Source organism: Prenolepis imparis, unplaced genomic scaffold (genome assembly GCF_030444845.1).
Source record: "Prenolepis imparis isolate NDT839.2.m4 unplaced genomic scaffold, iyPreImpa1.0 SCAF_4, whole genome shotgun sequence".
Lineage (NCBI taxonomy): Eukaryota > Metazoa > Arthropoda > Insecta > Hymenoptera > Formicidae > Prenolepis > Prenolepis imparis.
In genome coordinates, this window is record NW_028141162.1 from 20,840,617 (window position 1) to 20,984,795 (window position 144,179).

The window sequence follows — 144,179 nt, forward strand, 5'->3', positions numbered from 1 at the left end:
TCTATTCGCAATACACTCATACATATGAACAATTGTGTTCAAACATGTGATAGAGACCGACACACATATGATATACTGTTATCTATGCGCTTCGATACTCTGATACGCGTGCGAAGCGATAGAACAGTAAAAATATATGATGTCTAATTTCAACATATTGAACACAGTTTTTATTTGCTGTTTTATTGCTCTTTATGTATAACGCTGTCGGTAATGGCAGAACTAAAATTATCGACAATTTTTTTTTTATATTATTATCGACAATTATCAGCAATTATCGACAATTTTAATTCCGCTCAGATGAGGGCGCAAACCCGTCGGAGTTCGGCCATCCGTTTAGGATCCCCTTAAGTAAACGAATTATTAATAAAGGCATTATTCAACCTGATCACAATAAAGGTAGACAAATTCGACGCCCAGTTATAGAGGAAAGGACGCCAGAAATTCTTGCATCTGCTCAATTGTATCCCCACGATTCATTAAGGCGTAGAGAAAGAGATTCTGGTATTAGTCGTGCCACGATCCACCAGATTTTTCATGAAAACAAGCTGCATCCGTACAGGATGAGTCTTTACCAAGCATTGACGATTGTCGATTTTAGAAACAGACTTGAATTTTGCAATTGAATACGTCAACAACCATAAAACTTTCATCAGAAAATTTTATTTTCTGATGAAAGCACATTTAAAAGTGACAGGTCTGTAAATACTTGGAACTGTCGTTATTGGGCACAAGAAAATCCTCATTGGTTCCGAGAAATTGACCATCAACATGTTTGGAAAGTCAATGTTTGATACGGAATTATTGAAAAACATGTCGTTGGGCCGTTTTTCTTTGAAGAGGACTTAAACGGTGCTCGATATGCCAATTTCATTGAAAATAATCTTCCGCTTTTGCTTGAAAATATTCCTCTACAATTACGCCTAAACATGTTTTTTCAGCAAGATGGATGCCCAGCGCATACATCTATAGTTGCTCGTCAACGATTGAACAATATGTTTCCAAACAAATGGATAGGCAAATATGGCCCACATTATTGGCCAGCACGATCACCGGACCTCAGTGTTCTCGATTACTATTTGTGGGGAAGAGTAAAAGATCTGGTATAGTGCGAACCCCCAACGACAAGAGATAATATGATTCATAGAATACGCGACGCTATTCGTTCTTTAGATGCCGATGAAATTCTTTATGCAACAAATAATTTCAAGAAAAGAATACGTGCTTGTATTGAAGTAAACGGTAAACATTTCGAACATCAGGCCTAATCACATGTAGCATCTAGCCATACATTTACACACACACACACACACACAGACACACAGACATACGCGCGCGCACATACAAAAGAAATGTAAATCCAACCGGGCAACCTCCGCGCGGTAGACTTTGAGTAATGCTAACGCCGGCGGTACTGTAACTTTCAAGCTCCATAACTCGAAAACTACTTAATAAAAAGAGACTTACATATAGTGTTTTGAAAAGCTCTCGAGATAAGCTACAAGAATATGGAATGAAATATAGGTACTTCCATTAAAAAATTTCAAGGTCATTTTTATATGACCTTGACAACACTCTTCAAGGTCATACTAATATTACTATGTAATGCATTACTTGAAGCCCTACAACTTTTGTCTGAAACATTTTTGTCTGCCGCGCTCAGTTTTCGATATAATAGGGTGATACGGGTGGTCTGAGACACCCTGTATATACGCTTGTATTTTCAAATATATCTACTTGTATTGTCGTTTTAAATCCTGGTTCTCATCACATGATAATGCACTGTGTACATGTGTTGATTGATAAATGTGATTTCTTCATACAGAATGCATTTTATAAACTTCGATTTGCATGTAACATAAATTTAATCCTGAGATTTTTATAATTGTCATTTAATCGATACGTGCTATTGCATAGATATTATGTAACAGATATTCCCTGAACACAAGTATATAAACGGCTGTATTTTTCAAAATACCATCTCGTTCCAAAAGAGATAAACATTAGCATATTTCTGATGAGAGATAGCCGCAAGACGTTACTGCGTCTCCTGATAATTCACGTATTTCAGATAAAACTGTGCGTGAAAAAATGTGCCCCAACTACATATGTATATCGTCATCGGAAACGACAGACCTGTTTTCCAAAGTCGAACATTGTTATCACGAGAGTATGTTTTTATTATTAGCATTAATGGTGCCTGGTGACGCTTAATAATATTTTTTGAACCTACTTATCTCGAAACTTATTTATGGCGACAAATCGGATAGCCTTTGCTTAAGACGGGATCTTTGTTGCGTCAAAAATGACACTTTCGAAAAATCAAAACACTGTTTCGACAAGATTATATGCTGTTCTCGATAATAAAAAAAAGGAAGACTCGCGTTCGTGAGTTGCATCGTCATTTTTTCATACATATGTTAAACTGCGTCGCGATTTATTGAAATGCAATGAATGTATAAGCGTCGCAAACAACGGATTTTAAAACGATAGATTGGAATTTGTTTAGAAGAGAGGAGTTTAAAGGTCATCACTTAAACGTTCAGGCATTATTATTATTATTATTATCGTTTCAACAAGATTCCAATAGACATATCATTGTGCGCGTGTATTCATTTCGACACACTGGTTTATTTCAAAATGAAATGACACCACGATCGACCATCTTTGAGACACCCTATAGCGAACGGTGCGGCCTTTGGTGCCCCTAGAGGGCAACCGGCGAACGAGACAGCCTTGTAAAAACTAATACTGTTATTTCCTGAGATGCTTGCGACTCTCCCAGTAGCTGCTGTCTAATTGCAGCAGCGAGAAAACGGGATGAGAACCGCGTCATTATCTTTTATCCAGAGAGGCTGCTTAACGCTGATTAGCGACTGGCTAATTGTCGCTAGATTTACTGTCGCCATTATCAGCCATTGGGCGGTTACGAGCGCATAATTAAGCGGTGATAAATTTATCCCCGCTCAAATCGGTCCACTTAGACCGAATGAAATTTATGGCGCAAATATAGCCCGCGGGGAACGCATAAAGCACGAGCGAATGTCAAAGTCGCTTGTAAAATATAATATATATTTGCCGTTACAAAAATAAAGTCTTTTAAATAAATAAATACAACATATGTACGATCTAAAAAGATGCCGAAGAATATTTATAAGTTTATGCCTTTTTTTTTTTTTTTTTTTTTTTTTTTTTTACGCTGTGGAAACCATCATGGTACCCTCGCCCTCCGGATAGAGGACGAGGGTTATGTGGGACTCCTTGTTCCCCTTGGCCGGTCCACTAGTGGATCGGTCAGGGGGCCCAAGACCTACCGCACTAAAACCACAGCGTGTGCCTGCGCTGGCGCTTACGGTGATGGCGGGGAACCAGCAATTGCATCACTTTCCGCCATCATCTGGCCCTACCTGTCCCGGGAGAGCATCTTCCCCGAGAGGAAGATACTCTCCCCCGTCATCGTGCGGATCCTACCCGGTTGCGACGCAGAGGGGCACAACCTCCACGCCGCGCCCTCCCAAAAAGTTTGGGGGGCGGGGTCACGGCTCGAGTTTTCCCGTTCGAACCGCCACCCCCCGCCCCCGGAACGAGGCCCCCTCTCTCTCTCAAGAGGGAAAAGAGATTCGGCCAGCGCACCGGGAGCCCTACTTCTGGGAATTACCCCCAGAAGGGGAGGAAAACCCGTCCGCAGGCAGTGGTGTCCTCTCACCAGCGCTCTAAGGCAACGGTGAGAGGGCCCCCGTCTGCCGCGTCCCTACCCGGGGAGGACCACGTGCAATGGGGCTCCTAGTGAGCCCCGGTGTGGTTCCCCCTGCCCCCGGGCCGCGGTTCCCTCCCTATCGGGATTCGACCATCGACCCGGGGGCAGCGCCGAGACCCTCCCCTGGGGGAGGAACTCGGCATGGGCGGGGGCAGACGCCGCCCGACTCCTGACCGCAGGGCTTAAGCCGTGCGGCCGCCAGCCGGGCGGCACCCGCCCCCGCCCTTCTCCTTGGACTGCTCCACGCTAACGTGCCTCCTCCTCCACAACCGGGCGAGGGGGGGCACCGCGCCCCTCGCCCAACCTCCCGTCTTCTACTCCGCCCCCTCCGGGGGGCGTCTTCTTCTCCTGCGACGAGGGGGTCCACCTCTGCGTCCCCGCCTCGGCGGGCCGCCCCCGCCACCTCCCCATCTACCACAGGCACCTTCTTTCCCTCGCGCCCTCCCGGCCACTGACCCCCCGGGCCCGACCCGCCCCTGGCCCCCACCGCGGCGATTTCTTCGCCCAGGCAGCCAGGAGGGGTCGTCCCTCTCCTCCCGGGATTCAGGGGCGAGAGGGAGTCTCCCCCTTCTTCCCCGCCTCTAACGCTCTCTTTCAGCCTCCTCCTTCTGCGTCATAACTTTGAAGCAGAAGGAGGAGACCGCCTCCCACGCTTCCTCGCTCCCGACCATCTTAGCAGCGATGGTCGGGAGCGCCAGATCCTCCCCGATAATTTGGACGAGGACACGGCGCTCCTCTGCCCACGCCGGACAGAATTCCAGCGTGTGCTGCGCCGTGTCCCTGTCCTCGTCACAATGATAGCACTGCGTGGTGCGCTCTTTCCCTATCTTACACAGATACTCGCCGAAACAACCATGTCCGGCGAATATCTGTGTAAGGTGGTACGACATCCATCCGTGAGACCTATCCACTCACTCTTTCATTATAGGCCTCACGGCCTCGACGACTCTCTCTCCCGAGTTGGATGGGGGGATGTTCTCCAGCCAATCCCCCCATTCCTCTAGCATTTGTCGGGTTTGCGCTCCGACTATGCCTCTTAGTTATTTTGAACCCCATCCCACGGAGCTCTCTTATTCTTTCATACGCCCTCTTGTAGGCGTATGCCTGGAGCTCCATGGGAGGTAGTCCAGCGAGGGTCGAGGCCGCTGCATGCGACACCGTCCTGTAACCGCGGACGACGCGGTTGGCCATTCTCCTCTGGATCCGGCGAAGTATATCCCGGATCCGTCTCCTGGCCACCGCCTCGCCCGCCCATACCGGTGACCCGTAAAGGGTCACAGAGTTGACAATTGCCGCATACAACTTGCGCACCCGGTCGTCCGGCCCGCCAAGATTGGGCAGCAGGCGGCTAAGTGCCGCCGCTACCCCACTGGCCCTTTCTTCCAGACGACCGAAGTGCGCGTCGAAGTGCCATTTGCCGTCCAGCCAGAGCCCCAAGTATTTGATACTCGGCCCCAGCTGAACGGGGATGCCGTCCACGATGACATGAGCCTTTGGTGGGTTCCCCTGGGAGCCATCATGGAAAAAGATGGCCTCAGTTTTATGGGGAGCCACCTTAAGGCCCAGTTCCCTAATTGCACGCACCACGCAGGCCACCGCGAGATTCGCCTTCCCTCTTGATTCCCCCCAGTCATTCCCTCCTGCCAGGACTATCGTGTCGTCCGTATAGCAGACGACTCGACAGCCTGGGGGGAGGGCAGAACGAAGCACTGTGTCATAGGTGATGCCCCACAACAGCGGGTCCAAAACTGACCCCTGTGGGACACCACACGACACTTGCCTTCCGCACTTAGTACCGGCTTTGTTCCGGTACTCCAGGCTCCGGTCCCGGAAGTAGGCCTTAATGACCTCCACGAGATATTGTGGGACGCCATGGTCTATTAATGCGCCCCTCACCTTTCCCCAGAGCAGGGTGTTGAAGACGTTTGTAATGTCTAGTGCAACGCCGACAACTACCCTGCCCTCTTCAGCCTCGGATTCCGCGAACTGACGAACGCGTAGGATCGCGTCCGTCGTTGATCTGTGTTCGCGGAATCCGAACTGGTCCTCGTGGAGGTCAGGCCGCACTTCCCTCATCTGCCTGACGACTCGGTCGGCTATGATCCTTTCGAAAATTTTGCCGACCTCGTCGAGCAGGCAAATGGGCCTGTATGCGGAAGGCGCTCCGTCCGTTCTGCCCCCTTTTGGGATAAGGACCAGATTGGCCTTACCCCAGACTGGGGGGAACTCACCCGACTTGAGACAGTCGGTTAGCAGCCGTCGTATTGGTCCAGACAAGTGCTTCAAGGCGTATAGCCAGATCCTTCCGGGGATGCCGTCAGGCCCCGGGGCTTTGTTTCCCCGGGTCCTAAGCCTTTTGGCAACCCTGGCCAACTCAGCATTGGACACCTCGTACTCCTCTTCCCACGCGACGGGCTCCCTGACGTATAGCTCGGGAACCCTGTCGCATTGTGGGAAGAGGGTCTCTAAGATGTTTTCCAGCACTTCGGCGTGCAATGCCTCCGTCACGGGGGGCGTCCATCTCCGCAGTTTCTCATGACTGCCTTATATGGACGCCCCCAAGGGTCGGCATTGAGGCCCTGGAGTTGCTCGTCCCAGGACCTCGCCTTCGACGCTCTGATGGCGGCGCTCAGAGCGTTACGGGCTTCTCTGTAACGCTCCAGCGTCCCTACCATGCCCTCGTCATCGTTGCCCAGGCCTCTTCCTCTCAACCTCCTATAGCGGCGTTTGGCCTGGACGGAGGCGCGTCTTAAATCCGCAATCTCCTCCGTCCACCAATACGCCACCCTTTGAGGCCTCGGTTTGGCTCGAGGCATGGAGACGTTGCACGCGTTCTCCATGGTCTCCCCGAGCCATGCCACCTGGTCTTTTATTTCTTGTGATGCTATTGCACCAGACCAGGTGGCCGAGAGCATGGCTGCCACCAGCTTGTCCGGATCCAATTTAGCAAGGGCCCACCGTTTGGGTAGGTCCCCCCCTTGGGCGCGGTTCAGCACCCCCCGGCGGGTGATGTCGACCCTCATCCGAATATATAAATGGTCAGAGAGGGTCTCTTCGTTCATCACCCGCCAGTCCCTAATCCTGTCCGCCGCAGCGGGAGATGCCCATGTCAAGTCAATGATGGACTCCCCCTGCGGCCGGACGAGAGTGCTTCTCGACCCCTGATTTACTATGCAGAGGCCGAGAACCGCTGCCCATTCTTCTAAGACCCCGCCTTTTCGGTCCGTACACCGGGAACCCCAATGCCTAGACTTGGCATTAAAGTCCCCGGCAACCACAATTGGTTCGGGGAGTCTCCTCTGGACGACGAGAGATATCTCGTCGAGGATATCCCCGAACGTGGCGAGGTCTATATTGGGGGGGATATAACACCCAATCACCCACAGTGGGCCCCACTCGACGGCTACGAATCCTCGTCCCCTTCCGATTTTAGTGCACGGAGGGGAACCGATCTCCTGTCTCCAGGTGATCGCGACCGAGCCCGCATCGCAACTTGCCCAGCACGGGTTGTCCGGTGGTACGCGATACGGCTCGGCCACGATCCCTATTCCGCATCTCCACTGCGCCAGGGTATGTAGAAAAAGATCCTGGGCCCTGGCGCAGTGGTTCAAATTAGTTTGGAGAAGGCCTATGCGCGTCATAATATGCGCAGTTTAGGCCTCCTCCATAACCACCTCCACTAACTCATTCTGAGTTGCAGGAGCGGCTGCTCCCGCCTCCTTAACCTGTTTCTTGGGGGCGCCCTTTCCCTTGCGGACTCACTGGGGTTTGGGCGCCTTATTTGTTCCTGGGAAGGCCCGGGGGAGGCTAGCCATTCCCGGAGCCTCCTCCAACTCCTCCCTTCTTCTCTTTTTGTGGGGCCTGGGAGGGCCCGGGGGAGGCTACGCCATCCCCGGGGTCCCCCTTGGCTCCTCCTTTCTTCTGCGTTTGGCTACTGCCCTTTTTTGTTGCAGTTTTTCCTCCCTTCTTCACCTTGCAGCTGTCGCCACCGGCTCGATGGTTCGCCGGTAGTCCGGCCTCTGTACAGAGGACGCAACGCGTCGCGTTGCGGCACTCTGTGGCCTTGTGGCCAGGGGAGCCGCAGTTATAGCAGCAGCCACTACGATCTATAGGGCTGCTGCACTGCTCCTTGACGTGCCCCCTTTCCAAGCAGCGGAAACACTGCAAGGGGCGCGTCTTCAATATCTCCACCCTGGCCACAATCCAACCCACCTTTATCTTGCCCACCGCGGCCACTTTAACTGCGGCCGCTACTGGGCATTGGGTCCAGAGGGTGCCCATGGTCCCCCTGTTAAAGCGTATTTGACCCGCCTTAACCTCGGAGGCCTGGCACCCTCCAACTTCCGCGATTGCCGCCTTGACTTCTTCGACGGTGGCGGAGTCATCGAGTCCGAGGACCCTGAGATCTCCCCTTTTACAGGGGCGGGTCACCCGGACTCCCTCCCTTCCTTCCAGGGCCTCCCTGATCTTCTCAGCGAACAGGTCGGCCTTTTTACTTTTGTCTGCCCCGGGGATCTCATATAGTATGGCCCCGGTGGCTGAACGGCGTGCTCTGACGTCCTCGATCCCTAATTTCGCGATATCCACCTTCTGGCTGGCCAATGCGATAGTCTCGCTGTATTGGCCCGCGGGGCAGGAAATCGCGACCGCTGCAGTCCTGGGGATCCTCCCGGACCTCCGCGCGGCAGCCTTGATGGCAGCCCTCCCCGCCGCCCTCTCATTGCTGAGAGGGGAGGAGGCCTTGTTTGCCCCGCTGCCTCCAGGCTGGGAGGTCTTTGCGGGCGCTGTTGTTGGCGCCCGATTTTCCCCCTCTCTTTCTTCCCAACAACCTGCACCCAGCTATCCTGGGTATCTGCAGGTCGCTGGAGCCGAAGAGGGTTGACAGAGGGGAGATCCTTGTTGGTCTGGGCCTTCGCCTTTACGGGTTTGGGCCCGGTCTTCTTTGGGTCTCCCTTTTGGTTGGTTCCCATTTGGGAGTTCCCCTTTCCTTTTTCCTTCCCGGCGCCGGCCTTGGCAGGGACCGGTCCCTTCTCAAGGGGCACGGCGTACTGCCAGTCGTTGCCGGGGGGGCTGCTTTGTTCGGGGGAGGTCTTGCTGAGGGGTCTTTGACCCCCTTTTTAAGGCTCTCCCTCTTATCGAGCAGCCCCTGAATCTGTGTGGTGAGCGAGTCATATTCGACTATATTCTCCTGGCTTATACCGGGGGGATAGTCCTCCATCCTTTTCGTAACCCCTTTAACTGGGGGTCTGTCGACTGGTGGTGGTGGTGCACTGAGCGGCGTTGCTACCACCACCTCTTCCACCTCCATGGTATCCTCTGGCAGGGCCACAATCGAATGAGGGGCGGTTGCCCCCTCACCACCACTGCTTACCTCGCTGTTTGATGCCCCAGGGAGCTTGGTCTTGGGTGTTTTACCCTTCTTCTTACTCCCTGCCTCCATGAGGTGTTTTAACACCTCCAGCTCGTTCTCCCCTTCACTCTTTAGAGCGAGCATTTCTACTATAATCTCCTTGTTATGGCGTTTTAACACCTCCAGCTCGTTCTCCCCTTCCTGGAGACTGCTGGTTGCGCTGGCCGCAGCCGTTGTTGCAGCCATGGCGGTTAGAGCGGCCTGAAGGTAACAGATCGCCTCCTTCATGTCCCTCTGGACAGTGTCCTTCAGGTTGCCACTCATGATCACATATTTCTTGAGCATGGTGACACTCTCCATTCCCTTGGCAGCTATGTCGAGTGCCGGCGCTAGTGCCACCTCGTCGGCATAGTCCGCCACCAATTGGTCCAGCCTTTGCCACGCCTGGCTGTCACTCAGCGGCGTTTTGGAATCGAGCATCTCCCTCTCTTTCCTCTGCTCATCTTCGGCACGCTTCTGAGCCAGCATGGCCTTCTTCTTTTCCCACTCATACGTGGTGGGAGGGCGTCCCGGTCCCCTTTTTCTCTTCTGGCCCGTTGTTATGTCGATAATTTCCGCAGTATCGACTTCTTCATCAGTCGATATTTCCATCTGGGCCTCTTTTCTCTCTGCCACTGCATCTTTGTCCTCAGGACGCAACGGGTGGCTGTCCACGGCGCGCTTCTTCGCGCGATATGCGCGCCTCTCCCCCTCTAAGCCTGGCCAAGGTTGGTCGTCGAACAGGAACGTCTGTCCCTGCGACGACGATGGGCCACTCTCTGATGTTCCGGAGAGGCAAGTCCTTAATTTTACCTTGTCTCGATTCACGACGACCGCGAGTTTCTTCATCCCTAAAACCCGTGTCTCGCAAGAGACGGGCACATATGCCGTTATCTTGCTAGAGGCAGGTCCCGGTTTGGAGCCTTTACCCCCTACCTCCCCCTTGTTTTGTTTGTTGTTAGCGTTGCCTTTCATTTTTGTTTTTCCCACTCCTTGCGGAGGCTCGACCGGCCGGCGTATCTCCCACCAGCCAAGGGACGACCCAGAAAGCATGACCCGAAACATGACCGGAATCATGCCCCCGGAATCGCCCCCAAACCGGTGCCCCGGGGACTCCCGGGGGGCCGGCTTATGTCGCGGGCCGGGGGGGATGCCGCACCCCCGGCACTGGACTCCGAGCCCCTTACTCCCCCATGAGGAGTTTGACTCCCCCATAGGGTTTCGGGGGTCCCCCGCCTCCGACAACGGGGGCACCTCCGCAGGTGACGCCATTCGGGGGGCCCCACGGACGCTTCGGAAAGGGTCGCCGCTCCCCGGCCCTGCCCTGTACGCCGTGGCGACCAGCCGCCCCCCCGCCGGTGAATCACTGCCGGCGAAAGGAGCACACCTTCTCCTGACCGGCCGGTTCGGAAGGGGAAACGGTCCCGACCGGCCAGGAGTATCTACTCTCGCCGCCGGGCCCTGCCTCGGAATACGTCCGAGCGGCCCCGGCGGCTGACCCGCGTGGCACCCTCCGGGCAGTGCCCTTTGGGTAACCCCTCCGGGCAAAGCCCCTCGGGTAACCACGTGTGGCCTACTCCACCGTCCCGGCCCGAGCTCGAAATATGTCCGAGTGGCCCGGGAACGGCAGTCCCAGGGACGCTGGGACGGGGACCCAGGCTACCCAGCCTGGAGACCCCCAACCAGCACCCTGAGGCACTACGTGTCGCCGGGTCCCGCCTCGGAAACGTCCGAGCGGCCCCGGCGACCGACCGCCGTGACTCCCTCCGGGCAACGCCCCTCGGGAAAACCCTCCGGGCAAGGCCCCTCGGGTAGTCACGGACAGTCCCCTCCCCCGCGGTCCCAGCCGCAAAGAAAACCCACCCCGAGACCTGGCGGGAGCATCCCCGGGAACATCCCAAGAACACCCCCCGGAGACGCAGAACAGGAAACCCCGCGGCCCGGGCCGCAAAAGCATGGCGGGAGGGCAAGCGCCGAGGCGCCGTGCAGTGCCCTCTTCTAACGGTGCCATGCCACCGGGCGTTTGTATTCCGGGTCGCCATCCCTTACCACATACGAGCCGAAGCTCTAACGGGGAAGTGGGCCCCGTCCCCCCAGGCTGTGAGAAGACTCCCACAGCCCAGGAGGAACTCCCAGAAACTAGGGGGAGCCCCCAGAATCCGGGGGCAGGTGTGCCTCAGAATATGTGGCACTGTCCGCTCTTAGCACCCTTCGCAAAACCTTGCGAAGGGTGAGCCCCCTCACCACGTCAAGGTGGCGGACAACGAGGGGGTTATAAGTTTATGCCTAAAAAAAAAATGTCTTAAATAAAATTAAAAATTTTAATGGTAAATCTCAGAGTCCGACAGATTACATATATCTGTCGACCGAGTGTTTATAATGTTTATATATAATACGTCTAATCGAAATTGTCATCGATTCTTTACAGTTAATACAAATAGATAAATAATGAAATCAATCATATTTTAATTTACCATCAAAATATATATATGCTTATAAAAAGAGATAATTTAATTTCTCCATTTTTTTGGAGTACCATTGTTTGGCTGCTAGAGTAAAGTTATAGGCGTATTATATACATATATCGCGTTTAATGTTTACGTCTCCTAGAGAAGAAGTTCTAAGAGAACCAGCGAGGAGGATAAAACCTTTAATGGCGCGGCAAAGAAACTCGCGGCCGGTTCGAGAGCCGAAGATCGATCCCGGTCGAGAGGCGGAGGTCTCTTCTCGACCGTGTCATTCGATGTAAGAAAGTAATCGACGAAACGGCGACGCTTAAGGAAAAGTGGAGCGCCCGCCCGTAATTTGCGGATTTCACTGAAAAGTCCGCACCAACACTCGTAAAGTCACACTCGTTATGATTTCATATCTTTCTCTCCGCTCGTCGACTGCTAATTACACGAAGCTTATCGCGAGATTAGCTCGCCATTAATTACGGCGTTACGAATGAAGGGACCATCTTCGCGTGTCCTGCACGCTCGCTTCCGTGCGATGACTTTCGAATCTGCGGCGCGATGGGAACGATGCGTTGATAATTAAACCTAATCAAGGAGATTTCGCACGTGCAAATGACGTCCGTCCGACTATCGCGCGTTGGCCGGATGTCGATAACTCCGGAGTCGACATAATGACAGCGTTAAAACAATGATCTTTTAACGTTGGGATTTTGCACAGATATCTTTACACATGTTATATAAAATAATTTTATATTTATAGAGAGAGAGAGAGAAAACATAATGTAAATACTGTCTGTGTTTTACGATATAGACTAATTAAAAGCGCAAAATTAGAATCGCAAATAAGAAAGCTTCCTATATAATGTTTATCGTGTGTGAAATTTTTCCATATATTAAATATCCTATTAAATAATATATGTATTACATTAGCTATCGCAAATCGCGTCTCTCGCGCAAAAGTCACTCACCTATTGTCCTTGCTCGTACGAACGACTCACTGACATTCAACGAGGTTGCGCGGGACGCATTCCCAAACTTCGCGTAGAGAGAAGGTAAATATATCTGACAGACGTACAAGATTCGAAGACGTGACAGAACCGATATACCATCCGATTGACGGCTCGCGGTGGACTGACTGGAGCGCGCGTACCACGTTGCTCGTTGTCGAACGACACGATGGTGCGGAGCAAGAGTTGGAGAACGACGAGAAGAACCGGACGCGGACGAGCGCGACCGATCTCCTCTCCTCCGTCGTCCCAACTCTGAACGGCCGGTCGTGGGAGTCGAATCGTTCGCCTAGGTAGATTATTCGGTGAAACGGCGGCTGATACGGAGTGGTACCACCAGCCACGGTCGGGTCTCGACCCGTCATCCTCATCATCCACCTACTCCGCGACCATTCGTTATCTATCTGTTATTAATGAGGAAAAATAACTGGCAACAAAACATTAAATTAAGCGGTTATTTGCGGGAAGGACGTCCCGCGTTCCTCCCACGCCAGCGTAATGGAATTTTCGAGATTTTGATGAGATGAAAGAAAGGGTGTGTCGGAGGAGAAAAAAAGACAGAGACAGAGAGAGAGAGAGAGAGAGAGAGAGAGGGAGAGAGGGAGAGAGAGGGAGAGGGAGAGAGAGAGGGGGAGAGAGAGAGAGAGAGAGAGAAAGAAAGCGTATATTTATTTAGGCGCCCTGGGATATAATACTCTCAAGCGCTCCATACAAAAAGAACCTGTTCAAGAGAACCATTTACATATTGTTAATAGTTTAGTTACAAGTATGAATTGAATACATTATTAGACATAAAATACATATTTACAAGATTTGAAAACAGTAAAAGAATAGATTTAAAGAAAAGAAATTGAATAAACAGAATATATAATAATATAAAAATACTTGATTTTAGAGTAGAAGTAACACAATAACACAAAAATACAAATATGGAAAAATAATATATAGTATATAATATAACAATAAATTGATGCAGACAGAAAAGAAAAACAGAAGAAAAACAACGTAAGTACACGGCTGCGTCTGACCCTGCATTTGAAGCCATAAAAGTTACCAAAATCATTATAATCACGGATCAAATTTACAAGAATTTAACAACAGTTCATAAAAATTATTCCTAAATTCTTTTATCGTCCTCACCTCACGTAAAACAGGCGGTAGCTCATTCCAAATTTTTGACGCGGTGTATCTAAATGAACGTTTATATATCTCAGTTCTGCAAACCGGCAGAGCAAGAAGATCACTTGCTGCCCTAGTTGTTCTGGAACAATGAGCCGATCTAAACTTAAGATCTTTATAAAGGATTGTAGGCTGTTTCGATTTAATAATGTTGCAAATTAGGTTTCCCACAAAATACTTTCTGCGCTCCTCTATCTTGAGCCAGCGCAGTTGACGATAGTACGGGGTTATATGGTCATCCCATCTTACATTGCATGCAAATCTTATACACGCATTCAATGCTCTGTAGAGTGTCAAACTGAGTTGACCAGTAATGTCCGTAAAGGCCGCACAGCAATAGTCCACATACGGTACTATAAGCGTCGTAATTAATTTGATCTTTAGTTGGTATGGGAGGAGATGTTTGGATATTTTTAATTGATAGAGTTTTGACCTGATATTTTTTACCATACTCAACACCTGTTTTTCCCACGATAGTGTATTTGTAATCAGGATACCAAGATATTTAACATCCGTCAAAAATTGTACCATCGTACCTCTAATTACTATTTTAGGCAGGTTATCAAAGACTATTGCATTAATATATCTAGCCGTGCCAAAAAGTATAGCTTGAGTTTTATCTGGATTTAAGATAAGTCCGTTGTTATTAGATCAAGTTATAATAGATTCTATATACCTCCGTAATGCCATTCTGCAAGTTACACGGTTTACAGTGTAAATATATCTGCAGATCATCCGCATACAGACTATACTTACAGTTATGTACTGCCTCTTTGATATCAGACACATATAACACGAAGAGCAGAGGACCAAGAACAGAACCCTGCGGTACTCCAACTGTTGTATTGATCAGGGATGATGTTGTTTCTCCATATTGATCTCTCACAGCCTGAGTTCTATCCGTCAGATAAGATCGTATCCAATTAATAACCATGTGAGAAAAACCCATTTTCTTTAATTTGTTGATAAGTAAGTTGTGCTTAACTCTGTCAAAAGCTTTTGAAAAATCGAAGAAAACAGAGATAGTGATTTTTCTTTCATCTGCAGCTTGTCTTATGTCATCCAGCATTCTAATGACGCATGTTTGTGTCGATGAGTTCTTCCTATATGCAGCCTGGTACGGATCCTGCAATTTATTCTCAGTCAGATACTCAACTATCTGATCTGAGACAACCCTCTCAAGTATTTTGGAGATAGTTGGCAGAATTGATATCGGTCTATAGTGCTGCAACAATGTCGGTTGCTTAATCTTTGGTATCGGTCTAACTATTGCAGACTTCCATATTTGAGGAACTATACCATGCATAATAGAAAAATTCAGCAAGTGCTCTATCAGTGACATTAAATACGGCGAGGTCATTCTCATAACCTTTGCAGAAATACCATCAGTGCCCTCTGCATTAGATTTTATCCTCATTAGTGCTTTCCTTATGACATCCGGTGTTATATACTTGAGGTGCAGTTTCCTGTCATCAAAGGTATCGTCAGTTTGATCAAATAAGTCAAGCTCTTCACTGCTATCAACATCATGCCCCGATCCACCATTTGCAAAGAATACGTTTAACTCTACCGTGTGTGTAAGCTTGCAGTTGCTATTTTTCATTTTTATTAATCCTAGGTGTCTGAGTTTACTCCAGGTTTCTTCCGGTTTGTCCTTACATCTAAATACTGTAAGATAATAATTTTTCTTAGCAGATCTGATAGTGTTTTGCACGTGATTTCTCATAGCCTTAAAATTGTCATAGTTTACTCCACTTCGATGTCTTCGCCATATTCCTCGCAGCTTATTTCTCCTCTTCATAGCATCTCTAATTTCATTCGTCAGCCAAGGAGCTGGCAGATTCCTGTGTACTATGCTTTGCATCGGAGCATGTTTATCGAAACAAGCTAGTAGTCTGTCATTAAAGATTTGCACTTTTTCATCTATGCTATTTGAGGACAGGAGGTCAGTCCAATCTAGTGCACCTATTTCCGCCAGGAAGTCATGCTCCTTAAAATGTTTAAAATTTCTGCATATTATTCGTCTGCTTCTGCGGCGTTCAATACGTATTCCATACTTTATTCGTATGAGATCATGTGCCGATAGAAACGGAACTGCCATCTGTCCATAAGAAGTGATTTTTTCAGCATCATCCACAATACACAGGTCGAGAAATGTGCTTGAGCTTCACAGATGATGCGTGGGTTCATATGGCACCAGAAACATGCCTGCAGATCCGATGAAACCTTGAAGTTGTGTACTATCATATGTATTATGTGTCATATCCGTGTTGAAATCTCCGAGTATAACAGAGTGTCTATAATTAACTTGCAGACCCAGAAACACATTCTCAAATTCCTGCAGATATCCGCAATTCGGAGGCCTATACACAACTGATAGAAGAATATTACATGTATTGTTAGTACTAATTTCTGCGATTAGAAATTCTGGCTTTCTGCAGCATGCATCAGTGATAGATTGATTTAGAATTACTGCCCTTAGAGAATCCAACAGATAGAAAGCGACTCCACCCCCCTGCCTTACAGTTCTGTCACATCTAAACAAGGTGTATCCTGGCATTCTGACCATACTATCCGGTACCTGAGGCTTCAACCAAGTCTCCGACATACATATAATATGATACCCTGCATTAACAAAGAAGTGATAGAATTCATCAAAATGCGACCAGCGACTGACAATTTACATGACAGATGTTTAAGAAATCCGAATCGCTAGAGAAAGAGAGACTATTCATAGTTAATGTTTAACAATCTATCCTTCAATTTATTGCCAAGTATCGGACACTTTTTAATGTCCAGTGCCGCATGCGTCGCATCAGATCCTTCGAATTACGCTTACAGTTACAGCACACAGGAGGCCGCCCTCGGTTTTCACATTTTCTCATCTGATGAGATCCCGAGCAATGTCCACATACAGATTCAGATTTACAATTCTTCGCCAAGTGGCCAAATGCCATGCATTTGTAACATTGCAAAACTCTTACATGGTCAGCAAAATTGCAGGCAGAGAAGCGCAAGTAGATATGCTTATTATTTATTAACCGCCTTCGCATTTCCGGCGAGACCTCCAGCACACAATTTGTATATTGCTTATTATTTTTAGGTTTGTATATGTAGATTATTTTAGGATCCACCCCTGCTACATCATTAATGCCATTTAGATTTTGTGCAACAAATTCCTTCTCCAGTTCCTCAGCCGTCATCATAGCTGGCACACCATAGACAATCAAACGAGGATTCATTTTTGTGTTCTCCACTATCCTTAAACCAGCCTCCCTGAGTTTTGAGTATGCCTTAATTTTTTCGATGTCAGGATCAATGGCCTCAATTTTAATTCCGTTATTCCGAGCATTAGTGACTTTATTGACTCTCAGAGCATAGTCCGATGGCATCAATATTTTGCGCACCGCTTCATTGGTCGCTTGCGATGAGGCATACTTAGTTGTACTGTCTTTATCTGGCACTATCAAGAAATTTGTAGCGGTCGGTACCTCAAATGAAGAGTCGCGTGAGATTCGTACCTTTGGTATACTCCTAGCCGCTGACGCATATGTTTTTGGGGTACTAGCTGTTATATTCTCAGTCTGTGTATTGAGAGGTCTCTGCAATCCCTCAACCCCCATATCCTCCAGAACATCTCGAACCGCAGTCTTAATGCTCCCAAGCCTCTCCGTTGATCCCTCTTCAATCAGACATGTTAGCATATTTGCCATTTCAAGAAACGCTTCCTTGCAGAATCTAAAAGCCGATTCAATTTGGCCTCTTTTCTCCGCCGTTTCCTTGCACGTAAGCAAAATTTTCGTTACTATATCATTATGCTTATTTATTGAGACCTTTAACGAATTTATTTTAGAGAGACGCAAATTATCAATTCTAGCTACGCTCCTGTCAGACGCACCCGATACCGAAAATACCGAAGATAGTCGCGCCTTAACATTTTCATTGTTTATGTTTATGTTTTCGCTGTCAGGACAATCCGCTTCGTCCGCACTGCCAGCAGACGAGGCATTGTTTCTTGTATTGTTTCGTCTCGACATAATATCTCACCTTCGTCCTGCCATGCGCACGCGCCCAACTACAACCGTAATCCGTTGACAGCTACTGACAGCCTATCGTCCAAAAAAGTTTAGATGTCCGAAAACGAGCCTTACAGATCAGGGTCAGCCTCAAGCATTACCACAGTAAGCGAAAATTAGCCTTACTTAAATCTTTCTGTAAAAATAAAGGCCCCGCAGGGCAAAGAACAGCAGAAATATATTCAGAAATACAGAGCTCACTTTAACACGTCCAAATCATACTCACAAGGAACGAAGAGAGAGAGAGGGGGGGAGGGGGAGGGGAAGGGGAAGGGGAGGGAAGGGGAGGGAAGGGGAGGGGGAGAGGGAGAGGGAGAGGGAGAGAGAGAGAGAGAGAGAGAGAGAGAGAGAGAGAGAGAGAGAGAGAGAGAGAGAGAGAGAGAGAGAGAGAGAGAATGGTGGGTGAGAGGGTAAGAGGGAGAATGAAGGGAGAAACGGTAAATTTTTTGTGGTTTATATATATATATAGATTTAATTTATAAAACACATTACAGGAAGAACGATTAGAACAACAAGCAAACATGTTTAATATCGTTATTAAAAACAAAGAAGATGCATTAAAAAAAAACTTAGAATTAAAGAAGAAACACAATGAGCTTTAACTAAAAGCATAATGATGACAATGGTGACATTGGTAAAGCTTAATAATTATCTACATCTACATATTAATATAATTAATAATAGTTGGTACACCACCAACCAAGTTAACAACAATTAGTTAATTTCAACGAAAAATTAATTTTCGTTGGAATCGACGCACCGACATCCGCGTATGGCTCGAATAGCCTTTCTATTTTCTAATTTATATTTGATATATAGAGAGCCGTTATATTCTTAGTGTCTATATATAAAAATAATACAAAATATTGGTTACAAATGTTATGATTATAATTTCCATTTTCTGTCATTTTGATTGCTACTTCAAATAAATATATCGCAAAAGATATTCAATTTAATAAATTGTCTCGATACGCGCATGAGCCATTAATCGCCAGTTGATTAATTGTGAAAGATTTGATAATCTTTATTAATTTACAGAAAATAATTGCGTTGTGATTCTTAATATTTATAACGATCGCATACAGAGAGATAATACAATGATATGTAGCGAGACTCGAGCGAAAAGATAACGTAGCGAGATGTTCCACGTATCATTGCATTACTTTTTCAAATGCAATCGTAAAAAATATCGAAAGATACTGAACGCAATCATTCCCTATAATTATTAAAATTAGTACGATTATCAGTTCGTGTAATTAATTATTTCCCACGATAAACGATCTTTCACAATTAATGGTATATTTACTCTTTGTTGTACGTGAGTGTGATTTTGTCGAAATTACCCCTTAGGGATGATACGAGTTTTTACGTTCTTGACGTGAGTCATTTCATAAATGATTATATACATAAGTTGATGGTTTCACATTAAATCATGTTAAATGTCATCATGGATAGAATAAATGAAATAGAAAATGTTATATTAAATGAAATCGGTACAACAAAGAAGGAGTCAAAGATGTAAAAGTTTACGAGAAACGAGTTAGTGACAGACGAAGTTATAACGTTGAAAAAGGAGAGTGAAGGGAAAGACGGTACATTTTTAGATAATTATATATAGAATATTTGTAATAAATGTGTTTAAAATTTGCAATTAATATTTTTTAATAATTACATTTTTATTACATTTTTCTTATTGTTTCGTGTGTTTCAGTGAAGACACTTTCGTATTCGCACTGTAGTTTATTTTATAATCGTTTAATTTCAATAGTACAAAGGTTCACGTCGCCACGATCGTATCGCGGCGGAACGTATCGTATGTATTGCTATGTATATCGAACGTATAGCTACGTTTTATGGATTCGCAACGACGCCTCGGTATCCCGGATCGCGACGACGCCTCGAGACTCGACTCGGGTCGCGATAACGCCTCGAGAAGACCGGGTCGCGACGATAGTTCTCGTGCTCTTCGCAGTCACCTTTTATATAATTAACTCGTATTCGGCGGTTAAGGCCAAGACGCGTGTACTTATTCGTATAATAGCTCGTGAAAGATGCGGTACTCGTCACCGTTACTGTCCGAATGTCCAGAGCCTTCGCTCGACCTCTCGGAAGGTCTTAGAGAAAACTCTCATTATTGGTGGATCATAAATCCGCCCCCCGTTGTCTCCATGAATCGCTGAATAGTGAATGGTGGGGAGATCGAGGGGGACCACAAGATCCAGATCAATGTCGCTGAGAGCGTTTTTCGGCGGTATGGCTTTCCTTTGTCGCTTTGCTTAGATCTAATTACATAAGGAACCGCGGTCGTGCACGACTCTTTTTATTTATGCCGCAACACTTATATAAAAATAATTATTTCTCAGATATCCGAGATTAAATTAAATCATACAAAAAGGCTGCTGTGCGCCTGTAAAAAACGGCTGCTGTGCGCCGATACAGAGCTGCTGTGCGCCTGTAAAAAAAAGCTGCTGTGCGCCGATACAGAGCAGCTGTGCGTCTGTAAAAAAAAGGCTGCTGTGCGCCTGTAAAAAAATGGCTGCTGTGCGCCTATAAAAAAAGGCTGCCGTGCGCCTGTAAAGAAAGGCTGCTGTGCGCCTATACAAAGAATTAATATAAAACAGAATAAGCACGAGACAGAAAAGATCCATCAAGAAAATCGATCAATTAAAGAATAAGTAGTTCGCATAAAATAAATTCTGATGTACTTCGAGCAATATTATTGCTTAATAACATATAGTATTATAATTTCTTTCTTAAATATATATATCAATTATATAAAAATTCTGACTTACTTCAAGCAATATTATTGCTTAATAACATAAAGTAATTTCTTTCTTTAAATATATACATATATTAATTATAAGGAATAATAACTATTACATATTTGAAAAATAACGTATTGTTATATATAACATTTCGTATAATATACCTACGTATACAGTACGACGCAGACAAGTATCCCTCAAAAGAGAAAAGGCGGAAATTTGTATAAAGTGAGTCGCGAAAACAAGCGCTCACGACAAAGACGAAAAATTGAAAGTTCGGAAGAAAGATCTGAACGACTTGAAGCTGATGTCCAGAGACATGCTCAACAGACGGCCGATGAAAATGACGACGCAAGGTCTCAACGACTCGAAGCTGATGCTCAGAGACATGTTCAGCAGAGGGTTGATGAAAATGATGACGTAAGGACTAAACGACTCGAAGCTGATGCTCAGAGACATGCTCAGCAGAGGGTTGATGAAAATGATGACGTAAGGACTAAACGACTCGAAGCTGATGCTCAGAGACATGCTCAGGGAAGGCATCAAGCTAGACAATTAAATCATCACATTGCGCTAATTGCCAAGGACCATGAAGTAAATGTGCCAGTTCATACACTTGGCCAAATGAATTTGGAATGCCAATTATGCAAATCGTTAAATTTTGCATGTGAAAAATCTAAAGATGGAAAATTTATATATTGTTGCCAAAAGGGCAAGCTTCAATTAAAGCCAATACATTGTCCTGATTTTCTAAAAAAATTATACATGGGAAATGATTCTGCATCAAACAATTTCCTTGATAAGATTCGTTCATATAACAGCGCTTTAGCTATGGCTTCCATGGGTGCCACGGGCAATAGAAATCCATTGGATGTTGTGAACAATGCTCCTTATTGCTTGAAGATTCATGGGCAATATCATCATTTGACGTCGACGGTAATGCGCCCAGCGGATGGGCAAGCTCCGCGCTTTGCGCAGCTTTATTTTTTAGATACTGAAGAAGCTATAAATCATAGAATGAATAACAAAGCTAATCAAGAGTGTGATTCAGAAATAATGAAAGATTTGTCATGTTTTATGGTTCAATGCAATGAATTTGCAAAAACTTTCAAGATGATACGTCAAATTGAACAAGATCTTAATCTGATATGCAATAAAACTATAAATTTAATGTTGTTCTTTCGAAACGATTCTCAACATGATCAAAGAAGATATAATGCTCCACGAGCTAATGAAATAGCTGTGGTCTTTCAGAATGTAGATGGTGAGCCTCCATTTGAAAGAGACATTCGGATTTATAATAAAAATTCGAACGATGTTCAACAAATATCAATTCTGGAAAAAAGTATGACCCAATGTGTTATCCTTTGTTATATCCCTATGGTAACGATGGATGGCATTCAGAACTGAAATTTTATAATCTTAAATATTCAGGATTCAAAATAACTCAAATGGATTATTATGCTCAACTACTGGCACCAAGAGCTGAATTTAGCCAATTTAAAAGGGCAGGAAAATTGAGATGTCAATTTATATTGATGCATATATGAAAACTGAAGCCAATAGGCTTAATTATATTAAATTGAATCAACCTCAATTAAGAGCTGAACTTTATTCAGGATTAATGGATCACCTTGATAATCGAGCACAAAATGAAGGAATTACAGTTGGTATACCTGTCTTACGTTCAGACTCAAGGAAGAGAGTCGAAAGGAAGGACGTAACTACTTAAGTCGAACAACGCCAGGTAGTGCGTTTGTTCGAGCCGAAACGAACGTGTTAAGCCCAAAATAGGTCAACGACCGCGAGGGTCGCTCTTACGCTATTTAAAGGACGATCGCTCGGTGATCCCTTTTCGGCAAGAGAATTTAATATCTTTTGCGCGGAATGGGACCTTAGTGCGAACTCAGGACGGAGGAAATGAGAGCGGGTTAATCAATTAATTAAACGCGAGTTCATAATAAAATTAAGTTTTATTCATATAAATAAAAACGGTGAAAAGACGGATACATAAGTAACATTTAACTCGTGCGCGGGATTTAATCTATAAATAGGTGTGTGTGTGTGTGTGTGTGTGTGTGTGTGTGTGTGTGTGTGTGTGTGTGTGTGTGTGTGTGTGTGTGTGTGTGTGTGTGTGTGTGTGTGTGTGTGTGTGTGTGTGTGTGTGTGGTTCGCGGGTGTTACATAAGTACGGAGACGTGGTCATCAATCGGGACATGAAGAGGAGAGAGTTTATTGTCTAAATATATTATGGTCCCGATTGGTTATTACAATACTAACATCACCTTAATAATTAAATAATCAATAATATTAATGTATACATGTGTGCGTTTGTAGTTACTAGAATTCGGTGATCTAGGTGGTGGGAGGAAAAAGGAGAGCTTTGAGGATATCCACCGGAAATCCTATGGGATTGGGATGGAGGGGAGTGAACATAGGGATGAGGGTGCCTGGGAGACTTCCTGCCACGATTCGCATGAACTGCTCTTCGTCGGGATGGTCTGGACCGCAGGTGTAAACACCTTCGGGGAGAGGGAGATCTAGGATAGGGAAATTAGAAAGGAGCCATTGGTAAAATTAGTCTCCGTTCTTATGAGGCCATGACTTCCCGTGCCTCTTGATAAACGTATAGGCGTTGGCGTAATAAGGGGGGATTTCACCCGGTTGGTGGAGGTTGTAACACTCACACGACTCTGGGTGAGAGGTTGAGAAGGGAGGAGGAGGGGGAAGCGATTGTTCCGATTCTTCCGGTTCCTCGTACGCGAGATCGATAGTTTCGATCTCTGGAAATTCTTCCAGTTCTTCGTGACGCTCGAGGGGGGTGGGAGAACTTGGGGGAGAGTAGGTAAGGTCGACTACCGGCGGAGATGGAGACCTGGGGTTGTCCGGATGTTCGGGTGAGGAAATGGGGGAAACGGCAGGACAGTATCTGGGTGTGTTCGTGTGGCTGTGTAATTTCTCTATGCTAGGTGGACTCGTACACGTAGCCTCGGAATTTTCACCCGCAACCAGATTTCGAGCCAACACTTTTCTTTGTCGCTTATTACGACCGTTTCGCGCCGATTTCGCCGCCGCTCGCGAAGGTCGTCGTTTAGGTTCGTCCACTACGAGGGCGAATGAAATAAGGTACCCGAAATGGGGAAGGTTGCGAAAATGATTCTCGGAAATTCTCTTCTCATAGAATGATAATAGAAATATATATTTTTTCTTATTTATTTCTTTGTTCGCTTAGTTTATTAAAATTTGGAAAGAAAGAAAGGAAATCACGGATTACTCCGCTAGTGCGGGGAATCCGGAGTGATTTCGGAAGGAAGGGAAGAAATCACGGATTGCTCCGCTAGTGCGGGGAATTCAGAATGATTTCGGAAGAGAGGGAAGAAATCATGGATTGCTCCGCTGACGCGAGAATCCAAAGTGATTTCTGGAGAGAGGGAAGAAATCACGGATTGCTCCGCTAATGCGGGAATCCAAAGTGATTTCGGAAGAGAGGGAAGAAATCACGGATTGCTCCGTTGACGCGAGAATCCAAAGTCATTTCGGGAGAGAGGGAAGAAATCATGGTTTGCTCCTTTAATGCGGGGAATCCGGAGTGATTTCTAGAGTGAAAGAGAGTTTTGAAGTAGGATCTCAGTATAAAGATAAGAAATAAATGTTTATTTGAAAGAAATAAATAATTATGTTTTGAGAAATAAACGATTATTCTTTAAAAGGTCCGAGAATTACTCTCTTCGAATACAAGGATATGGTAGGGAAAGTTCTGGGGCTTACTTACTACTTATAGCGTGCGTAGAATGTTTGCAAGATCGGCCTGTTTCAGGATCAGTGGGCCTCTAGGTCTGGCTGGTATATCCGATTAATATTATGCCGGAAGTTCACAGAGTTTCTCACTGAGTTTCTCACTGAGTTCACGCTGATCTCATACTGAGAATTCACACTGAGAATTCTTTGGCGCACTAAGTGTTGCGGTGAAAACGCAAGGAAAAATTGTAGATGTTCGACAAAGAACGATAAGTGTCGCTCCGCAGAGAAGTTCGCGTTTATATCTCGGCTTTTGATTCACGCCCTCCGTTCCGCCTTTTGACAAAATCCTGCGAATAGTAATTTATAATCGCGTTTTTAATATTTTTACTCTCCCTTTCTATGGGGAGCGTTGCAAGGATCGACGAATCAAAAGTTTAGTGCAGGCGTCTGCTAATCGGAGCTCGCTTTCCAAAAACGGGGTTGTCTCGAGATTTCGATATCGGCAGTGATGTTTGTTGTTAGTTTTTCCTATATCGCGATATTTGGCGTTTGTTAGTGCCGCTTTTGTCGGCGGGTTCTCGCTTTATTGCCCTCACGTGCGGCTTAGAGTTTGCTGAGAGACGATGCGTGTGGCATCTTTTTAATCTTATTTTGCACACTTTCGTTTTCATTATATGTTTTCCCCTAATCTTATCAGGGAAGGATTTGCTTTCGGCGCGTTCTCGCCGTCGTTGTGTTTTCCCGATTTACAATGTTTGTCGGTTTCTCGCGAGAGTTTCCGCTGCGGTGCCGCTTCGCTCAGCACGTTTAATTTTATCAATTCGTTGTTCTAGTTTTCCCCTCAAAGGTGGGCTCGCTTTCGGCCCGCTCTTTGTGTTTTGCCGATATGTGATTTTAACTTATTATTCGCGAGGGTGTCGGCAAGAATCCGCTTTCGGCATCTTTCCGCCCGGTCTTTTTTATTTACCGATTTTGTAATATTTATTGGTCGTTTACGATATCTGCAGCTGTCCGTTTCGCTGGGCACGTTTTCGTTTTATTATATACGTGCCGCTTAGATTATTATTCTCTTTTCTTCCTTTTATTTACCTTTTTTTTTTTGCGCTGTGGAAACCTCATGGTACCACTCACCCCCCGGGTAGGGAATGAGGGTTACTCCTTGTCCCCCACCGCCATCCACGTATGGATCGGCGGTGGGGTCCAAGACCTACCGCACTAAAACCACAGCGGGTGCCTTCGCTGGCGCTTATGGGGATGGCAAGGAACTGCCGGAGCATTACTTCTTGCCATCCCCTGGCCCTACCTTCTAGGGGAGCATCCTCCCCGAAAGGAAGATCCCCCCGCGAATAAACCTGCGGTCCTTCCCGGTTGCGGCGCAGGGGGGCACCACCGGCCGGGGGGGCGCGCGCGCGCCCGGGGGTCGGGGCTTCGGGCCCGGCACCCATGTGGGCGCGCGCCTCCCCTCACGGACGAGATGCAGCGAAGGGAGCCCTCGTACCGGGAGCCTAGTGCACCGGTGCGAGGACTCTCCCGCCATAGAGATGACCTCTTTCCTTCTGAGGGGGGTCATCTGGAGCGGGCCTCCAGGGCTGACCGTCGAATCCGCGTCCCCTTCGGGGAGCGGAGGGAGCGACAGCCCTGGAGGCGGGGGGCCACGGCCCGAGCGGGAATACTCGAGCCGCGACCCCGCACCCCAAACTTTCTGGGAGGGCGCAGCGTGGGGTTGGTGTCGCCCTGCGTTGCAACCGCGGAGTCCGCACGATGGCGGAGGGAAGGCTGCTCCTGCGGTCTTCCCCCGAGACGGAAAGGCGGGGGGGCGTGGAGTCGGCATGGGCAACCAGCATCCTCCGCGCTCCCTACCTAAACTTCGGTTCTCCCTGGGGCGAGGAGAAGGAATCCCACATAACCCCTGCTCCCTACCCGGGGGCAAGGGTACCTTCTGAAGGTTTCCACAGCGAGAAAAAAAAAAAAGGCGTGATCTTTCTCCGTGTAAGGGCCTCCGTACACGAGCTCGAGCAAGATCTGGGAGCCTCTAAGCGTCGAGAGGAAGCTCGTGATAAAGAGGTTGAAGAACTCAAGGATATGATTGTCGATCTTAAAAGATAAATCCGTGCAATGAAGGATGAAGGAGGTCCGCATTATAAGGCGGTAAAGGTGGGTGCTGGTGGTGACGGCAATAAAGGTAAAAACAAAACGATCTTTAAGAAGCCTTTGTTGAAGGAAAATTATTCATCTCTTAAAGCAAAGGATGATAACAGCAATGAAGAACTTGACTGGCATAAAGAGAACATCTCATGGATGGACCATCGGAGGGAAGAGGAAACTGGCTCGGATGAGGTGAGGAATGTGTTGAGGAGGATGGAATCGGATGGAATAATTAAAAAGTTCAAAGCGGGTTCGTCATCATCTGCGCCTCCCTTGGGTATAAAGGTTGTGGAGGATGTTCAGTTAGTACCTCCACAAAATTGGAGAACGGTGGAAGGTAGAAAACGAAGTGGGACATCAACGGTAGCAACTGCAGTAGCAGCGACAGGAAGAGCACCAACAGCAATAGTAGCAGCAACGTATGTGACGCAGTCATCTTTGGTTCCCTTCTATTCCTCTCCGGGACCCTCCGGATATACTCCCCCTCCCAGAGTGCCTGGGAAAAAAGCCAGCTGAGATGAGGAAAACACTGACGAGACCAGCTGCATACAGGGTGATTCAAAACAACCGTTTGTCCTTAAAATGTCGTATTCCTGGCTGAATTCTAAGACGATTTTTCCTTTGCCAAAATTTTATCCGAAGCTTAGTTTTCAAATTATAAAAGGAAAAATTTAGCGAATTACGGCACGAGTACGGGCGGTAGGCAGGAGCGGCGCAACTCATTATCCGACGCGGGCGATTACGCGAGGCGCTCGCTGCGATCAGCTGTTAACTACACGCGATGTGTGTGTGTGTGTGTGTGTGTGTGCGTGCGTGCGTGCGTACATTCTCTCTCTCTCTCTCTCTCTCTCTCTCTCTCTCTCTCTCTCTCTCTCTCTCTCTCTCTCTTTCTTCCTCTCTCATTCACTAATTTTTACCTTGTAGAGATGTTTGATGTCTTCTGATGAATAATTGTTGAACGACTAGAGTGGACAACAATGACACGACACACCGTGACACACCGAATAATAAACGAATTTTTTTTCTTTTATAAATTGTATCGACACTTTGACGAATACACTCACGCACTTGATCGAAAATTACGCAGAGAGAATTTTCTCTTAGAATTTACCCTGAAAATCTTGGTAATCGTGGGACAATATGGTGTGGAAAGAATTTTATGAGAATTTTTCTGATTAATATTTATTACAATAAAAATAATAATATGTATCACAATAAAATATAAAATATGTTTGATTAATTTTACTATGCAATTTAGTAAAATTAATCAAACATATTTTATATTTTATTGTGATAGATATTATTATTTTTATTGTAATAAATATTAATCAGAGAAATTCTCATAAAATTCTTTCCACACCATATTGTCCCAAGATTACCAAGATTTTCAGGGTAAATTCTAAGAGAAAATTCTCTCAGTTTATTTAATAACCGATTACAACACTAAATCACAATCGGTTACTACCGATTAATTATTAAAAATTACTTGAAAAAACGCGTTAAGTTAAATGCACAGCACAAGTTACTCGATGCGGACGACAATAGAGTCTGCGGCGACGACAACAGACGGGCGACGCGACGCGACGCGACGCGACGACAACAATCACGCGGCGTTGCCGAACGTGTGATTGACGCGAGACTCGCGAGACGCTACCATGTCTTGCGGTTAATCGAAGCCTTTGCATTGTGAATGCGCAAATTTCGAAAATGTATAATAATTAAGTTATTTAAAAAAAAAGTATTATAATACATTATAATACTTTTTTTTTAATAACTTAACATTATCCGCACGTTTTGCCTTTTCTTTCTTAAGCGAGACGTGAGAAAAATTATTATTTTTTTTTTTAATTATATTTTGCGAACAGGATGTTCCACGTATAAATGTGTTGGTCGCTCTGAAAAGAGCGGATTGTTTTTGGTCGCTCTGAAAAGAGCGGATTGATTTTTAATTAAAAAAAAATTTATAATAGGTGCTCAAAATGAGCACCATCCATTCTAACGCAAGCTCTCATGCGTTTTAATAAATTTCTTTGGACGTTCTCCATTACTTCTTCTTCGACATTCCAAATTGCATGTCGCAATCTTGTTTCTAAATCGTCGACGTCCTCGGGAAGCGTTTTGTAAATCATTTCCTTGCAATATCCCCATAAAAAAAAGTCCAAAGGATTAAGGTCCGGGGATCTTGCGGGCCAACGTATCGGGCCATACCGACCCATCCAACGTCCAGGAAACTGCTCGTTTAAATATGTTGTTACAATTCTGGCGTTGTGTGGCCCAGCACCGTCTTGTTGAAAGAAAATCTTGTTCCTCTCCAATAGTGGCACTTCTTCTAAAAAATCTGGCAGATTTTCTCTTAAAAGTTCCACGTACGTTTGGCCAGTTAAGATGTCTGGAAGAATAACGGGCCCAAGTATTTGAGTACCCATTATTCCAGCCCACAGATTTATCTTCCAGCGAATTTGGAAATTTCTTAGCCGCGTGACTCTGGGATTTTCTTCGCTCCAAAAATGCATATTGTGCGAATTAAAAATTCCTTCTTGTGTGAAGAACGATTCATCGCTGAAAATCACATGAGAAGAAAATCTGGGATCTCGACCCACTTTTCTCAGAAAATTTTCGCAAAACGTTCGTCTTGCATCATAATCTTCTGGTCGCAAATGTTGCACGCGTGTGTAATGAAACGCGTGCAACTTTTCTTCTTTGAGTGTTCTTTGGACCGTCGAATAAGATAAATTGTGTTCTCGAGCAACCACCCGAATACTTGTTTCAGGATTATGCTCGAAAGCACGTACAATTTGCTCTGTGTTTCGCAAATTTCTTGCATCGCGATTTCTCCCAGTATCCTGTTTGTTCGGAAGGACACTGCCAGTCTCGTGTAATCTCTGAGCTGCTCGAAGTATGACGGGAGCCGACGGATGTCTTGCTCGATTTGGATATAATTCGGCGTATCGTCTTGCAGCTACGTGATACTGCCCGTGACACTCGCCAAGTGCCATCAACATATCGTAATATTCTTCGTTTGTGTACGCTGCCATATCGTCCTCTTAACGCTTGTAATAATCGAAGGATTACTGATTGCATTGTAAATCTTCATATTATTTATACAATCCGCGGGGTGTCGCGATCTCCCCCTCCACGCCTCCCGCGACGAATAGCGGCACGCGACACCCGCGACATCGGCCCCCCGCGAATCGTATAAATAAGATGCAGATCGACATTGCAAGCAATAATCTATCGACTCCCGTCATACTTCGAGCAGCTCAGAGACAATACGAGATGGCAATGTCCTTCCGAACAAACAAGAAGAATCGATACGTTGGCCCGCAAGATCCCCGGACCTTAATCCTTTGGACTTTTTTTTATGGGGATATTGCAAGGAAATGATTTACAAAACGCTTCCCGAGGACGTCGACGATTTAGAAACAAGATTGCGACATGCAATTTGGAATGTCGAAGAAGAAGTAATGGAGAACGTCCAAAGAAATTTATTAAAACGCATGAGAGCTTGCGTTAGAATGGATGGTGCTCATTTTGAGCACCTATTATAAATTTTTTTTAATTAAAAATCAATCCGCTCTTTTCAGAGCGACCAAAAACAATCCGCTCTTTTCAGAGCGACTAACACATTTATACGTGGAACATCCTGTTCGCAAAATATAATTAAAAAAAAAAATAATAGTTTTTCTCACGTCTCGCTTAAGAAAGAAAAGGCAAAACGTGCGGATAATGTTAAGTTATTAAAAAAAAAGTATTATAATGTATTATAATACTTTTTTTTTAAATAACTTAATTATTATACGTTTTCGAAATTTGCGCATTCACAATGCAAAGGCTTCGATTAACCGCAAGACATGGTAGCGTCTCGCGAGTCTCGCGTCAATCACACGTTCGGCAACGCCGCGTGATTGTTGTCGTCGCGTCGCGTCGCGTCGCGTCGCCCGTCTGTTGTCGTCGCCGCAGACTCTATTGTCGTCCGCATCGAGTAACTTGTGCTGTGCATTTAACTTAACGCGTTTTTTCAAGTAATTTTTAATAATTAATCGGTAGTAACCGATTGTGATTTAGTGTTGTAATCGGTTATTAAATAAACTGAGAGAATTTTCTCTTAGAATTTACCCTGAAAAACTTGGTAATCGTGGGACAATATGGTGTGGAAAGAATTTTATGAGAATTTCTCTGATTAATATTTATTACAATAAAAATAATAATATCTATCACAATAAAATATAAAATATGTTTGATTAATTTTACTAAATTGCATAGTAAAATTAATCAAACATATTTTATATTTTATTGTGATACATATTATTATTTTTATTGTAATAAATATTAATCAGAAAAATTCTCATAAAATTCTTTCCACACCATATTGTCCCACGATTACCAAGATTTTCAGGGTAAATTCTAAGAGAAAATTCTCTCTGCGTAATTTTCGATCAAGTGCGTGAGTGTATTCGTCAAAGTGTCGATACAATTTATAAAAGAAAAAAAATTCGTTTATTATTCGGTGTGTCACGGTGTGTCGTCTCATTGTTGTCCACTCTAGTCGTGCAACAATTATTCATCAGAAGACATCAAACATCTCTACAAGATAAAAATTAGTGAATGAGAGAGGAAGAAAGAGAGAGAGAGAGAGAGAGAGAGAGAGAGAGAGAGAGAGAGAGAGAGAGAGAGAGAGAATGTACGCACGCACGCACGCACACACACACACACACACACACACACACACACACACACACACACATCGCGTGTAGTTAACAGCTGATCGCAGCGAGCGCCTCGCGTAATCGCCCGCGTCGGATAATGAGTTGCGCCGCTCCTGCCTACCGCCCGTACTCGTGCCGTAATTCGCTAAATTTTTCCTTTTATAATTTGAAAACTAAGCTTCGGATAAAATTTTGGCAAAGGAAAAATCGTCTTAGAATTCAGCCAGGAATACGACATTTTAAGGACAAACGGTTGTTTTGAATCACCCTGTATATGCCTAAACAGGGACAACAGCTGCCAATAAAAAACAAAAACATAGGTAGAAATATAAGCAGGAGACGTAAGACTGCTGTTGTTACAATTGTGGGAAACAAAGATGTGTCGTATGCTGACATCTTGAAGCAAGCGAGGGAGAAAGTTTCGCTACAGGAAATAGGTATCGAGAACACGAAGATTCGGCGGGCCTTTAATGGCGGACTCATTATAGAGATTTCTGGGCCGGAGGGCAACGAACTTGCTGGCCGGCTGCATGATAGATTGACGGAAGCACTTGGAGAGGTGACTAAGGTAGATAGACCTATCGCCAAAGGGGAATTAAGGTTGGCGGGTATTGATCCATCTACCTCATCAGAGGAGGTCAGATACGAGCTGGCTAAGGCAGGGGGATGCTCGCCCAACGATTTTCGACTCAGTAACATCGTATTGAGAAGAGATGGTATGGGAATAGCGTGGGCGCAATGTCCAGTTAATTCAGCGGTTAAAATAGCGGAAACCGGAAAAAATTAAGCTGGGTTGGACACGCGTTAAGGTAGACCTACTAAGAAGCAGGCCGGTGCAATGTTTTCGGTGTTGGGCCTATGGGCATGTACGACAGAATTGCAGGGCCCAAGTGGATAGAACTGGGTGCTGCTTCAAATGCGGAGGTGCCGGACATCAGGCTGGATCGTGCAATGCACTTTCCCGATGTGTTATTTGTGCTGAGGCAAATAAGATGTGCAACCACAGGATGGGCTCTGCGCAATGCTTAGGAAACAACGGTCTTGCGACGGGGTTGAGCGTAGAAATCCTATAGTGAGAGGAAGGAGGCCTCTGGATTCAACAAGTATCTATGACCACGAAGATCAACATTTTGCAGTGTAATGTTAATCATTCGTGGGCAGCCTATGACCTGCTGCGCCAACAACTCTGTGAGTTGAATATAGGCATATGTGCGATTGCGGAACCTCCATCGAATATGCAGGATTCATTTAGCTTGTTCGATAGTTCTGATAGGTTGGCGGCAATACTGCATATGCCGGACATAGCACGATGTCCTTGTAATTTTATAACTAGGTCTACTAACGCGGTAGCAGTGAAATGTGGTATTTTATCTTATATCATGCTACATTTCGCCGAATTTAGCAATTTGCGATTTCGAAGACGCACTTGATGGAATTGAGTGCATTATTAGGGGACTCCCGGGTGAGAATATTATGGTATGCGGCGACTTTAATGCAAAGTCAATCTTTTGGGAGTGCACAGCCACGAATAAAAGGGGAGAAATTCTCAATGATTGGGCTTCAGCTAACGAGTTAAGGCTAGTGAATATTGGAGATCATGCTACCTGCATTAGACCGCAAGGCAGCTCCATAGTTGATCTCACCTGGGTGTCCCCTGGTATGACTGGTTATGTGCGCGACTGGAGAGTGTTTCAAGAGGTTGAAACACTCTCAGATCACGTATACATAGGTATGACTTTGTGTAAGAATGTCGTTGCTAGCGTTAGTAGGAATAGACGTCGCTGGAGGTGGAATTTTAAGAAATTAGACCTACCATTGTTCACTGAAGTAATCGAGTGGAGCCTGAACAACAACAACAGAACCGAGAACAACGAACCGGAGACAGCTGGGGATGTAGCTAATGTGATGGATAACATTATGAAATCAGCATGTGACGCTGCAACTCCTAGGATCTACGGGTCACGACTGAGGGCTATGTATTGGTGGACAGACGCCATAGACGTGTTGCGCAAATGTGCGATTCGTGCTAAACGTGTGTATACACGTGCTAGAAAAAGAGGAGATCCTGAGGAGACGTTTGACAGGCTAAGGGATTATAGAGATGCAAAGAAATGCCTGAAAATGGAAACGCTCGATAAGGACCCATGGGGATTGCCCTACAAACTGGTCCTAAATAAAATCAAAAGAAGCAATCCCTCTTTTATCGAGACAATCTCTGAGTCAGAACTTAATAGTCTGTTATACAAACTTTTTCCGGATAATAAACGGACTTATAGGCTGCAGCGGACAGATGAGCCTTGGAATGAGACATTGGATGTATCACATACAGAGGTAGCGCAATATGTAAAGAAGCGAGCGGCAAAGAATGTTGCACCTGGACCAGATAACATCAAATCTACTATCTGGAAAAAAATCCCGCCTTCCATGATCGGCATGTTGGCATACTGCTTTATCAGATGCTTAAAAGATATATTTCCTAAGCAATAGAAGAGGTCTACCCTAGTTTTGATACCCAAAGGAGCGAGAGTGCTGGGGAATCCAATTAAAGCAAGGCCTATTTGCCTACTCACCGAAGTGGGCAAGACGTTAGAGCGGATTATTGCAGGAAGATTGAAGAGATGGATGGAGTCTAATCCAGATGCTGATCTTTCCGATGCACAATATGGTTTTAGAAGACACCGCTCAACTGTAGATGCACTCAAGGAATTGCGGAAATCAACATGGAGCGTGACATCGCGTAAGGGTTATGCAATAGCGGTCGCACTCGACATCAGTAACGCTTTTAACTCCATACCATGGTGTATAATTATCAAAGCATTGCGCGTTAAGGGTTTCCCACAGTATCTGATTAGGATAGTTGAGGACTATCTTAGCGATAGGTCTATTATTTACTACGTCCGTAACGGTGCATTCTGTAGTAAAAGCGTTACAGCGGGGGTCCCGCAGGGTTCTGTGCTGGGCCCTCTTCTTTGGAATATCGCCTACGATCATGTCCTACGTTTAGAGACAGTTAGGAGTTGTCAGATTTTGTGCTACGCTAACGATACGTTTGTCATTTCCACAGCGGATGGTATTTTTGACGCTGTACTTAAAGCGGATTTACAGCTGGCTAGAATCATTAGTGGAATTAGATCTTGTGGACTTAATATCGCGGAAGAGAAGACAGAGGCTGTCCTGTTTCATCACAAGAAGAAGCCGCCGCATGTATGGCCCGAAATTTCAGTTGGGAAATGTAAGATAAGAGCCAAAGGTCACATTAAATATCTTGGCGTGATGGTCGATAGCTGCTGACTCTTTCAAGAGCATTTCAAGTATGTACAAGTTAAGGCTACGAAAGTTACTCGGGCACTGGGTAGGATTATGCCCAATTTGAGGGGACCGGGCCAGAAGAAGAGGTCATTATACGCTCGAGTCCTCTCATCTGTTGTGCTGTATGCTGCTCCGGTATGGGCGAATGTTTTTGCCAGCGCACAGTATAAAATACAAAGACCTTTGCGTTGCTTACAGAGGACGATTGCCATACGGGTAATATGATACAAGACTATCTCCTATGATGCGGCATGTCTGCTGGCGAGTACACCGCCATGGCCTTTAGAGGCATCGTTGAGAGCGCGTATTTATTCAAGCTTAAAACAGCTGTGGAACGATGGTGAGTGGTCGGTTGCTGCGGTTGCGGATGTTCGAGAGGGGGAGGGCATTCTACTAATTCGACAATGGGATGTCCTCCTGAATAAGCCCGGATCAGCTGGACAAATAACCAAAGCAGCAATTATGCCGCACTTTAGGAAGTGGCTTTCGAGGCAACACGGTGGTACATCTTTTCACCTTACGCAACTCCTAACAGGGCATGGCTGTCTTGGACACTATTTGTTTAGAATGCAAAAGAGGTTATCGGCATCATGTCAGCATTGCGAACGATGATACGGCGGAACATGTATGGTATGAATGTGTAGAATGGAATGTACAGCGTGCAAGCTTATTGAATGATTTGGGAGTTGGTAATGCGATGACAGTTAGTTTAGTGGTTAAGGCGATGCTGGAGTCAGAGGACAAGTGGAATGCTGTAGTCTTGTTTGCCAACCATGTAATGCGGGGCAAGGAGGAGGAGGAGAGGAGGCGGTTAAGCCTCCTCCCACCCTCCCACTAGGGTAGCGTCCGGAGTGTGGCCTCTGCCCATGATGACTAGAGTCATGGGCGGGAGCCTTATCTTTTCTTTTCTTTTTTATCGCGGAAAAATTAATTCATTTTAATCTCGTTTTATGTAACCCATACTGGTAATGTCGCAGGGGGCAAGGACGGGTGAGTTCTTGCGTACCATTGCACGCGTCTTGCCTCGGTGGGCGGGACGGGTCGGCATTACAGGTGGCGCTGACTTGGTCCCATTTTTGTACCGGTCAGAAATATCGAGGTAGCGCGTCGCGGAGCTCGGGAGACCCTCGGAAGTTATGCGTTAGCGGTTCCCGGGGGTTTCCCTATGAGCGTCAGGATGCCACCGGTGGGGTTTAGTCGGTAAGAGTCCGGCACTACCCGAAGCCTCCCCCGAAGTGGAGGGTGTCCTATGCAGGATTCCCCACCGACATCAAAAAAAAAAAAAGGATCATCAGGAAGCTGTATATCCTCGAGCCTCCTGAGGACCACCTTTTTTTTCTTTTTTTTTATGTCGGTGGGAAATGCATTTACACACACACATGGCCCCTTGAGGGAGGGATTGCTAGGTCCGAAGACCTACCGTGTGTAGTGCGAGACTCGTGACCTGACCAGAAGGGTCAGGTCCAGTAATACCCGCTAAAAATCACCGATAATCCCGTGCACTTTCGAGGGCCCACCCGGAAGCTCTCGCATATCTTCAGGTGGGTCCCCATTCGCTGGCTCGTTTCCGAGCACTTCCCCAGAGAGTATGCCGGAAGGGCGTACTCCCCGTCCAATACCCTGTCGCCTCGCGAGCGAGGAGACCTGGGGGAGCGGCAGGATTACTTGCCAACTCCCCCTACGTCCCTGGACGACGTGCAATGGGAAAGAGAGCCCTCACTCCCTTTCCCTGCCGAACCGGACGTCGAGTCACACAGTGACTCGCTCACACTCGACAATCATACGACAAGACGCGTATGGACGAAACAACAGAGGGCGTAACCGAACCAGCCACTCTCCTCCCATCGAAGGAGAGAAATGCCGGCCGCAGCCCCCATTGCCACACTAAACTTCACAACGAAACGTAAAGTACCAAGGACAGAAGGCGTAACCGGATCACACGATCCCCGTTTCCGGGGAGCAGGTAGGCCGCAGCCCACATATAGACACTAGACATCACGGAAAACCACAGACAGGAGACTCAACCGAACCGGCCGCTCTCCCCCCAAGGAGAGAGAGAATGCCGGCCGCGTTCTCCGAGCACAATAAATAAAACTAACAAAGACGACTCATTCGCTCAACCACGCAAAACAGGAGAGGGAGGTAGCCCGACGCTAGGGTCCACCTCCATCTCCTGCGACACACTAACAGGCACACTCGCGGTTGCCCCCCCCATCGGGGCGCCCCGGGGCCTGCCTCCGACCCTTGGGAGCGTCCTCGCGTCCCCCATTCATTCGCCGGGGCGGAACGACCAGCTTGGCACAGTTGGAGGAACCCAATCTGTGCTTCGCCGGCCGCCCACGCCCCGCGCACACAACACAATGTGGAGGGGCCGCGCACGAAGCCGCCCGGTGCCCCTCCTTGCCGCATCTATAGCAGCACCCGGTGCGATCCTGAGGGGACCCGCACCGGGAAGCCGCGTGGCCAAAACTAAGGCAGCGGAAGCACTGAATGGGCCGGCGACCCAACGGTTGAACCGTCAAAGTCGTCCAGCCCACGCAGAGCCTCCGCGCCTCTGCAAGCTTGCGCGCCGCGATCGCCGGACACCTTAACCATAAGGTCCCAAACTGAGCGTTCGGGGGCATCCGGACTACTACAGCCCGAATGTCCCCGACACCACATCCCCCGACGGAGGCCACCTCGGCCAAAATCTCGTCCCTCGAGACAAAGTAACGCCCTTAAGGCGCACCTCCTCGGTCCTCGAGGGACGAGCCACGCGAACGGCTCGCGAGCCGGAAAACACATCGGAGAGGCGGGCGACCAAAACGTCCGCAGCCGATTCCTCTCCCGAAATCGAGAGGAAAATGCCACCCGCGACTCCCCTCCGCATCCTCAGACCCTGAATCCCCAGGTCCTTGAGACTGACGCCCGCCCTCGCCTCGGACAGAACCGAGGCGTAGGATGGACGATCCTCCCCGTCCCCCACCACCGTCAGTGAAACGACTGAGACAGGGGGTGCGTGCATCTCATCCTGGGTCCCCCGCGCAGAGCCCGCAGCCGCCGGAACTCCCTTACCGGAGGTCCCACCGGGCGGACGCCCACGCCGGATCCTCTTCTTCTTCCTCCTAGACGTCCCAGCCCGGGGGGCATCCGCGGAACCCGCCGCAGAGGCGGAGAGCGCAGAGCACCCCGCAACGGGGACGACACCGGCCGCAGCCATCTCCCTTACACCCGCCGAGGTAGAGGGCACGGGGGATCCTCCAAAAGGAGGAACCCCGGCCCCAGACCCCTCGGCCGGGCCCGGCCGCAGGGCCACCAGAACCGCCGAGACGACGTCTCCCCTCAAATCTTGGAGACGCCGATCCAGGATCAGCGTCATCTCCTCTATGAGAGTCGAGGTGTCCCCCTCTTCCCTCGTAAGGAGTGAAGGGGGACCCCTCGACCCAACACCCCGCTTGGCTTGCTGAAGCTCCTCCAGCGCATCGACGGGTCCCTTCTTACGCTTTTTCTCAGCCGCCTTTGCCATCTTCGCCTTTGCCACCTTCGCAGGCGCCTTCCGATAAAGAAGGCGCTCCACCTCCTCACCAAGGTTGGGGAGACTAGCCCGCAAGGCCCCCAGTTCTCCGGTGACCCTGGAAACCTCATTTTCCCAGGCACCAACTCGCCGCCTTAGTCCGGCGTTCTCCGCCCGCAAACCCTCTGTTACAGGGTCCTAGGAGGCTCCCGTCCTCTCTTCGTACGCCAGAACGATCTCCTCCAACCGAGAGGAGGAGACCGCAAGCTCCCTTGACAGGATCTCGTCCAGGGAGGTAACTTCCGCCACTTTCCTCACCTGATCCAGGAACCTGCCAGCCAGCGTCTTAAGATCGACCGTGGAAACACTGGTCAATCCCTCGCGAAAGGCTTCCCTAGAGGGAAGTTCCCCCCGACCCAACCTAGTAAGGTCTGGACCAATAAGTGGATCCAGAACCCTGTCCATATCCTTTAAGAGGATCTCTTCTCGGAGTGCCGCGTTATGGCGCTCTTTGGCTTCCGCGAGCCCAACGTACTTACCCGTGGTCGCAGGGCGGCCACTCTTTTTAATAGGGGAAGTGGACTTACCCCTATTTACCGCCCTCTGCTTGGTACTCCTCACTGGTGAGTCCGCCTTCAAGACCTCCAGGCTATCCGAAGAGGAAGTTCTCTTCCGGGCACCCGGAGAGTCGTCCTCCTCGTCCTCCACAGAGACATACATGGAGGCCTCCGCAATCGGGGCACCACTAGATGGCGATGAGATCACCGGAGAGATCACCGGGGACACATCACCATGTTCCTCGGGCCTCACCGATTCACACCGAATATCACGTGCACAAGCACTATCGAGCATGTCTATGGGGGTGAGAGACACCCTAACTGTTCTCTCGAATCCCACGCCATGAGGCACTATCGCGGTTGGCGACACACACCCGGCACTACCCTTAGACTCGTCAGAGTCACCGCGCGCAACCTCAGATAGACCGTCTTCTGAGCAGACTTCACTGCTGCTCCACTTGAGTTGCCTCTCAGACACCTCTTCCACATAATGGACGAAACGATAGTCTTTGTGTCCTCTGTCCTCCCTCGGCCAACTAAAAGACACTAATCTCGCACGACGAAGAGCCTTCGCATAGGAAATCCTATGAGAGGCCCACTCACCGCGGAGAGCACTCACCTCGACGCTGAGTTCAGCCATCTTCAGACGACGATACTCCAGGTCCCTGGCGATAGCCGTTTCCTCCGGGGATCTCGCCGCCAAATCCCCGGACGGCCCGACGTATGATGACGACGAAGGGAGAGCCGGGACAATACCCTCCCCCCGCCGGTCTCTGGTTACCGACCACAGAGAATTCTCTTTGTCCATTGTACAGTCCATGATTGTCTATAATTCATTGGTTTTTTATCGAGGTGTCCTTCCTCTAGGAGGTTGCCTTACCGGGCTAACGGATCCTCCTCTCCGGGATTTCTATCCCTCGGGATTTTTATCGAAGTTTTCCTTCCTTTACCAGCAGTGGGCCAACTTCCGAAGACGAAGACCCTATAGGATCCGTTGGCATCCCCTTGTTCCATCAAAGATGGAACTGTGCACTCTTAGCGCCCGACGGGACCGTTTCCCCTTCCGAACCGGCCGGCCGGGAGAGGTGTTGTCCCTTTCGCCGGAAGTGATATAACCGGCGGGGGGACGGCTGGTCGCCACGGCGTGTAGGGCAGGGCCGGGGAGCGGCGACCCTGTCCGAAGCGTCCGTGGAGCCCCCCGAGTGGCGTCACCTGCGGAGGTGCCTCCGTTGTCGGAGGCGGGGGACCCCCGAAACCCCATGGGGGAGTCAAACCCCTCATGGGGGAGTAAGGGGCTCGGAGTCCTGTGCCGGGAGTGCGGTATCCCCCCCGGCCCGTGGCATAAGCCGGTCCCCCGGGAGTCCCCGGGGCACCGGTTTGGGGGGCGATTCCGGTCATGTTTCGGGTCGTCCCCTGGCCGGTGGGAGATACGCCGGCCGGTCGAGCCTCCGCAGGGAGTGGGAACAAACAAAAATGAACAGCAACGAAACAAACACCAAGACAAGGAGCATGAGCAAGGGGGAGGAAGAGGCCAAAGGTTCCAAGCCGGGACCCAAGTCCTCCAAGATTAACTTAAAGGACATCAGGCCAGTATCGGTCCTGATTAGAAAGGAGGAGATAATGCCTCGTAGCGGACCTTCGCGAGAACCCAACTATGGGAACTCGGACAGAGGAGCGGAGCACGAAGAACTCGTGGATGTCGTCACCACCACGGAGGAGGACGTATACGTCCCAAATACGGAGGAAGAACCTCTCCCTAAAAAAAGAAAGCAGGGGCACCCTGTCACCACGGGCGGCTTTAAGAGGCTCAAGGCCAAGAGACAAGTTCAATTGGCCAAAAAGGAGCTTCGAGAGGAAAGGTCCATGCTGGATCCCACGACGCCGATGAATCATTGTCAGGCCTGGTTACGGCTTGACCAAAAGGTAGCCGATTTCGCGGATGAGATCCACCAATCTCCGACCACCGATGTTGCGGCCCGAGGACTGGAAAACGTAACAGTCCTCAAAAAGTGGGCCATCCTCAGTAAGAACCTGAAGGGTACAAAGAGGAAGGAGGTTTCAGAAGCGGCCTGTTATCTCCAGGCTGCGCTAACCGCTCTGGCTGCCACGAACATGGCGGCCATACTCGTAGCCCCAGATCGGGAAGGAGAAAGCGAGGTGGAGAGCCTGAAGCAGCAGAACAGGATCCTAAGATCGGAGGTTCTGATGCTTAAAGGCGAAACTAAGCGCCTTAGGGAAGGAGAGGGCATCGTACCCGGGAGAAAACCCCGGTTTCCACCCACGATACCGCCACGCACTGAAGATAACTCCAGTGCAAAAAAGGGGAATATCCCTCCACCCCCGCCAATAATGGAGATGGAGGTTGACATGGAGGAGGTCATCATACAACCTCCAGCCATAAGACCCCCTGTAAAGGGAGTCGCCAAGAGGTTGGAGGATTATCTTCCAGGGATTACGGATGAGGAGGACATGAAGAAGTTCGATGAACTAACATCGAAAATCCAGAGCCTCCTGGACAAGAGGGAGAAGCTGAAGAAGGGCACTAAAGCGCCCTTGGTGAGACCTCCCCCGAGCCGGAAGACCCCTCCGGACACCAGTTGCCAGTACGCCGAGCCCCCGAAGGGACCGGTCCCTGGGACAGGTGCCGGGAAAAAGGGGAAGAATAAGAACCCCACCCACAAGGGTGGCAGTTCAAAGGTCAAGGAGCAGGGCAGGGTTGAGCACAAACCAAAAGCCCAAACTGCAGTACCCACCGCCGCCAAAAATCCCCCTCCACTCCCGTAGCCTTTGGACCTCCAGGAGTCACCCTGGGTAAAGGTAGTGGGGAGGAAGGAGGCGAGGAAGATAAGGGCTACAACATCACAGCCCAAATTACCCTCTTCCGCAAACGGCAGCAAGGCCCCGAAGGCCTCCCCCCTCTGAGTCAGAGGGTTAGGGGGAAGGCTGGCCCGAAGACTGTTGCCGCGAGGAGGGCGCGAAGAGTTCCACGGACGGCGGCGATCACGATCACATGCCCCGAGGGTCTATATGGTGAGACAATATCTTTGGCTCGCCAAAAGGTGGACCTTGAAGAGCTGGGCATCAAGGACGTGAAGGCCCGCAGAGCAGCCACCGGGGCTATTCTCTACGAGATCCCTGGTGAAGGCAAAGCGCAAAAGGCGGATCTTTTTGCGCGGAAGCTTAGAGAGGCGTTGGAAGGGAAAGAGGGGGTCCGTGTGACCCGCCCCTGCTAGAGGGGTGAAATAAGGTTACACGGACTCGACGAATCGGCCACCGTGGAAGAAGTGAAGGCGGAGGTGGCGAAGATAGGAGGATGCCAGGCCTCCGAAATTAAGGCGGGACAAATCCGCTTTAACAAGGGGGCCATGGGCACACTCTGGCTTCAATGCCCAGTCGCAGCTGCGGTCAAGATAGCTGCGATGGGCAAGGTCAAAGTAGGATAGGTAGTGGCCGGGGTGGAGCCCCTTAAAGCGCGCCATCTCCAATGCTTCCGTTGCATGGAGAAAGAGCATGTTAAGGAGCAGTGCAGCAGCCCAATTGATAGAAGTGGCTGCTGCTACAACTGCGGCTCCCCCGGCTACAAGGCCAATGCATGCAAGGAAAAGACGCGATGCGTCTTATGTGTAGAGGCTGGCTTGCCAGCTAATCATCGCGTTGGCAGCGAAAGTTGCCACGCGAAGAAGAGAGGAAAGGCTGCCAAGAGCAGCGGTCGGAAGGAAGAGAGAGGAGGAACCAGGGGGGCTCCGGGGATGGTTGGACCTCCCCCGGGACCGCTCAGTGTTCGCAGGGAGAAGAGAGGAGGAGCCAAGGGGGGTTCCTGGGATGGTCTGACCTCCCCCGGGCTCACCCAAGGACTACAAAAAGAGGCGCCCAAACCCCAGCGAAAGCGAAGGGAAAGGGGCGCCTCTAAAGGGGGTGAAGAAGGTGGGAGTCGACACTCCCCCAGCTCATGAGAATAAGCTGGTGGAGGTGGTCATGGAGGAGGCTTAACAACGTCTATAATGACGAAGAAAATAGGCCTCCTCCAGACGAATCTCAACCACTGTGCCAGGGCTCAGGATCTTTTCCTGCACACCCTGGCGCAGTGGAAATGTGGGATTGGAATCGCGGCCGAGCCGTATCGGGTCTCACCGGACCATCCGTGTTGGGCAAGTAATGATACGGGCTCGGTCGCGATTACATGGAGGAGGGAGATAGACTCCCCCCATGTATAAGAGTTGGAAGCGAGCGAGCGTATACAGCCGTGGAATGGGGCCCACTGTGGGTAGTAGGATGCTACATCCCCCCCAGCGTTGACTCTGCCACGTTCGGGGATATCCTCGATGAGATATTACTCATCGTACAGAGGAGACTCCCCGAACCCATTGTGGTCGCCGGGGACTTCAATGCCAAATCGGCGCACTGGGGTTTCCGGCGAACGGACCATAAAGGCAGGGTCTTGGAGGATTGGGCAGCGGTTCTCAGCCTCTGCATTGTCAACCAGGGGTCGAGCAGCACCCTAGTCAGGCCGCAGGGGGAGTCCATTATTGACTTAACATGGGCATCTCCCTCTGCGGCGGACAGGATTAGTGACTGGCGGGTGATGGACGAAGAGACCCTCTCCGATCATTTATATATTCGGATGAGGGTGGACATCACCCGCCGGGGAGTGCTAAACCGCGACCAAGGGGGGGGACCTACCTAAAAGGTGGGCCCTAGCCAAATTGGACTCCGACAGGCTGGTGGCAGCCATGCTCTAGAGCCACCTGGCCCGGTGCAGAAGCACCGCAAGGGATTGAGGACCAGGTGGCATGGCTCGGGGAAACAGTAAGGGATGCTTGCGATATCTCAATGCCCCGAGCCAAGCCGAGGCCATAGAGAGCGGCGTACTGGTGGACGGAGGAAATTGCGGATCTCAGACGCACCTCCGTCCAAGCCAGACGCCGCTTTAAGAGAATGAGGAGGCGCGGCCTCGGCGATAACGACGAAGGCATGGCAGAGGCGCTCGAGCACTACAGGACATCACGTAATGCTCTGAGCGCCGCCATCAGAAAGTCAAAGGCGAGGTCCTGGGACGAGCAACTCCAGGACCTCAATGCGGACCCTTGGGGGCGTCCATACAAAGCAGTGATGAAGAAACTGCGAAGATGGACGCCCCCTGTGACGGAGGCCCGGACACAGATGTGTTAGATAACATATTGTCGACCCTCTTCCCACAGTGCGATAGGGTTCCCGAGTTATATATAAGGGAACCCGTCGCGTGGGAGGAGGAGTATGAGGTGTCCAGTGTCGAGTTGGCCGGGATTGCCAAGAGGCTCAGAGCCCGGGGTAAAAAAGCCCCGGGGCCAGATGGCATTCCCGGGAGGGTCTGGCTATATGCCTTGACGCACCTGTCGGAGCCGATCAAGCGGCTGTATACGGACTGTTTAAAAGCAGGGGAGTTCCCCCCAGTCTGGGCTAAGGCCTATCTGGTTCTTATCCCTAAAGGGGGCAGAACGGACGGAGCGCCTTCCGCGTACAGGCCCATCTGCCTGCTCGATGAGTTCGGTAAGCTCTTTGAGGGAATTATTGCCGACCGACTCGTCAGGCAGATGAGGGAAGTGGGGCCGAACCTGCACGAGGAACAGTTCGGATTCCGCGAGAACAGGTCAACAACGGACGCGATTTTACGCGTCCGCCATCTCGTGGAGTCCGAAACTAGCGTGGGCAGGGTGGTGATAGCCATCGCGTTGGATATCACCAACGCGTTTAACACTCTGCCCTGGGGAAAGGTGAGGGGCACCCTCATAGATCATGACGCCCCTCCATATCTCGTGGAGGTCGTAAAGGCCTACTTCCGAGGCAGAAGCCTGGAGTACCAGGATAAAACCGGTACTCCAGGCTTCTGCCTCGGAAGTAGGCCTTTACGACCTCCACGAGGTATGGAGGTCTGCTATGCAGACGACACTATAGTCCTGGCCGGGGGGAATAACTGAGGGGACGCGAAGAGAATGGCGGACCTGGCGGTGGCCTGTGTGGTGCGCTCTATTAAGGGCTTGGGCCTTAAGGTGGCTCTCCATAAAACCGAGGCTATTTATTTTCATAATGGTTCTCGGGGGAAGCCGCCAGGGGCCCATGTTATCGTGGACATCCCCGTCCAGCTGGGGCAGAGTATTAAATACTTAGGACTCTGGCTGGACGGAACTTGGCGTTTTGGCGACCATTTTGATCGTCTGGCAGTAAAAGCCAATGGGGTAGCGGCGACACTTAGCCGCTTGCTGCCCAACCTTGGCGGGCCAGACGATCGGGTACGGAAGCTGTATGCGAACGTGGTAAACTCAGTGACCCTTTACGGTTCACCAGTTTGGGCGGACGCGGCGATGGCCACGCGACGTCTTCCGCCAAATCCAGCGGAGAGTGGCCATTCGCGTCGTCCGCGGATACCGCACAGTTTCGCATACAGCTGCCTCGGCCCTGGCGGGATTGCCTCCCATGGAGCTCCAGGCGTGCACCCACAAAAGGGTGTACGAAAGAATTAAGGAGCTCCGTGGGATGAACTTCAGTGTAACTGAGAGGGTCCGAGGCGTCGTCAGAACGCAAGCCCGACGGCGCATGATCGAGGAGTGGGACTACCTAGAAAATGTCCCCCCAACAAACTCGGGAAGAAGAGTCTTCGGGGTCGTGAGACCGGTGTTGGACGAGTGGGTGGATAGGTCTCACGGCAGGATGTCGTTCCACCTTACACAGGTTCGCCGGACATGGGTGTTTCGGCGAATACCTGTGTAAGATAGGGAAGGAGCGCCCCACGAGGTGTCATCACTGCGAAGAGGACAGGGACACGGCGCAGCACACGCTGGAGTTTTGTCCGGCGTGGGCAGAGGAGCGCCGTGTCCTTGTCCAAATTATCGGGGAGGATCTGTCGCTCCCGACCATCGCTGCTAAGATGGTCGGGAGCGAGGAAGCGTGGGAGGCGGTCTCCTCCTTCTGCTTCAAAGTTATGACGCAGAAGGAGGAGGCCGAAAGAGAGCGGGAGAGACGGGGAAGAGGGGGGAGACTCCCTCTCTCCCCTGAATCCAGGGAGGAGAGGGACGACCCCTCCTGGCTGTCTGGGCGAGGAAACCGCCGTGGTGGTGGCCGGGGGCGGGTCGGGCCCGGGGGAGCGATGGCCGAGAGGGCACGAGAGAGAGGTGCCCGTGGTAGAAGGGGCGGCGACGGGGGCGGCCCGCCAAGGCGGGGACGCGGAGGCGGACCCCCCCGTCGCAGGAGAAGAAGAGGCCCCCCAGAGGGGGCGGAGTAGTAGACGGGAGATTGGGCGTGGGGCGCGGTGCCCCCCCGCCCGGTTGTGGAGGAGGAGGCCCGAAAGGGCGGAATGGTTGGCCGAGGGGCGTGGTACCCCCCTCGCCCGATGTTAAGTAATGAGGCCCGTTAGGGCGGAGCAGTCCAACGAGGAGGGCGGGGGCGGGTGTCGCCCGGCTGGCGGCTGCACGGCGTAAGCCCAGCGGCCGGGAGTCGGGCGGCATCCGCTCCCGCTCCTGCCGAGTTCCTCCCCCAGGGGAGGGCCTCGGCGGTGCCCCCAGGCCGATGGTCGAATCCCGTAAAGGGAAGGAACCGCGACCTGGGGGCACGGGGGATCACAGGGGCCCAGAAACACACTGGACCCCATTGTACGTGGTCCCCCGGGAAGGGACGCGGCAGCGGCGGCCCTCTCACCGGTGCCATAGAGCGCCGGTGGGAGAGCACCACTGCCTGCGGTGAGGACTCTCCCCCTTCTGGGAGGGAGCCCTCAGGGGAAGAGCCCCGGAGCGTCGGCCGAATCTCCCGTCCCTTTAGGGAGGGAGAGGTAGCCTCGCTTCGGGGGCGGGGGGTGGCGACTCGAGCGGGACGACTCGAGCCGTGACCCCGCCCTCCAAACTCTTTGGGAGGGCGTGACGTGGGGGCGGTGCCCCCCTGCGTCACAACCGGGAAAGGACCGCACGACCAATTCGCAGGGGAGAGTATCCTCCTTTCGGGGAGGATGCTCTCCTGAGAATGTAGGGCCAGGGGATGGCAAGAAGTCATGCTCGGCAGTTCCTTGCCATCCCCATAAACGCCAGCGAAGGCACCCGCTGTGGTTTTAGTGAGGTAGGTCTTGGACCCCATCGTCGATCCACACGTGGATCGATGATGGGGGACAAGGAGTCCCACATAACCCTCATCCCCTACCCGGGGGTGAGTGGTACCATGAGGTTTCCACAGCGCAAAAAAAAAAAAAAAAAAAGAGGTGCATCATGGTATTCATGCGTTTCTTTTCTTCTTCTGTGAAAATTTTCTCATCGTCCGCGTTTGCTTCGTCCTTTTCTATCGCGTGTATTTTTCGTTCTTCCGCTGACTCGGTTAAGTCTCGGAATATATTGCTGCTCAGTGCATCGGCGTTCGCATTCGCTCGTCCGGTCTTGTGAATTATTTCGTAATCGTATTCTTCTAACTTGAGTCTCCACCGGATTAGCCTTCACCCGGGGTCGTTAACATTGAATAGCCATATTAATGGTTTATGGTCGGTCACGATTTTAAATTTCGTGCCGTACACGTATGGCCTAAAATGTTTTACGGCCCATACTATTGCGAGTAGCTCTTTTTCCGTGGTATTATAATTTTTCTGCCCGCGATAAAACTCTGCTGGCGTAAGCAATTGGCCGGTCGTTGCCTTTCCTTGTGACAACACTGTTCCGATTGTATAGTCGGAAGCATCGGTAGTCACTATGAATTCTTGTGTGAAGTCAGGATATTGCAGCACTGGCGCAGTCATCAGTTTTCCTTTTAGCGTGTCGAAAGCGTTTTGCTGTTCCGTGGTCCATTCGAATTTTTCCGCTTTTGTGGTAAGCTTGGTTAGCGGCTTGGCAATCTTTGAAATATCTCCTATTGTTCGAGAACGCGCGTCGTGAAGATAGGATGCGCTGGATAGATAAGTCACCGTTTTTTTGTATATAAAGACTTTTAATTAATTGACATACACTAATTAACAAAAGTGAACACGCACAATATTAATACAAAATTTGAATACTTTTCAGAGCGATAAATCAAAGAGAAAACGTAATAATGATAAGCGGAGGTCGTCAACGAATTTGCGGTTTTTCAATAATTAGCGGAGATGCGATATGCGGTTTGACTGCGATATGCTGCGATAAGGCCCTTAGAATTTTGTCGGCGCTCCCTTTATTGTCTCGGTGCGGGAGCCCGTCACGTCACCACGCGCCAATCAATCTTCAACAAATTTAAAGTTGTTGAGGTGACGCAAGGGCGTCTGGCGCCATTGGCTGCCGCGCAATCCGCGCTGAGTAAGCACGGGCCTGACATGCGCGAGGCAATCGATTGTTCCATCGATTGGCCCTCGGAAATCACGTGATCGTTTTGCGCATGTGTTTCGCGACGTTGGTAGTTGTAACTCAGTGCGGTAACCGTTGCGGATTTGTTATTTATTATTGACGCTTTAATTGCCTCGATGATTTATGACATAGTTATTCCTAGCTAGGTGAATTTTTTTCTGCTATTTATTCGACCGCAAAATATTATCACAACAGCCGAAATAAATTAAAGCGGATATATTATTGCAATTTCGAACATCCCGCCCGCCTTGTTACGTCGTGACAAAATAATTTGCTAATGATCGCTGGTCGCAGAGCGCGCTTCATTGGTCGGTGAGTGTAACGGTGTGGCTGCGCGTTACGACGCACGTGGTGATCGCGTGTCACGCGAGGTTCGATCAGTTGTGTTATGTGCGACACGTGTTTAGTGAATAACGCGGATTAAAGTGATCGTGTGAGACAATTATGACCACACGCAATGCGGTAAAATTGATTCTCCGGTAGTGTGTAGATGACGTGCAGTGTGTATGTTGAAGAGTGCGGCTGTGATGGAAAAAGAAATGCTGGTGAATTTGAGATAGTGTAACCGGAAGTGTGTGTGAATCGAGTGTGTTGTGTAAAGTGTGAGAGGTGTGATTTTGTGTTGAATGAGTGGTGTGTTAAATGTCGGTGTTCGCTACGTCTGCTTCAACGCCGGGAAGCAGGACAATTTTTACGATCGGACGCACGAGTTCGGAAGAAGCGGTCCGGACGGTGACCACACGCACAACGCCGTCGTCTCCGTGATGCAACTTCGTGATCCGGGCGAGAGGCCATCGGCTTGGAGGAGAGATCTCGGAGCGCACCAGGCAGAGTGCTCCGATGCGGGGTGCCGTCTCGTCCTTCAACCACTTGGATCGCGAGGTGAGTCCGTGTATGTACTCTTTCGACCACCTTCCCCAGAAGTGGTCTCTCATCTGCTGCAAGTGATGCCATCGTGACCTCGTGTTTCCAGGTTCGCCCTCCTGCAACGGCTCAGGGATGGCGAGAAGAGGCGCCCCGATTAGGAAGTGTCCAGGAGTGAGCGCTGAAACATCGTCTGGATCGTCGGAGAGTGCCTGTAAAGGTCTAGAGTTTAGACATGCCTCAATTTGAGTGAGGAGCGTGTTTAACTCCTCGAAGGTGAGGGTGGTTTCGCCTATCACCCTCCGCAAGTGATACTTAGCGGATTTGACGGCGGCCTCCCATAATCCACCGAAGTGCGGAGCCGCCGGCGGGTTGAAGTGCCAGCGGATTCCTTCCTTGGCGGCTGCGCGTGCGATTCCTTGACCCTCCGACGACGCCGCAATGAAGAGCTCTCGTAGGGTGCGGTCAGCTCCAACGAAGGTCGTGCCGCAGTCGCTGAAGATATCGGCGCAGAGACCTCGTCGGGAAACAAATCGGCGAAGGGCGGCGATGAAGGCCTCAGACGAGTAATCCGAGACGAGCTCTAGGTGAATGGCCTTCGACCAGAAGCAGATGAAGACTGCAATATAGCCCTTGTAGGCGCGATGGCCACGACCCTTGCTGGTCCGGATGAGGATTGGTCCCGCGTAGTCCAACCCAGTGCGGAGAAATGGCCGTGTTGGAGTGACCCGGCTGCGTGGCAGATCGCCCATCGGCGGTTGTGGGGTCGTTGCTCGCCACCTTGTGCAGGTGACACAGCGATGTAGTCGCTGCTTCACCGTTGAACGTCCTCGAGGTACCCAGAAACGTTGTCGAAGTAATCCAAGGGTCAGTTGCACTCCTCCGTGCAAGGTCCGGCGATGACAAGAATCGATCAGCAGTCGAGTCAGCCATGAAGTCGTTGGAGCAATCATCGGATGTCTCTCGTCCGGTGACAAGAGTGAATTTTTTAAACGTCCTCCTACTCTCAGCACGCCATGTGCGTCGATGAATGGAGACAGTTTGGCCAGCGGACTGCGAGTTGCAACAGTGCGGCCTGCAGAGGCAGAGGCGACCTCATCTGAGAAGTGCAGTGATTGTACTTCTCGTAGCCAGTGTGATAGCGCCGTATCCAATTCGTCCGAGGTCAGTGGCAGTCCAGGTGTGACAGTTGGTTCTGCCGGGCGGAGCCAGCGACGACACCACGCTGTGACTCGTAACAGGCGGTGCAGCGACGAGAAGCGAAGAAGGAGCTCAGGTTCTATGACGACCAAGCTCTTCGTCAGCAGGCTAGTGGCTCGTCTCTCAGGAAGGTCGTCCTCTCGGGTGTTCATCTCGGTGTTCGGCCATGTAGTCTCATCCTCCAGCAACCAGGTAGGTCCTGTCCACCATAACGTATGATCCCTTAGTTCGTCGGATTAATGCCCCTTGATGCACAATCCGCAGGGTTATCTCGACCAGCTACGTGTCTCCATAGTGCATTTGGCAGCAGCGTCTGGATGTGAGACACCCGGTTGGCAACGAAGGTCTTCCACCGTGATGCGTGTCCTTGGATCCACTGAAGTGTGACCTTCGAGTCTGACCACAGATGAGTTGTTGCGTCTTTCAAGTCGAGTGTGTGCTGAACGTGCTGTGTCAACGTGGTGAGTAATGTGGCAGCGCAAAGCTCAAGTTTCGGCAAGGTCACTTGTTTGACAGGTGCCACCTTGCTTTTGGCCATTAACAATTGTACTGAAGTTCCGTCTTTTCCAGCGATGCGGAGGTACACGGCTGCGGCATACCCTCGTTCGGATGCGTCGGCGAAACCATGGAATTGCAGCGATGAGTATTCAATTCCAGTGCCGAGCCAGCGAGGTATTCGTAGGCGATCGAGATGATGGAGTTCACCCAGCAACTGCTGCCAACGATGGGCGTCTGCTGGTGGCAGTGGGGCATCCCAGTCTAACCCCTGGAGCGATGTAGTCTGGATGAGGATCTTCGCGCGGATGACGACTGGAGCGAGCCAACCCAATGGATCGAAGAGACGTGCGGTTTCAGAGAGAACACGTCTCTTCGTGTACTCCGTGATAACAGGTGGATGCAGCACGAAGGAGAATTGATCGCCTTGAGGATGCCACCGTAGTCCCAACGTTGAGTAGCCCTCTCCATCTCACGAGTGCTGTGACTGCTGCAGGCGATGATCGTGTGGGACGCCCGTCAGGATTCCTTCTTCGTTGGCTGCCCACTTTTTTAACGGGAATCCGCCCGCCATGCAGAGGTTGCGCAGTTCCGCTTGGAGGATGATCGCTTCGTTGATGGTGTTTGCTCCGGTGACCACATCGTCGACGTAGCAATCCCGTCGCAACGCTACAGCGCCGCGAGGAAAACGTTCTTCTTCGTCCTTGCCTAGTTGTTGAAGTGTCCGTATGGCGAGAAATGGAGCGCAACCGAGACCATAGGTCACCGTCCGCAGCTGATACTCCTGCACTTCATCGTCAGGAGAATGCCGCCACAGGATCGTCTGGAAGCTGCAGTCATCTGGATGCACGAGAATTTGTCGATACATCTTCTCGATGTCAGCGACGAAGGCGTATCGGTATTGACGCCATCGGAGCAGCACGTCGGCGAGTGTTGGAAGAAGATTTGCGCCAGTAAGGAGGTGCGTGTTCAGCGATTCCCCTGCTCGTGTGCGCTGAGACCCGTTGAAGACAACCCTCAATTTGGTGGTGATGCTGGATTCCTTGAAGACTCCATGATGTGGTAGGTAGCACTTGCTTTGACTGGCAGTTGACACAGTGTTTGACATCGTCATGTGTTGCAGGTCTTCGTACTCCCGCATGAAGCTTCGGTAGAGGTCACCGAAGCAAGGATCCTGGACGCAACGTCGCTCCATAGCTGTCAGGAGGCGTTCAGCTGGCTTGCGGGTTTCCTGGAGTGTCGTCGGTGGTGAGGAGAAAGGCAACCTCACCACGTATCTCCCAGAGGTAGTGCGGGTGTGACTGCGGACAAAGAGCTCCTCACATCTTTGTTCATCGGGAGTGAGTGACGCCACAGCCTTGGGCTCCTGTTCCTGCTCCCAGAATCGCCGAACTAGGTCGGCGAGGTCGTAATCGGCGGTGCACCGAAATGTGCGGCGGTGATCTTCGGTTGACGCTGCATCGGAACCCCCGGAGAGAATCCAACCAAGGATGGTCCGCTGAGCGATCGGCATCTCTGGTCCGCACTTGCGTACTCCCTCCTCGATGATGAAGGATGTGACTTCTGCTCCCAGGAGTAGCTCTGCTGGATCGTCGTCCTGAAACCATGGGTCGGCTAGCTGGAGTCCTCGGATGTGGGACCAGCGGTGGTCGGCCCTTGATGTGCGGTCTTGTTGTATCGAAAGGCGCGGTAATACATACGCTACCACGGAGAACTCAGCGTTGGTCACGTCTGAAGTGACATTCAACGTGACCTTGCCGCGGGTTGGTCCTGGACGGGCTCCTCCGACGCCAAAGATGGACAGCCCCGTATACTCTCGCTGCAGTCGCAACCGTTGAGCCAAGGTCTCGGAGACGATGGACAGCTCGGAATCTTGGTCGATCAGGGCTCGTACCGCGTGAGGGGATCCATACCGGTCGGCGATGATGACGCGTGCTGTTGCCAGGAGGATGGCCTTTCTATCCCCGCTCTGATGTGTAGTGGCCAGTGTAGTGGCAAGTGTGGAAGCTGATGTGGCGGCAGACGTTTTGACCTCGGACGTCGAGGATGCGGTGTGAGCTCCGTGCAGCATGGTGTGGTGACGAGCGTTGCAAGTGAGGCAGTTCCTTTTTGACTGACACCGTGCGAGGAAGTGGTTCCCCAGACAGTTGAAACAAAGCTTGTTCGTCTCAACGAACGTCTTTCGTTCCATAGCGGTTTTAGCCTTGAACTCGCGGCAGGCCATTAGTACGTGTTTCTCACGGCAAAGTGCACATTGTGGAGATGCCGATCCGTGCTTCGCGACGTGTGATTTGGCGACCCGTGGTGCATCTCCCGAGGTTTTGCTGACCCCTTTCGGTCGTGCGGCGTTGAGTGTCAAAATCCGTCGGCTGATGAAGTCGAGAAGTGTCTCGTGCGATGGTGGTTCGACGGATCCCGAAGTGGAAGTCTCCCATTCTAAGCGAGTGGTTGCGTCGAATAGGTCAGTGACCAGATAGTTGAAGAGGTCCATCCCGTGCGTGTCGATTGGGCGACCGATGCTCTCCTGTGCGTTGACGACGGTGGTAACGGCGTTGTGGATGCGGCTCAGCTCATCGGCGGTATCTCCCTTCATCTTTGACACGTTGATGAACGTGGCAAAGTTGGAGCGGATAAGCTCTCTCTTGTTGTCGTAGTGTTTGCTCAAGATCGCCCAAGCGCGATCGTAATTATCACCGGTGACAGGTAATGATCTGATTAATTTTTCAGCCTGCCCTGTCACACTCGAGCGGAGATGGTGGAAGCGCTCGATGTTTGAAATCGACGCATTGTTCCCGACGACGGAGAGGAAGAGATCTCGGAAGGATGGCCAGTCAGCATAGGTGCCCGAGAACGGCGGCACCTTGATGCGCGGCAGCGAGGACTTCGATGCGACATCGTGAGTTGGACGCACGGGCGGCTCCCGGAATAGTTCGGCGTAGCCATCCAGCAGGCTCCGCTGCGCCACGTAGAGGTTCTCTGTATCCTCATGCAGCTCTGACTTGAAATAATCACTGTCAATAAATTTGTCTTTCAGGGCCGCGCGAATGAGGTCATGTTGAGCTTCAAATTTCGTCCACAATTGATCGACGATTCTGGTGCGTGTGGTGACGGCACTGGCGGTGATGTTGGCGTTGCCCAGTTTCCTCAGGTACTCCACCGAGCGTGAGATGCGGACTTGGATCTCGCGTTGAGAATCGATCAGCGTGGCCACATCCATCATTGTTGCTTGCACTCGGCTTTGGCGGACACTCACTTCACTCCACTCGAAAAGTCACGCTCACGAACTTGCGGGTGCCGGCGCGACGACGCGATCCGGCTCGAAGGACCAAAAATATGTTCGAGAACGCGCGTCGTGAAGATAGGATGCGCTGGATGGATAAGTCACCGTTTTTTTGTATATAAAGACTTTTAATTAATTGACATACACTAATTAACAAAAGTGAACACGCACAATATTAATACAAAATTTGAATACTTTTCAGAGCGATAAATTAAAGAGAAAACGTAATAATGATAAGCGGAGGTCGTCAACGAATTTGCGGTTTTTCAATAATTAGCGGAGATGCGATATGCGGTTTGACTGCGATATGCTGCGATAAGGCCCTTAGAATTTTGTCGGCGCTCCCTTTATTGTCTCGGTGCGGGAGCCCGTCACGTCACCACGCGCCAATCAATCTTCAACAAATTTAAAGTTGTTGAGGTGACGCAAGGGCGTCTGGCGCCATTGGCTGCCGCGCAATCCGCGCTGAGTAAGCACGGGCCTGACATGCGCGAGGCAATCGATTGTTCCATCGATTGGCCCTCGGAAATCACGTGATCGTTTTGCGCATGTGTTTCGCGACGTTGGTAGTTGTAACTCAGTGCGGTAACCGTTGCGGATTTGTTATTTATTATTGACGCTTTAATTGCCTCGATGATTTATGACATAGTTATTCCTAGCTAGGTGAACTTTTTTCTGCTATTTATTCGACCGCGAAATATTATCACAACAGCCGAAATAAATTAAAGCGGATATATTATTGCAATTTCGAACACCTATGAATTTTCTGTAGTATCCGGTGAGACCTATAAATGACTGTCTTTTATCTTTTTTGGTGTTGGAAATTCTTTAATTGCCGTTAACTTCGATGGATCCGGAGATATTCCGTTTTCCGAAATTATGTGACCCAGATAAATCACTTCTTTGCGTAGGAATTCGCATTTGACCGGCTGCAGTTTTAAATTATTTTCTCGAAGTCTCTGTAATACTTCTTTAAGTCGCTTATTGTGGTCCTCTAGGCTTGCTCCGTATATGACGATGTCGTCTAAGTAGACTAGGCATTTGAGTCCTTGCATTCCGGTGAGTACGGAGTTCATCAATCGCTGGAAGGTTGCTGGCGCATTCTTCAACCCGAACGGCATTCGATTGAATTCGTAATGTCCGTAGGGCGTTGAAAATGCTGTTTTGTTTTTATCTCGCTTGGACATCGGGATTTGATGATATCCCGACGCCAAATCCAGCGTTGTGAAATATTTGGCGTTTCCTAACTGGTCCAGTATGTCAGTGATATTGGGCAGTGGAAATGAGTCACCTATGGTTAAGTCATTTAATCTTCGGAAGTCTATCACTACTCGAAGCTTAGGTTTTTCGGATGCATCGACCTTCTTGGGTACCACTAATAAGGGTGCGTTCCATTAGCTCGCACTTGTTCTTATTATCTCGGTTTTTATTATTTCATTTATTTGCCGATTTACTTCAATTTTATGTTTTTCGGGCAAGCGATATGGCCTTACATATATCGGTGAGGTGTCAGCGCGCGTATTTATTTCATGTTCTACAGTGGCGGTGCACGTCAGCGGTTCTCCTTCTAAGTGAAACGTGTCGTAATATTCCTCGCAGATCCTTAGGAGTGCCTGTCGTTCTTCCGTATTTAAATGATCGGTTCGTAATAATTGTCAAATGCGCTCTTTTCGTGGTGCGAAAAATTTTGTTTGCTTTTATCTTTTATCGCATGTATCCCGGCTGCGGTGTCTTGTTCTATTTTTTCGATTAAGACCGTCGGCGTTTGTATCTCGACTTCCTTGTTCGTCGTGTTCATTATCCTGACGGGGCACGTGAAGTCCATTGGCTCTACTAGTCCGTTGCCGATATATATGCCAGGTGCGGTTTCTTCCGCTCGAACTATTCCTATGCGATTTGTATGGGTCGCGGCTCTAATAATAGTCTCGCAGCGCGGTTTCAATGTTATTCTGTCGGGGGGTTGCAGAAATTTTAGTGCGACCTTCCCTATTTGGAGCCGTGCCCTCTTGAAATAGTTGAATGTTTGTGTAGGAAGTCAAATCCTATGATGCCGTCGTTTTCGATAGGCATGTCATCTCTTACTACGTAGAAGGAGTGTTTGATATTGTGACCGTCTATTTTAATTGTGGCGTGCGTCTTTCCTATTGTGTGTATCTTGTGTCCGGTTACTCCGGTGAGTGCGATTTTGTCATCGTAAATTAGTGTGTCATCGTCCAATTCCTTTAATTTTATTAATGAAATAGTCGATCCCGAATCGCACATCATATTTATTTTTCCGCTTTTTGCTTCACGTAAGGGTAGAGTTATTATCGGCACTTTCGGGTTATTTTGTGTGTGTGATGTTGCGAATTAAAAGGAACGCAGTGTGTGTGTATGTATATATGAGAGTGTGTGTGCGCGCTTACACGTGTCCCATAATTATATTATAATATATCGCGTTTAAATAGAGCGCGCGAGAGCCGCGCTGCTCTGACCGCGCGCCAATCGCGATCGTTCACGCTCTCTCGATCGCGCGCTTTGGCGAGAGGCGCGCTCGAAACAATAGACTCGAACGGTCGCTGCCGTTCGAACGCTCGCTCACAAAATAATCACGACAACAATGTTGCCCTCCAATCGTTCCAAAATTGTCAGCGCCTTTGTCTGGAGGCGAACATCGTTTTGTTTCTCTCTCGCCGAATCTTCGAGAAGGTCGGCGAGATAAAGCCGCGTGTCCGGAGCTCCCTTCCTCACTATCGTTTCTGCCCTCGTAAGCGTTCGATCAGTAATCTCGTTGCACACGCACAGAATTCTTGTCTCGTACTTCCTTCTAGTCATTTAAGATTATTGTAAAGCCGCGTACGACTGAACGTCGCCAAAAATAAAGGTGTTAATTCTCTCCAAAGAATAAGAAAACGTCAAATCGATTTCCTAGCACTTCCACACTCCACTAACGCGCACTAGACCGCGAACGCGATCCCGTGATTGCACATTCTGGTCCTTCGAGCCGGATCTTGCCTCTTCGTGGCTGCCGGCATTCCTTGCAATCGTCGCGCCCGTCGCATCCCGGGTGAGTCAGTGCTTCTGTGAAAGAGTGAGTGGATATCCTGCGGAAGAAAATGGACAAATTAATAGCGTCTCAGATAGAACTGTTCGGGCGTATAGCCCGATCTTACGATAATCTGAAGAAGGTCGGTGCCGCTAAGCTGTCGATCTCCTTGGTCCAGTCGGCACTAGCTATCCTGGAAAAAAAGTGGGATAAGTTTGAGGAACAGCACGACATCCTAAAGACCGAGTACCATGACAAGCTCGGTGAGACGGATTACATCACCTCAGACCTCGTTAATACCGCCGAAGTTACTTTCCTTGAGCAGCAATCGAAGTTACTGGAGATAGAGAGGAGTCTCGCCGGTCCACGGAAGGAAGACAATCCCATCCAGGCGGAAGCCAAGTCAACGCGTAACGTCTTGCCGCGGCTCCAACTGCCGCAATTCTCCGGCAAGTTCGAAGACTGGCCTACCTTCCGAGATCTGTTTCAGTCCATCGTCGTCGAGGAGCCGTCACTATCGAGAGTACAAAAGATGCAGTATTTGAAGGTCGGCATAAAGGGCGACGCCGAACAGCTGATAAGGAACCTACCTTCGACGGAAGAGAACTTCGAATGCGCCTGGGCCACCCTGACGAACCACTTCGAGAACAAGAGGTTCCTCGTGAGAGCTTATCTGTCTGCCCTCACCGCTCTCCCGCGAATGAAGGCCCCGGCTGCTGCCGGACTCCGGAAAATCTTCCACTGTGTGGTCTCCACCGTCGGAGCGCTCGAGGGCATTGGGCGTCCGATTTCAGAGACGACGGATCTCTTCGTCCATTTCGTGATCGAACTGCTCGATCCGAAGACCCGTCGAGAGTGGGAGAAGTCGCTAGGCAGATCTACCGAGCCCCCTTCCTATGAAGAGCTGCGCGACTTCCTGGAAGAGCAGCTCATGACACAGGACGTACTACAGACCGTCGCTGCGGAGCAGAACGGGAAATCCGCCGAGAAGACTAGCCGGACCGCACGTGCCAGCCACGTAGGAGGTCGAGGATCGGATTCCAACCGAAGCTGCCCTCTCTGCAAAAAAGAGCATTTTTTGGCATACTGCGATCAGTACAAGAAAAAGAATGCTCAGAAGAGACGAGAGGCAGTGGGTACTCACCAGCGGTGCTGGAACTGCCTAGGTCGTCACCAGCTCAGCAATTGCTCGTCAGAGAAGGTATGTGCAAGGTGCTCGAGTCGGCATCATACGACCCTGCACGACGCTTTCGCTGCCGTTGCATTAACGACGGCCGGGACCAGCCAGTCGTCAACCGTCCACGTCGCCAAACGCCCACAAGAGGAGTGCGGGCCCGTGCTCCTCGCGACCGCTCGCGTTGTAGTGCAGGATCAACACGGAAATCGAAGTGCCGTTCGCGCTCTAGTGGACCCGGGCTCTGAAACGTCCTTGATCGCTGGCGCAGCGCCTCCGCCTACCGCGAACTTCGGCTTCAGTGGCTATATTCGGGGTCGGTGGTATCCAGACGGGTTCGTCGCGGGGACGGATCACCGTAATCCTATCCGCGCGTTCCGGGCTCTTCTCGCTACCTGTATCAGCCTTGGTACTGCCGCGGCTATCCATCTATAGTGGAGCGCCGGGAAGTGGCCGGCGCCCCTGGCCGCACGTAACAGGCCTCGAGCTCGCGGATAGTACTCTGCGTTGATACCACTGCTTGGAGCTTCTCCTCGGAGCCGAGGCTTACGCCAGCATCGTTATGCCAGACCTGCGCCGCGGAGGGCCGCGGGAACCTATCGCTCAACAAACCCGTCTGGGTTGGGTACTCCTGGGTGCAATGGGAGCTCACCACCTCGCTGCCTCCGTATCGTCGCTCCAGTGTTCCGCCGTGCTGCAACTGACTGACCTCGTGCGCCGATTCTGGGAGGCGGAGGAGCCTTCTCACCCCGCCTTGCCTATGACCAGCGACGAGCAGGCATGCGAGGATCATTTTTCGCGCACGCACGTGAGGTTGTCCAGCGGGCGCTACCAGGTGCGCCTGCCAGTCTCACCAGATCTACCAGACCTCAGATCGACTCGCCGCGCCGCGTCCCGCCTGCTGGACGTCATGACGCGCCGATTCGATCGCGACAAGGACTTCGGGCAGCTGTACAGGGACTTCATGCAGGACTACCAGGCTCTAGACCATATGTCGCCAGTTAAAGAGATGTTGCCCGCTCCCGGGAACAGGACGTGCTACCTGCCCCACCACGGAGTGATGCGAGCCTCCGATGCCGGTACAAAAATCCGGGTGGTCTTCAACGGCTCTTCGCGCACCGCCGCCGGGCACTCTCTCAACGCCGCGCTGTTCACCGGACCAAACCTATTGCCAGCGCTAGCCGACATCCTGACCCGTTGGCGTCGGCACCGCTACGTCTTCGCCGCCGACGTGGAGAAGATGTACCGCCAAATCCTCGTGCATCCAGACGACCGGGACCTGCAGCGGATTCTGTGGGAAGACAAAGGGCAAGTGTCAGAATTCCGGCTAAACACTGTCACGTATGGCCTGGCGAGTGCGCCCTACCTTGCCATGCGTGTTCTCCATCAGCTTGCTGCCGACGAGAAAGTTCGCTTCCCGTTAGGCGCTGCAGCGGTGCGCCAAGATACATATATGGACGATATACTCACCGGATCCGCCAGTTTAGAATCGAGTCGACAGCTCCTGGGGGAAGTAGCCTCTCTCTGCGCGGCGGGTGGCTTCCCGCTGCGAAAATGGGCCGCCAATGACAAAGCCCTCCTGGAGGATATCCCGCCAGAACATCGCCTGACAGGTCCTACGGGTGCCAAGCTGCCAACGACCGATCACTCAGTCTTAGGGTTGAGGTGGAACCCGGAGACCGATGAGTTTGCGCTCACAATCCGGAAGTTACCCACGGCTTCCCCCACGAAGAGGACGGTGCTCTCCCAGACGGCGCGCCTGTTCGACCCCCTGGGATGGCTAGCACCGATAGTGGTCCGGGCGAAGTTGCTCATCCAAACGGCATGGCTACAACAGCTCGATTGGGACACCCCACTGGCCAGAGAGGAAGCCTCAGCCTGGATCAACCTGGAGGAGGAGCTTCCGCTGCTGGAAGGAGTGCGCTTGCCGCGCTGGCTACGTTGCGGGACCTCGTCGACCACCCTGGAACTCCACGGCTTCTCAGATGCATCCGAGCGAGCCTACGCTGCCGTGGTGTACCTCTTGTCCACAAACGAGCAACCCAGCGTATCCTTGATCGTCGCAAAAACCAAGGTCGCCCCGCTCAAACGAGTGTCACTCCCTCGCTTGGAACTTTGCGCTGCAGCTTTGTTAGCCAAGTTGGCGGAGCACGTTCGGAGCATGCTGGACGTGAAGAAGACATCAGTCAATCTATGGACCGACTCCACTGTCACGCTTGGTTGGATCCGGGGGCACCCTGCAAGGTGGACCACCTACGTAGCGAACCGAGTCGCTGAGATTCAGCGGATAAACCAGGATGCGAGATGGCTTCACGTACCTGGGCGAGAGAACCCAGCCGACTGCGCTTCCCGCGGACTGTCCCCGAAGGAGCTGTTGGCACATCCTCTCTGGTGGCAAGGACCTGACTATCTCAGGCAGCCGCCTGATACGTGGCCAATGAACGCCGGCCACAAGGAGGCCGAGCTTCCCGAACAACGACCCACACGCTGCCATGTGACCGATGACCTACGGGAGCCAGACGAGTTAAGGCGATTCTCCTCTCTCCAACGCTTACTGAGGGTCTCGGCCTGGATCTGGCGCTGGCGTGATCGTCATCGCGATGCGGTAGACGGAGGTCCCTCAAGGGCGCGACATTCCTTCCTGGGTCCAGAGGAGCTCCAAGCCGCGACCACTCGCTGGATCAGGGTGGTGCAATCCGTGGGCTTCAGCCGCGAGCTGGAGGAACTCCGCTCCGGAAGGCCGGCGCTCGGTCGAAGCCCCCTGAAGAAACTGACGCCTGCGCTCGATGGCGAGGAGATTCTACGGGTCAAAGGGCGACTTAAACACTCGCTACTGGATCACGACCAACGACATCCAGTAATCCTGCCGCCGGAATCTCATCTCACCTACCTGGTGATCGGCGACTGCCACCGACGAACCATGCACGGAGGAGTTCAGATCACTCTGGCCTGCATCCGGCAGCGGTACTGGATCCCGAGAGGACGCCAATTGGTCCGGCGTCACATCCATCGATGTCTACCATGTGTGCGATGGCGGGCGGCATCTCCACAGCCAATGATGGGTGATCTGCCAAGGGCGCGCGTCACACCAAGCCGACCGTTCCGCCACACCGGGGTGGACTTCGCGGGCCCGATATGGCTCCGGACGACCAGAGGCCGCGGGCACAGGGCGTATAAGGGCTTCCTAGCCGTCTTTGTATGTTTTAGCTCCCGCGCCGTGCACCTCGAAGCAGTCAGCGACTACTCCGCCGATGCCTTCTTAGCAGCCTTCCGTCGCTTCGTGTCGCGCCGAGGCATATGCGAGGTCATCTACAGCGACTGCGGGACAAATTTCGTGGGGGCCGATGCTCGGCTCCGAGCCCTCTTCAAGGAGGCTAGCCGTGAAGTCAACGCCATAGCCGGACGACTGGCTGACGAAGGCATCCGATGGCAGTTCAACCCACCTGCCGCTCCTCATTTTGGCGGGCTCTGGGAGGCGGCTGTAAAAGCAGTCAAGCATCACCTACGGCGAGTCATAGGGGAGACCAGACTTACCTTCGAGGAGATGGCAACCTTTCTCGCAGAGGTCGAAGCGTGCCTCAACTCGAGGCCATTGCAGGCGATGTCTGACGACCCGGAGGACCTCAGCTGCTTGACTCCTGGCCACTTCCTGGTCGGGGGCCCGCTCAGCTCAATCCCGGAACCGTCGCTCATGGACGTGCCGACCAACAGACTGAGCCGCTGGCGCCTGGTGCAGCAGATGCGAGATCATCTGTGGCAGCGCTGGGCCCGGGAATACCTGCAGGGGCTAACCCCGCGTCCGAAGTGGTGGGCCACCTGCGACAACTTGAAGGAAGGTCAAATGTGCCTCCTGAAAAACGAGGCCACTCCCGCGTGTCGCTGGCCGCTTGCACGCGTGAAACGCCTACACCCGGGAGAGGACGGTCGAGTCCGCGTGGTGGATATTCGAACCGCCGGTGGAGAGCTCAGGCGCCCGGTCGTCAAAATCGTTCCGCTACCGTCGGCGAACCCCGCGACCGCGAATTCGCTACCGTAGACTCTCGGAACCTGCGTGTAAAAATAAACTGTACATAGAGTGTATATATTTGTATAATTTTCACTTGCATAGATTAGGCCCTTAGTACTTACCGTAATTGAAAGGTTCGAGTGTCGTTCGTATTACCGGCACTTTACACTCTCCGCGATAATCGCCTCGCATTGACGTGCGAGGTTAGTTTCGCCCAGTCAACAGACTGGCCGAATAATGACAGCTGAGAGTGGAAGCAGCACGCCTGCGCACCATATCGATCAGATAGCTCGATATCGATCACGGCGCCGCGTCACCAGAATCACCGCCGTAACAACCAAAAATTAGTGGCAATCGTCGACTTCGACGAGGCGGGCGGGATGTTGCGAATTAAAAGGAACGCAGTGTGTGTGTATGTATATATGAGAGTGTGTGTGCGCGCTTACACGTGTCCCAAAATTATATTATAATATATCGCGTTTAAATAGAGCGCGCGAGAGCCGCGCTGCTCTGACCGCGCGCCAATCGCGATCGTCCACGCTCTCTCGATCGCGCGCTTTGGCGAGAGGCGCGCTCGAAACAATAGACTCGAACGGTCGCTGCCGTTCGAACGCTCGCTCACAAAATAATCACGACAACAATGTTGCCCTCCAATCGTTCCAAAATTGTCAGCGCCTTTGTCTGGAGGCGAACATCGTTTTGTTTCTCTCTCGCCGAATCTTCGAGAAGGTCGGCGAGATAAAGCCGCGTGTCCGGAGCTCCCTTCCTCACTATCGTTTCTGCCCTCGTAAGCGTTCGATCAGTAATCTCGTTGCACACGCACAGAATTCTTGTCTCGTACTTCCTTCTAGTCATTTAAGATTATTGTAAAGCCGCGTACGACTGAACGTCGCCAAAAATAAAGGTGTTAATTCTCTCCAAAGAATAAGAAAACGTCAAATCGATTTCCTAGCACTTCCACACTCCACTAACGCGCACTAGACCGCGAACGCGATCCCGTGATTGCACAGTGATGTATTTTTTATGTGTGCGACGCTGTAGTCTAATGCTTTTAACGGCGCTCTCTTTACTCTCTTCTTCGCCACTACTGTTGGCGGAGTCGATGCTCCGTTTTCGCTGACGGTGCGAATCATATCGTTCACGTGTGTTCTCGGCGCGTGGTTTTCGGTCGTCTTCCCGATTTTTGTCCTCGCGGTCTTTCGGTCGTCCGTTCAATTTCCAGCATTCGTTGCGGCTGTGTCCGGATTTTTTGCAATGGTTGCAATATTTATTTATCGTGTTGATTCGCGAAAATTTTTCGGGCTTCGGGAGTGCGTGTCTATTGCTACTGCGGCAGTCGCGTCCGTAATGACCGTTTTTTCCACATTTATAACATTGCGTGCTCGAGATTCGAGGTTGTCGCGAGTAACTCGACTCGGTTTTTGGTTTGTCTTGAAACCTGTTGGGCTTGATAAGTTTTTCTTCCGCACATGCGCCGGTTATTGCCTCCTGCAGTGAAGTATATTGCTGCGCTCGTATGAGCATCTGGAGGTCGTCGCGTATCCCGATTTGAAAATTAATTAGCGCTTGCTCTTTAATTGTTTGTTGAATCGCGCCTTTAAACGTGGGGGAGTGGTCCTTTCCCTCAACCATTGAGTCGTACAATTTCATCGCTAATAAGTCGACGCGTTGACCGAACGCGTGTACTGTTTCGCTTGTTTCTTGTTTTAGCGAATTGAATTCTATTTGCAGATGCGTTGTACTCTGTTTCGTTTGATAGCAGTCTTCTAATTGTTGCTTGAGTTCCTCGTATGTTTGGACATTGCGCGATTCAAAATCTTGCATGGCTTTCCCATCTAGCTTTGTATATAATATCGCTTGGATTAAGGATTCTTCGTCCGCGGGATTTATGTTTTGCTTGGCGTATGTGCAAGCGTTTAAAAATTTCTGAAGTTTAGCTCGTGAAGTTCCGTCGAATTCTGGGATCATTGTCCGTGCTTCTTTTAACGTTAAATAGTGTGAGGTGATCCTACGCCGACTCCTGACATCATTTTCGGTTCTTCCGTACGTAAACGTCGCGTTGTGATCGTCGTTATATGTTTCGCGGTGATCCGGGTGTCGGGTGTTCTCGGGTTTGTATCCGATTCGCGTTCGTCTCACTTCTGTATTCGCGGGGCGATCGTGCATTTGTGCGCGTATAGTTTCTATTTCGTCCCTCATTTACCGAAATCCTTGTACAAGTTCGATGAGTAACTTGTTGTTTGGGTCGGACATCGCGTGTCCGGCGTCTGCGTAACACGCGGCGGCGTTATTGTGTATTTGGGCGCGTAAGTGTTCGATTTCCCTGTCGACATTTTCAGGGGGGGCAGTTTGTGTCGTCGGGTTTCGTCTCATCTTGTCTCCACTGTTTGCACCAAGGATGCTACCGTCGACCGATACGGGGGAATAATTTCTCCTAACCGAAATTCGGTCGCTGGAGGCGCGATTCGCGGTTCGTCTTTTGTCGCTATTATTATGCATGATTTCCACGATCGGTTCGGGTGCTATCGTCCGGGTAAACTCTATCTAAATTTGCGCATACGTTATCGCGAATATCGCGGGCCGCTTCTTCTGCCACCTGTACGGGCGTTACGGAGCCGAATCTCAACGCGAGTCGTGCCGGTCCGCTCAAAAATCTTTTCTTAAATGTAACGCGTTTCTTTGGTTGCTCCGACATTAGGCAAGTGCGTTCTTATTTCTAGTCGCCACAAAATAGGTTGGTACCCCTTTCAGTTTTACAAAATTTCTTTTTCGCACTTACAGTAGGAGTATCGCTCGCATGTTTTCTCGCTTGGCTGCTGAAGTTGCGGTCCTTGGCTCGACGGTTGATCCGGCGTTTTCTAGACGCTCGGGCCCGTTGGTCGTTGCTCGGCAGTGGTGCGTTGTCCGTGGAGTTGTCCGAGGTCGTTCCTCGGCGGCTCCAATTTCCGCGGCGATGCTCGTCAGGGTGTGAATGTAGTTCGGTATGAATATACCCGGTGCCTTGCGTTTATTTTTCTTCTGGCTTCTGGTGTGCCTATTTCCTTGCACTTTTGTGTTAATGCAGATTTTCCACAGGATGGTCCTCCGGCAATCCCACCGCTGCCACCAATTTTATGTTGTGCCTCTGGTGGGGAGACACAGGGTAGTTGGGATCGTAGCTGGATTAAAACTGAGGAGTTCGGGACTCGTCCAGTGAAATAATACCTTTTACTTTTCACAACACTTTAATATAAATTCACCAGAGATATATCGTGACGACACGTACAATTTGGATTTCAGACTGGCCCCCGAGTATTATCGATGGGTCTTTTTTATAATTAATTAATGGGGTCGTCACGCGTGGTCAAAGCCCAGATGCAAGCGAAGGAGGTTAATGGAATGCTTTACTTGCATTGTGGCAATATCGTGTCACAGCGCTTAGTTGCAATAGCCTCGTTTTCGCGGTTCTTTCTGCAACTCCTTATTGCGTGTGATGCTGCGTCGGCGTTTCGCACGGGCCTATGCCCTACTTATAATTGTGTAATAACCTACTTTTATACTTAAAGTATAATATAATCTGACTGTGTATACCCTATAATTTGGGGCTATAACAGTATGTATGTATATCAAGTATTCATAAACATAAAACACGTCAAGAAAAATTAAATTAAAAAAACATGTTTTTTTTACTATGTAGAAAAGGTAGGGGGTAAAGGGTTAGGCGGAGTTGGGGGCGGCGAGGGCCGAGAACGTTCCTCTCCCGACCTCTTCGCCGTCTTTAGCAGAGCGCAGTCCTCCGACGAAAGTCAGAGTGACTGCGCCCTCGTCGGCATCGGCGGCGGGGGGCGTGGCAGACCCTCCTCAGTTCACTGTCTCCGCTCCGGTGGGGGGTCCGACGGAGACGGTTAAAGAAGTCCATGGACGTGGAGGTCGTTGGGGGTGGTGAGGAGAGCCTTTTGGCTCAAATCTCCACCCTCATCGACAGCAAACTGGCCTCCTTCGAGGCCAGAATGCTGCGGACTCTTCCCCCAAATGTGGCGGGTCCTCCAAAGAGGAGGAGCGCGGGGGTTGCGGTCTCGGGAGGATCGGGGGGGGGGCGGCGTCGGCCAAGGTCGCGTCGGCCGCTCCGGTCGCCTCGGGGTCAGTGGCTCCTGCCTCTTTCTCAGCGGGGGGCCCTTCCTGATCCACCATGGTGGGCAGACGGAGGAGGGCAGCGGGAGATTCTTCTCCCAAGCCGGCCTCCGTCCAGCCGCCAGCGGTTCGTTCCTCTCGGGCTCCGGATGCGCCAGTGACGGGCGCTTCCCGGAGAGCCGGGAAACCTCAGATACGGGCGTCCAGGACCGCGGAAGCACCGATGGTCCGTCCTCCTAGGAGGACGGCCATCGTCGTGTCGCTCTGCGCCCTGGACGGCGATGGCACATTGATGCGGGGGGTGGTGTCGGAGCTTCAGAGGTCTATTGACCTCGGCTCCATCGGCATCACCCCGCCCATCCACATGCGTCGCGCCATGACCGGGGATCTCCTGATAGAGATCCTTGGTCAGGACGGTGGCAAACATGCGGACCTCTTTGCGGAAAGGATCCGCCAGGTTTTGGGAGACCGGGGCTCCGTTGCTCGACCCAGCAAGCGCGCTTCCATCCGCGTGCGGGGGCCGAGCGGCGTTTTTAATACGCCCGATCTGGCTTCGGCCATATCGACGGAAGGCGGCTGTACGAGGGAAGACGTCCGGCTGGGTCAGGTGCGCTTGACCCCTAGTGAACAGGCGACGGTGGTGGCTTCATGCCCCGCCGCCGCTGACGTCACTTTGGTCTCCAGGAAGAAGTTTCGGCTGAGCTGGTCGGAGGCCTCAGTGGAGACTCTGAGATCCCAGCCGATGAGGTGTTACCGTTGCCTGGAGCTGGATCATGCCCAGGCACGTTGCACCTCCGAGGTGATGAGAGGGGGTCTTTGCTATAGATGCGGAGACCCCTCCCACACCGCCAACCGATGCTCGGCCCCTCCAAAGTGCCCGCTCTGTTCTGGAGCGGGATGGCGGTCCGACCACCGTCTTGGGGTGATGGGGTGCGGGGGCAATAGACTTGGTTTCGAAGGTTGAGCCCCCGGTGCCTTAATCGCGGCGGAACGAGGACAGGGGAACGTTCCGTCAGGAAGGAGGCAGGCTCCCGGGCGTCCCGACGGAGGGACGCCACGGGATTAGCACACTGCCACCCACCGAATGATGGGGCGGGGGGGATAGACCCGTAGAGGGTCTGTTTTCTTTTTCCGTTTGTTTTTGTGTTGTAACGTTTGTACGTTTAGTGGGTTATGGGGGCTGCGGTCTGTCTTGACCGGCTTCGGCCGGTCTGTATGGCTCGGCTACGCCCTCTGTGTGTTGTGTTATTAAATGTGGTCAAGGACTGCGGCCTTTCTGATCCGTCTCGGCGGATATGTAAGGTTACGTCCTTTTAATGTTGTGGCGTTTTATCGTCTTGGTTCAGTGTGGGTTCTCGGACGTATAGTTGTTTTTGGATGCAAAGGTGATTGGCATTGTTGTCGGTCATCCTCGTTCCCATTGTCTGTGTCTAGGGTACATGGAGGATGCGGCCATTCTGGCCGGCTCAAGCCGGCATGCGTGGTACGGATACGCCTCCATAGACCCCATACGGTGGTGACGTGTTATGCGTCTTGTGGTGTTTTGTTTGTGTGGGGTCGAGCCTGGTGACTCGCCGTCCGGGATCGGCAGGGAAAGGGAGAGCTCCCGATTCCATTGCTCGTCGTCCCAGGGACGAAGGGGGAGTTGGCAAGTAATCCTGCCGCTCCCCAAGGTCTTCCTTGGTGGAGGAGACCGGATATTGGCGGGGTGTGCCCTTCAGGCACATTCCAGGGTGAGAGCCTGGCAACGGGCCAAGCAAATGGGGACCCACCTGAAGTTATGCGTTAGCGATTCCGGGTGGGCCCTCGAAAGTGCACGGGATTACCGATGGGTTTTAGCGGGTATTACTGGGTCCGACCCTTCTGGTCGGACCACGAGTCCCGCACTACCACGGTAGGTCTTCGGACCTAGCAATTCTTCCCTCAAGGAGCCGTGGTGTGCGTAAATGTATTTTTCATCGCAAAAAAATGGGGGTGAAGGGTTATAAACTGCGCTAAAAAACATTTTTTTGTTTAAAAGTATTGCACAAATATTTTAAGTCATTTTGCGAGGGGGAACTTTTTACTATCTTATCCGGCTATGGCTTTTATCTGTGATGATAAAAGAATGTCTCATTGACTACATAGCATCTTACAATAAAAACCTAAAATAAACTGTATCATTTCAGATTTATTTTTAAGATGCTATAGAATCAATGAAAGATTTTATTTTGATATAAAATTCTTTATCAGACTATGAATATCGGTCTTAAAATTAATTTTATATTTTATATTTTAATGAATTTAATTCATATTTATTATTTATGGATACACATGTTAATCATTGTTTCTAATGTTTGAAACAACATTGAATTATTCTAGTTAGAAAATAATATATATAACATAAAAAAGCTATATCATATAGGGGTGAAAAGTGGCCCCGCATGTTCAGTATCTGGCTGACATGCGATGGGTCATGGGTTCGAATCCAGTTCGATCCAATCACCCCATATGCCTGCTTGGAACTGGTGGAAGAAAAAGGAAATACGGAGTCGATAAGAAAAGGGAGAGGATGAGTCAAAGGAGTGGAGAAAGGAGGAAAGAAGGGAGACAGGGAGAGCGAGAGGAAAAGGAGGAAAAGGAGAACCTCAGCGACCTCACAATTTATTCTACCATTAATTATTTCCCCTTTCTTCCCATCTTCCTTCCGCTCTCTCTCCCTTCTTTCATCGTACGCTCCTCCTCTGTCCCGTTCTCCTGCCTTCTGACAACACCCCTTTCTCTTTACCAGATCCGAACTCTCCCGCTTACTCTCCACTCCCCTCGTCTCCTCTGATTCCACCTTTACATCAGAAAACACTTTCAATAATCATATTATTAACAATTATACCTCAGCTCTGGGCCGCTTATCTCCACTCGTCTCTCCCTCTTTTCTCCTTTCCATCTTCTTTGTCGCTCTTCCTCTCCCGCTTCATCTGTTCTTCCATTCTACCCATCTCGGTCCTTCCATGTCCCAGGTCTACTCCTTGCCTCTATCCATATCCTCCTGTTCGTTGTCACTACTGCTCTCCCTTTCTTTCTCTCCATCCTTGCCTTCTCCACTATCCTCCATCTTGCACTCCTCTCCTCCATCGTCAGGTCCTCGTCTATCCAAACTCCCCACTTCCTACTTATCTCCAAGCACCTTTCCAGTATTTCCTTCTTGTCCCCTTCCTCCTTCATCTCCAAATCAGCACCCATGCTCCCGCGTCTCCTATCTCAGTTATTCCTCCTATCTTTCTCTATGCCCTTCGGCCGAGTGAACAAGTCGTGGTATAAATCGCTCTTCCGTATAAAATAGTATAATTTTTAAAACTCGTAATTTCCGCTTGCAGTCGAGTGCATACTATGAGTAGAGGGCGTCAAGTAAACTATGTAATTACCGTACTGCTAATTAACACGCACGTGATCCTAATAAACGGTGTCTCCGCGAATTTTTGCGGTGAAACTCGGTGAGTTGTCAATGGTAATCCTTTATCGACGGTGACATTAGATTGCTGGCATGTCAAAACGAAACAACAGCGTTTTGTCTGTTGACGGTGCGGGCGGGCGTGTTATGAGTAAGCGGCCTTCTCAGCTGTTTTTGTCGGGAGGATATGACAGGGGCGTACCAAGGGGTAGCAACATCTAGCTATCCAAAATCAATGCCTTAAAAATCTCAATAAGCGACCATAACGACACAATTGTGAAGATTTTGTTGACAAGTAAAGAAACGGCTGAGAAGCGAAATCAGATTGAGTCTGCATTTCGTCACTGCAGAGAGGCATTCTTTGAGGTGGCTGGAATGCTCACTCACATTCTGGAGGAGGGAATGGCCGACAGAACCGAAGCAATCAAGAATGCTCTGCGTGACGTTTTGAGCGACATGGAAATGCAATTGCGGAAGCCGCCTACGGCTCAGGCGGATGCTCCAACGAATCCGCCCAAAACGTACGCAACCGCTGCGGCGAGGGACGTGTCGAGAGTGCATGTGTCACGCGACTCTTCGTACGAGATACCCGTAACCACGTCTTTCGTGATAGTAGCCTGATAAGGACAACACAGCGAAGTACGCGTCATCGCAAGTTACTAAAGAGACGGTTTGCAGAATTCTGCGGCCCTCTGATTGTGCTCTAAGGGTAGATAAAATAACCAATGCACGCAATAATGGTATTAAAATTGAAGCTGTTTCACCGGACCTGGGAAAGATTGGTGCGCATCCTGACCTCTCACGTGCTGGACTAAAGGTTGAGGAAAATATAAAGGTTAGTCCGAGGTTGATAATACACGGGGTACCTGCAGATATGACTATAGAAGAAATAAAAAAGGATTTGATTGCGCAAAATTTAAACGGCTGTAAGGAAGATCACCTAAAAATAATTTATCTCTACCTACCTAAGAACAACAAGCGATTCACCAGCTGCATAATTGAGGTAACACCGGAGATACGCAAACGATTGCTTGTGAATGGACGATTATATCTCAGATATTCGGCGTGTAATTTCGCTGATTACGTGAGAGTTCTGCAGTGCTTTAGGTGCATAACTTTCGGACACATCGCAAGAGACTGCAAATCACCTGCGGTCTGTGGTCACTGTTCGGAATCGCACGAGATGAAGCACTGTAACAACTGGAAAGCAGACATCACTCTGCTGCAACTGCGCTCGATTTTCAAGAGGACGCCCGGGTGACAGAGCGCATTCGGCCTTGGATGCTGCAAAATGTCCCATACTACAAGATAAAATTAAGGACAAAATCAAGAACATAAACTATGGATAACATGATTTCAAGATATGATAGGTTAAAGATATGTCACGTGAATTGTCAGTCTTTGATTGCGCATTTTGATGAGTTCTGCCTTAACTACACAAACTCAAAGTATCACATCATATGCTTATCGGAGACTTGGCTCAAACCGGAAATCCCGGACAGCATGATTAAGGTTCCAGGATACTATTTGGTAAGAAACGACAGAGTTGGACGACAAGGAGGAGGTGTTGCTTTTTACGTTCGCAACTCGATCAGAATGATCGCTCTGAAGCAGTCATCCACAGATGCACAACACCGCAAGCCCGAGTATCTAATGGCGGAGATTATTTTTAACAACGCATGCAGTCTGCTTCTCGCTGTTGTCTACCGGCCACCAAACTGCGGTTATTTGAGTGAATGCTTGAACGTCTTCTTGGATGTACAGATCAAATTCAGGCATTCATTAATTTTCGGTGACTTCAATTCTGACATGAACATCAATACATACGATAGCACACAACTACGGAATTTTATAATATCATCTGGTATGTACCTAGTACCATACGGATCTACGCATCACTTGAAAAACTCAAGTACTTTTCTTGACTTATGCATTATTGATGATGTGGACAAACTCATTAACCACGAAAAGATGGCAGTTCCTTTCTTATCAGCGCATGATCTAATTAGCATAACTTACAGCATTAATGTCGAGCGACGCTCTGAGAGGCTGGTCCTGTGCAAGGATTTCAGGAACTTCCAGGAGCAGGATTTCTTTTCAGAGATAGACGATTGTGATTGGACCGATCTGATGTCATCGGAATGCATGGAAAACAAAATGCAGATCTTAAATGATAGACTTCTGAATTGTTTTAATAACCATGCTCCATTGAAACGAATTCGCTTTACTTATCTTCCAGCTCCATGGCTCACGGATGAGATTCGAAGTGCCATGCGTGATAGAAACGCCATGAGAAGAATCTGGCGTAGAAATAGAAATGCCGCTAGCCATGACAGGTTTAACGCTCTGAGAAACCATGTTCAGAACCTGATCCGGACTGCCAAGAAAAACTATTATTTAACCATCTTCGATCAAAAGATCAAATCTCTACCTATATGGAATAAACTGAGGCACCTTGGCTTAATAAAAGCGAAAGATCCGAACAGAAAGCTCTGCTGAGGAACTTAATGCATTCTTTGCAGAGGCAGGCTCACCATCTGCTGAAGAGCAATGGAAGCACAGGACATATCACATCTCACGTGTGGAAATTTCGATGATAGAAAATTCTTTTTTAGATATGCTACATCAAATATCATACGAAGATCTTTAGCAAAAATCAGGTCAGACGCCACTGGCATCGATGGAATTTCATCCAAACTTATCAACATGACTTTGCCTTTCATCATGCCTGTCATCGAGAACATTTTTAATTTTTCGCTGATGCACGGAATCGTACCAGTCATTTGGAAATCGGCAATTATCACACCAATTCCTAAAATCAACCATCCGACCTCGGTTCAGCATTACAGACCAATCTCTATCTTACCATTTCTTTTCAAGGTTTTAAAGAGGATTGTGTCAGATCAATTAATCGATTATTTGACGGAAAATAATTTGTTGGATCCGTGCCAATTTGCCTATAGACGCAATTCATCAACTCAGACATGCCTAATCAGAATGCTGGATGATGTGCGACGGGCAGCAGATTGCAGGAAGGTGACTATCTCCATTTTCTTTGACTTTTCCAAGGCCTTTGATAGGGTACACCCTGGGGTCTTAATTGGAAAACTGCAGAAAACGGGACTCTCAAGTGTGGCACTTCGTTGGATGGCATCCTATCTGACAGATAGGACGCAAGCAGTGCGTGATTGGTTAGAGGACGTAACCTCATCTTTGGCGCATATTAAGGAGGGAGTCCCCCAGGGATCTGTACTGGGTCCGTTATTATTCACATTATATGTGTCAGATATCTGTAAAGTTCTGCACTACTGCAAATATAATTTTTATGCTGATGATCTGCAAATTTATTTACATCGTGAACCATCTAACCTACATAATGGTATTCGAGAAGTTAATGAAGATATCAAATCCATTGTCTGCTGGGCGAAATGGATTGAAGTTGAACTCTGCAAAGAGACAAGCCATCATCTTCGGTACAGCCAGATACATCAATGCAATTGAACCTGACCGACTGCCTGTGATCAGTGTAAGTGGATCTGCAGTACAACTCTCTACCTGTGTCAAGTACCTTGGCGTTATGATTTCAAGCACTCTATCCTGGAACTTACATGTAGAAGAGGTTGTCAAGAATATACGCACCAAACTTTATCAGCTAAAACTATCTAAACATCTGCTGCCTAAGGAGCTAAAAATACGATTGATAAATTCGCTTATCCTACCACATCTGGATTTCTGCTGCGCTATATTCACGGATATAACGGACCAACTCAACACGCAACTATGTAAGGCACTAAACGCCTGCATCAGATTTGTATTTAACACTAGACGAGACGAGCATATAACGCCATACTATCGGGAGCTCAAGACCGATGCTAGAAGGAAATATTTCGTAGGATGCCTACTATTCAGCATAATCTGCACTGAACAGCCGAGTCTACTATTCAACAGTTTCACCTTCAAATCGACTAACACATCGAGAGCTACAAGGGTTGAAGCCCCTGAAGGACTTCTCTCCCTGCCTTTGTGTAGAATGGAGACCTGGGCGCGCTCTTTCAATATTAGTGCTTCCAAGCTATGGAATAACCTGACGCCGGACATACGAGGTGTGACGTCGAGGGACGACTTCAAACACAAACTATACGAACATCTGTTAAGTGCCACCGGGATCTATGTACTGTAGCTGCTTTCTTGCGGCTCCCACAGCTGAGTGCGCCAATAACACCGACACTAATTACACCGACACTCTAATCCTCATCTAAACGCATAAATTAATTCAATCCATACGTATAAATTATATAGACATTCGCTAACTAAAATCCCACATTCAGAGCCTCACGTACACACTACATTAATGCTTGTACACTTTTAAAATACTATCATTATATATTATAAATTACCAATATTATTAAAGTATTCATATTATACTATTTCACTATTAGTATTAACAACATACGAGAGCACATTCAGATGTAAAGAACAAATTGTATATTTAACTATATTTTAATTGTACTTTTGATTTACAGTGCGCTTGAGGAGACGTTGTCCCAGAGCGTTCATAATTAATACACGCTTTCTCTCTCTTTCTCTCTCTCTCTTTGCTTTCTTTCCTAGCACTCGTTCCACAATTCCCTCTTCAAATATCCGCCTCTCTTCCTGGTCCTCTCCATCCACTCCTTTCCAAATCAAGTTACTTCTTCTCTTGCTTCTTCTTTTCTGATCCTCCCTCTCTTCCTTCTCCCTTCTTAATCTCTCCCTCCTTTCCTTTTCCCTTTCCCAGTTCTCTTCTCTCTCTTCTATCTTCTTCCATATCTCCATTCCTTTTCCGCCCCCCTCTTCTTTTTCCAGCTCCTTCACTCTTCTGTCCCCTCTGGCTCCCCCTCTCTTTGTCTGCTCCTTTTTTCACCTCTTCTCACCAGCCCTGTGCCTTGTTCTCCCCCCTCTTTTTCTTCCTTCTCCTTCCCTCTTTCCTCCCTTCCTCCGCTCTCCTCTTCAATTATCTTCCGGTCTTCCTCTTTTCTATCTTCCTTCTTCCTGTCCTCCTTTCTTTTGCCACTCCCCGCCCACTTCTCCCCCTTTCTTTTCTTCTCCTCCCTCTCTGCCCTCTGTCTCTCGTCTATCCCCTTCTCTTCTTCTTTATCTTCCTTTCGCATGTCCATCCGCTCTCTATTCCTCTCCTTCCCTTGTCTATATACATAACTCTTCTGTACTCTCTTCCTTACTTTCTTCCGACGCCTCCTCTCCTGCTGCCCCAACCATGTAACCTTCCTTCTTACGCACTGCCGCTATCTTCCTCTCCTACCTGCGACCGTCTTTTCTTCTTCTTTCTCGTTCCCCTGTCTTTCCTTCTTCCTCTCCTCTTCCGTCCAACCGGCCGCTCCATCCAACATTTCCTTCTTTCCTTTCTCCTCTCTTCCTTTACTTCCTGAAATCACCCTATCAGCTATGCCTCCTTGCCTCTCTCTTGATACGTCTAACCTCCTTCCTGTCATTCCTTCCAGTATCTCCGCAATCCTTATCAACAGCTCCTTCATCTCCCTGAGTTCCTTTAATCCTTCCTTCTTCTTTATTGCCTCCATCATCCTTTTCTTACACACGCTTGCTAACTCTCCGCTTCCAATTTCTCTTTCTATCTCCTTTATTCCTTCATCTAATATATGCATACCGGCTTACTAACCTCTCGCCGTATCTGTCAGCGACATTGATCCTGCACGTGTTGATCATTCTTCCAATCGATCCCTATGGCTCCCTCTCCCCACTTTCTCCCATGGTATCGCCCGCCTCTGCCGTGATCCACCCGAACCGATCGATAAATTTTCCCCCCAATGTTACTTCAATTAACGGCGACGAAATAAAATCTCTTCCAAGCAGAGCTGCGCAAGCTATCGCGGTATCCGGTACAACGAAAAAGTTTATTTTCAATTCGATATCATTAATCGCGACAACCTTTTCAAAAATCCCAAGGATCTCTATTTTAATTCCGTAAATACCGTAAAAAGACTGTTTTTTAATAACCGGCATACAAACATGCGCAGGCACGAAATTGCTCTTGATTAAACTAATCGGAGATCCCGAATCTATCATCGCTCTCAAAGAATATTCCCATTTATTATCGGACTCATCCGCAATTCCATACGCAAGATTTACCAAATACGGATCGCTCAGGGTCGTCTCAATTACGCTCGTTGTATTCTCCGCCCTCGGCCGCGATTTCGGACACTCCTTCACGCGATGCTCCCGGCTGCCGCATCCAAAGCAGGAGCCCTTCGCACGCCCCTGTTCTTCCCTGCAATCCCTCGAAATATGTCCGGCCGCTCCGCAATTGTAACAGCGGACAACCTTTGCTGTTGACACTCCTTCACACGATAATTCTGGTGCTGACCGCTGCCCCTTCGCGGCTCGCTCTCCGCTGCCCTTCGCCCCGCCATCCAACGACAGCTTCTTAAAGGCGTCCAATAAATCTGTCGCCGACGTAAAGCGCAGCATCCGCACCTGGTTCTGCATTCGAATATCCGGCACTCCGTCAATCAAGCAATCAATGAGTTCTTTTTCGTTAATAGAAGCTCTGTTGGCAAGAACCACCTTCTCATGGTAATATTCCGCAAACGCCTCGCCGCTCCGCCACTTGCGCTTCTCGAAATCTCGCCTCAACGTCAGCCTGCTGGGGCGATTGTCAAATATACGCGACATTCCCGACAACAATTCTGTCGCACTCAATTGTAGATGTTCTGGTCTCGAGTGAAACCAGCTCAGAGCTTTATTTTTCAGTCTCAGACTAATCAGTATCCTCGTTGAATTTTCGTCCAATTAATATGTGTCACGTAGAAGTTCGATTTGTTTCTTCCACGCCTCGAAATTGTCACAGTTGCCTCGGAATTCACTCAACAAATCACTGATGACTCGTATGTTGAGTCTCGAATCGATGGTACGATCGCTGGTACCGCTCTCGACACTCGGCGTCATGCTTGCCTCTCGACGGACGAGATCCAGTTCTCGCTCCAGAAGAGCCTTTTCTCGCCTCAAAATCTCCAGCTCCCTCGCCATTAATTCCGGCGGCAACACAAAATTATCCGGAGCCGCTGCAATCTCCCTTGAATGTGACGCCACTACACCATCGGAACACACTCGCTCCCTCGATGTACCCGCCTCCGAATTCGCCGATAAATTTTGCGTCAAGTCCTCGCCAACAAGATGTTCATATGCGCTTCGCCACTTATCCTCGCCGACGGACAATATTCGCGCCACCAATTCCACCTTTGCTCCGCTCGTGGACACGCCGACCTGTCGCGCAATCTCCTTCAGGTTCACAACCGTTATGTCGTTCACAATTTGTCTTGAGGCGCCCGATCCATCTTCTTGACAATAGCAATTAGTTAAAAAAAAATTTTACAAGTCACGAAAAGTCGTTGTTCACCCGATATAACAACAACGGAGACACAATATTATCCGTCAACAAGGTCACACGTTATAAAAATTTCCAGAATATTGTCTCAATGTTAAAATAACACAAAGCCAAAACAATGTTCAAATTTTGCCGTTAACAATTCGCGACAACCAAATTCTGCCGTCGTCAAACAATTTCACGGTCACACGCGTCAAGCTCCTTGCAACGCGAGTCTCACAATTAATTTGCAGTACCTGAAAGTCACCTCGTGAACGTGCACTCCAGGATCCGATCGAATATCCCACGATTTCGAATATCCCACTTCTGATATTTGTGGGCCGAGATTAAATATTCACTTCCGAATCAATGCAATAAATTAATAATAGGAAAACGCAAGTCAGGATTTAGCAAAAGTAAAATAAGTCAGGATTTAATATAATACGTCGATTTAATACGAGATAGCCAGAAATAAATGTACAGGATATAGGCCGCGATAAATAGGTCAAGGAGAACTCGCGTAAACAGAGAACAGCTATTATTGTATCGGCTGATCCTTGTAGACTCTGTCGTCACTCGATATCGACTTGTCGTCGCGAAGATTAAATCATTCGATCATGCGCAAATGATCGCGTGCATCGCTGTCAGGACACCCGTGGCCCGCAATAAAATAATATAATTGCCTACAAAATAATTTATTTTATTATATATATTGTCACGTTCCTGGGTTTCGTTTGCATGTCATCTTTACGTCGCGAGGGAAGCTGTGTACTGACAACGAGCGAGCAGCTGTTTTTGAGCGCCATGATTTGGTTCTGAGCTGTCGTTCCGGGAGGACGTATCCTCTGACGGCTAATTCCGGTTTCGGTCAATGCATATATTGCTTTACGTTTATCTGTTATTGTGTTATACTGTTCTGTTATTAAAGTTCTTTCGTTGTCTAAGAGAGTATTTTCATTACGGGCACGAGTGAGGGTGTGAGAGTGAGAACGAGAGTAGCGAGATATCGCCGTGCCGTCTTGAGGACGTAATAATATATATGTATATATGTATATATAATATTTTATGAAAATATATAATGATTCTACATATGCATACGTTCAAGTTTAATTACATAAATATTCATATTTATTTAGAGATATATTAGAGAATTTTTAGAGAAATAATAAATATATTTATATATATATTTTAGTGAATTTATTTTATTATTATTATATATTATAAACATTTTGAAATTAAACAATAATTATACATTTGTATCATTATAGAAAATAAATCATCTAAATTGTTATAGCCCTAAATAGCTATAACTACTTAAATTACATCCGCTTGACAACGCGTTGGCCGCGAAAAAACCACATACGCAGCGAGACACGCGCGAAATCTAAAAGTTACAAAAATGCAAGCGAAGCGAAGGAGACTTCGAATTTCCTTCGCTTGTATCCAGGACTTTGACCAAGAGGACCTGTTACCAGGCACTCCCTCCGATCAAAAGATTCCAAAATCCGGCTATAAAACCGAACAGTAGACGCGCTCGCAGCAGTCGCAAATCAAAAATCGAATAATGTGTAATGCGAACCGCCGAATATTCTAAGTTGTGGAACGTCGCCGAACGACCGTAATCCTAAACCATTCGAGGATACGACGCGAGCGCGAGTACTCTAACGGATACAGGAAACAAAATAAAAGTGTAAAGCAAGTTGAAATAAAATAATTGTATTAATAAGAAAAACTACAATATTCTTCACCCCGGACCGGACAATCCTGACGCCCACGGATTCTCATCCCAAATTCGACGCGATCCCTGTGCTCGAGGCACACAACAATATTTACCTGGAGATTCTCTTGAATGTTTCGTATCATTAAACATGAATTTTTTAAAAATTTCTCGTACAATATGAGAGTCGTCATGATCAGTGGTCATTCGATTTCTTCCTCTTTCTATACTCTCCACGACTGAACCAAACTCCAGTAATTTTTTTCATAGTTTTTGGATTTGGGTCTTGCTTACTTCAAATTTAGCTGTTACTTTTCTTTGTGAAGAACCTTTCTGAATATCTTTTATGATTAATTTTTTTTGTGTACAAGTTTATTTTTCAGTCATCTTTACAAACAAACTTTCTCTGTTGAGAATCGGCGAATGACAACGAAAACAAACGTGCAATATAATAAAGTCACATGATAAACTAAACGAAACACAATATAATTTTGCTCAAGAAAAAGATAGAATACTTCAATTAATAAGCGGCATTTGTAACTGAGATGGTGGTCTTTTTTATCTCGCTCTTTGTCTACTAAGCGAAATAATTCTGATAAAAATTAGAAAAAAATAAATATAAAAAAATAAGAAAAATCTTTTTAAAAGCTAAAATTCAATCAATAATATCAATATATATTTTCTAAATAAGTTAGAATATAAATTATAATACTGACTTTTTAAATAATAAAATATATATTTGAAACAATAAGCATATTGAAAACAAATAGGAATAAATGCACATTTTTTAAGCATTTTTTAAGCATATATCAGTTAATTCTTCTTATTTGCAATATTTTTAATATTCTCTGAATGAATTTGGCAATCACACAAATATATTTCTCGAAATTTTGAAGACATTTTAAACTTTTTAGAGATTCAAAGCTTCGAATCTTTGAAGTTATCAAAAATAATATCCTTAGACTATATTGCAATTAATATTTCTAATATTTTAACAATTTTAACATTCTATTTTTATATTATTTCTGTTTATTTTAAATGTTTGTTAAAATAGTGTCTATAAAATATGTTACAGAAAGCATTCAACAAATATTTTAGAATTAAATATTTAATGAATTTAAAACTACCTCTTTTTAATACATTTGAATCTTCTAAATCCGTGTTTTTTTAATTTTTAATATAAAAATTCATAATTCTAAGAAACTCGTTTATATTATAAATAATTATTTCCAATATTAATATTTAATAAATACTTTTTGATGTCAATCTTCATTATTTTGTTTAGAAATTTAATATTAGATTTATTTTGCATTTTAATTTATGTTTAATATTTTAGGTCTTTTTTATAAATTGTTGAAAAAGTTTACTATTTAAGTAAATCCGTCTAAATGCACGGCAATTATTTGTCAAGTATTTAAAGTGAGTTTCTCGCGAGTGCTTTACGCTGGGACAGTTAGTACCGCCATTGTACCGCGAGATGGCCTGCGGGGAACAGTCTTTCCGTAGTAAGAAGTTAGCGAAGAAAGTATATAAGGCGATGAAACTACTTAACTGACGAATTAATGTTCAAGGCTTTTCAAAAATGTTGGACACAATTTTTCAAAATTTGCATTTGGAAACGTGATTATGTTTTAACTGAATATTGAAACCATATTAATCTTTTAGAAATATCTTTAAGCAAACATATTTATAGAGCATATTATCGTATTTATAAAACAGACAGAGAACAGATTTAAGTTATTTTGTAACTTGTAAAAACGTGAAATGAGGAGAGCAATAATATAATGATATAAAAAATAGTTTCTAAAGTTTAATCTACTTAAAATTATATCTTTTTGATATTTGAATAATCTGATCATCTAATTTTATTGCAATTCGTTATGCATATATCGTCTGCTATTTACTGGACTGAAATATGTGTCAATTGAGCAAATTTTTAACATTGTATATACTTTAGCAAATTTGAGGCGTCGGATCTGCTCTTTTATCTGTTATTGCAACCGTGTTCTTTTGTTATATCAAGCTGTATGCTTTATTTCTTGGTTAAAATTTCAAGGTTAAGATTGCAGTAATCTTTTAATCAACAATTATGTAAATTAATGTTCAATTAATTGTGCCCGCGAGAGGCACGAGTTTTTAAAGGGATTGTTGCCGGATAAGAACTGGGAAGTTCGGGATTCGTCCAGTGAAGTAACACCCGTTTTTGTTGTGTAGTGTTTTAATGTAGACGTCTAGAATTATATCGGTCTCTTTTACAAATATACTTGCGTATTATAATGCGCGATAGAGTGTACTCTCGTATGATACTCGTAATTATTATTAATCACTTACTTCTTGTCACTCGTTCGTGTCGGCGCGGTTTATACGTTCAAAGTTGTTGTTTCGAATTGACTCCCGAGTGTTAATGATGGATCCTTTTTATATGGGATAATTAGACACGCGTAATCGAAAGATTTAGATGCAAGCGAAGAAGGTTAACGGGACGCTTCGTTTGCATTTTGGCAATTTTGTAACGTAATCGCTTAGTCGGCATTAGCTTCGTTTTTCGGATTTCGTTATTGCGTGAGACCCGCTGCGTCGGCGTTTCGCGCGGGTATGCGCTCTAATTTTGATTACTTAATCTTTTAAATATAATTGTTTAATTATATGTAATATATAAATATAATAATATATAAATATAATATAGCTTTTAGGGCTATCCCTCCCCTGTTAGAAAGAAAACGGAGATATGCAGTTTTTTTAAAAATATTACGCGATATTTACAATATTTGTTTACAATATTTTTTATTTCTAATATCGCGTACTTAGACTACGTTTTAATATCGGTTTTAATCTTGGTAATGTATAGGATCTGTATACGGGTAATTGTTCTGTTTTTTTGTTTTTATGAATTATATAGATTATGATGGCTATTGTTATAGTTAAAATTATTCCGTTTGTTTCCATCGGATATAAGAATTGTTTTTTTATGAAAAATTGTTCATTATTTTCTATATTATTATTTATTGTGTGTAGTTTCGCTTTTAATTTCGCTAATTCAGTTTCGTGTCTTGTGACGTCTACTAATGTTAGGTTACTATTGGTCGATGTGAAATCGCGTAGTAACGTAATGTTTATTTCTGGTAGATAGGTTTCTATGTCCGTTTCGTAGACTGTGTCTTTTGTTTGTATGATCATGTCTGCAGTTGTCAATTTACATTTCTCTTTTAATGTAATTCGTCCTGTATTTTTTATTATCTTTGTTCAAACATTTCAATTAATTCATTATCTTCGTAAGGCGTTACTTCGAATTTCTGTATCTCGATGTATTTAACTTCTGTATCTAAATTTATATTTGCATCGCGCTTATTTTAGATTTCTTGTTAAAGCCGTGTCACGGCTCGTCTTCGCGCCGAACGTGTTTACGTTTTTTTTTGGTGCCTCGAGCGTCTTACAGCGCGTGTCACCGTACCTCGTGGCTTTCAAATCAGCTGGTCGGTGTCACAATACTCGAGACCTTGACACGCATATATTCGCCGAAATAATCAAGTCAGCTATCGACCGTTTTCGTGAGAGTATCTCCTTCCTCGCTTCGCTGTAAATCGCGAGACTAATAATTGTACGTTAGTCTTTTCTCTTGTGATTAAATTAGAATAAATACTCTGTCTAACGCAAAAATATCAGTTTCTTCACCTCAGTGCATCTCATCTAATTTTCGCGGATTAATTTCGCGTTCGCTTTAACAATCTTTCTATACTCGTGTTGTCCGTCGCATTGTATTGTTATTTGTAAGTCAGCGGCGGTTGAATATAGCCAAGTGTCCGGTTGATGTAACGCGATCCATATTGCATTTTTCGCAATAATGCGCTTTATATTACAGTTATTATGATACTGTTGTCTTTGTTCGTACATTTGTACTTCGCATGGTGCGTTCGCATTTATTCGGTACACTAGACTTGTTTTCTGGCACACATATTTATAATTAGTTTTTTTACAATTTTCTAATTTATTTTTTGTTAGTATTACGTATGTTAGCGTTTCTCTATCTAACGCGATTATTTAATTCGTTACTTCTGTTACTGACATAGCGTTATGATCCGGAATAGGGAGCACAACTACTTTTATAACGTCGTACGTTGGTTTCGCCATTAACGGGAAACGGAGGATAGTAAAGATTTTTGTCTTATCGCAGTATGCGCTTAGTGTGGTGTATTTTTCTATTTGTAACCAGTCTTCAACATGAACTGAGAATGGAAAATACGAACCTTGGGGTATTTGTTGAATTGCCTCCTTTAAATGCGCGATTATTGTTCTACCGGCATTAATTTTAACTGTATCACTCCTTGTTGTATATGTGCAAGATAGTCTAATACATTTTCTGCGTCGCGTATTAATTCGGTAATAACCGCGGTAATTATTAAAAAATGTTCGGTAATGTCCTCGCGTTTGAAAAAGGCCTGTACTTGTGGCCTGTAAAAGTTTTTCGTTTCACTGGACTACATTTTCTAGCGTTTCTATGTGCGCTATCGTTGTGTTTATTACTTTTAGTTGATTTTTTATTGCGTGCTGTATTGTTTGTTGATTATTTTTTAGTAGTTCTAGTTGTTGATTGATCTGTTCTTCATCGTCTGCGTCTATCGTTCCGAAAAGTGATTTCGCAATTGATCCTATTCCGTTTATTAATCCCCGGCGTTTGTTAGTCGGTGGTTTGTATTATGGTCTGGATCTGCGTCATGAGGTTTTTTAAATATTTAGCCTCTCTTCTTGCAATGCTCTCGAAGCTGGTGCACGCGTCTTTTTGGTATTGCACATGGAACTTCAATGTATCGCATTTCAGCTGTTGTTGTTGTACGTATTCTTCTATTTGCTCGTACCTTTGAATTAATTCTTCCAGGTTTAATTTTATTATAAGTTTCCACGTTCCTTTGGTGTAATGTAATCGTCCAATTTTTTCGAAATGTAGGCCTGGATTATGGTTAATTTCTTGTGTGTTATATGGGCGATCCGTGTCGTATGGTCTTGAGAGTACCTTGCTGTTCCAGCAGGTAAATATCCTGTAATAATATATTATATGATGATTTTGTTATCTCTTCTTTGTTTATGCTTCTATAAATAGCTTGAGCTTATTTATGTGTATGCGTGTCTTTTTTCTCCCTTTTCTTATTGTATAATTTATCGGAGTTCTTTTCCAATATTGTCTTTTCGAGTATTGTATATGGTCCAGTCCATAGTGATCCGAGCTTTTTCGATCGTCCTCGTCGTAACGTCTTGTCATGGACCAGTACCTTGTCGCCTACTTTAAATTGCGTTACTTTGGTTCCCTTGTCATAGTGTTTTTTGGCCTTGATTTTTTCATATTTCAGGTACTCTCTCGCCTGTTGGTTTGTAGTTCGTATTCTTTCTCTCATTTTCTGTGCGTAATCGTCGTAGTTATACGTTGGCTTCGGAGGTTTCGTTAGTGCTGTCGGTAGTTCCGTTTTTAGATGGTTGGTTCGTAGTAATTGCCAAACGCAGTCTTTTCGTGGCGTCTTGGATTCATTTAGTTTGTCAGCTTTTATCGCGTTTATCCCGGTTGCGATGTCTCGTTCTATTTCTTCGAGTACTACCGTCGGCGTTGGTATTTCGACTTCTTTGTCTGTCGTGTTTATTATGCTGACGGGGCAAATGAAATCTGTCGGTTCTACGAGCCCGTTGCCGATGTATATCCCGGAGGCAGTTTCTTCTGCTCGAACTACGCCTATTCGGTTTATATTGGTTGCGGCTTTAATGATTGCTTCGCAACGCGGTTTTAAAGTAATTCTGCCGGGCGATTGCAGATTTAATATGGCTTTTTTTATTTTGAGTTGCGCCATTTTGAAGTCACAAATGGCGGAATATTTTTGAAAGAAGTCAAATCCTATGATTCCGTCGTTTTCGATAGGCATGTCGTCTTTTACTACATAGAAAGTGTGTTTTATTTTTTGATCATTTATTTTAATTGTGGCGTGCATTTTTCCTATGGTGTGGATTTTACATCCGGCGAGCGCAATTTTGTTTTCGTAAATTAATGTTTCGTCTTCTAATTCTTTTAATTTTATTAGCGACATGATCGCTCCTGAATCGCACACCATATTTACTTTTCCGTTTTTTGCTTCGCGTACGGGTAAGGTTACTATCAGTAGTTTTGGCTTGTTTTGTATGAATGGCGTGTTTTTTATATGTGCGACGCGATATTCTAAGGCTTTTGTCGGCGATTTTTTTGTGTCTTTGTGTTCGTCTTCGTTACCACTGCTGGCGGAATCGGTGCTCCTTTTTCGTTGACGTCGCGAATCCTGTTGTTCGCGTGTGTTTTTGGCGCGTGATTTTCGACGGTCTTTTCGTTTGTCATCTCCGCAGATTTTTGGTCGCCCATTTAGCAGAGGCGTTACGATTGTCTTAGGCGCCCCTATGCTAGGATTTGTTCGCGCGCCCCAGTGCAAAGCTACAAAAGTAAATAAAATAAAGTTTCATAAATTCCTGCTTTTAGCGCTATCCAGAACCACGACGAGGACGTAACAGTATGATGGTTCCGTTTTTTTTTGTTCTTTTATATTTTTTATTTTTTTTTATATTTTTTGTTTTTAAATTTTTATTTATATCTTTAAGTTTTTTATTTCGGTTGCTGATAAAGAGCCGTTTTCTTGCAAATCGGCTGTGCAAATTTTCTTCCCGGAGTTTTCGTCCAATTGTTTTATGTGATACATTTACCTGTAATTAAATTCTTTTGAATGGCCCGTATCGTTATACATGGAATTTTTTTAAATTTTTCGTACAATACGAGAGTCGTCCTGATCCGTGGTCACGTGATTTCTTCATCTTCCTACTCTGTCCACAACAGAACCAAATTCCAATCATGTTTTTCATAGTTTTTGCATTTAGATCTTACTTACTTCGAATTTAGTTGCTACTTTTCTTTGTGAAAAATCTTTCTGAATATCTTTCATAATTAATTTTCTAATTTGTGTACAAGTTTGTTTTCTAGTCATCTTCAGAAACGATCTTTCTCTGTTGAGAATCGACGAATGATATATTTCAATTAATAAGCGGCATTTTTAACTTAGATCGTGGTCTCTATTTTTATGTCCCACTTTTGTCAACTAAACAAAACAATTTTGAAAAAATTAGAAGAAAATTAATCTAAAGGGAATAATAAGAAAAATCTTTTTTAAAAGCTAAAATTGAATCATTAAAGTATTATCTCAGCGAAATAAAATATAGAAATTTTTTCATAAAATTTCGAATATGAACTTGCAAAATAGTGAGTGGCCTTTTTTTTATCAGTCACAGTATATTAATATGTGTACATGCATTCTTATACACAGTGAAATTTTCATTATATGTTACAGCGTTTTCACAAAATTATTGACTTCATAATGTACTCTCCGCGGAATAAGAAAAATTGTTGTCTGTATACACATATAGGTACATATCAGATGGGATATAAAACAAGAAATAAATGTAAACTGGATTTAAAAGCAAATCAAGTAAGTTTTATAGTATGCTATTTTAATTATATAGTGAGATTAAGTGAGTTAGTTGTTACTGCAATTAACTTTTAAAACAATTTTTAAAGCCTAATTAACATATCATTTTATATGTATGCCATACTCTATATTTGTTTTACAATGATAATTTACGAAAGACATATATACAGTGATTGACAGAAAAGATATCATCCTCTATTTTCTAAGCTTTTATTTCTAAAATTTATAAAAATATAAGATAATTTTGAATGTTTTTGGTTCAAATAATTTTTTATTAATTAAATTTTAATAATCTCAAAACAAAAAAATAACATTTTTCAATAATTAATTTTGTCATTTTTGTTCATAAAGGTTCCGTTTAACATTAGGACAAAAAGACAGACCGTTTAATTTTAAAAAATGAATAGAAAAATAAAAAAATTAATTCTCAATTTATAAAAAAATTAAAGTTAATATTCTGCTTCCTTTCGCCTTGATTACTGCTTGCGATCGTCTAGGCATACTCTGCACGAGATTTTCAAGATATATACTTCTCATCTAGTTCTTCCCAAGTTCTTTTAAGAGCCGCGAAATAATTTTCTTTGTTGGTTACCCCAGTTTTATCAATCTTCTCATCTAAAATCGACCATAAATTTTCTATGGGATTAAAAATGGGTAATTGTGGAGGCCAATCAAAAAGTTTTATTCCATTCGATTTGTAGAATGTATGAGTATTTTTCGCCGTTTCGGATCATTGTCCTGCTGGAAACTGAAATTGTCTTTTAACCCAACTTGAAGCAGTGATGTCTCCAGATTTTCACAGATTATGTCAATATACATTTCTTTTGTCAATATACCATTGATTTTGACCAAATTTTCTACTCCTGACCAAGCAAAACAATCCCAAATCAGAATGCTTCGTCCTCCGCACTTTACAGTCTGTTGCAAGTGACGCTCTTGGTACTTTTCTCCGTTTTTCTTTATACTCTAAATCTTGTTTTCCGGTTGAATAGTTCAAATTTACTCTCGTAAAACCATCAAACTTTCCAAAAATCAATCGGCACTTGCAAATTTTTTTGCAAACCCCAGACGCTTAATTTTGTTACGCTTGCTGATAAGGGGTCATTTTCTTGCAAATCGGCTGTGCAAATTTGCTTCCTGGAATCTTCGTCCAATTGTTTTATGTGATACAATTTACCTAGATGTTCTTTTGAATGTCCCGTATCGTTAAACATGATTTTTTTTCATTTCTCATACAATACTAGAGTCGTTCCGATCAGTGGTCGTTCGATTTCTCTTTCTTCCTACTCTGTTCACAACACAACCAATCTCCAGTAATTTTTTCCATAGTTTTTGCATTTGGGTCTTGCTTACTTCGAATTTAACAGCTACTTTTTTTTTTTAAGAACCTTTATGAATATCTTTTATAATTAATTTTCAAATTTGTGTACAAATTTATTTTTTAGTCATCTTCACAAACGAACTTTCTTTGTTGAGAATAGGCGGATGATATATTTCAATTAATAAGCGGCATTTTTAACAGAGATGGTGGTTTCTTTTTTCTATCCCACTTTTTGTCTACTAAGCAAAATTCTGAGAAAATTAAAAAAAAATGAATTTAAAGAAAATAATGAACAAAAACCTTTATGATGGCTAAAATTAAATAAAAAAAGAATTATCTCAGCGAAAAGAGATATAAAAATTTTTTTTTTTTTATAATATTTCGAACATGAATTTGCAAAATAAGCGCGGCATTTTTTTTATCAGTTACGGTATATTAACATGTGCATATGCATTTTTATACACAGTGAAATACTCATTATGTGTTACAACGTTTTCACAAAAAAGCGTTGTATTATTGACTTCATAATGTACTTTTTCGCGGAATAAGAAAAATTGTTCTCTGTATACATATAGGTACATATCAGATGGAATGTAAAACAAGGAAATAAGTGTAAACTGGATTCAAAAGCGAATCAAGTAAGTTTTATAATACGCTATTTTAAAAAAGGCCAAAAAGTGAATAGTTTTCAAGATATTTTATACTTTAGTTGCTTATGCTATATAAATTATGAAAAAATATTTATTTTTTGACTATCTTACCTTAATATTTTTATACACAAAATAATGAGAGAAATCAATTGATGTAAAAAAAACAGATACTTGTTTGTAAGAAAAAATATGTAGCTGCTAGTTGTAAATTACATTAATGGTTTATAATAATGGTTTATTATAATGGTTTATAAAATTATAATGGTTTACAAACAATAATTGAAGTTTTTCTGCTGATCTGTTAGATATCCATTATTTTGAAAATGCACCATAAGAGGACATATGAGGATGAATGGGATATGTCGCATCTCCGATGAAATGTGAATCTTTGGGAAAATACTCCTCAAGCAAACACTTCAACAAAACGGGTTACTAGAGAGTTTCGAGAGTCATGAATCGATCCAACTTGTCCAACATATACGTGTGCAAAACGACCAAGAGAATCACATACTACTTGCACGTTAATGGAATGGAAACTCTTTCGATTTATGTACGATTTATGTACGATTTAGCAGAGAGAGCTCGGATCTTAATATATGTTCCATCAATAACTCCGATTACATTAGGAAAGCCGCATAATTGTTCAAATCGTTTCATTACATTTATGGCAACCTCATCTCTTGGCCATGTAATTGAGGTGTAACACAGTGGAGAGCATATGTAACACGTTTCAATGCTCCGAAAGCAGTTGCTTTGTTTACTCCAAATTTTGTCGCTACAGATAAAAAATGATGTACATATCATATAGATTAAATAATGTTTTTATTGTAATATACAGTATTAAAATAAATAAAGAACGGTTTTCATATATTTTCATATATATGTATATCCTACAAATTGGATTATTTTTAAACCGCTGAAATTCGGTAAAAAATCATTGTAGACAAAAAATTAAAAAACACTGATAGCGCGTAAAAGTTAAAACTTCAAGATGCTTTTCTAATTTTTTGTCTACGATCATTTTTCGTAGAGTTTCAGCAGTTGAAAATAAAAAAATTTTTAGGGTTTTTTGAGGTATATTTTTTTATACTGTAAATACTTATAAGAATCAGTAGTAGCCATAAACCAAATAGCGATAAGTAATTGTTTTTTTTTCTGATATATATTGATTTTTTGCCAGAGAGTGTATTATTAATTACTCGTAATGCTGGACCAATTTTTGTCAACATCATTTCAATAGTTTCAGGAAAGATTCTAAAATCACATAATACAAACTTATTTTAAAATATTATCAAAATTTTTACACATACTTTATTATACATATTATATAATGATAAGTTTACTTTATGTCTACTTATAATGAGTAGTTACTTTTTAGAAAAGAGAACAGCAACAATAACGATTATTTCTATAAAATAATTTTCCACCCTGATATTTTTATACAAAATACTTTTTCTATATTAATTTTTATATAAATTTATATTACTCTAACTATATTACTAAATTTATATTACCGAATGTTTTCTAAATACTGTTCTAAAGTAATTAGGAATAACTTGCTCAATATAATTTTCTATTTTTTCAATAAAAATAATCTCCCCGCGTGTTTCGCTAACCATCAATATTAAATATATTAATTCTAGTTCAACATGTAATAAACTATCTTCCACTGTATTTTCGCTATCACTATCAATTAAATCATTGTTTTTTTTCAATATTATTTATTAATAAAAATGAAGTTATAGAAGATAACGTTTTGTCCATGATAGTGGCCATTTTTGATCGCATCAAACGCATCGTAAGCCGTTTCGTTTTCAAGCGCGCATCATGCGCACTAGCGAAATGAAGCGATATTCAATGCGCGCAACATATTGGTTGGATTCCGTAAAGCGCATATGCGCGCATTATCTATAGTAAACGTAACGTGTACTATAGATAAATGCACGCATATGCGCTTTACGGAATCCAGCCATTGAATGCAGGCTGAATGCGCATTATGGGTGAAACAGAATGCACTCTGTGTATGTACAGATGTGAAGTAAAGCAAAGTGAAGTGCAATGCAGTGTTTATAGTGAAGTGTGCGTTTAGAAGTGTAGTTACTAATTTTAAATATTGACGTACTATATAATTTTAATATAAAAAGGATGATGTAGAAATGCTGTGTGCCAGATGTACAGTGTCACCAAAGTTATCAAAGCATAAAATGCCTACAGACATTGAAAAGGCATATAGGTGGCTAAGAGCGATTGGATGTACTGATTTAATTTAAGTTTTACAATATTTCTAATTGTTTTTATAGATTTTTAACGCCCCCATCTCCGAGTTATACTACACATTTATGAAATATAAATAAATAATTTTTATTATATGTATTAAAATAAAATTTTGTATGTTATAGGTGCAACAAAAAAAACGTTAACAAAATTAAGAATTTGTACTCAATATTTAAAAAAAAATATGATAATGCCTTATGCATCTTCACGTGGATTGAAAGAAAATGCATTTCCAACATTGCATTTAACTGATAATATAACAAATAATAACTCTGTTATAAATAATCATGACATGTCTATGGAAAAGATTGAGGATTCTAATTTTGTTGAGAATTCTAATTCTAATTATGTCCAAATAATGGATATTGAAATGGATATAGAAAAACAGCAAGAAAGCAAGAATAAAGCAAAAATTAATCGTCAACGTTTAAAAATTGTGCGATTGAGGAAGAAATTATACAAACAAAAGAGCATTGCATATTACAAAATTATAAAGAAGAGTTTGAAAAAAGCATCGGCATATAATTTATGCTATCGATAAACTTTGTATGTCCAACCATTAATACGACGAACTTTGTCCCGTTCAAAATCACTTTCGGCTCGAGATTGACGCAATTTTCTACAATATATTTCAAAATAAATTGAGCGTCGAACGCTTTTGCATTGTGTGCTATGCATATGATCTGTTTGAAATATTTCGTCTTTCGCGTTGCGAAATCGACAAAATGTTTCACCGGATCGTTACGAAACACAAACTCTTGCACTCCGTACCAGCGACAACGTACGGACATATCATTATTTTGCGCGCACACTTCGCAAATTTGTTGCGCGACGCAGAGTGTTGGAACGTGTTTTTTTACGGACGTACCTTTGATCGTTTCGTTTTGTCGCGTTTCAAAATCGTAAAACACGAATGCTACGCGTTCTTTTCTGCCTTCATATGCAAATTTGCTCGCTTCCTCGTTATCAATTGCGCTTTCTTGGCGCTCCTCGGCGGATATACCTACTGTCGTCGCTTCTACCGCCGGAAGTGATGTCGACGACGATGATCCGGCAGAGGAATTAACATCGTGCCGGAGAGGTCTCATATAGCATAAATGATTTCGAGGTTGCGCCGAATGACATAATTTACAGTAAGAAACGCCGCATTCGTGTTTCGCTTTCGCTTTAACTACACAGCTGCATTCATCGCAAAATCGTATGACATTACAAACACTCGCGAGCGATCTACCGTCATATGATTTTTCCCTACGATGACGCTCGAAACACGATGCACCGTAAAAGTCCGATTGCATGCGTCGCATTTTACGATTTGCGCGTCGAAGTAATCGCACGTTGGCACGGCAAAACAACGCGGACATTTATTTGAACACCGTTGACCGCTACCTCTATCGTTTCGAAAGCCTACGTTACACGCTACACAATAATTACGAGAACACGCGACGGCTTTTAAATTTAATATATTATAGGATTGAAATGACACGAATCCTCATAATACATAATATTTAGCCGATGAGAGGATTCGCGTCCGAGAGAAGCGAGTATCGTTGTACCATCCGTAGAACAATTTCTCGCCGCGACCAAAAGTATTAAAATTATATACAACAGTAGTGTTATAGGGGGAATTCTATGTCAGGTCCTCTGAGGGGGGAGAGGGGTAAGGGGGACCTGTGGCACGGGGAATAACGTCACGCGGGGTCCGTAAAAGACTACGTAGGCGAGAGGTCCGCGGGGAGGGGGCAGCGTCCGGAGTCCGCGGGGAACGCGTGGCTAGACCGTAAGCCGCGGGAAAGAGGATCGCAAGAGATGATGTGGAGAGAGATAGCGCGAGGCAAGAGAGCGGCGGACGCGAGAGAGATAGCGCAGCAAAACGCACGCGAAGAAGAAAGACAGCGCGAGAGAGAAGAATGAGATAGCGCCGCGAGAGAGACTTTTTTCTTTTTTAATATTTTTTATTAATATGTTTTGATAATATTTTTAATAGGCACAAGGAAAGAGAGGGATTCTAAATGAATACTTTTTTAACATTAATAATTTTTAATATATAAATGTGTGTGTAATACATTGTGTGTGTGTGTGTGTGTGTGTGTGTGTGTGTGTGTGTGTGTGTGTGTGTGTGTGTGTGTGTGTGTGTGTGTGTGAATTAAACAGTTTAATATTTAAAATATATGAATTTGAGATTGTACGTATGTGTCTCAATTTTGACAATACGTTCGTCAAAAATTGGCTCGCCACCAATATTCAAAATGTCAATCATCTTTTCGTATGATGAATCCCAATGATTTTAAAAATTCGCGAATCAACGCGCTGAGTTTCTTTTTAGTGTAACAAGATTTCTTATTACTGTCACCCACCGGCATTGCTGCCGCAGCTGCTGCTCTTGCAAAATTATTGACCCTCATAATGTCTCATAAAAATATTGTTTCTCACGTGCTCCGTTTCATTTAGCACGAGCATTACATGCTAATTTTGTCGACGTACGTGTAATCTTACAGTAATTTCCTCTCCGCTAAAATCAAGTAATCGTCCTTCTTGATCAACAATGCATATCGTGAGATCAGAAATGCTCCGTACGACGATCGGGAGATAAATGATTTGTGCAGGAGTTTCCGATATTTTATATCCTGGCAGCACGCTCGGTGAAAATTCATGTATCGTGTGTACGCGCTTGTCATTACTGTACGCACCAGTGGTGACGCTACATTCTATATGGATAATATTCACAGGTAATAATATTTATAGGTAAATCCGAATTATGCCATTTTTGAGGTTGCAATATACGATTCAACGAGAATCCCAACAGCGATCCTATGCTATCTGGTTTACTAAAGTTTATTCTGTAAGCGCATTTGATTTCGCTCTTTAGCGTATTATAATTGGCAGGAAGAATTATTGGATAGCATCTTCTCCTTTTTTTCTTTATTGGAAGGATATTGTAAAATTGCACGTCTCAGATATTCATCTATAGCTTGTAATTCGTATGATCCCTCGGGTATCGTAATCTTCTTGTCATCGTTATCAAAGTAAAATTTATTATTCTTAGAATTCACATTCGGTATCGTATGATAAGTTTCAAAGTCTGTTAAACCGAGCTCGGAAATACCATCGGATAAATCTATAGCTGGAAAGTAGCTTACAGCAAGAACGCTACTTTTGCCAGTCAACGTTAGTGTTAGCGACATGTTGCCAAACTGAATTGCGACGGTGGATTGTCAGGCTTTATATCAACCGTTTGAAGAAATCGTAGACACAATTGTCCACAATTATTCTGATTATAATTTTGATAGGAAGTGTAATTGTATTCTATTTTCGTCACATTTTGACCAAAATATTGCACCAATTCCTTGGGCGGTCGAAGATTACCAAAACTATCGAAATATATTGCTCGATCTCCCCTCTTTACATCCTACCCAATGGGTGCCGGGGCCATCAGCGTCATCCAAATTGACGATACCGCTTTCATTTTGTCGCACGCCGTTTATCGGTAAATTATTGCGTATGAAAACGCCTCTAAAGAAGAATATACGCATACGTTTTGCCAGTTGTTCCAATTGCACATTAGTTGTTATACCCATAAGCATTTTTAGACATTTTTTTTTCTTAATTGAGAATCTTTGTCCACGCTTGTATGGTGCGAGATAAAGTCCGTGACCTTCCATGGCGCGATTATGACGTTGCATTTCTTTGAGCTGACGTTGCGTCGCCTTGCTATCATTCACAGTCTTTGCGACTCCCGCTGCTCCACCAGCCAAGGAACCGAGAACTCCTAGCAATGGCAAAATTGGCAAGATACCACCACGTTTCGCCATAGGCAGTATTCGTTTCTTCTTTTTCAATGATTTTTTGGTCTTCATCCTCATACCAAATTTTGTCTTTGCTTTCATAGCCGCCCAAACAGCCTTAGCGGCTGCTCTTTCGCCAAGAGTCGAATCTCTCGTGGTAATACGTTTTCGCGCTTTCGCAGCAAGTATATTATCGGCAACGTATCGTTTGCTGAGGTTGTTGCTTCGAGAATATGCAATGTCGTGCTCGCGACACACGGCATTCAATGGATTAATACCTCGATTGCCTCTAACCAGTCGCTCTTCCAAGTGAGTTCCCGCAAAATTGATAACCGGGAATATGTAATTCGATAGGAAGTGCGTTTATCGCACGATTAAAGAAACCACTACCTATTTTCGTTGACATTCGCCGCAATCTTTTATTAACGGTAGCGGAACGTCGATGTGCGTTTGCTGCCACGGTTGATTGTAATGTTTGTAACAGCAGCGATATGTCTGAATCTCCGAATCAGCTTTTATATGTTCGGGAAGCTTGTCCCACAATAGTTCCACGTAATTGCCAAAGTTTTGCAATAAAATAATCTTGGGTATAAACTGTAACTGCTGGGCAGTAAGTTTGAGAATATCGCTCTTTACCGACAGATAGAGTAACATTTTCAATACTGAGCTATTTTCACCCGATGCATTGCTATAAATAGGCCCTCCATGACTCATTCATCTGATTCGAGATTTGCGAGTGAAAACATGCGGTTCGTTCTGCAAGCGACAATAATCAAAGTTATAAATTTCGACGATAAAACACGGTTAATGTCGGAGAAAGAAATACGCAGACGTGGGGACATGTTACCGAATACTATACGCGGTATCATCTGCGGTCCTTCGAATTGTGGTAAAACTAACGTGTTGATTAGTTTGATAGAAAGCCCGCACGGCGTCCGCTTCGAGAACGTGTACGTATACTTGAAATCGCTTCAACAACCGAAATATCGATATTTGGAAAATTTGTTATCACCGATAGAGGAAATTGGTTATTTTACATTCTCTAATAATAGCGATGTAATTCCACCGAGCGAGGCGCTTCCGAATTCCATTTTTATCTTTGACGTGGCGTGCGATAAGCAATATACGATAAGAGAGTACTTTGCAATGGGACACTCGAGCGTCAACTGTTTCTCTCTGTCAAACGTACGACAAGATATCCAAACATCTTATACGCGACAATGCAAATTTATTAATTTTATTTAAACAAGACGGGACAAACTTGAAACACATGTACAACGATCATGTAAATACAGACATGTGTGACATCCCGCCATTTTCGCGAAACCATATTTTTGCGCGCTACAATTTTTCCTGCGCCGATACTTGGAATTTAAGGATAATTAACAATTTTTCTCTTTGCACACGATTGTTTAGAGTTGAATCGAGCATTCATATTATTAATTACTAACTATATAAATCTAGGGTCTTCCGTTATCTAGTTCTAATTAGTCACTACCAGGAACTAGCGATCCGACCAATCAAACGTCGTCCGAGACCCTTGAGCGTATACTTCAAAACTAACCAGCCGCTATTATATGGAACTAACTCGTAGCAATAAGAATAAATATTTTAATCATGACTAACCCACCCATATATAAATATCCAATATTAACGTTCAAAATTAAGCAATATAATAATACAATTTATGGAATCAAAACATAATAACTTGTCGAACTTCACTTAACAATTTAATACTCACAGTAAGTTTTAAAAGCATTTTTAATCACTGACAGAATTATTATGAAGAAGGTTCCATAAATCTTTATCTTGCGATGCATTGTAATACCAAACTTGCGACAAGCATTTGATGAATTACTAAAAATGTTCAAGCACTTAATATATTAAAATTTTATTTGCAATTATATTTACGAAGCCTTATTTTCAGTCATTAAATGATTTCAATAACGAACCCAAGTTCATTAAGATTTATTGTGTAAATTATTAAATGAAGAGATTTACAAATGAGGCTCACGTAGATATAATTAAGGAGAATATTTTATTAGAATTAAGTCATCCGAGAACAAGAAAATTCTCGATATTACGTTGTGGAATCATAATTCTATAATTTAGAAATAATTTGATCCTATTCTATTGCATTTAAACTTAACCTTAACTATAAATTATCAAACCTTAAGAATTTTGATTAAATAACAAAATAAATTATACCTATAAAAATTGATTCCATAAGCGTATAAATGAATATTTAGCGAACTGTAAGAAACTTTAACATGTATCTATGCGCGGACCCCTTTAAAATCAGCTCACGAAAACAGCAAGTAATTAAAAACCGAAAAACACTCTTTGATCATAGGCGACAATCTGCATCCGTTCGCTATCTCCCTCGCGCCATCGGATGCTAGCGTTTAAATCGCAAAAGAATTATAATAAAACCAGACGCTTCTTAGAATCGTCGCTTCTCATCTCAAGCGCATCGCCGAACTTCGATATCCGGTTCAGATTATCTAACGCTCGCAGATTGATAACTGACACCTAGAGCGCTTGCTCTTGCGGGTCATCGCATCGTTACCTCTTAGTACAATTTATTGCGACATATTCCAAGAAAGCGTTTTTCTTAGAAACCTTCACCAAAAGGAAACTGCACACGACATTAAGATTTTTCTCGATTTTGATGGGTATATAAACCATTAATTCTTAGCTTCATCATTAGGGAGCGTCCCATTTGACCACGTTGATATTGACCACAGACTCTTTTGGCTACGTTGCTGCGCAGCGGGAGGGAACGAGCGGTAACCGAATCGCTGTCGTTTAAACGCTTGTGTCGCGCGAGCAAACAACGAGGAAAACAAATGGCTTTGTCCCCCGACTTTCGAGAGGTCCCTCTTTTGTTTATCGTAAGACCAAAAAGCGATGATCTCACGTTTGGAACTCTCTCGAAGGTCGGAAGGATAAGGCCGTCTGTCCGATGTCGAAACCACTACGGCACTTGTCTCGCGACTACCGATTCAGAGCAATCACAGAATTATATAGTAATCTTGCAAGCGCTTCCGACGGGCCGGTTGAATTCGCGTACTAGCCGATGCGTATACACTATAAGATTTGACCAATACACTGTTGACTTGGAAGCGCAATTTTTCTTCTTTCACCTTTCTGATGTTCTGTTCACGCTTCCTTATACGGCACAAATTTTATTGATACATAATATATGTATATAAGTATTAATCGTATTTATATATTACATATGATAAATCAAATATACTAATGTATAATAAAAAATAAAAACGTAGTCAAGATTAATAAAAATGAATATAAAATATAATGTATATCAATTGTGTCTTTTATATTTTTTACTGTTCTTCGATTGTAAGAAGTAGGAATAACATTCTTTCTTTAAGTGCTGTTAGTTTGGGCAGTCCCAATGTGATATCAAGTCCGTGATAGAATTTTATGCAGTTTGCTGTGACCGCGAAAAAAATATCCAAATAGGATATCTGAAAAGAGAAATATGTGAGAATCTTTCACAAAAGCCAAACTGATCAATTCTACTTTAGTAGATTAGATTAGATTAGATGTTTATTCCGCTGCCCCTAAGGGATTGCGGGACGTTTTCAGGGGACCGCCAAACCCCTCACAGCCACCCATCTATCTTCGTTCTCTATTTACAACCTTTCATAATACCTATAATACATATACGTCAGATCTTCCACTTTTTCTCTCTTCTCCTTTCGTATCATCCTTCCTTCCTTCCTTCCTGTCTCTCCGACCTCTGCTTCCTCTTCCTTCTCCCGTCCTCCTTTCTTCTCTCCCTCACCCTTTTACACAATTTTCTCTTCCCTCTAACCTGGCCATTTGGAGACCTCACAAAAATCTAACCTAACCTCCCTCACCCTTTCCCCATCTCTCTTCCACCTCTGGTCCCCTTCCTCTTTATCCTCACACCCTCCTCCTAACTATATCTACTCCTCCATCCTCCTCTGCCTTTCCTTCTATCAGCTCCCTACCTTTATCTTTTGACCCACTCTTCTCCCTCGCTATCCCCTACCCATCCCTCCCCATCTATTTCTATCTCCCTATTCCCTACCCTTACTGCCTACCCTTTCCTTTCCTCCTCTCTCGCTCTTTCTAACCTTTTCCATCATATTCTCCCCTCCACCACCGGCATATCCTCATCTATGTCTACTCTCCTCATTCTCCTACAATCCCCCTTTCTTTCTTCCAGCCTTTCCCTATTCCCTCCCTCCTTTCCTCTCTCCCTCACCCTTTTACACAAATTTCACCCCTCTAACCTGGCCATTTGGAGACCTCACAATAATCTAACCTAACCTCCCTCGCCCTTTCCCCATCTCCCTTCCTCATCTGGTCCACTTCCTCTTTATCCTCACTACCCCCTTCTGCCTAGGTCTACCCCTCCATCCTCCTCTGCCTCTCCCCCTACCAGCTCCCTACCATTATCTTTTGACCCATTCTTCTCCCTCGCTATTCCACCCCCACTCCTCCCCGTCTATTTCTATCTTCCTATTCCATACCCTTAGCTCCTTCCCTTTCCTTTCCTCCTCTCTCGCCCATTCTAACATTTTCCACCTTATCCTCCTCTCTTCCATCGTCAGATCCTCATCTATGCCTACTTTCCACATTCTCCTAAAATCCCACTTTCTTTCTAACAACTTCTCCCTATCCTCCTCCTCTTCCAGTTCCGCTATCAGCACTTTCTTCCCCCCTTCCCCCGTCCTTTCTCTAACCCCCCTCACCTTCACCTCCTTCCCTACTGCCCATTTCATCAGCCATTCCATCGTCGTTCTTCTTTCCTCCTCATCCTCCCCCTCTATCCCTCTCCAAACTATATTCTTTCTCCTTACTCTTCTCCTCTCCACCTCCTCTCTCTTCTCTCTCCCCCTTTTCCTTCCCCTCCCTTCTAACCTCCTCTTTCCTTCTGACTCTCTCCCTTCCCACTTCCCCCCTATCCATTCCTCCTTTCCACCCTCTTCAAACCCCCCCTTTCCTTCCCTTTTCCTTCTATCCTCCCCCTTTACCTCTTTCCCCCCTTATCCTCCCTCCCAACCTCCTCCTCCTCCATCAACTTCCACCACCATTCCCTCTTACTATCCTCCGCCTTTCTCTTCGCCCCTCTTTTTACACTTATTTCTCTCCCTTTCCCTCCCCTGACTCTTTCTTCCTCCCTACTTACCCCTTCTGTCTCACTCCTATCAACCTCCCCTCTCTCCCTCTCTCCATTTTCATTTCCCATTTCTCTTTCCTCCCTCTCTCCTCCCATCTCTCACTTCCGCTCGCTGTCCTCTCTCCTCCTTCCCTCTCGTACTCTTCTCTCCTCCTTTCTCTCTTCTTCCCTCCTGCGTCTCCTTTCTTCTCTCTTCCTCCGCTCTCCCCTTTCTCCGTCACTTCTCTTCCACTCTGCCTTTGGACTCTCCGCTGCACTGCTTCCTCTCTACCATCTTCCGTCCGCTCTTCACCAACTCTTCCTCCGTCCTTTTCCTCTCTTCCCCTTCTTCCTTCCATCCTTCCCTCACCTTCTCCTCTTCTGTCCGCTCTCCTTTTACCACTTCACTCCACCTCCTGTCTTCTCCGCTCTCCAGTTCCTTCTTTTTACTCTCCTTTCTCTCTTTTTTCCTTTCATCTTCCATTCTCTCCTCTCCTTCCATGTTCTTCCTCCATATCCTCTCCAACGTCTCCATTCTTCCTAACCTTTTCTCCACTCTTCTTCTCCTTTCCTCTTCCTCATTCTCTCTTTCCGTCTTCCTCTCCATCACCTTCAGCATCTTCTCTATTAACAACCTCATCTCCTTTATCTCTCTTACTCCCTCTTTTATCAACTCCATCTTCCTCTCTATCCAGCCTGACTCTGTATAACAGCTGCCACCGATTTACACAACACTCTCACTTCTTCGTGCCTCTCTCTATTACACCCGTGCGCACACTTCTCCAAACCACCTGTTTCCGCTTCCTCTGCCGCTACCACCACGCCCTCAATCCTGCACGTGTCTCTCACCGCTAGTTCCAGCGCCCTCTCCGGCATCTCCCTTTCTCCGTACTACCGCTCTCTGCCTTATCATCCTTTTACCGACGCAACTCCTTTTCTTCCACGTCATCATTCTTCCTCCCGTGCTTATCCTTCCTTCCTTTCCACACTCCAATTTTCCATCCTCCAGTGCACCTCCACCGTTCCATCCTCTTTTCTTCTTTCGCGGCCACTTACTCCCCTGCTCCCAAGCCGTCTCCTCCTCTCCCTTTTTCCACCTCACTCACTCTATTTCACCTCTACATCTCACATAAACTCGGAGCACCGACCGTCACCTGTCACCGCTCCGACGGCCATCTTCGATTCCCCAATTCTACTTTAGTATATTTCTTAATTTTACAATTAGTACCAGAAAACATTATATTAATGAATTGATACTAAAATTAAGAAATTTATAAAAATGGAATTGATAATATTATGTGCGTATATATATATATATATGTGTGTGTGTGTGTGTGTGTGTGTGTGTGTGTGTGTGTGTGTGTGTGTAGTTATTAAAGTTTGTAAATATTTTTACGATTATTTTTGAAAGTATCTCTTAAAAAATCTATATTCTGGTAAAAGCGCGCGTCTCTACATAAGCAAACATTTTTTCAATTTCTGACAATATGTTTTTTTACAAATTTAGTTTTTTTAACTATTCGCGTATTAGTTAAGTAATTTTAACGTACGTTTTCTTTTATATTTATTATATTGCAACGGACTTTTCCTTCTAGTGCCGCGCAACTTCGTCACTTTTCTCGGTATCTCTACACACAAAAATTCGACAGATTGCTTGGGCGCCAGGTACGGTCAGGCCGCACCACTCAAAATAACACGATAATTAATTCTACGACAGTGACGGCTTAAGCTCGGTAACTCAGTTTCTTAATTGGCAGAGGGGCGGGATTCTTAATGCGGGGAATCGTACTCGGGGCTTCGGAGAGAAGGAGAGTCATTAAATCGGCACACTGACATACTTAAATAAAAGTTAAATAAATATATTTCATATTAGAACATTGATTGCGGTTTCACATTACTTATTTACGGCCTCGTGACTCGGTAGATCCTCGACACTTGAGGTGTTACAACACAATTGTTCGATATTTATCGCTACCGAGGGGAACATATCCCGGATTATATTTCAATCGAGGAGGCGGGGGAGAAAGACATTCCCAAATTACAAGACTTAAAGACTCGACACCAGACAATCAGAAGAACGAAACTTGATAACTAATTAGTCTAACATTTATACACAAAATTCTGGACTGTCGACTCGGTACGGCTCTCCACGGAGAGAGAGAGAGAGGTGGCGCAATTCTTACATTAATGGCGAATCTCGGTACGGGCCTCGCGTTTCGCACACTCCCGAGTGCTCGGTAACGAAAGTAATTAACAATAATATCGATAACAATTTTAGCCGTGTTACTAGAGACGCGAGTCCCCGCCGAGTTCGCTCTTACCGAGACTTTGAAGTGGTGGCCTTACAATATTCTGTCGTCCGTCGGTGTCTCACGTGGTTCGCACGCCGCAGTCTCGTCGAACAGTGTACGACTCTGGGCTCACGGCACGCCGGTAGCCGGCGTCGGTGGCGCTGCGCGCGCCGCCTATAATCGATCCTTGATCCTCTGTCGACGATAGTCGATCCTTGTGGGCCTCGTTGCCCCGGTATTTTCGAAACTGCTCTCGGTACTTTTCGTTGGTGCGGATAATGTGGCTGCTCGCTGCATGTTCCGAATAACTGCTTCTCTCCTTCTCTAATGGCTGTCGACTTGCTGGGGAACCCGCCGAGAGGTGATCAGTCTCCGACGGTTCCGCTTTCTTCGGGACGATGCCGGCGGCCCCACTGGAGTAGCCATCCCTGTCTCGAGATGTCGGTACCTTTTTATGTGCTCCTCCGCTTAGTTCCGTCCGCTATCCGAGGCTGTAAAACATATCCGGCAGTAACGGGCCCTTGCGTATTTATTCTATTTATTTGACAATAAATATCTTATTCGACCGTGTTACTCGGCGTCCCCGAGCGCACCGCTTCCACCCAGGTCGTCCACTCTTGCTGCCAATTCCGCCATCCCACGATGGCTGCTCCCTTCGATACATTAGGGCCTTCTCTGACCACTCACTTCCACTCGGTAAATCTATGGGACTTAAATAACTAAAGGCGAGTCGACGAAGAAAAGTTCGTCGCTCGCCGACCAAAATCCGCCCTCTCTCGACCCTTCCTCGGCCGGGCCGTGCCGGTCCTGTGACGGGCGTAAAAACGTCACGTCACAACTCCCCCCTTCCCGGGGAGGACCGAGGCGGTCTTGGACACCGACGCACGTCGATGATCACCAATCCGAAGCCAAAACACCAATTTCACCAGAACGTCCAAAACGTCACCCGAACTAAGCGCTCTCGCCAATTCTCTCCGGGAGCTTCCTGTACCGTCTAAGCTCCTATACTTACTACACAGAGATTCGAGAGCACGACCATTCTTATTTAGACGAGTCAGGGGGGTCTAGGGTTAAACATAACAACTGCAGAATACAGGTTTATTACGCCTCCGCGTAGATCGTACAAACTATAAAATAAAACTATAGGTACCCTGAATTTACTCTATCACAGCCGAGAGAGAAATAGAAAAAAAAACAATAAAGGCTTAGACTAGAGGGGAAGGGGCACGAAACAAAAAAAAATAAAATGACAAAAACAAAACAAAAAGAGAAACGAAGTAGAAGAAAACAAAAACAAACAAAAAAAACTCTCCCGTAAGGGGCCGCTTTGTTTAGGGCCAGGAGGGGTAGGGCGTGGGGCGCGTGTCCCGTCGGCGACCATTCCGCTCTTGGGTTCGTCGCGGGCCTCTCTCGTCCTGCGAGGGTGCGTTCGGCTCGTAAGAGGGTCCGCACCGCGGGCAGGAGCGTACTGTCTCCCCGACGCGTCCACACCCGTAACAAAAATCCCTCCGCGGTGGACATGCGGTATAGCGATGGCGGCCCCCGCAATTCCAACAACCGAGGGGCAACGCCTCGGTAATCGGCGGCGTCCTGGGGCCTCCCGCACTCTCCCTCGGTACTGGGGGGTTCGTCTGCGTGGCCCGTTCCCTCGGTAGCGGGTGGTCGGTCTGGGCGGCCCTTTCGGTGCCCCCAGGCGGTAAACGGACCTGTTGTCCGACATGGCGCATTGGGAGACGCTCACGGATGTCTCCGGAGATGCCGGTTTGCGTCCCCGTTTCCCTGACGGAGGGGAACTCCCGGACGACCGCTCCACGGGTCGTCACCACCATACTACGGATGGTCTCCTGGGCGTCGGCCACATCCGTCCAAAATTCGGGGCAGTTCCCCTCGATGTACTGCACCAGGTGCTCGTGTTGTCGGAGGAAGCGGGCCCATTCCGTCCTTGCGGGGTCGCCCATATCGAAAAGTAGCTAATCGGGATCAGGAATGTGATACGGTTTTAGGTCCTGTATGTGTATTTTGCCTACGGCCGACCCGTCTAGACGAGTCAACTCGTAGACCACGGAGGACAGCTTCTTGCCGATCCGGAAGAGACCCTCGAATTTAGGTGCCAATTTTGCCGCGAAGTTATGCGCGGCGGAAGACAGAACGTGCTGTTTTTTCAGTACGAGCTCCCCCGTACGGAAAACACGGGGCCGACCCCGCAGATTATAATGCGACGCTTGCCTCTGGTGTGCCCCCTCTAAATTCTCGGTAACCCACTCCTGTAGAACCTTTAGGCGGTTCATCCTATCTAACCAAGCCGCGGGATCTGCTGCTTCGACCTGAGTCATACTGTTACCTCGGTCTCGTAACCTTTCCCTCGGTACTAATTCTCGCCCCAGATTCAAAAAGGCCGGCGATGTTCCTATCGAGGAATGCACGGCTGTGTTATAGGCAAATCTCGGCAATATGTTTATCCAAAAAAAAATCGGCAATATGTTTATCCCATTCTCTATGGTCTCTATCGATAAACGCGACGATCATAGTTTTTAAAATCCGATTCACCCTCTCTACGGGATTCGCTTGGAGGTGATACGGGGGAACTGTCGTGTGAGTTATGTTATGACTGTCGGCGAAATTTCTTATGACTCGATTCACAAACTCGGTACCGTTATCCGTTAATAGAAATTTTGGAGTTCCCCATCGCGAAATTACTAGATCTTCGAGAGCCTCCCTTATTTTTGGTCCGTTCGCCGATCTAAGCGTCTTACACTCTATCCACTTGGTGAATAGATCTTGAATCACCAAGAGATACTGAAATCCTGATTTACTCCGGGGTAACGGCCCCATAATATCCGCTGCGACTATCGTCCACGGCGCTTCCGGGATCCGTCTACCCATAAGTCCCGCAGGGTTGGCTTGCTCGACCTTAGTTCTTTGGCACGTATCGCATCTCTTTACGTATTTGACTACGTCTCTAAACATTTGCGGCCAATAGTATGATACTGCCAGACGCTGATAAGTTTTATCGATACCGAGGTGTCCGGATTGGGGAACATCGTGCGCTTCGTGTAATGCTTCCCCCCTCAATTCGCAAGGTAATACCAGCTTCCACCTATCCAAATCCTCCACTATCTCTGAGATAACCGGTTTCGATCTTAGGAAATACAATCGCTCGTCTAGGACTCTCCACTGATTGTATCGCTCCGGCTCTTGTACTACCTGTACGTACCGTCGCTTGTACCATTTATCTGTACTCTCGGTATCCGGGATATCGACGATTTCGGCCGGCGCGATCAAAGCAACATTAACTTCCCCCTCGTGGCTTCGCGATAAGGCGTCAGGCACATGGTGTAGTGCGCCTATGTACGTGCTTTCCTATGTACGATCTCGTAGTTGTATTCTAGCAACTCGAGGGCCCACCTCGCTAGCCTGCCCGTGGGGTTTTTTAAATTATGGAGCCATCTCAGGCTACTGTGGTCGGTTATGACGGTAAACCGGTAGCCCTCTAGATACGGTCTAAATTTCTTAATGGACCACACAACGGCTAGACACTCCTGCTCGGTAACAGAGTACTTTTTCTCGGGGTCCGCGAGGGCTCGACTCGCGAAAGCGATCACTCTCTCCCCCTCCCCAAAAGATTGCGTCAAAACAGCTCCTACTCCTATCGAGCTGGCGTCTGTTTGTAACACGAAAGGTTTTTCGAAATCCGGACATGCTAAAACCGGGGCCGTTGTGAGGTGTTCTTTAATAGATTGCACCGCGTTAGACTGCTCTATTCCCCACTCCCATCGCTTATTTTTCTTCAGTAGACGGGTCAACGGTTCCGTAATCGTGGCTAACTGGGGTATGAATCTGCGGTACCAAGAGGCCATTCCTAGGAAACGTCTGAGTTGTCGGATGTTTCTCGGTATCGGGAACTCTAAAACGGGTTGCGTCTTTTCCGGATCAACTGTGAGTCCCTCCCTCTGAACGATAAAACCAAGGTACTTTACTTGGGACTTGCAGAACTCACACTTCTCCGGATTGATCGTCAAATCCGCTGCAGTTATTTTTGCTAAGACTCGCTTCAGCCAAACTAAATGTTCTTCAAAAGTAGGAGTCGCGATAACTATATCATCCAAATACGCGAACGCGAATGGTTCCATCTCCGGACCGATTAATTTATCCAACAATCTCTAAAACGTGGCCGGGGCTCCGGTGAGCCCGTACGGCATCCGTTTGAATTGATACAGCCCCTTACCCGGGACGCTGAACGCGGTGACTTCCCTACTTCCTTTCGCTAAAGGGATCTGAAAGTAGGCCTGACTGAGATCGAGAGTCGAAATGTAATGTGCCGCCCGAAGTTTGTCCAAAATACTATTCATGTTAGGCAGAGGGTATGCGTCTTTTTTCGAGATCTCGTTTACCTTTCTAAAATCTAGACAGAATCGGTACTTCCCGTTAGACTTCTTCACCATCACCACCGGGTTTGACCATTCACTGAACGAAGGCTCGATTATACCCGCGCGTAACATCTTATCTACTTCTTCGCGTATGGCTTCCTGTATTCGCGGAGAAACTACATAGCAACGTTGTTTGACCGGCCTATTAGATCCGGTGTCGATACGGTGTTCTGTAAGTGACGTTACCCCCGGATTTTCGCTCGGTATCGGAACGGTCTCTTTTAAAAATTCGTCTAACTTTTCTCGTTGGGTGATGGTGAGTTCGGGTAGTCCGCTGCACGTATAATTGGTTCCCTCGGTAGAATCGAACTGATGGCGGACGGTAGATTGCCGCGAAAAGAACCACTCGGATCTTGCTAAATCTAATCCTATGCCGAATTTGCACAAAAAATCCATCCCGACAATACAGGAAACTGCTAGATCCGGTAGCAACCCTACCATAAGTTTATGCTCGACGTCGCCTAACCGGAGGGGTACTTCGCAAATTTCGCCGATTCGCGCTATTTGGCCGTTGGCTGTCCTTATTTGTCCGTCTCGGTATCGCGATACGGGTATTTTGAGAGATCTGATCAATTGAATTCCTTCACTCCCGAAGAGCGTTCTACTAGAACCGGAGTCTACCAGGGCAGTCAACGGTTTTCCTCGTATTTGTATATTGAAATACTGCAATGGCGGAAACTCGGTATCATCTAACGTAACATACGACTGAATGCCTGCTGAATTTACATTTTCGCGAGTCTTCTCCACTGGAGTCGTTAGGAGCCGTTCTACCGACTCCCGCCCCGTTTCCCGAACAGTTAGGACAGGTACGCAGCGTGTGCTGTTTCTTCCCACACCGATAGCAGTGGAGATTTCGCGCCTGCCTACAGTCTCGCGATCGGTGTCCCTTCCCCTCACAGTTCCAGCATTTTAATTCGGCTAACCGGGTATTATTCGCGGCGGAGGTTAAGGGTTTAGGCTCGAAATTGGCGTCCGATATCACGTTCGCGGAGGGCTTCCCTCCCGTCTCGGTAGCCCCGCCTTTCTTTCCTTGTTGTTTCGGTACGGATATTCCAGCCGCGGTAATCGTCTTAGAATTTTTCGAGGATCGTGGGGTTGCGCGATAGGCAAGTTCCGGGAAAATAGAACGCGTCGCGACCGGTAGCTTGTCGAGGTCGTAGCATTCCTCTACCTGAGAGGCCAACGTTTCCAACGAGCGAAAGTCGTAAATCTCGGTACGGCGTACCGCGACGCGCAATCTCGGTAGCATATTTCGGTGGGCGTAGTTCAGTTGCTCGCCTAGATTCCATGTGGGGTCTAGGCGTTCGAATAAAGCCTGCATACAGGTTATATAATCCGCCACCGGCTCATCTTCCCCTTGTTTCCGGCGCATTATTTCATCCCTTAACATGAACTGAAAATTTGGACAACCGAAACGCGAACGCCATGCGGCCTCAAAGGCTCCCCAAGTATGCCAAAGATGTCGGTTTAATCGGAACCAGTGAGCCGCGGTGCCCGATAGAAAGAAGGGCAGACATTTAAAAATTTCCTCATCGTCTAAAGGAATTAATTGACGACCCTGCTCTATTTTAATTAGGAAAGCTTCCGCTTCCCCATCCCGGGCCCCGGAGAAGTTGAGGTTCCACTTCCTCATAATATTATACGTCCATTGCCGTATTTGCCCTACCGCGAAGTAGTCGTGGGTTAAGGGCCCTTCGCAACTCTGGAGGTGTCGGGACCTCCACCCGCGTCAGGGGTCGTCTCGGTATCTGCCCAGGCTCCCCCCCGACCGCCCCCTCTTCCTCTTTTTGTTCGTCATCGGAGGAATTATCGGATATCTCGGGGGTAGATACGTGTTCCTTCCCGGCTAAGTTCGCGGCCTCGAATCTAAGCAGTCTACTCCGGAGGGTGGGGAGAATCCCTTTTACTGATAATCCACTAGCCGCGAGCTACCTCTTCAGCTCGTCCACCTTGAGAGCGCATATCCATCCCAGGCTCTCCTTAGTGGTCATTATTGCGAAATATCGCGAGATAAAGAAATATTGTCGATAGTCAACGCGTATCTCTCGTTATTAAACCCAGCGCGGACGTCACCGAGCGATAAGAGACGGAACCAGTACGCTTTAAATATTTTGTCGTCCCGCGAGATCGTCGAGTTCCGACTCTCAAATAAATATTATCTCCCTATTATGTGACCTCGCCAACACACGCGACCCAACACACATCAAATTCCGCAACCGCGATCTCAATCGTTCCGTTTCAAAATATAGAGAGACAGCTCCTCTGTCTCGAGCGTCTAAATATTACGGGAGTATCCTTGGTGATTCATTCAAGGACTCTCGATAACTCACACATATAATACACAAAAGAAATTATTATGCCTAACCATTCCAATGTATCCGATCAAGTCGGAATGCTCACGAAAACTGTACGCGCGGGGACCCCGAAAGAGAGAAGAAAAAAAATATATCGGGAGAAAAGAAAATATATCACCCGAAAGAATCCTTCGATTCCACTTCGTTATTCTAAATATTTTATTACTAAAGATAAGATTCATATAACAGAAAAAAAAATTATCGAATGAAAAGATGTAACGTTATTCCAAACAGAAAATAGAACTGAAGCGAGAGAGAAAGAAAAAAAAAGTATATATATATCCTTTAATTACCACGTCCCCGTTAGGCGAAGATTCTTGTCGAAAATTTTATTCCTAATACTATACAATCTCCGACACCGCGAAGGCTCTACCCGAATAATCTATATCACACACCGAGTCGCAAAGGAACGTATAAGGACACACAATATTATTGTAGGTAACCGATACGCGGTGTTTACCGTGCCGCGCGCGAGCTTCAATGGAATGCGTGCTCGAGCCCGCGCAGCGGTTCTCCGCCTCGAGGGAGAAACAATGTACACGCGATGGCACTCTAAATTCGGGGTTTACTCGTCTCGGCAAGAACCGTTTCACAGGAAAATTTTTTTCCCAGCTCAAAATATATCAATCAAATAAATACATACGAAAAATACACATAAATAATACATAAAAAGAAAAGAAAAGAAACGAGGAAACAATAAAGTAAACGGAAAATGTTCGTGGAATATGGAACGGCTGTGCGATGGCGATAGCCAACACAAAGAAATCTCCTATCTCTCTCCTGACTCCTCTCCTTATCTCCGTCGCTTAAGCCAAGTCTCAAATTTTTTAATTAACCGAGGTTAAAAATAATTTTCCCTCGGGCCCCACGTTGGGCGCCAAATTTGCAACGGACTTTTCCTTCTAGTGCCGCGCAACTTCGTCACTTTTCTCGGTATCTCTACACACAAAAATTCGACAGATTGCTTGGGCGCCAGGTACGGTCAGGCCGCACCACTCAAAATAACACGATAATTAATTCTACGACAGTGACGGCTTAAGCTCGGTAACTCAGTTTCTTAATTGGCAGAGGGGCGGGATTCTTAATGCGGGGAATCGTACTCGGGGCTTCGGAGAGAAGGAGAGTCATTAAATCGGCACATTGACATACTTAAATAAAAGTTAAATAAATATATTTCATATTAGAAAATTGATTGCGGTTTTACATTACTTATTTACGGCCTCGTGACTCGGTAGATCCTCGACACTTGAGGTGTTACAACACAATTGTTCGATATTTATCGCTACCGAGGGGAACATATCCCGGATTATATTTCAATCGAGGAGGCGGGGGAGAAAGACATTCCCAAATTACAAGACTTAAAGACTCGACACCAGACAATCAGAAGAACGAAACTTGATAACTAATTAGTCTAACATTTATACACAAAATTCTGGACTGTCGACTCGGTACGGCTCTCCACGGAGAGAGAGAGAGAGGTGGCGCAATTCTTACATTAATGGCGAATCTCGGTACGGGCCTCGCGTTTCGCACACTCCCGAGTGCTCGGTAACGAAAGTAATTAACAATAATATCGATAACAATTTTAGCCGTGTTACTAGAGACGCGAGTCCCCGCCGAGTTCGCTCTTACCGAGACTTTGAAGTGGTGGCCTTACAATATTCTGTCGTCCGTCGGTGTCTCACGTGGTTCGCACGCCGCAGTCTCGTCGAACAGTGTACGACTCTGGGCTCACGGCACGCCGGTAGCCGGCGTCGGTGGCGCTGCGCGCGCCGCCTATAATCGATCCTTGATTCTCTGTCGACGATAGTCGATCCTTGTGGGCCTCGTTGCCTCGGTATTTTCGAAACTGCTCTCGGTACTTTTCGGAATGTTGGTGCGGATAATGTGGCTGCTCGCTGCATGTTCCGAATAACTGCTTCTCTCCTTCTCTAATGGCTGTCGACTTGCTGGGGAACCCGCCGAGAGGTGATCAGTCTCCGACGGTTCCGCTTTCTTCGGGACGATGCCGGCGGCCCCACTGGAGTAGCCATCCCTGTCTCGAGATGGCGGTACCTTTTTATGTGCTCCTCCGCTTAGTTCCGTCCGCTATCCGAGGCTGTAAAACGTATCCGGCAGTAACGGGCCCTTGCGTATTTATTCTATTTATTTGACAATAAATACCTTATTCGACCGTGTTACTCGGCGTCCCCGAGCGCACCGCTTCCACCCAGGTCGTCCACTCTTGCTGCCAATTCCGCCATCCCACGATGGCTGCTCCCTTCGATACATTAGGGCCTTCTCTGACCACTCACTTCCACTCGGTAAATCTATGGGACTTAAATAACTAAAGGCGAGTCGACGAAGAAAAGTTCGTCGCTTGCCGATCAAAATCCGCCCTCTCTCGACCCTTCCTCGGCCGGGCCGTGCCGGCCCTGTGACGGGCGTAAAAACGTCACGTCACAATATATATACTTTTTTACCTTTGAAAAATCATTTCTGAAGGGATATATACATATATATCGATCTTGTGCAAGATTAAATCATATTATTATAATCATATTATTCAACAGCTTACCTGTCCGAAAAAAAATCTCCATTTAGTTGCAAAAATGTTTCTAAAAAAAAGAACACCATTCTGTGATATATGTCAAGCGTGTAATATCCACAAGAGCATTGAAAATTGTCGTTCTCGATGCAATTTATTGATAAGTCTGAAATAGTACATTAAACATAAAGTTATATTCAAACATAAAGTTATATTCAAAAGATAAAAGATTAAAAGATAGGAGATAATTACGTCGTCTGAATTCATGGAGAAGGGTGACCGTTTTTATAATACATGATTTATCTATTTCATTATCTCCTAATAAATTTAATTGATTTGCCAACTGATATCCTATTAGTAATGTATCATAATTTGTGTTGTTAATCTGTATAATGGGAATCCGATAAGACGGGTAAGCTGTAAAAGAAAGATAAATTAGATGCGTTAAATATACATATGATACTTTATTTATATACACCCCAATATGTATTATATACATATATTATACACTTACCCCAGTGATTGTAGTACCAGTAAGTAGATATATCATCTACATAATCTTCTTCATATTTAATATTACCATATTGTAATATAAATATGATACGGATTCACCACCCATATCTGGTAGATTGTTATAAATAATTCTTTGTTGATTGTGTGTCATTTTAAGCAAATAGTCTGAAATAGTATAATAGATTTATATTAAAATATAGATGCAAAAAAATGAGAGAGAGAGAGAGAGAAAACTTCATTTATTTTGCGCTCTGGAATTTCTCCCCTCAAGCGCCCGCAAAACAATACATTACAGATATAAAATGTAAAAAATACACTACAAAATATAAAGTAAAAGAGAAATACTATATACAAAAATACAAAGAAAATGAGAAATAAAGTAGGAGATCACATAACGTTAATGAATTATAAGAAACAGAGAAGGAAAAATTTTGCATAGCTATCCATTGCACCTATAGTACGTGTGTATGTATGTGTGTGCAAGTATGTGTGTGTGTGTGTGAGTGTGCATGTACAACCATATACATATATATATATATGTCCATATTTACATGTCCGATAAGAACAATCAGAACAATAAGAACAAGCATGTTAGAGAGAGATAACATATAATCAAGCTACTAAGGTAGCTGCATCACTCAAAACTGGCTACATCACTCAAGCCGGAGGACAGGCAAGTAAAGAGCATAGAGCTTTTGTTTGAAATCAGTTAAAGTTCTAGCATCTCGAATCGAAGAGGGGAGTCCGTTCCAAAATCTAATTGCTGAGAGTCTGAAAGAACGCTTGTATAGCTTCGTCCTGCATTGCGGCAGTATTAGACAATCCGTAGGCCCTCTTGTGACTCGATCCGTAGTAAGCACTCTATAGTTGAAGCCTGAGAACAGAAGGCTATGTTGTGTGGTCTTCAGGATGTTATACACCAAACATCCCACAAAATAGGCCCTCCGAGGAACTACCTTCAGCCAGCGTAACCTTTCATAGTAAGGCGTTATGTGCACGTCAGCTCGTTAAATATGAATCTTATGCAGGAATTAAACGCTCTATAAAGTTTCATATTAAGCTCCCCCGTTATGTCAGTATAAGCTGCGCAGCAATAATCAAGATGAGGATTTATTAAAGATACGACCAGTCTTGATCTAAGCGCCTCCGGAAACAAGTGTCTGCAGAGCTTAAGTTGATACAATACCGAGTGGATCTTCTTTGTGGTATATGTGACTTGTTTTTCCCAAGACAAATTCTTCATGATGGTTACTCCTAGGTATTTAATGGATGAAGAATATAGTATCTCAGTCCCGCCTACTCTTGTCTTAGGAAGGACAGTCAAGTCTATGCTGTTGAGGTATCTCGAGGTGCCGAAAATTATCGCCTGTGTTTTGTCAGAGTTCAGAATGAGCCCGTTTTCTGTTGACCAATTGAGAATCGCCTCAATATCCTCGTTGACCTTACTTATAATGTCGATTAAGTCTTTAGGTTTACCGTGCATATAGACTAGAAGGTCATCTGCATAGTAACTGTACTGACAGTGCCTAAGCGCAGTACCGAAATCAGAAAGATACAGTGTAAACAGCAAAGGTCCCAGGACAGAGCCCTGTGGCACTTCAGTGCTTACAGGTGATGTTGAAGAAATCTTGTTTTCGATACCGTCCCTGACAGCTTGAGTTCGCTCACTCAAATATGAGTATATCCACCTCACAGTGTTCCCGAAAAGTTTAATTTCTTAAGTTTCCTAATCAATAATAGGTGCTCCACTCTGTCGAAGGCCTTGGAAAAGGCAAAGAAAACTGACACCGTTACCATCCTGCAGTCCGCAGCCCGTCTCACTTCATCCAGCATTCTTATCAGGCACGTTTGCGTAGAGTAGTTGCTCCTGTATGCGGATTGATGTGGATCATAAAGGCCTGCCCCCTCCATATACGTGCGGATCTGTTCGCTGCAACCCTCTCGAGAGCCTTTGACAAAGTAGGAAGAATAGAAATTGGCCGATAGTGTTGGATAGATGTTGGGTTCCTGACCTTGGGAATCGGACAGATCAGCGCCGATTTCCACTGCTACGGAAAAACACCGTTGGTCAGAGAGAAATTAAAGATGTGTTCTACTGTGGGCATTGCACAGCTTATTACCATCCTTAACATTGTTAGAGAGATCCTATCAGTTCCACCCGCGTTTGATCTGATCTTGGTGATAGCTCTGCCAATTATTAGCGACGTCGCATAGCTCCAGTGAAAATCCTCCTCATTGAAACTCCCCCTGAGCACATCCTCCAGAGAGACCGGAGAACCATAGCCCACCGAGATAGTACGCTTTAAACCCCACACAAAGAACTTATCCAAATCTTCGACTGAGTGTAAAAGGCGCACTCCGCCTCCCTTAGATTTAATAAGTCCGAGCTGCCTCAGTCCGCTCCAGACATCTCTGGCACTGCCCGCCCTGTTAAATATCTCAATGTAGTAGTCGCGTTTCGCCTTGCGCACGAGGCTCTGTGCTCTATTACGCAACGCTTTAAAACGGTTGTAGAGTAGGTCACACTTTCTTCTTCTCCAGGCTCTTCTAGTCAGGTCTCTATTTCTCATTGCCAGACGTATGTCTTCAGTCAGCCATGGAGCCGGCAAGTTCTTGAAATGCATTTGTTTTAATGGAGCATGCACGTTGAAAGCCTCTAGTAGTTTAGTATTAAAAATGTCTATCTTCTCATCCATGTTATTAGACATAAATAAATCCGTCCAATCAATACCTCCAACATCTGTCCTGAAAGAGGCCTCGCTGAAAGTATACCAGTCTCTGCAGAGAACTCGCCTCTCCCGTCGACGCTTTAGCTTGATATCATATTTAACAAATATGAGGTCATGTGCAGATAGATAAGCTGCTTCGTGTTGTCCATAATCCTTGAGCTTGTCCATGTCATCAATAATGCAGAGATCCAATGATGTAGACTAGAGTCCTTGAGGTGGTGAGTTGAACTATAAGGTACTAGATGCAGGTTTGAAGCGGTCACCAAAGTACTCAGCTGTTGGCTATCGAAGGTATCACGTTCATGTCCGCGTTGAAATCTCCGAAGACCATCGCATGCCTATAGCCAACATGGAATTCCAAAAATTCCTGAAAAAATTCATTCAGGAAGCCAGAATTAGGAGGTCGATAGACCACAGCCAGCAGTAGCTTGGCTGAATTATTAGATGAAATTTCAGCGATCATAAATTCTGGTCTTGCATCCAACGACCCCGCGCAACTACGAAGAGTAGAGGCCCTAAGACCATCCGACAGATAAAAACCCACTCCTCCGCCATTTCTGCTCTCCCTGTCGCACCTAAAAATTGAATACCCAGGGAGCCTGATTATGTCATCAGTGATGCCGGGCCTTAGCCACGTCTCCGACATACAGATTATGTGATAATTTGTCTTGGTGAAATGATGCCGAAACTCGTCAAAGTGCGCATAGAGTGACTGACAATTGACGTGACAGATCATGATGTCCTCTAGGTCATTGGTTATGTCAGTCATAGTTGATATACGCTATCTTCCGTCGCAGAATTGGACACTTCGCCGCATCCATCGCAGAATGCGCAGCGTCGCCCTTAGACCCATTGAGTCGCCTACAGTTGTGACATTTAAACGTCTGTTCCCCTCTCTTACAATCCCTCGTCTCATGATTCCCAGCACAGTGTGCACAATGTAGGCCCCGCATTGCAAGTCGCAGCGAAATGCCCAAACGATAGATACCTGCGTGATTCTCACATGATCCGCAAAAGAGCATGCTGCATAGCGCAAGTAGATCCGTCCACATTTAAGTAAATGCCTGGTGTGACCTCTATTATACAGCTGGTTGTATACCTGTCCTGTCTGGGTTTAAATATGTACACAATCTTCAGCCCCCCCGCCCGCTCAACACTCAGATTCTGAGCTACCAATTCGCTCTTGATCTCAGCAGCAGACATCTCAGTCGAAATGCCATGCACCACGAGCCTAGGATTTGTTTTCGTATTCTCACACACCCTGAGCCCCGCACCAACAAGACCAGGATGCGTCCTAATCTTCTCAATGTCAGGTGAGAAGGCCTCAACCCTTACGCAATCCCGTGCGTATGATAATTTCTTGACCCGCAAACCACAATCGGCAGGTTTAAGGACCTTGCACAGGGTCTCCCTGGTTATCTGCGACGATGCATATTTGTCTCTTGCTTTCTCTTCAGACATTACTAGGAAGCTCGTTGTGCTTGGCAGCTCCACAGTGGGGCCTCGCGACACACGCACCTCATCCCTCGCAGTGCCGGCGACGGCGGCATAAGATCCACAAGATCTCTCGCCCCCTCCCTCGGCTTCCCCTCCGGAGGCATCCTCCCTCGTTCCCCTTTCCTTTTCTCCCTTTCGCCCAAGGTCACCGAGCGCCTCAACGATAACACTCTTCATGTCCGCCGTCGAGATATTCGCAGACGCCGACCGCTCATCCAACATATTCATGAATACCGTTGACACTTCCATAAATGCATCCCTGCATGCACGGAATGCAGCCTCGATCGTCGCTCTCCTATCCAGCGATTCCTTGCCGGCCAAGAGCAGTCTAGCTATCGCATCGGTGTGCCTGTCTACCGTTGCTCTAAGCGCATTTACCCGCCGAAAGCAATTTACCAGCCGAAAAAACGGTTTCTCTTACGATATTCCAAGATTCACCCCCTCAAGGAGGTGAGGTAGGCCGTAGAGAGGGGAGAATAATCCCATTGGATAGAGCATCCCTGGATCTTGAGAAAAACTCTCTTGTTCGAAAGCCGTATCTCGCTCCGTTCCAAAGTTGCCAAAATACCCTCCCTCCACCCCCTGTCAACCCAAGGGGTCGGGGATGGTACCGTTGGATGGAGCGTCCCTGGATCTTGAGAAAAGCACTCTTGGTCCAAGGTCGTATCTCGTTCCGTTTGGAAGATACAAAATGAACAAGGGCGAAGTAGCCCGAAAATTCGGCTATCCATCTGGGGATTCCAGAGCGTACCGTCACAGTATATACAGTAGCGCAACTCTCTCGATTTTGTGTTGGCCAAAATGGAGTGCGCATGCGCGAAGTAAGCGAGTTGCCCAGTAGTGCCATCTGAACTTCTCTCTCACTCACTCTTACTTGTTTCGGTCTCTCTCAGTCTCATTTAAATGCCTTAACACATTTAAATGCCCTCTTTAATTGCGACAATAATTCTCATGCCAATTTGGAATAATAATTAGTAAGTATACAAAGCGGTAATTAAAATTAATTTTATCTCATTTTTTATAAAAACATTATTTATAGATTATTACTATATGTATTTTTACTATATTATATGTATTATAATATTATTAATTATTTTATATAAAGTCTCTTTTGCTCTTCTGAGGTTCTTTCTTGTTTGTATCGAGGTGGATCGAGTAGCTGAGGTACAGACAGGTAAAGAATTTGGAAGAAAAAATAGAGATATTAGGTATATATATATATATATATATATATATATATATGTATATGCATATTTATAAAAATATTTTTTAAACATTTCTTTGTTTATCATAAATATATAATATGTAATGTAATTTTTAGAATATCTACATTAAATCAACATGTTATTTTTAGGAAAACTAAAATACTTTTAATTTTATTTATTAATAAAATTTGTAATAAATATTTTATATGTGATTATATTTTTGTTTCATAAATTTTATTTATATACTTCATATTAACATTATTATACAAAAATATATATTTAATAAATATAATTTTTTTATTTTATAAAAATATTGCATTTTATTATTTCTCGTTGTCACTTATTTATAGCGTGCAATTAAATTTTTGTATAATATATAATTTTATTATTTTGATACATATAATTAATAATATGATTTTTTTTATAACAATGTATATAGTTAATAATTTTTATATATTATATATTTTCTTTTTTTTGCCTTTGTCTATTTTAACATTACACACGTCTCATATTATTTATTAATGATACGCTTTAGAAATTTTTATTTATTTTTTAACGTACATATTATAATAATTTTTATTTCTTTCTATTTTGTATTATTTTTGTTAAATTATATTATTCTGATATGTTAGTAATGACTGAGTTAGAAAGAGAATGAGTTGGAGAGAGAACAAACAAGAGTGTGCGAGAGAGAAGTTTAGATGGCATTACTGGGCAAATTTCGCACATGCGCACTCCATTTTGGCCAACACTAACTTCAAAGGCGCCGACAGAGAGTTGCGCTACTGTATATACTGTGGTACCGGTGCGTATTCCATAAATTTGCATTTTTCGACACTTTCGAAACTTGAAACGCCCATAACTCGGGAACCCGTGAGGCTACGAGGTCGCGCCAAGGTCTCGTTGGAAAGGTAATGAATGCAGCTTTCCCACGAGCCTTGGCGCGACTTTGTAGCTCGACGCGTTTCAAGGTTACGGGACCTTGAAGAGGGCAGAAGGTCCTAGAATGACGTATCTCGAGAACGGCGAGAGATACGAGGTCGGACCAAAGGACCTTTTTTGTTCCTCGGGTAGGGTTTTCCCGAAGGGGAACTTGGCCCGACCTCGTATCTCTCGCCGTTCTCGAGTTACGGGGACTCGATACTTTTAGCGTCTCGTCCGGTGTAATAATATTATTTTTTTCTTCCGTTACAGATTATCATTGCGATATTCAGCATTGTTGCGATTTCCTGCTATTCACCAGGCTCTACACCAGTCTTTCTCAAGACTATCAGTCTTTTTGAAGACTAGTACGGCGGTCATCTTTGGCGACATAGGTAAGTATCCCTTTTTCAAATATATATACAGGGTGTAACTAAACAAACGTATACGAAGCACACCATCAGGTGCAGGACAACAAACTAAATCAAAAAGTCCTGAGCCATTTTTTTATCTGGGCTTTATTTTTTACGCTATAAATTGTTAAAGTTTGCCAATCAGCGCGTGGCTACAACGGAAGGCAGCGTAGGCGCCGCCTACTAAGTGGGGAGCGCGGGATCGGAGAGTAGCGAGACAAAGTGGGGCGAAGCGAATGTAGCATGTCTCTGCTCTTTTTTGTACGTTTTGCGTAGCTCTTAAAATTTGATTATTCTCGATACTCTCGGCAGTGTGGAATATTTAAGTTTTCCATCTCGTTAGCTGTCTCCATATTTGTGTTTAGAAATACTTTTTCTTTGAAGAGAAAGGTCACATGAGTTGTAGTCCGGAGATCGAGCAGGCCACGGACTAGTACTGAATCCTACCCATCCTTGAGGAAAATTTTTATCGAAGTAATGTCGGATGATACTTTTGAATAAGATTCATTGAAATTAATATTAAAAGTGGTTCCGATAATTGGACTTAAATATTAAATTTATTTTAAGCGCAGAGTATGTTTTTATTTTTAACATATTTAACAAAAAAAAAACTTTCTTGAAGTATGAAAACATTATAATACATATGTATGTAGTAATGACTACTTTTATTAAGATTTTTTGTCTTGATGTGTGAACATGATATAAAAATTAAACCCTGAGAGTAGAATACAGTATTGAAACTGAGATAGCGATTTTCACAATTTCGATAGATTCTATTAAACTACGCAATAAAATAATAATTATAAACATTTTTATAATAATAAAATAAAAATAAATAATAATATAAATTATAATAAAATTAAACATATTTATAATAATAAAATAAAAAGTAAATAATAATATAAATATAATAATAAAATAAATATAAAGATTTGAAAATAAATATTTAATTTATAATAAATATAAATTTATAATAAAAAATAAATTTATAATAAAAATAAATATTTTCATAATAAAAATAATTTTTATGTGTTAACAAAATAATTATTTAACTAAAATTAAAGAAATTGTTCGAAATGAGTTCCTCCCACTTCGATACATATTTCTGCTCTTTTTTGTACGTCTTGCGTAGCTTTTTGTATATGATGATTTTCAATTCTTTGAACAGTGTGGAACACCAATTCTTCCATTTCGTCTGCGGTTTCGATGTTGTTATTTAAAAACACTTTTTCTTTAATCGCTCCCCAAAGATAAAAATCACATGGGTTGAAGTCCGGAGATCGAGCAGGCCACGGAGTTATTGAATCTTTTCCAAACCATCCTTGTGGAAAATTTTCATTAAGATAACGGCGAATGATACCTTTGAATAAGATTCATTGATATTAATACTAAAAGTGATTCAATAGATAATTAGACTTAAATAACTTTTAAGTGCAAAGTGTATGTTTTTACTTTTAACATATTTAATAAAATTTTCTTTATGAAAACAAATTATACACAATACACATGTATGTAATAAATACTGTTATTAAAATTTTTAGTGTTGATGAAGCACGATATAAAAATTAACCTTTAAGGATAGACTATAATATTGAATCTGAGATAGCAATCCTAACTAATTTTGATAGATTCTTCTAAACTGTATGCAATAAACATTTTTATAGTAAAAATGTCTTACGTGCAGAATGGGCAGGTGCGCCATCATGCATGAATATCATAGCTCGTCTATTTAATGCTACATCTTCCAAATTATTCTCTGCCGGCATTAATAAATCTGGCAGATCATTTCGCAAGAAATTGAGATATTCTTGAGCATTTAAACGTTCTGGTAATATAAAAGGTCCAATCTAAGCTCAATTAATAAAGTTATATTAATAATAGGAACAATATTAGTAACAAAACAGTAGTATAATTAACGATTACAAAAGACTTCTATAAAAAAAATGTTTATTGTATTGATTATAAATAAAAAAGATATGTCAAATCGAGAGAGACATTAAGGGCCAGTTTTTCAATAATAGTTTAAACTTATTGTTAGATCGAAGTTTAAACTTTGCGCAGAACACATGTGCACATAGTTTCAACTTCGATCTAATTTTAAACTATTATTGAATAACCGGCCTTAAGAGAGATATTAAAAAATAAGTTCCATTGAAAAAAATAGATTAAAAAGGACTGAATAAAAATAATTTTAATTCGATTAATTTAAATTTTAATTAAATTATAATCTTAAAATACTTACGATTTGATCTCCCAGCAATCCACACCAAACATTTACGGAATATCGGTATTGAAAAGAACTTGACCTAGTGAGAAATGGATTTCCATGGCTCCAGTAATGATAATTGTGGGTATTAAACATTCCGTTTCTGGTACATTCATCAGTATACAAAATCCGACTTCCGTAATTATGTCTCAAATTCATTTGATTTAAATAATATTCAGCAAAATTCACACGAAATGGATAATCTCGTGGAAGTAAATGTTGTACTTTTGTATAGTGATACGGGTGCTGCTCATTTTCTTTAAGCACTCTATAAACACTCATATGCGATATATCAAACTGACGAGCAACAGATCTTGTACTTAATGTGAGATCATTGTGAAAAACAGCCATAACAGCATCTTCCATCACAAGATTGCGTATTTGACGTGGACGACCTCCGTTTCTATTATTCGGTAAAAAATTGCCAGTTTCTCGTAGTCGTCGAACAGCACCAGCTATTACATTTGGACTTGGATGATGTCGATTCGGGTATAAATTAGCATATTGCACTGCGGTAGGTGCAGCCTGTTCTCCGTTTATAAAATACAAACGAATCATTTCGTAATAATCTTGTGCGTAATAAACGAGCATGATGAGGATTATTAAATGGTCTGTCACTTATAAAAGATCGTTCACTTATAAAAGCATAACAATGAATAATTGAAATGATCAGAAGATTTTGTTTATAAGAACCTTCGCGCTTGTGCTTTGTTTTCATACATATAATACATAAAGATGAACATACATACATACGTATGAAAACAAAGCACTAGCGAAGATTCTTTATAAATAACAAAAATATTAAAGAAAGAAAAAATATAAATCTGATCTTTTTTTTTGAACATTTCAACTATTCGTTGTTACGCCTTTATAAGACTATTTAATAATCTCATGCTCGTTTATTATACATAAGATTATTGCGATATGATTCGTTTATATTTTACAAGTAGAGAACAGGCTGCACCTGCGCTCTCTCTCTCTCTCTCTCTCTCTCTCTCTCTCTCTCTCTCTCTCTCTCTCTCTCTCTCTCTCTCTGCAGTAGAAAATGTTAATTTATATCCGAATTGACATCATCCAAATTTGAACGTAATAGTTGATGCTGTTCGACGACTACGAGAAACTGGTAGCGTTTTACCGAATAATAGAGATGGAGGTACACAATCTTGTGATGGAAGATGCTATTATAATTGTCTTCCGCAATAATCCCACATTAAATACAAGATCTATTGCTCGTCAGTTTGGTATATCGTATATGATTGTTTACTGAATGCTTAAAGAAAATGAGCTGCATTCATATTATTATACAAAAGTACAACATTTAGTTCCACGATATTATCAGCCTCGCGTGATTTTCGCTGAATATTATTTAAATCTAGTAAAAACCAAATTATAGAAGTCGGATTTTGTATGTCGATAAATGTACATTTACAAGAAACATTTTAGGAATGTTTAATATCCACATTCTCTTATCATTATCATTACTGCAGCCATCTGGAAATCTATTTCTTACTCGAGAGAGATCTTTTCAACATCGAATTCCGTAAATATTTGGTATGGATTGCCGAGAAATCAAATCGTAAGTAGGTATTTTAATCAAACAATCAATAATAGGCCAACTTGCGAGCCGAATAATCAAGATGTTAAACAGATTCTTTATTAAGGAATAAATTAAGTTATTAAAAAAACATGTAAACGTTTCGACAGTACAACTGTCTTTTTCAATACAAAAACTTAAGACATATTATTACCTTGAAAATGACAAATTAAAATTTGTTTATAAAGAGACTATATCTAACTGCTAGATTAATTAACAAATTACTATAAATGTTGAATATATCGCAACGTGACACGTACATGGTTATATTAGGTAACAAATATTCAACTGAAACCGGACGCTGATAGATCTAATTTTATCGCTGTAAACGCATAAAACCGACAATTAGGTTTTTCTCGATGTCACATTTTGAACAACGTCTAATTTTATGATCCGATATTCGTCAGTGTGTTAAACATGTGCTGTAGAAATAATGTGACATGTAACTCTAGAAAACAATTTACAGACATATCTTTTTTTAATTTTAAAATAAAGCGACAGTACTTACAAGAGTGTCAAGTCAAGAGAAACTCGCGATTATTATCCTCATTATAATTGTTCTTGTGTAACGTAACTGTTATAGAGCATGATGATAAGTCTAAGGGACAACGCCAACTACTATTTATTTAGTTATTACAAGGTTACTATATATATTTCTATGTTATGAAGACTCAGACAATTTAGATAAAACATCAAAATAAGAACTGTCAAGAAGTTCGGTGTCTTTTTTTAAATTAATACTGTTCTTTTGCTCTTTAATGTATAACATTTCTGAAATTAATCTTTTATGATAATTTCTTTCATGGTCTAGAATTTTGGTATTGCCCCAATCGAATGTATGTGTTAAATTCACAATGTGTTCCGAGACAACCGAATGTCTCGCAGAATCCAATTTTATGTTATTCTTATGTTCATTTAATCTTGTGTGTAATTGTCGTTTTGTCTGTCCTATGTAAGTTGCATCACAATTATTGCAACTTATTTTGTAAATAACGCCAGCATTATTCTGAATTTCATCCTTGTCTTTCTGCGTCTTAATGATTCCGTCCAATTTTTTTAAAATTCTGTATCCCACTTTTACATTGGATTTTTTAAGTTCGGAGGCTATTAGATCAGAAATTCTTTCCACGTACGGAATAGCAATAAATTTTTGGTCTCTATCATTACAGACGTTGTCACCCCTCGCTGTGTTGTTTTTTGCTATTGTATAAGATTCATTAGCAATGATATATTTAATTCTACGGTTGATTTCTGAGAATGTTAGATCGAGAGGATAGCCGTTGTTTATTAAAATATTTATGACTAATTCTAAATTCTTTTTGTGAAACATCGGATGAGATAATAACAGAGCTCGGTCTACTAAGTTATAAATAATGCCTGTCTTATGACATCTAGGATGGTTAGAATGAAACGAGAGAAGTCTCCCCGAAAACGTCTTTTTTTGAAACCAATCAATATGTATCACGTTATTAATTATTTTGATTGATAAATCTAAGAAACTTATGCATCGGTTATCCTCTCGCTCCAGCGTAAATTTTAATCTATTGTGATAACAATTGAATCTATCTAAAATGAGTGAGACATAATCTTCCGGAATACACAACAGAATATCATCAACGTAACGGTAATAAAACGGAACCCCGACATTCAGTGTGTTAAGTATTGATGTCTCCAAATCCTGCATGACGATATCAGCCAAGATGGGAGATAACGGAGATCCTATAGGCATACCATGGATTTGCTTATAAACTGTGTTATTAAATGTAAAAAACGTTGAGGATAAAATGAATTTGATAGTCAAGATAAACTCATTTTTGTTAATGTTAGTGTGTTTTTCTATGTGTTCCCATCTTCTGCTGATACCCTCAATTACAAGATCCATAGGTACATTTGTGAACAGCGACATTACATCTAAAGATATTATAGTCTCAGAATCATTTAAACAAAAATCTGACAATGCACAATTCAAAACTATTATTTATATAACTCATAGCCTTGGGTAAACTGCCTATTAAAATATTATGCAAATGAGATGCCAAACGATAGAGTGCTGTATTAACAGAAGATACTATTAATCTGAAAGGAACGTTGTCTTTATGTATTTTTGGCAAACCGTATGCTTTAGGAAGGTGAGAGTCGCTCGAGTGCAAAAAATAATATTCTTGCTTCGTGATAATGTCGTTTTTCAACCATTTTTTACAAATATTGTTGAGTTCTCTCTCTAACCTCTTTGAAGGATTATTGCTGACCTTTGTATAATTATCTCTATCATTTAATAATTCTTCGACTTTTTTAATATACATGTCCCTGCTCATAGCTACTGTAGCATTCCCCTTATCAGCATTTGTAAACATAATGTTTGGATTTTGATGACAGAATCTTTTAGTTTTTTTATACATACCCAGCAATTTATCATGTAACGTGTTCTTCTTATTGTTGTTATTTAGAAAAACAGAAAACTGAGGAATAGCGATGTTGCGTATTCTGGTAAGATTGATAATGCTGTTGGAATTACTTTCTATATCTTTAATGAATTCATGGACTGCTATTTTTTTGTCCAAATTAATAGGTAGACTGAAATTACTACCTAATTGTAATAAGTTCCTCACCTCGATTGGAATGTCTATGTCTGATAAATTGATGAACCATTTTTTGTTGGTTTGTTCTAGTGGGTTAAAATTTCTATTTCTGAAATTATTGGCACTTATGTGATTGTTAAAGTGTGTATAGCTATTATTTCGTGAGCCATCTCCATTATTAAGAGAACAGAAAAATTCAATAGGTTTAATGTTGTTAAAATATTCTTTTTCTTTTAATTGTACTAACCAAAAAAACTTTTTTTTGCGAATATCATGTGACCTGAGGACATATTTATTGAAAAGTGTATTGTGATGTTTGGAAATCTCATGCCAAATTTTAACCGGAATGTTCTGTTTAAGTATCAGTGAATAGTTATGTTCTTGTTAAATGTTTCTATGGATCTGCATAGATCAAATATCTCTATGTTTAGGATATCTAGTCTGAACTTGTGCATCACATTGCTTAATTTTTTCACCGATCTATGATGATAAACGCTGAACATATTATTACAACAATTTGCTAAATGTTTGGGTGTAATATACAAACTCCTGCATTGTTTTAAGAAAATTAATTTAGATATAGCTCTTATCTTACCATAGTTCGCATCTAACCAGAATTTTAAATCTTGGAACGTTTGTTGTCCGTAATTAAGATATACGAAATTAAAATTAAAACGATGATATTTGTAATGTAGATGATAGCGACGCATTATAAGGCCAGCGTGAAATAAAATTAATAATATCAAAATTAAGATAAGGCTCGTGTATAATTAAAATCAAACAATCAATAATAGGCCAACTTGCGAGCCGAATAATCAAGATGTTAAACAGATTCTTTATTAAGGAATAAATTAAGTTATTAAAAAAACATGTAAACGTTTCGACAGTACAACTGTCTTTTTCAATACAAAAACTTAAGACATATTATTACCTTGAAAATGACAAATTAAAATTTGTTTATAAAGAGACTATATCTAACTGCTAGATTAATTAACAAATTACTATAAATGTTGAATATATCGCAACGTGACACGTACATGGTTATATTAGGTAACAAATATTCAACTGAAACCGGACGCTGATAGATCTAATTTTATCGCTGGTAAACGCATAAAACCGACAATCAGGTTTTTCTCGATGTCACATTTTGAACAACGTCTAATTTTATGATCCGATATTCGTCAGTGTGTTAAACATGTGCTGTAGAAATAATCTGATCTAATAGCCTCCGAACTTAAAAAATCCAATGTAAAAGTGGGATACAGAATTTTAAAAAAATTGGACGGAATCATTAAGACGCAGAAAGACAAGGATGAAATTCAGAATAATGCTGGCGTTATTTACAAAATAAGTTGCAATAATTGTGATGCAACTTACATAGGACAGACAAAACGACAATTACACACAAGATTAAATGAACATAAGAATAAAATTGGATTCTGCGAGACATTCGGTTGTCTCGGAACACATTGTGAATTTAACACATACATTCGATTGGGGCAATACCAAAATTCTAGACCATGAAAGAAATTATCATAAAAGATTAATTTCAGAAATGTTATACATTAAAGAGCAAAAGAACAGTATTAATTTAAAAAAAGACACCGAACTTCTTGACAGTTCTTATTTTGATGTTTTATCTAAATTGTCTGAGTCTTCATAACATAGAAATATATATAGTAACCTTGTAATAACTAAATAAATAGTAGTTGGCGTTGTCCCTTAGACTTATCATCATGCTCTATAACAGTTACGTTACACAAGAACAATTATAATGAGGATAATAATCGCGAGTTTCTCTTGACTTGACACTCTTGTAAGTACTGTCGCTTTATTTTAAAATTAAAAAAAGATATGTCTGTAAATTGTTTTCTAGAGTTACATGTCACATTATTTCTACAGCACATGTTTAACACACTGACGAATATCGGATCATAAAATTAGACGTTGTTCAAAATGTGACATCGAGAAAAACCTGATTGTCGGTTTTATGCGTTTACCAGCGATAAAATTAGATCTATCAGCGTCCGGTTTCAGTTGAATATTTGTTACCTAATATAACCATGTACGTGTCACGTTGCGATATATTCAACATTTATAGTAATTTGTTAATTAATCTAGCAGTTAGATATAGTCTCTTTATAAACAAATTTTAATTTGTCATTTTCAAGGTAATAATATGTCTTAAGTTTTTGTATTGAAAAAGACAGTTGTACTGTCGAAACGTTTACATGTTTTTTTAATAACTTAATTTATTCCTTAATAAAGAATCTGTTTAACATCTTGATTATTCGGCTCGCAAGTTGGCCTATTATTGATTGTTTGATTTTAATTATACACGAGCCTTATCTTAATTTTGATATTATTAGGTATTTTAAACTGAAATAAAATTAAAATTTAATTGTAATTTAAATTAATTAAATTGAAACTATTTTTATTGTTTCCTTTTTAATCATTTCTCTAATGTAACTTTTTTTATTATCTTTCGTCTGTCTATCGATTTGAATTATTTTTTTATTTAATCAATGCAATAAACATTTTCTTTCTAGAAAAATAATGTGTAATCGTTATATTACTGTTTACTTTTATTACTAGTATTGTTCCTATTGAATTATTTTTCCTATTGATATAAACTTATTGACAGGACTTAGATCGAACTTTTTATATTATCACGCTTGAACTCTCAAAAGTAGTCTCGATTTCTTATAAAATGATCTGCCAGATTTGTTAGTTCCGGCAGAGAATAATTTAGAAGAGGTAACATTAAATAGATGAGCTACGATATTCATGCACGATGACGCACTTGCCCATATATCCTAATATATCTTTACTCTTATTTTATTATTATTATATTTATATTATTATTTTTTTCTATTATTATAAAAATGTTTATAATTATTATAATATTTTATTGCGTAGTTTAATATAATAGAATCTATCGAAATTGTGAAGATCGCTATCTCAGTTTCAATACTGTATTTTACTCTCAGGGCTTAATTTTTATATCATGTTCACACATCAAGACTAAAAATCTTAATAAAAGTAGTCATTACTACATACATATGTATTATAATGTTTTCATACATCAAGAAAGTTTTTTTTTTGTTAAATATGTTAAAAATAAAATCATACTTTGCGCTTAAAATAAATTTAATATTTAAGTCCAATTATCGGAACCACTTTTAATATTAATTTCAAAGAATCTTATTCAAAAGTATCATCCGACATTACTTCGATAAAAATTTTCCTCAAGGATGGGTAGGATTCAGTACTAGTCCGTGGCCTGCTCGATCTCCGGACTACAACTCATGTGACCTTTCTCTTCAAAGAAAAAGTATTTCTAAACACAAATATGGAGACAGCTAACGAGATGGAAAACTTAAATATTCCACACTGCCGAGAGTATCGAGAATAATCAAATTTTAAGATCTATGCAAAACGTACAAAAAAGAGCAGAGACATGCTACATTCGCTTCGCCCCACTTTGTCTCGCTACTCTCCGATCCCGCGCTCCCCACCCAGTAGGCGGCGCCTACGCTGCCTTCCGTTGTAGCCACGCGCTGATTGGCAAACTTTAACAATTTATAGCGTAAAAAATAAAGCTCAGATAAAAAAATGGCTCAGGACTTTTCGATTTAGTTTGTTGTCCTGCACCTGATGGTGTGCTTCGTATACGTTTGTTTAGTTACACCCTGTATATATATATATATATATATATATACATATATATATTTGCAGCAATCTCTGAACCTCGTTTCTCCTTTTCTTTTCAGATCTTCGAGATCGTGAGACAACCGTCTTTTTCAAGACGACTTTGGCGGCGACCGAGGATATCCTTGGGTAAGTAGCACCCGCCGTTAGATTCTATACAAGATTCATGCGATCGCAATGCGTCTAACGTTGATTCTCTCTTTTCAGATTCTCTCGCACTCACATATATATTGTTGTGTCCCCGTCGATGTACTTCGGGACACAGTGTATAACAGAGAAGTTCATCTCCGAACGCGTCGTCATAGAGTTGTTGTGAAACAAGAGAGCGATAGAGTTGGAATTCGGCTGAAAGCCGGGTTAGACGGGTTTTAATGAATTGCGTATTAATATTGTTGATATTCCTAATTCTGTTATTAAAGTTAACTAAAATTATCAAACGCCTAATCATTTCCGGCGTGAGTGTTGTGTAAAAACGAGTGTTTGCGTTATACACGCTTCGAGATATCGAAGCCGGCCAGAGAGCGCAACATTTTGGGGGCTCGTCCGGGATCTGACGGACAACGATGGCGACAGTGCATTCTCCGAGAATACGTTTCCAGACTGCAGCGATTCCTCTTGCAACGAGTGAGGCGACAATAGAAAGCACGGCGCTCCAAACTGCTTTACTTGAGATCCGGCAGCTTCGCGAGGAACAGCAACAGCAACGATCATCTTTTGAAATGCAGCTGCGACAACGCGACGAAATGCTTCGAGAAATCGAGGAAAGAATGCGTGGCGAAAATCAGTTAAGTCGCTCTAATATTAGTGGTGTAGGAGACAATGTTTGAATAAACGAAAATGAGCGTTTCGATACTATTAGCTTGGGTTATAAATTGAAACCGGACACGTTTGACGGGACTATTCCGCTTAGAGAGTTTTTCTCACAATTTGAATTAATTGCGCGAGCTAATCGATGGTCTGAAGATGCAAAGAATATCGCACTTGTATCATGTTTAAGAGGGAAAGCGCGATCCGTATTGGAATGTATTGACGATATTAATAATCTTACTTATTCTGAATTGAAATCTAAATTAGAGTTGCGCTTCGGGGAGAGTTATTTGTCTCAGTCGTATTATTCGCAATTTACTAATAGAAAACAAAAGTTCGGGGAAGATGAAGCGACTTTTGGAACTGATTTAGAACGTTTAGCGCAATTAGGTTATCCTGAGTGCTCACATCAAATTCGGGACAAAATCGCATGCGCGCAATTTATTTCAGCATTGTCTGATAGGTTTATTAAAAGGACACTTCAACTCGAGGGAATTACTTCCCTGAGAATGGCCGTACAAAGAGCTAAAACAGTAAAAAGTATTCAAGAAACTAATTTTGAGAAACGAAAGGATGAAATTAATAAACAAGGGTATAGAGAGAAAAAGTATAATTTTATTAAGAATGAGAATAATAAAAATAAGGAAATTCAGAAAGAAGGTAAAGATTTCGAAAAGAAAAATGTATTTAATAAACAAGGGAATAATAAGAAAAAGTTTACGAAAGAGTGTTGGCAGTGTGGTAGTACAGGATTTTCGGGCGGAGTGTCCCTTTTTGGAGAAATCTGAGGGAAACTAGATTTTGTCGAATTGTTTGGGGCAAGTTCGACAAAGGAAAAAAAAGCCCCGGTACAATATAAAAATTATTTAAGTAGAAGTAAGAAAGTTAATTTTGGAAATAAAGAAATGTTTTCCTTTAATGGTTTTATTGATGAACAACCTGTTATTTTGAAAATTGATACGGGTTCGGATGTTTCTCTAATTAGTAGCAAATTAGTTAAATTGCCTAGGAAGCGGATTACGATTGAACAATCTTATTTAAAGTACCCTTTGGGAGAAAAGGTACCGGTGAAATTTAAAATTGTCACTTTGATTCGTTTAGGAAAATATTTGGTAGAATGTCCAGTTTTTGTGATAGATATGGCCGAAGATTGTCTCTTAGGGTTGGATTTTCTTTCCAAGATAGATTTAGGAAATATTTTCAAACCATTCTTTGGAAACAGTATTGAAGAAAGGGGAACAGAAATTTGTGCTCGGATAGGAGCTTGTATTGATGAAGTTCCTCAATTCTTAAAAGAATTTTTTGTTAGAGAATCTGAGGGTTTAACAGAAAAACAAAAGATTCATTTTATTCAGTTTTTGATTGAATTTCAGGATATCTTTTCAGAAGATATTATTACAGAAAATTGTAATGAGGTCGAACATGTGATTAATTTAGAAAATTCTAATCCAATAAAACAGGCTCCCCGTCGAATTCCATTACGAATGCGAGAAGAAGTAAATGAGATTATAGAGGATATGAAGCGTCAAGGGGTAATAGAAGAGTCTCGAAGTCCTTGGGTTTCCCCAGCAGTGTTAGTTAAAAAGAAGGATGGTACACTCAGATTTTGTGTCGACTATAGGAAATTAAATATAGTCTATAAAAGATTCTTATCCTATACCTCGGATTGACGATATGCTTGACCAATTGTCTGGAAATAGGTGGTTTTCTACCTTAGACTTGAAAAGTGGATATTGGCAAGTGAAAATTCGTTCAGAGGATAAAGAGAAGACTGCATTTTCGATCGGGAATGGTTTGTGGCAATTTACAGTCATGCCATTTGGACTGTGTAATGCTCCTGCCACATTTGAGCGTTTGATGGAAAGGGTTTTACATCAATTATTGTTTAAAATCTGTTTAGTATATTTAGATGATGTAATAATTTATAGTAAAAATTTTGAGGAAATGTTAAGTCGTTTAAGACAGGTTTTCTTATGACTCCGTTCTGCTAATTTAAAATTAAATCCAAAAAAATGTTTCCTTTTCAGAAAAGAAATTAAATATTTAGGTCATGTAGTTTCTGAGAAAGGAATTGCTACAGATTCCGAAAAGATTTTTGCTGTAAAAGATTGGCCAGTTCCTCAAAATAAGAAACAGATTCGAAGTTTCTTAGGGTTTTGTTCTTATTATAGGAAATTTGTAAAGGGATTTTCTCTTATAGCAAAACCATTGTTTTCATTAACGGAAAATATGACGAAGTTTATTTGGACTGAATCTTGTAAAAAGGCTTTTGAAGAATTGAAGGAACGATTATTATCTTCTCCAATTTTATCTTTTCCAAGGGATAAAGGAAAATTCATTTTAGACACCGATGCCTCAAATCATGGAATTGGCGCAGTATTATCTCAAATTCAAGAAGGAGAGGAGAAAGTCATAGCATATTATAGTCGTGTGTTTAGTAAAACAGAAAGGAATTACTGTGTTACGCGACGAGAATTACTAGCTATTGTCGATTCATTAAAGTCTTTTCATCATTATCTATATGGAAGTAAGTTTTTGGTTAGAACTGACCACATTTCTTTGCGTTGGTTGTTATCATTCAAGAATGTAGAGGGACAATTGGCGCGGTGGTTAGAGCGGATTCAGCAATACAATTTTGAAATTATGTATCGAAAAGGAAACAAACATGGGAATGCTGATGGTTTATCGAGACGACCTTGTGTAGAGATGAATTGTAATTATTGTCATAAAGTTGAAATAAAACGGGAGGATTTAGTTAGAAGAATTGTTTTTAAGAGTAATGATTTAGAAACTTGGAAAAAAGATCAACTGGAAGATCCCACCTTAAGAAAGATTTTTCGTGGAAAAAAGGGAAACCAACGTCCTTCTTGGCAAGAAATTGTTTCAGAAGGAAATTTTGCTAAGGTTTATTGGTCACAATGGGATTCTTTAGTTTTGAAAGATGGAATTTTGTATAAAAAATGGGAGTCTCCTAATTTACAATCTATTCATCTTCAAATTATAGTTCCTCAAAAAAGAATTCGACAAGTTTTAGAAGAGGCTCATGATTCTCCATTTAGTGGACATTTTGGTGTGAATAAAACTCTTGATAGAATTCGAAAACGATTTTATTGGTCTGCTTGTAAACAAGATGTAGAAGATTGGTGCAGATCTTGTAAAGTTTGTGTAGCTAAGAAAGGGCCTTCTGATAAAGGAAAATCAGAAATGCAAATTTATAATATGGGAATTCCATTCGAAAGAATACAGATGGACATTCTTGGTCCATTTCCTTCTTCTTACTCGGGAAATAAATATTTGTTGGTAGTTTCAGATTCTTTTACTCGGTGGGTAGAAGCATTTCCGTTAAAGAATTTTAGAGCAAAAACGGTCGCAGAGGTCTTCGTTAATGAAGTTGTCTCTAGATTTGGTGTGCCTGCTGAGTTACATACTGATCAAGGTAGGAATTTTGATTCCCGATTAATACGAGAATTATCGTGTTTATTAGGAATAAAGAAAACCAGGACAACCCCGTTTCATCCACAGTCCAATGGTTTGATTGAGCGTCAGCATCAGATGATAGTGAATTATTTAGCCAAATTCGTTGCGGATAATCAACGAGATTGGGATCAATGGATTGGATTAAGTTTATTGGCTTATAGATCGGCCAAGCATGAGACTACAGGAGTCTCACCCGCTGAATTGTGTTTAGGTCGAAATTTAAGGTTACCTATAGATCTTCTTTGCGGAAGTCCTCCAGGGAGTGAAGAAATATATTCGGAAGAAAGTTATATAAGGAAATTAAAAAAGAAATTAGATGAAATACATTTCAAAGTAAGAGAGCGAATGAAGATGAAATCTCTTAAAACTAAAGCTTCTTTCGATCAAAGAGCTCGTCAAATTCGTTTTGAACCAGGACAGAAGGTGTGGTTATTCAATCCAAAAAGAGTTATAGGGAAGACTCCTAAATTACAGAGCAATTGGGAGGGACCCTATGAAGTAGTAAAAAGATTAAATGATGTAGTTTATTGTATTCGCAAATCAAATAGACATAAAAATAAAGTAGTTCATTTAGATCGATTAGCTTCTTTTTATGAAAGACGAGTTTAGGAAATCTTCATTTTAAATAAAAGAAACATCCGAAACCCATTTAAAGAATTATTAACTCGTAGGAGTGTTTTCTTTTAGAGAAAAGACCGCGTCGGAGTGGATTCTCGGAAAGTTAAACATCATTTTCTTGGGGAAGACCGCGTCGGAGTGGATTCTCGGAAAGTTGAGCATCATTTTCTTGAGGAAGACCGCGTCGGAGTGGATTCTCGGAAAGTTGAACATCATTTCCTTGAAGATTAATAATCGATAAAAGAAGACTGCCTCATTCGTGGTTTTCAAGCCGTGGTTTTTCCACGAATCTTTGGGTGAATACCGAGGCAGGGATTTGAGAAGTCCCATGTGGGCGTTGGATCCACGGTAGTTACTTCCCCCTCTTATCCGAAAAGTCCCAGAAGAAGTCGTCATCTAATTAAAAAAAAGGAATTTTTGTCTTCAAGAAAATTTGGATCAAATCGCTCGTTAACCTGCAGCAGCAGCTCAGGATGGAGCAGGAAAATTCGTCTAATTTTCTGAAGTCAAAAGAAGAATCAAAGGAGTTACTTAATAATTCGAGCTGGAGCTCGAAGTGAAGTAGAAAAACTCATTTCGATTCATGATTGTCGAGACGACAATCTTTGGAAGAAAGGGGGCAATGTTGTGTCCCCGTCGATGTACTTCGGGACACAGTGTATAACAGAGAAGTTCATCTCCGAACGCGTCGTCATAGAGTTGTTGTGAAACAAGAGAGCGATAGAGTTGGAATTCTGCTGAAAGCCGGGTTAGACAGGTTTTAATGAATTGCGTATTAATATTGTTGATATTCCTAATTCTGTTATTAAAGTTAACTAAAATTATCAAACGCCTAATCATTTCCGGCGTGAGTGTTGTGTGAAAACGAGTGTTTGCGTTATACACGCTTCGAGATATCGAAGCTGGCCAGAGAGCGCAACAATATATATATATATATATATATATATATATATATAAAAATTTCTTTATATATACAGGGTGATTCAAAACAACCTGATGTCCTTGAAATGTCATATTCTTGAACGTATTCTGAGACGATTTTTCCTTTTGCAAAATTTTGGTCGAAGCTTAGTTTTTGAGTTATAATTGAAAAAAACGAATTACGAGTCCGATACAACGGACAGGCAAGGACGGCGCAACGCGTCGCGAGACTAATATGGCCTCACACTTCCCTAGACAGTCAATATTATTGACACAAAATATTTGATATTGATTTAAGTTTATTGAATTATTATTGCAGTTTTTAAACAATATTTTACGATATTTTACAATATTATTTATCATCTAAGAGAGCTATAACGTAACGCTTTAGACTAAAATATTCAAACGCGAGTTTTACATTAAGTAGCAAATAAACTAGAAATAGACGAATGAAAAACGAAGTAGTAATCGTAATTTGATTAAATATTCTTATCTTTAAAAAAATCGACGCATTTTTATTCCTTTATGGAGATCGTTCATCACGTAATACAAATGCGTCCATTTTTTTAAAGATAAGAATATTTAATCAAATTACGATTACTACTTCGTTTTTCATTCGTCTATTTCAAATTTATTTTCCATTTAATGTAAAACTCGCGTTTGAATATTTTAGTCTCAAGCGTTACGTTATAGCTATCCTAGATAATGAATAATATTGTAAAATAGTGTAAAATAGTGTTTGAAACTGCAATAATAATTCAATAAACTTCAAAAAATTAATATCAAATATTGTGTCAATAATATTGACTGTCTAGGAAAGTGTGGGGCTATATTAGTCTCGCGACGCGTTACGCCGTCCCTGCCTGCCCGTTGTATCGGACTCGTAATTTGCTAACTTTTTTCAATTATAACTCAAAAACTAAGCTTTGGACAAAATTTTGCAAAAGGAAAAATCGTCTCAGATTTCGTTCAAGAATATGATATTTCAAGGACATCAGGTTGTTTTGAATCACCCTGTATATATATATATATATATATATATATATATATGCGTGGATTGAGTCTTTCCAGGACTCGTTTTAATTGGCTGATTTTTCGGCATACATAGGTCTACATTTACACGGTTGTCACCATAGTACAGTTATTTGTGAATGTATAATGTTATAAGTTTTATATAAGCAAAAGTACTTTTCCAGGACATTATGTAAGATATGGAAATAACATTTCCAGGACATATTTCATAAAAAGATTAAATACATTTTGAATAAACTTTATATTAGTAAATTTATCAAAAGCTAGTCTTAATTATAAATAATAAGGAAGGACATTAACAAAAAATAAGGAAGACATGCAAAATCCCGAAAAAATAAAGCGAAATTCTGAAAATGGGATAATGTCCCGAAAAGTCAAAATAAATAAAAAGACATATGACATTGTCCCGAAAAATCGTAATACCGAAATTTAAGACATGAAATAATGTCCTGAAAAGTTGTAATACCAAAATTTAAGAAGTTAGACAAAATCCCGAATTTTTCATTTAGAGACATCAATCTGTTTACACACCAGTACATACTTCGAAAAGATAATTTTCATAAAATAACACAATATTAATTTTAATTTATAATAAAATACGAAGAAATATTTATATCTTGATATTTTAGTGATTTTAGATTTTTAAAATTAAATTTCGGTATTATATATATCCATCGAGAACCATCGAGAACAATATGAACATGAATACAGTCGAACCTCGCTAATTGGAATCTTGCTAATTTGAAAATCTCTACAAATCGAAATAATATCTGTTTCCCTTGAAAAAACCTCTATAAGTCGAGAAAAAATATGAGATTAACTCGAAATTTTTGGAGAGGTGTTTGACCTCTGTAATTCGAATTCTCTAAAATGAAGCCTCTATAATTCGAATCTTCAGGAACAAAGCCTCTGTAATTCGAAACAACATTTTTATGTTTGACATGTTAAATGTTTGTTTCATCTTATCTGACATTATATACAATGTAAAAAATATCCTTAAATTAAATGTTAGTATTTATATTTTTGAAACATTGATCAAATGTAAACAACTTTTTTTTCTTTCAAATTTAACATCTGTATCGCTTGTAATCTAGTTTGATTGCACATATACATTACAATGAGTGAAAAACGTGAAAACAAAACGTTAACAGTCGCCGAAAAAATAAATATTATAAAAGCCGTAAATTGTGGAGGCAAAAGGAAAAGAGATTTTGCAGAAGAATATGGTATTCCGCAAAGTACGGCGCAAGCAAATACTGTCAACGATTTTGAAGAATCAGGATTCAATACTCCAGTAAAAATCTTCAGAAAACTTAGGTCACAAGAGAAGGAGAATTGCCGAATTTCCTGATGTTGAAGAATGTTTGATCAAGTGGTTCAAACAATGCAGAGCAAATAATGTGAGCTTAGGGGGGGTTAATACTAAAGGAAAAAGCTATGTTTTTCGCCAAGTCTTTAGGACATCAAGATTTTAGAGCAAGTAATGGATGGCTTGAGAAGTTTAAAAAGCGACATAATATTGCATTCCGAAAATTGTGTGGTGAGAGCGCAAGTGTCAACGAAAAAGTCTACGACGAGTGGAAAAATGAACTTGAAAGTTTGTTGAGATATTATGAACCGCATAATATATTTAATGCTGACGAAACGGGATTATTTTTTAAATGTCTACCTGATCATACATTGACATTTAAAAACGAAAAATGTCACGGTGGCAAACACATCCATCAAGCCTCTGTGCTTTTCAGGTGTTAAGTCACTTCCCGTAGATTACGCTGCGAACAAAAAGGCTTGGATGTCTGCTAAATTGTTTGCAAACCAGTTGATTGAGCTTGACAAGGACATGACAAAGCAGAAGCGTCAAATCATTTTATTTATTGACAATTGTTCTGCCCATAACAATATTCCTCCGCTGAAATCTGTGACGATAAAATTTCTACCTCCCAACACGTCAAAGCTGCAATCTTTGGACTAGGGAATAATAAAAAATTTCAAAACCGCATATAGACATGAAGTTATAAGAAAAATCATTACGGATATTGAAAAGGGCAAGAAAAGTTCAATAAACATCTTAGAAGCAGTGAGGATGGCTGACAAGGCATGGATAAATGTTAGCTCAACCACCACAGCTAACTGTTTTAAATCTTGTGGATTTATAAAAGAAAGTCTAGAGGAGGTTGTGGAAAATGTCGAAAAATTATCAATTGAAGAGGACATTGAGACAGAGTAGCGTGTCATTTCAGAAAATTTTAACAATGATAACGTTACTTTTGACACTTTTGTTCTATTTGATGACGAGGTTGCTGTTTCTGGATTAATGACTGATGAAGACATCATTGATTCAATTGCTTCAGGTAATTTTTTCAATTTAATTTAATTCAATAAAAGAATAAGTCATTTATTATTTTATTTATTTAAATGTTATGAAAATAATAATTATTGCTTTAGAGTTTTTAAAAATTAACTTTTTTCTTTCTATCAATGCATGTTTCAAGACTGCTAAGGGCCGGTTGTTCCAACCTCTTGGTAAATGTTATTATTTATTTCAGATAAGTTTAAAAAAAACGAACATATGCTGTCAGGTAAAATTTATCAAGAGGTTGGAACAACCGGCTCTAAGTATTTAATATATTCAGATTAGAATAACATGACATTATCTACAAGATAAAACAAAATATAATACATTAACAATTTGATTTATTAATGATTAATAGAGAAAAATAGCTTTTTTTAGAATAATATTTATTACAAAAGAAGGTTATTAAAATGTTTTATATACTGGTTTTACATTCATTCTTAAAGAGACATCAAAATGCATTAACGAATTCAAGCAAATGTAAACTAACAGTAACATCGCATCAATGTTATAATTTCCCATACAGCTATATAATTGCAGTACAACATACTATGGCCCGATTTCACCAACGCGAGTTAATCTAATCGGTCGATTAAACTATATCTTTGTCTCTTTTCAGCTACGTTCTTAAAAAGAGACAAAGATATAGTTTAATCGACCGATTAGATTAACTCGCGTTGGTGAAATTGGGCCTTTGTATATAATAATTACATTATAAGAAAGTATAATATTGAGGTTACGTTATTGTTAATTTATGTATACTGGGATCATTTACCAATCATTTAATGGGATTAAACTATTAAGCCGTTTACTAGAAGTTAACTAGAAGTTTACTAAATCAAATAAACTTATATATTTATAACACTTTTGATATTAATATACATAAACAGAAACTGGAAGCGCAGTAACTTTTAGACAAAAATATTTACCTTATAAAAACAAATTGTACGTGCGTTGCTGGTTTTGCTAAAATTATATGTAATAAATCAAGTTTAACAATTCCTATCAATTTTTCAGAATTTATTTTTCAGATTGATGCATTAAATAAAAGTATGAATTGTTACATAGAAATCATGAGTTGTCACACATCGTTACACCATATATGAATTGTTACGTGATACTAATGAGTATTATACATTAGATTCAGTAACTATAGACCTATATTATGTTTGATACAATTTTAGGGAAACCATTTTAGGAGAACACATATTTTATTTTAACATAAAAGAAATAGTTTTATCAAGTTAATCATGAAATGCAAACTCTTGAAGATTACTAACGGAATATAAAGAATTTCTACATTCATGAGGGCACTTTTAATAATACGACTTGAACATAAGAAAACTTAAAGCACAGTAATTTTTAAACATAAAAATATATGTGCTGGATTAATTATATGTATTGGATTTGCACAAATTATATCTAATATATCAGGTTCATAATTCCACAGAATTTACTCTTCAGATAGATATATTTAAAAGAAGTATAGTATGTATGAAGTGTTACATAGCAATCATTGTTGCATATGTATGAATACATTATATGTATATGAATTGTTACATAATATTCATGAATTTTAAACAGTAATATGAACCTAATATATTTGATATAATTTTAGGTTAACCATCAGCGCGCGCATACACACACACACACACACACACACACACTTTTTAAAGAAATTTTTAAAGAAAATTTTTTTAAATAAAAACATTTGAAAAAATAATTTGCCGCGACTGAAATTTTATATAATACGTTATTTTGGTATCTACTTTCAGTACGCAAAAGGGCTGCCCTCAACTCGAAGTGTCCCATTTTGTGTGTGTGTGTGTGTGTGTGTGTGTGTGTGTGTGTGTGTGTGTGTGTGTGTGTGTGTGTGTGTGTGTGTGTGTGTGTGTGTGTGTGTGTGTAGGGTAAAGGTATCTATTATGAGATACCATTTACATTTTCTTAATTATTTCCAAAATATATGCAATTAGGAAAGTATTTATATACTGTTTTTAATCGTCATTTCATGTAGTTTTAGGAATCCTACTTCAATAAGTTATATCTCGTTCGAATTTTAATATACATAGGTTTGTTTAAAGTAAGTCAGTTTTTGTATCAAAACCAAAATGTCTCCTAATAAGAGATATTAGCTGATCTTAATATGAGATACTGTCTCATATTAGGTAAACTTAGTTTCATTTTTATTAACATTAAAAATAAAAGACATATAGATAAAAATAAATGTTTTTATTATTACCAGTCTTAATTTTAAACCTTTTACAATGTTATATCTTCAGAACCAACAATACAATTTAAAAATATAGCTTTAATTATATTATTTGTTAGACTTATATTTATAAACTCTTGTATAAAAATGTCAAAAAATATGAAGGTAGATACTTATACCTTAAATCAAACAAAAAACTATCCTTAGAAAAGAAAAATAATCTCATATTACGAGACCTTCGGTATCTCTTATTAAGAGCTTACCATTTGACCGAGATTCAACAAAAAACATTTTGTTTCACTTATAAAACACTATAATGTGCACAGCAGAGAATTCTCTGCTTTAACCAAAAACACAAACTGATAATTATAAATTATTAATACTGTTATTGAGTTTAATTGAGATTTTACTTTTAGGTAAAAACTGTTGAAAAAATGATTTGCCGCGGTTGAAATTTTATGTATTATGTTGTTTTGGTATCTATTTTCAGTACGCTAAAGGGCTGTTCCGAACTCGAAGTGTCCCATTCGGAAGAATATCCCTAGATACTGCTAACCCTATATAAATTTACGTACTTATCCGTTTTTCGTACTTCCATAAGTGTGTTGTTCTGATTTGCTATTATTGGGGGTACTATGTTCCGTATCCATTTCAGAGAAGAAATTCATATCAGTCTCCATTGAAATTTCATCGTTCTCATGACTACTATCTGTTTCATTATTTTTATCGTTATCGACGCCTTGTGCTTTTTCTAATACTTGCGACATCCGTACAATATCTCTACTTACAACGAGTTGCCTATAGATTTCTTTATGTATTGCCATGGCATGACCCATATGTTTCGCTAAATCAAAAACATCATTTTCTGATCAATCTAACGCTACACTTATCGTAGCAACGTGTTTTCTGAGACCCGTTCCACGTAAGGTCCATGGTCGTTTAGCACCACATAGCGCGGAAAATTGTCGCATCAATTCGCAAGCATTTAAATACTTAAAACAACTTTTATTATATCCCGGAATTCCAAATAAATACGGATTTGCAGCAGGAACACGAGCATTTTCTCGATATTTTAAAATAAATTCAATACATCTAAATAATTGAGCTGACAGTAATACAGGAACAGTACGCATTAATTTTTCACGTATAATAAATCTTACATATTTTTTTGCAATTTCTCGTGCTGCACCTGACAGAGATCTAAATAAGTCTTTATCTGTGCTCTCTGAGATTTGTACGTAATTCTCAAAATCTTTGATAAGAAGGTGTTCTATTTCGCCCGCTCTACGACGATTAAATAATTGTACTGACATTAGAGTTACTTTTGCTAGTTCCAACCAACTAGTATAACAAAATGTTTTCTTTAGGATCTTGCACAGTGCCTTACGTTTTTCATCAAGATAATTACGAAGTTTTACAATATCGTCCATTAAAGGTAGTTCTGTTTTTTTACACCTTCTATTTTCTTCCTGCGCTTCCAAAGCAGCTCTATTAACACTAGTTGGAAAATCATCAACAAGAAGAGCAAGGAATTCTTCAGTATCTTTCTTTGTTTCATAATCTTTCTTCTTTATACTTTGAGTAATTAAAAGATTTCCTACTTTCTTAAGTAAAGTTCCCATTAGTTGTGGTGTTGTTGTCACTTTGTATGTACGAGGGCAGTTCGATAAGTCAGTGACTTTTACAAGATATGACACTCAAATCGCAATCTAATTTTATTTCTGATATTTACCATCTTATTTAAGTATACACACCAAGTTTCAAGTAGATCTGTCCAATAGAAATTTTTTGACAGCGTTCTAAAGCGGATAAGTTTGTGTTTTTTGCTAAAATGGAAAAAAGTGAATTTTGTGTGCTAATAAAACATTACTTTTTGCGTGGAAAAATCATTAAGGAAACTGAAGAAAAGCTAAAAAAGTATTATGGGGATTGTTGGTCGATTGTGAGCAAGCGCGGCACCCATCTGGCCGACAGCTTCTTCATGCCCAAATGTTTATGCAAGATATTAAAAACACGTTTGAGATGTTTACCATCTTGGTTATCTCGCGTATCTTCACTCGACGGTCGTCCAATACAATATCATGGATTTTATTGACTGTTTCTTCAGTTGTGACCTCATTCGGACGTCCCGGGCGCTCAGCATCATTCGTGCTTGTACGACCACAACGAAATTCAGTTAACCACTTGTGAACCATTCCATGCGACGGAGCAGAGTCCCCATAATACTTTTTTAGCTTTTCTTCAGTTTCCTTAATGGTTTTTCCACGCAAAAAGTAATGTTTTATTAGCACACGAAATTCACTTTTTTCCATTTTAGCAAAAAACACAAACTTATCCGCTTTAGAACGCTGTCAAAAAATTTCTATTTGACAGATCTACTTGAAACTTGGTGTGTATACTTAAATAAGATGGTAAATATCAGAAATAAAATTAGATTGCGATTTGAGTGCCATAGCTTGTAAAAGTCACTGACTTATCGAACTGCCCTCGTACTTGTGCTCTCGTCAAATGCAGACATCCTGTTAACTGCTCTGATGCAATCTTCATAAAATGTTGGATGATAAATTGACATCATGTCCGTAACTTGAGCATTTAAGTCTCTCATTGCTTTTAAGAAACGACCAAGATATCTAAGATGTGAACGAATTAACTTATGCTGATATTGTTTGCGATATTTACGGCTTAATCTGTTACCAAACATAATAATCAACTCGTCATACGTGTTATTTCATCTTCTCTGAGTGCAGGAAAAACTACTTTTCTCAGTGTTTCTTCTGCAATTGGATTAATGCGTCCGATAATCGCTCTGCCCATAACTAACACTGATCTAGTTTGTTTACTAGCATAACCTGTACATTGTTTAAAATGGCGTCTGATACTAAAAATCCCTTGCATTTTGCACAAGCCGTATAGTCTTTTGCGCTTTTTTGCTTATCTTTTCGAGGGCGCCTGCATACAATAAGTTTTCCTTCATTAATATTATTATTAGTATTATAAATAAAATTGCCATTTCTTCTTATTGTTTCAATTATTTTTTTCCTTTCCAAATTATTTGACTGAAGATCAATGAACTTTTTAACTTCAGGTTCATTACGGTGAACTGTAGCAAGATGTCGAGCAATCTTCGGTTGCATTTTTTGGCAATAGAAGCAGCAATTTTCTTATTGCCACCTTTAGATCCTTCAGATGGATCAATATTAAGATTAGTGTCATCAGGGCAAATTACGTTGCTATTATTAATCTGTATAGATACTTCAAAGCCCGAAGTATTGTTTGAATCTTTAGTTGATCCACTTGATTGCTTCCTATTATTAGTTGTATCAGGAAATTTGTTATTATTGGAATCTGCTTCTGCCAAAATAGAACTGTGTTCAGAAGGACAATATTCTGAATCCGAATTTTCTTTATGTGTCGTGACATCAAAACATTCTAGACCTAACAAAACAGTTATTAGAACACACATTAAATTTGTACAAAAAGTGTGTATGGGATAGATTAATATTAATTTAACTTTATATATTTTATTATACGTTTCTAGTAATTTAAAGTAAATTGTTACTTTTTTAATATGTTGTGCATTATATATGTTTCAGAAAGTACATAAATACAAATTTTCGTCAATGTCGATTGCAAAACTTCTTACAGACAATAAATAAATTATAGGTTAATGCTTCCAAAATTGTAACGAAAAAGTGAAAATGATAACAAAAGATTTACTGTTATTATTCTGACAATTATTGTAGTCCTTTTCTAACAGCTCATTATATTGACTTTCAATCGGGTTATCAAAAATGTAGTCAGTATCATCATGATCTGTTCTTTCAATACTATCTGCAAAATTATACGAAAATATTTGATGATTTAAACATAAATTCTACTTTTTTCAAGATAAATTTAGATAAAATTTGTCACTGGTTTATGAAATAATTTTAGAGAAATTTTTACGTATCCAACGACACTTAACATTAAGTTTTTAATAAGATGTACATTTATGAATAATACAAAATTAATAACTTTTACTTGAGAAAAACTATATTTTTAAGTACATACCATCAGTAGAAATAGTGTTAACATTCTCTTCCACAGAATGCATAAAATATTCATTGCTGTCACGTATACAACTCAGCGGAAGAAATCAGTGTATCTTCCTTATTTTTTGATGTATTTTCATATTCATTACAGTTTTGAAGAATATCAGTTTTACTATTGGATGATTGAACTGAAGAAAGGTGAAGTAGTTTATCACTATGGATAAAAAAATATAAAATTCTTTTTTTAGTGAAATTAACAAAAATTAATTGCGCTTATACGATTAAAAATAATAAAATAATATATAAATAATATATAAAAAATAAAATATTTAAATTATATTGAAAACATAATACTGAAAGTTTGAACGAACGAAAAAAAATTCATATATTTCATATATTTCACTATTCTGTCATTTTTTAGGCATTATGAACTTGAGTCGATACAGATATACAAATAGTTTT

The 144,179-nt window shown here is 43.7% G+C and overlaps 10 protein-coding genes across 10 annotated transcripts; 6 read left to right on the plus strand and 4 right to left on the minus strand.

Moving 5' to 3' along the window:
• The first annotated feature begins 32,694 nt into the window (after window positions 1-32,694).
• LOC145935628 (uncharacterized) lies at window positions 32,695-33,708 on the plus strand. Its single transcript, XM_083037112.1, has one exon. It carries the CDS (start codon window positions 32,695-32,697, stop codon window positions 33,706-33,708), a length of 1,014 nt encoding a protein of 337 aa, XP_082893238.1.
• A 14,830-nt stretch (window positions 33,709-48,538) lies between these two features.
• Window positions 48,539-50,116, minus strand: LOC145935629 (uncharacterized). The gene has a single exon (XM_083037113.1). The coding sequence runs from the start codon at window positions 50,114-50,116 to the stop codon at window positions 48,539-48,541; it is 1,578 nt and encodes a 525-aa protein (XP_082893239.1).
• A 71-nt stretch (window positions 50,117-50,187) lies between these two features.
• On the minus strand, window positions 50,188-50,502 carry LOC145935630 (uncharacterized). The gene has a single exon (XM_083037114.1). The coding sequence runs from the start codon at window positions 50,500-50,502 to the stop codon at window positions 50,188-50,190; it is 315 nt and encodes a 104-aa protein (XP_082893240.1).
• A 429-nt stretch (window positions 50,503-50,931) lies between these two features.
• Window positions 50,932-53,679, minus strand: LOC145935631 (uncharacterized). Its single transcript, XM_083037115.1, has one exon. It carries the CDS (start codon window positions 53,677-53,679, stop codon window positions 50,932-50,934), a length of 2,748 nt encoding a protein of 915 aa, XP_082893241.1.
• A 3,155-nt stretch (window positions 53,680-56,834) lies between these two features.
• LOC145935632 (uncharacterized) lies at window positions 56,835-58,373 on the plus strand. The gene has a single exon (XM_083037117.1). The coding sequence runs from the start codon at window positions 56,835-56,837 to the stop codon at window positions 58,371-58,373; it is 1,539 nt and encodes a 512-aa protein (XP_082893243.1).
• A 127-nt stretch (window positions 58,374-58,500) lies between these two features.
• LOC145935633 (uncharacterized) lies at window positions 58,501-61,974 on the plus strand. The gene has a single exon (XM_083037118.1). It carries the CDS (start codon window positions 58,501-58,503, stop codon window positions 61,972-61,974), a length of 3,474 nt encoding a protein of 1,157 aa, XP_082893244.1.
• Window positions 61,975-70,355: 8,381 nt separating this feature from the next.
• LOC145935634 (uncharacterized) lies at window positions 70,356-70,742 on the plus strand. The gene has a single exon (XM_083037119.1). It carries the CDS (start codon window positions 70,356-70,358, stop codon window positions 70,740-70,742), a length of 387 nt encoding a protein of 128 aa, XP_082893245.1.
• Window positions 70,743-70,822: 80 nt separating this feature from the next.
• LOC145935635 (uncharacterized) lies at window positions 70,823-71,980 on the plus strand. The gene has a single exon (XM_083037120.1). The coding sequence runs from the start codon at window positions 70,823-70,825 to the stop codon at window positions 71,978-71,980; it is 1,158 nt and encodes a 385-aa protein (XP_082893246.1).
• An 877-nt stretch (window positions 71,981-72,857) lies between these two features.
• LOC145935636 (uncharacterized) lies at window positions 72,858-73,661 on the plus strand. The gene has a single exon (XM_083037121.1). It carries the CDS (start codon window positions 72,858-72,860, stop codon window positions 73,659-73,661), a length of 804 nt encoding a protein of 267 aa, XP_082893247.1.
• Window positions 73,662-142,569: 68,908 nt separating this feature from the next.
• LOC145935666 (uncharacterized) lies at window positions 142,570-143,841 on the minus strand. Its single transcript, XM_083037182.1, has 3 exons — window positions 143,737-143,841; window positions 143,404-143,517; window positions 142,570-143,121 (listed from the first exon to the last, which is right to left on the minus strand). Exons 1-3 carry the CDS (start codon window positions 143,777-143,779, stop codon window positions 142,715-142,717), a joined length of 564 nt encoding a protein of 187 aa, XP_082893308.1. The 5' UTR covers window positions 143,780-143,841; the 3' UTR covers window positions 142,570-142,714.
• Window positions 143,842-144,179: the final 338 nt, after the last annotated feature.

Coding starts and splice junctions, on each gene's coding strand:
- LOC145935628 (XM_083037112.1), top strand. CDS start 32,695: ATGGTATGCGGCGACTTTAATGCAAAGTCAATCTTTTGGGAGTGCACA.
- LOC145935629 (XM_083037113.1), bottom strand. CDS start 50,116: ATGAACACCCGAGAGGACGACCTTCCTGAGAGACGAGCCACTAGCCTG.
- LOC145935630 (XM_083037114.1), bottom strand. CDS start 50,502: ATGGCCAAAAGCAAGGTGGCACCTGTCAAACAAGTGACCTTGCCGAAA.
- LOC145935631 (XM_083037115.1), bottom strand. CDS start 53,679: ATGATGGATGTGGCCACGCTGATCGATTCTCAACGCGAGATCCAAGTC.
- LOC145935632 (XM_083037117.1), top strand. CDS start 56,835: ATGGACAAATTAATAGCGTCTCAGATAGAACTGTTCGGGCGTATAGCC.
- LOC145935633 (XM_083037118.1), top strand. CDS start 58,501: ATGCCAGACCTGCGCCGCGGAGGGCCGCGGGAACCTATCGCTCAACAA.
- LOC145935634 (XM_083037119.1), top strand. CDS start 70,356: ATGACTATAGAAGAAATAAAAAAGGATTTGATTGCGCAAAATTTAAAC.
- LOC145935635 (XM_083037120.1), top strand. CDS start 70,823: ATGGATAACATGATTTCAAGATATGATAGGTTAAAGATATGTCACGTG.
- LOC145935636 (XM_083037121.1), top strand. CDS start 72,858: ATGGTATTCGAGAAGTTAATGAAGATATCAAATCCATTGTCTGCTGGG.
- LOC145935666 (XM_083037182.1), bottom strand. CDS start 143,779: ATGCATTCTGTGGAAGAGAATGTTAACACTATTTCTACTGATG. Junction 143,518..143,736: donor TAACACTATTTCTACTGATG/GTATGTACTTAA, acceptor ATAATTTTGCAG/ATAGTATTGAAAGAACAGAT. Junction 143,122..143,403: donor TAATTGTCAGAATAATAACA/GTAAATCTTTTG, acceptor CTGTTTTGTTAG/GTCTAGAATGTTTTGATGTC.